The sequence below is a fragment of the Rattus rattus genome, chromosome 7 (assembly GCF_011064425.1).
Source record: "Rattus rattus isolate New Zealand chromosome 7, Rrattus_CSIRO_v1, whole genome shotgun sequence".
In the NCBI taxonomy this organism is placed as follows: domain Eukaryota; kingdom Metazoa; phylum Chordata; class Mammalia; order Rodentia; family Muridae; genus Rattus; species Rattus rattus.
Genome location: NC_046160.1, coordinates 225296 through 340036, shown reverse-complemented (window position 1 = coordinate 340036; position 114741 = coordinate 225296). Strand labels below are relative to the sequence as shown.

The 114741-nt window shown below is 38.6% G+C and overlaps 1 protein-coding gene and 1 pseudogene across 2 annotated transcripts; both read left to right on the top strand.

The window, feature by feature from the left end:
- Positions 1-12488: 12488 nt before the first annotated feature.
- Positions 12489-111112, top strand: Alkbh8 (alkB homolog 8, tRNA methyltransferase). Of its 2 annotated transcripts, XM_032908693.1 has the most exons (13): positions 12489-12597; positions 15186-15321; positions 17876-18113; positions 19256-19387; positions 26281-26376; positions 27597-27701; positions 36754-36824; positions 46691-46797; positions 62167-62318; positions 75530-75786; positions 84366-84515; positions 93717-93981; positions 111038-111112. In XM_032908693.1, exons 2-13 carry the CDS (start codon positions 15193-15195, stop codon positions 111049-111051), a joined length of 1716 nt encoding a protein of 571 aa, XP_032764584.1. In that variant the 5' UTR covers positions 12489-12597; positions 15186-15192; the 3' UTR covers positions 111052-111112. The 2 variants fall into 2 exon arrangements, with proteins under 2 accessions (XP_032764584.1, XP_032764583.1); XM_032908692.1 differs by lacking the exon at positions 111038-111112 and having other exon boundaries at positions 93717-94626.
- Positions 67905-70152, top strand: LOC116905724 (annotated as a pseudogene).
- Positions 111113-114741: the final 3629 nt, after the last annotated feature.

Below are 114741 nucleotides of genomic sequence, written 5' to 3'. Positions count from 1 at the left end.
TTAAGATTCTGAGGTTTATTTTCCAAAAACTCTTGATCTTTTTCAGAAATATTTTCTGTGTCTTTTATATTTTGAGTATTGTTGCTGTAAAGATACTAAAAAATAAAATGTTGTCTTTTATCCTCTGCTACGTCCGTCGCAGAGCCCCAAGATACCTGCTAGATATCTTGCCAGAAGCAAACATCCTAATTCGCAATGACAGCCCAGTGTTTCTGCTGCCACACACTCTCCCAAACTAAATTCTCCACAAGACAGAACACACAGCCCAATAACCTCTGATCCAATTGATAAGATACAAAGCCTGGTACACATCCATCCTTTAAGAACAGTCATAACAACCTGTAAAGATACAGCGTGGAATCTTCCATGTTGTCCCGTGACTACTCTCTTTCTCCTCCCCTCTTCCATTCCTGTCTTCTCCCCTTCCTTTAAACTTTTCTCCCACCCATCCTTCCTTCTCATCCAATGACAGGCCTCATTCTATTTTTTACCTGCCTCACCTGTGACATCATCCCACATTTCACCCTATTTGTTAATTAAAAACAAAAGAAAACTTTTCTCTCACGTATAAGCTGAGTACAACTATTGTCATTTTGTTATTAAAAGCATAAAATATATCTAACACCCAGTCCAACACTTTATCAGTTAAACAGAACATTTTGTTATCCATTCTAGCTTAAGAAAAGCTTAAAATCTATGTTATATCCTGGCTAGCTTGTATACTACCTGATAACTAATAAAATATGTATTTTCAGAGTTAATCAGCCTGATGGGCTATGAGACTACAATCAGTCTTCAACCCCATCAGAAATCTGAGAATGACCAAATATCTATAGACATAGGAAGCCTAACACGGCTTCCAGAACTAAGAGATTGTAGAGACAAATCTCCACTAGCATAGTCCTCTGTTAGCAACATGTGAGTGCAAGTCTTCAGCCTTCTGACCCAAAATCAACTGACAGATTCTTGAAATGCAGATTTTTGAAGGGCTGATCACCCTTGGCAGGTCTTATCAGTCAACTATTCTGCATAATTTGTCCTTTTCTGGACAGTATTAGTCTGCAGATGAAACAGACAGTTTTGTCCAATGGCTGCCTAGCCACAAATTATTGCCTCACGTGGAGGTAGAGATGTTCAACTTCTTCAGTAAATCCACCAAAGAGGAACTATTAGGAACAGATATGTCTCAACAAAAGATAAATAACCTTAAATCTCATATTCTGTAGTTTTTGAAAACCATCTACCTATATAAAGTAAGCTGGACTTATTATCTTGAAAGTATTCTAACAAACTCAGAGCCATGAATTTGCTATTTGGCCCTTAACTCACATGTGTAATAAACTCAGAAGTTTGTAATGATATCAATAGAAGGACTTGTACTTTTAAACTTTTTTGAAAAATAAATTCTATACCAAAAGCAAAGATATGAACCTAGTCTAGCTACCAAATGAGATTATGACTGTACAACTCAATCTAGCTAATTCCTCCCTGCTAAATTACAACCATTTCTAAATTCCTTATAAAAACAACTTTAGAATAACCACTTTCAGCCCCCCAAATGTCCAAGGAATTGGGGCAACAACTCTGAGAGGCTTTGCTGACTGAGAATTAAGATATCTAGCAGATATCTTGGGACACCGCAGTGCCAGACGAAGAGCAGATAAAAAGACTTTTATTTTTTATAATTTTACAACAACATAACCCTAACCCTAATGAGAAAGGGACATTATTTTAGTAAAATTCTTGTTATTTAAAAAAAAAAAACTTTTAATGCTCATATAAAACCTAAACATAACCGTAACTATAAGTGTAACCCTAACCCTAACCCTAATCCTAACCCTAATTAGAAACAATATGTATGCACTTTTAAGTGTTGTTTGCCAAACATTGATAGTTCAGTCATTTCCTGTCACAGAATAAATACTGACTTAACCTTAACCCTTACCGTAACCCTGATGAGGAACACTAAGTATGCACTTCTAAGTGTTGTTTGAGAATCGTTGACTTTATAGTCATTTACTGTCACAGAAAAGATACTGCTTTGATTTCTGAAAATGTTTGTGAAAACTCAGAGAGTAATGATTTTCTTTATTCTTCTACTTGAATAAAGGAGTGCCGAGAGAACTTACAGATTTCATTGAGAAAGTGACATTATTTTAGTAAAATTCTTGTTATTTAAAAAAAAAACACACTTTTAATGTTCATATAAAACCTAACCCAAGCCCTAACCCTAACCCTAACCCTAACTCTAACCCTTAACCTGACCCTAACCATAATCCTAACCCTAATGAGAAACAATAAGTATGCACTTTTAATTTTTGTTTGCAAATCATTGATTTTATAGTCATTAACTGTCATGGAAAAGATACTGCCTTGGTTGGGAAAAATATTTGTGGATACTCAAAAGAGTAATGATTTCCTTTGTTGTTCTACTAGAATCAAGCAAGGCCAAGACAGAACTTACAAATTTCACTGAGAAAGTGACATTATTTTTGAAAAATTCATGTTATTTTCTCTAAAAATCACATTTAATGCTCATGTAAAACCTAACCCTAACCCTAACCTTAACCCTAATGAGAAACATCAAGTATGCACTACTAAGTGTTCTTTGTGATTCTTTGATTTTACAGTCTTTCACTGTCTCAGAATAGATACTGGCATGCTTTGGGAAAGTATGGGTGAAAACTCAAAACAGTAATGATTTCCTGTGCTGTTCTACTTGAATTAAGGAATGTCAAGAACTTAGAGAATTCATTGAGAAAGTGTCATTATTTTTATAAAATTCTTGTTATTTTTTAAAAATCCACTTTTAATGCTTATATAAAACCTAACCCTAACCCAAACCCTAATGAGAAACACTAAGTATGCACTTGTAAGTGTTGTTTTATTATCATGGATTTTACAGTCATTTACTGTGATGGAAAAGATACTGCCTAATAAACAAGTTCAGCAAAAAGGCTGGGTATAAAATTAACTCAAACAATTCAGTAGGCTTCCTCTACTCAAAGGATAAACAGGCTGAGAAAGAAATAAGGGAAATGACACCCTTCACAATAGTCCTAGATAACATAAAACACCTCAGTGTGACACCAACCAAGCAAGTGAAAGATCTGTATGACAAGAACTTCAATTCTCTGAAGAAAGAAATTGAAGAACAGGGAAGATGGAAAGACCTCCCATGCTCATAGATTGGCAGGATTAATATAGTTAAAATGGCCATTTTGCCCAATGTAATCTACAGATTCAATGCAATGCCCATCAAAATTCCAACTCAATTCTTCAAGGAGTTAAAAAGAGCAATTTGCAATTCATTTGGAATAACAAAAACCCCAGGGTATTTACAGTAAACTATCCTCAACAATAAAAGAACTTCTGGGGGAATCACCATCCCTGCCCTCAAGCAGTATTATAGAGCAATAGTAATAAAACCTGTATGGTCTTGGTACAGAGACAGGCAGATAGATCAATGAATTGAAGTAATGAACATACACACCTATGGTCACTTGACAAAGGAGCTAAAATTGTCCAATGGAAAAAAGATAGCATTTTCAACAAATGGTGCTGGGACAACTGGAGGTCATCATGTAGAAGAGTGCAAAGTGATCCATTCTTATCACCCTGTACAAAGTTTAAATCCAAGTGGATCAAGGACCTCCACACAAAACCAAATATACTCAAATTAAAAAGGTGGGAAAGAGCCTCAAACATGGGCACTGGGGAAATTTTCCTGAACAGAACACCAGTAGCTTATGCTTTAAGATCAAGAATTGACAAGTGGGACCTCATAAAACTGCAAAGCTTCTGTCAGGGAAAGGAGACTGTCATTAAGACAGAATGCCACCCACCAGATTGGGAAAATATCTTTACCAATCCTACATGCAATAGAGGGCTAATATCCAATATATACAAGATCTCAAAAAGTTAGACTCCAGAGAACCAAATAACCCTATTAAGATATGGGGTACAGAGTTAAACAAGGAATTCTCATCTGAGGAATATCGAATGACTGACAAGTACCTAAAGAAATGTTCAACATCCTTAGTCATCAGGGAAATGCAAATCAAAAAAAAAACCCCAGAGATTCTCAGAATGGTTAAGATCAAAAACTCAGGTGACAGCAGATGCTGGCAAGAATGGGGAGGAAGAGGAGCACTCCTTCATTGTTGGTGCTATTGTAAGCTGGTACAACCACTCTGGAAATCAGTGTGGAGGTTTCTCAGAAAATTGGACAGAGTACTTCCTAAGGACCGAGCTATACCACTCCTGGGTATATACCCAATGATACTGCAACATATAACAAAGACACCTGCTCCACTATGTTCATAGCAGCCTTATCTATAATAGCCAGAAGCTGGAACGAACCCAGATGCCCTTCAACAGAGAAATGAATACAGAAAATGTTGTACATCTACATAATGGAATATTACTCAACTATCAAAAACAATGACTTTATGAAATTCATAGGCAAATGGATGGAACTAGAAAATATCATCCTGAGTGAGGTATCCCAATCACAAAAGGACACATGGCACACACAGATAAGTATACATTAGCCCCAAAGTTCAGAATACTCCAGCTACAATCCACATCCCACATGAAGCTCAAGAAGAAGAAAAACCAAAGTGGGGATGGTCCAGTCCTTCTTAAAAGGGGGAACAAAAATATTCATAGGAGGAGATTTGGAGACAAAGTTTGGAGCAGAGACTGAAGGAATGGCCATTCAGAGCCTGTCCCACCTGGGTATCCAAATATATATATATATACAGCCACCAAACCTAGACAATATTGATGAAGCCAAGAAGTGCATACTGATAGGAACCTGATATAGCTGTCTCCTGAGAGGCTCAGCCAGAGCATGACAAATACAGAGGGGAATGCTAACAGCAAACCATTGAACTGAAAATGGGGTCCCCAAAGGAGGAATTCAAGAAAGGATTGAAGGAGCTGAAGGGGCATGCATCACCATAAGAACAACAATACCAACCAACCAGAGCTCCCAGGGACTAAACCACTACCCAAAGAGTACACATGGACAGACCCATGGCTCCAGCTGCATATGTAGCAGAGGATGGCCTTGTTGGGCACCAATGTAAGGAGAAGCCCTTGGTCCTGCCAAGGCTGGAGACCCCAATTTAGGAGAATGTCAAGGCTGGGAGGTGGGACATAGGGGTAGTTTGGGAAGGAGAGCACCCTTATAGATGTAGGGGGTTTGGTATATTGTGCTTATGGACAGGGAACTGGAAAAGGGAATACTATTTGAAATGTAAATAAAAATATTTATGGTAGCTATTCCTGGTTGTCAACTTGACTATATCTGGAATGAAATACAATCCAGAATTGGAAGGCTCGCCTTTGACCTGATCTTGAGGCTGCAAGATACAAGTTTCTGACCTGGATCTTGGTATGGAGATCTTGAGGCAAAGTGGCTATGAATCCCAGGAGCTTAAGGCAAAGAAATCTCTGAGTTCAACGTCATCTGGAACAAAGCAAGCCCCAGACCCAGGCACGGTGGTACATACCTTTAGTATGGGACACACCTTCTGCTGGAGATTTACATAAGAACATTGGAAGAAGGAAGAGTCTCTTTTTCGCCTGCCTGCCTTATGGAACACAGTCACTGTTAGATGCTTGGATTTCCATTCGTAGCTGCTACTGATCATTGTTGGAGAGTTGAACTACAGACTGTAAGTCATCAACCAATTCTCTTACTATATAGAGACTACCCATAAGTTCTGTGACTCTAGAGAACCCCCACTGAGACAAGTTGGTACCAGAAGTGGTTTTAGAGAAGCAGAAGTATAAGAATGAATCTTTTAGGAATCTAGAGTTGGTTTAATAATTCACCAGCACCTTCAACTACTTGAAACCTCTCCCAGTGCTCTCTTTCCTGGGAGCTCAGAGAATATTGAAGATCCATGGTTGAAACTATTCTTCAAACCTAAAGAAGCTAGTGGCTTTGATTATCTTCATGAATTAGATGACATGATGTACAAAACTTTCCATAAGTTGGGGTGGGGGGGAATCGGAAAATGATCTTGGTATCTCTGGAAAAATTGATGAAGGAAAAGAATGAGCTATCAGATAAAATTGAATGGCTTCAGAAGCAAGTAAACAAACTAAAGATTTCTAAGTGTGCCCTTGAAGAGAATCTTCTTTCCAGCAGCTCGAGCTGCTAAAACTCAAACTAAAGCCCTCACTATGAGGTGGCTGAATTGCAGCAAAAATTCAAGTCTCAGCCTCAGAAGGTGTCAGCAGTTAAAGTAAGGGCATTAATTGGCAAAGAATTGGATCCTATAATTTGGGATGGGGATATGTGGGAGGACCCTGTTGAAGTTGAGAATTTTTAATCTTCAGTTTCTCAATGGTTTGCCCCACCTGAGGAAGTAGTACCCTCAGCCCCACCCCTTGAAATAATTCCTCTTTCACTTTAGAAAATTAATCCCTCAGAGTCTGATAAACGAACAGTGACTTTTGATGAAGAAAATACCAGACAAGACAATGTTGATGTTTCTCAAGGCCCACCAATAGTTTCTTCTAGACCCATAACCAGACTCAAGGCAAAACAGGCCCCAAGAGGGGAGGTAGAAAGTGTAGTCTGTGAGGAAATGTGCTACACTACTAAGGAGCTTAATGAGTTTGCTAATTCATTCAAGCAGTAGTCTGAGAAACATGTGTGGGAATGGATTTTAAGGGTGTGGGATAATGGTAGAAGGAACATAAAACTAGATCAGGCTGACTTTATTGACATGGACCCTCTAAGTGGAGAGATTCTAGGTTTAATATGGAAACTCGCACAGTTAAAAAGGTCTCAGAAGTTTGTTTGAATGGTTGGCTGACGCATTTATCAAATGATGCTCTACTGAAAAGGAGTTCGATATGCCTAATATCCCTCAGCTTAGTGTTGAGGAGGGATTTTAAGGCTCAGGGAAATTGCAATGCTAGAGTGGATACGTTGTGTAAATAATCCTCCACATGAAAGATAAAAGTTTTAAAGTTGTCCCCCTAGACACAAAGTTTAGAGCAGAAAAAAAAAAAAAAAAAAAACAGGTTAGGCCCCAGAATTGTATGTTCCAAAAAGCCTCTCCTAGGGCTATAGAATAGATAATTACATTGGCCAGCTCAACAGCTTTCTCCCAGAAACTAGCTGACCATAAATCTTAGAAAACAATCTTGAGAAGCAGGAAACAACTTCTCCTAAGAACTAGCAGACCATGAAGTTAAACAATCTGAGAAGTAGGAGACAGCTTCTCCTAGGAAACAATCTTGGGGGACAGAGTTCTTCCTTGTGATTTTTCATGACGCCATCCCTGCCCCCTCGGGTTGTGGTTTCTCCCTTTAAATACCTCTTCTCCCAGCCTCTTGGGGTCGAACTCCACTGCCCCTGCGTGGGATATGAGTCTCGACCCCAGTGCACTGGTTGCTATCGATAAACCTCATGTGATTACAACAAGGACGGTCTTGTGTGAGTTCTTGGGGGGTTGCGTCATCCCGAGACTTGAGTGAGGGTCTCCCCACTCCGGGGGTCTTTCACACAATGGGAAGGCCCAGAAGATATGCCCTTCATGAATCCTATTAGATGCAAACTGGTGAGAGGGGCACCAGCACATTTGAAGGGTTTTGTTGTTACCATTTTTCTTGTGCCAGACCTTAGAGTTGGAGATGCTGCTGCTCCATTAGATGAATTAAATGCAATGGGTTTAATTGGGCCCCCAGATAACAAGGGACAGGTGGCAGGATTGAATTGCCAGAGAAAAGGTGATCATAGTTATTATAATGGACAGTGTAGACAAAATGTTTATAATGACATAGCCTGTAGTGGCCAGCACAGAAGAGGTGAAATTTATAATGACCGGTTTGGACCTTTGATACTGGCTAATCAGTCCTGGTGTTTCCAGACATGAAACAGAAAGGAAGCCAACTGCTTCTCTGTTTAATCTGTATAAGCAGAAAAATTCTCAAACAAATGAAAGAAAGACTACATTGGATCATGGCAAAAGGCAATCTTATTGAATCAGTTTCCAAACTTGAGCCAGTTTGCAGACCCAGAACCCCTTGACTGAAGAGGTGGCCAGGTTCCCCCGAGAAAGGATCTTAATAAGACACCTAAAAGTTTTGCTGTTAGCCTTTCTCCAGTTCTTTCCCAGAGGGACCTATGCCCTTTTACAAGGGTAACTGTACACTGGGGGAAAGGAAATAATCAGACTTTCCAGGGTTTATTGGATACTGGTTCTGAATTGATGCTAATCCCAGGAGACTCCAAGAAACACTGTGGCCTTCCAGTTAAAGTAGGCATTTATGGAGGACAGGTGATTAATGGAGTTTTGACTGATGTCCGACTCACAGGAGGTTCAGGAGGTCCCCAAATACATCCTGTGGACATTTCCTCGGTTCCAGAATGTATATCTATCTTGGGATAGATATGAAAGACCTCCAGGGTGGGGAAGACCCCCACTCAAATCTCGAGACGACGCAACCCCCAAGAACTCACGAGTCTTGATGTAATGAGCAAGAGGTGCATTTGAGGAACCAGAGCTCTGGGGACGACACGTATCTCACGCAGGAGGGAGAGAGGAGTCGACTCCAAGCCCAATTAGGGGAAGGTATTTATAGGGAAAATTACATAGGTAATTGGCAACAGTTACACAAAGCAAAGCAAATTCACTAGTTTGTTTACATTGGCACACATGATCTAACTTGGGCTCAGTTCAACTCCAGGCCACCCTGCATCTGGGGTGAGCTGACCCCAAATCTTGTTTTTTTCAGGACTGTTGAGTCAGGCCTTATCGAGGATGAATGTTTTATGCTGAGCCAGGCCTTATCGAGGCCAGGTGATCTATGGCTGGACTACTTCCCCATAACATGTGATATTATTCTTTTGTGAGGTGCACTGGCCCTCACAGCAGGGTCAGTAGGGGGTAATTTAAAAAATCTTTATTCTTTCACATATACTTAGAAGATGACAGAATTGTCACATTGGTTCCCTGACCTGTGGAGTGAACGCTTTTATGGCTGGAAAGGCTAAATGGAAGCCTTTAGAGCTGCCTTTGCCAAAGAATCAAAACCAGTATCGTATTCCTGGAGGAACTGCAGAAATTACTGTCACTATCAAGGACTTGAAAGATGCAAGTGTGGTGGTTCCCACCACATCTCCATTTAACTCTCCTATCTGGCCAGTGCAGAAGACAGATGGATCACAGAGAATGGCAGTTGACTATTGAAAACTAAATCAGGTAGTAACTCCAAATGCAGCTGCTGTACCAGATGTAGTTTCACTACTTGAGCAAATTAACAAATCTCTTGGTACCTAGTATGCAGCTATTGAGCTAGCAAATGTTTTCTTCTCAGTTCCCTTCCCTAAGGACCACCAGAAACAATTTGCGTTCAGTTGGCAAGGTCAGCAGTATACTTTTACAGTTTTGCCTCAAGGATATATTAACTCTCCTGCACTGGTCATAACTAAGTTAGAAGGGATCTTGATCGTTTGTCTCTTCCACAAAATATCACATTTTTGTACTATATTGATGACATGATGCTGATTGGACCAAGTAAGCAGGATGTAGTAACTAACCACTTTGGACTCATTGGTAACACATATGTGTATCGGAGGATGGGAAATAAATCCAACCAAAATTCAAGGATCATCTATATCAGTGAAATTCTTATCAGTCCAGTGGGGTGGGGCATGCAGAGATATTCCTTCTAAGGTGGTCCCTCCCACCACCAAGAAAGAAGCACAACCTTTAGTGGATCTATTTGGATTCTGGCAATAGCACATTCCTCACTTGGGTGTGCTACTCAGGCCCATTTACCAAGTGACTGGGAAAGCTGCTAGCTTTGTGTGGGTCCTGGAACAGGAGAATGCTCTTCATCAGGTCCAGGCTGCTGTGCTGGCTGCTCTACCACTTGGACCATATGATCCAGCCAACCCCATGATACTTGAGGTGTCAGTGGCAGATAGAGATACTGTTTGGAGCCTCTGGCAGGCCCCTGTAGGTGAATCGCAGAAGAGAACTTTAGGATTTTGGAGCAAAGCTCTACCATCCTCTGCAGACAACTATTCTCCCTTTGAAAAGCAGCTTTTGGTCTGCTATTGGGCCTTAGTAGAAACTGAATGTTTGACAAAAGGACACCAAGTTACCATGCAACGTGAACTGCCCATCATGAGCTGGGTGTTATCAGACTCTCCAAGTCATAAAGTAGGACATGCATAGCAGCAGTCTATTATCAAATGGAAGTGGTATATATGTGATCGGGCCCAGGCAGGTCCTGAGGGCACAAGCAAGTTACATGAAGATGCTGCTCAAATACCTATGGTCTCCACTCCTGTTATGGTGCCATCTGCTGCCAAGCATGCACCTACAGCCTCATGGGGTGTTCCTTATGATTGGCAGACTGAAGAAGAGAAGACTAGGACCTGGTTTACTGCTGGCTCTGCATGTTATGCAGGCACCATCCAGAAGTGGACAACTGCAGCATTACAACCCCTTTCCAGGACAACCCTGAAAGATACAGGTGAAGGAAAATCTTCACAGTGGGCAGAACTTTGGGCAGTACACATGGTATTACAGTTTGTTTGGATGAAGAAATGGCCAGATGCATGATTGTTCACTGACTCATGGGCTGCAGCCAATGTATTGGCTGGATGGTCAGGGACTTGGAAAGATAATGATTGGAAAATTGGTAAGAAAGACATCTGGAGAAGAAGTATGTGGATAGAGCTCTCCAAATGGGCATAGGATGTGAAGATATTTGTGTCCCTCTTTCTTTGAGACCTAACAATATGGAATTGAGTAAAACCTATGGAAGACTCCCAGAGTGGGGAGACCCTCACTCAAGTCTCGGGATGACACGACCCCCCAAGAACTCACACAAGACCGTCCTTGCTGTAATCACATGAGGTTTATCGATAGGAGCCAGTGCACTGGAGTCGAGACTCATATCCCACGCAGGGGCACAGGAGTTCGACGACCAGTAGCTGGGAGAAGGGGTATTTAAAGGAAGAAGCCACAACCCAAGAGGGCAGGGATGGTGTCATGTGAAAAATCACAAGGAGAAGCTTCCTGTCTCTCAAGATTGCTTTTAAGATTGTAGTCTAACTGTATAGTCAGCTAGTTCCTGGGAGAAGCTTCCTCTTATCTTTGGATCACCTATCTAAGGGCCTTATCTTAAGTCCTTTTATCTGGATCCTGGGAGAGCAGGCTCAAGAAATGTGACCTTTTACTTACGGGCAGAGAGCTAGAATTTGAGGTACTTAGGGCTCATTAGGGGTAAGATAGCATTTCTAAACTTCTGACTTTTTTTTTTTTAAAGATTTATTTATTTAATTTATAAGAGTACACTGTCGCTGTCTTCAGACACACCAGAAGGCATTGGATCCCATTACAGATGGTCTTGAGCCACCATGTGGTTGCTGGGATTTGAACTCAGGACCTCTGGAAGAGCAGTCAGTGCTCTTAACCACTGAGCCATCTCTCCAGCCCCAACTTCTGATTTTTTGGCTGTATTTTTTATTCTTTCAACTACAAATTTAAAACAATACTGTTACTGTTTTTTTTTTTGTTCTGAGTCAACCTCATAATGTACAATTATTGTCTCTAACTAATTTTTCTGCCATTTAAACTTTACTTTGAAATATCTTTGCTGAAGTAGATCTAGTTTCTTCTGTTTTAGAATTTCTACTCTTTCTGGTTTTTTAGATTATATAATTTACTTATTGCATTTCCTTCCTCTAAACCCTCTCCTATACCTATCTTCGTTGCTCTTTCAAATTCATCACCTCTTTTATTATTAATTGTACATATATACATAAATACAAACTGCACAGATTGTATTATAATGTTACTTGTATTTAAGTGTTTTCAGTCTAACCATTCGTTGTTGGATAAACAATTGGCTTGCTCTTCCCTGGAGAGGAGTATTTCTCTTGCTCTCAGAATTCCTTATTTGCATATTGTTCTTCTAGTAGGTTTAGGCCTTCTCTATTTTTTGCCTGACCACACACGCATAGCTGTTTTCATTGTCTTTGTTCAAATTAGTTTAGGCAGTCATGCTTCTGATGTTCCCAGGAGACACAATCCATTGTCAGCTTCAATTGCTCTGCCTCCATTTTCTCTGCAATGTTCTGAGCTTTATGTGTAGGAGTTGTGCTGTAAATGTCAGTTGAGATTGGGCTCTACACCTCTGTATTTCGATTGGTACTGGTTTACAAAGATAAGTTTCCTTAATAAAGGGTGAATGCTACAGTTATCTTTGAGTAAAAGATCAAATGTTTACCATGTAGTTAAGGAGTGTGCTGCTTAGTAACGTGACAATTGTAGGTCCTACTCCGATGATCACTATTCACCCACAAAAAGCAGCCGAATTTTCTGTTTCACGCAACAGTTTACAGACACTTGGTGGAGAAAGGGTTAACAAAGAATCTGAGAGTCGGAGGGGTTTGTGGTAGCGCCGTGGGCTCATGGGAAATGTAGTACGATTGTCCGCAATATGGCGGCGATCAGGTGTGGGTGAGGGGTTGTGAGAGTACTTGCATCACTCGCTAGGCTGCATCCGGGAAGGCTGGCGATTTACAAAGCAACTAGAAGGTGGAAATTTCTGGTGAGAAGAAAGAAAAGTGTACGCCACCGATTGGGGGATGGGAGTATGGAGGATCGCAAACCATGGCTTACTTCTTTCAGCTCCCTGTCTGCTCTTCCTTGACCAGCATGGGCCGACTCAGACCGCGAATGGTGCAGTTTTTGGGCCGGGGATTTGAGGGTGTTGGGAGCCCTGGTAGGATCTAGTGTCCTTATGTTTGGCATATGATGGGTACCCAGCCGTGTCTGTGTTAGCAGGCATAGTAGTCGGGGACTGGCCCTTGCCTTTAGTCGTTTATCAGCCAGCAACAATTCTGTGAAGCACGGATTTGCAAGGGACTCTTGACCCACATCTGTGTCTCCTTATATTCTTTCTTGATCGGTCCTTCTGCTTCTGGAGTGGAATAGTCACCCTGTGGTTTTGATCGATTTCCTTTTAACGTTTGTCTCCAGCTATATGTCAGGTACCCAAGACTGTAGATGGGAGTCTTTCTAACTCCAACACATGCAGGTAATTGGGGTTAACACTCGGTGAGTTATCGCTGAAGATGGCTGCCAAAATTAGAGAAATTTAGTAGCTAAAATGGCAAATTCTACTTTGGTTTATTTAAATATATACATTCAATGAGTCACTACTTTATATCACATCCTGTTTAAGTGCTGTGTGCTACTTGGTGAATAATACAGACAAAATCACTGCTTCATATGCTTAACTTCTATTCACTTCTAGAAGAAGATAAACAATGAGTGTAAGAAAAAAAATAGATGTGCAATTCAGAAATGGGTAATTTTTTCCTAAGTTTTAATGTTTAAACTTTTCTCTCTTTTTAATAGATAATGTAATTTGGATAACTTATAAATTCAAAAGATGTGTGTGGCCTGCATGTGTATCTGTATACCACTTGTATGCCTGGTGTTCAAGGAGATCAGTAGAAGTAATGAGATCTCCTGGAACTGGAGTTGTGAATTGTTTGAGCTATGATTTGGGTGCTAGGACTTGAACCCAGGTCCTCTGGAAGAGCAACTAGTACTTATAACTACTGAGTCATCTCTCTAGCCACAGCTCTACTTTCTAACTCAGACATGGACATAGTACAACTGATACTTGTTGGTACTATCCGACAAGATGTATTGAGAGTTTACTAGTAATAGAGCCATTCTGTCTCTGTTCTCTTCTTATGAACAGAAAATTTGCTCAGACTGGAGGTAATTGAACAACTGCATGGCTAGTATTCTATTTAATAGTGACCTTACTCCTGTGAGATATCTGGTGCATCCAAACAGCTGTACACTATCTGGATCCCTCTCTTCTTCACATCTGAGTAATCACTAAGGCTTATTGATCCTGTGGGAACTTTGCTTTCATCCTTGTCCCTTCCTTTCCTTTCCTTTTAGGCCTGCAGTGGAAACTAGGTCAACATTTCTGCCTGCTACAGGTGGATTATTGCAGGTTTTCTCATTACACACTGTCCTACCATGATTTACAACAAACCTACATTACTGACTGTACCTCCTAACATGTGCTATGTATGTTAAGAAACTACACTTATGCCATTTTCTACTGTCCTTAAAGTACAACTACTAGAGTTTCGACTGTGCCCTAGTTGTTTTGAAATGTGGTTTTATTGTTTGTTTTATTTGTTAGCTTTGAAATATGCAGCTTTATTCCAGATGGTCCGTAAACATTTGCTACTCAAAAAATTTTATGCCAACTGGACATGATGGTGCACATTTATATTCCCAGCATACAAAGGCTGAGGCAGGATTAACATTATGAATCTGAGATCAGCTATCGCTACATAGTGAGAAACTGAGCATATACTGGACATGTGGACACTTCAGAGGTAGAGGGCAGGACTATCAGAAATGCAAGGTCATCCTCTGCCTTGTCACAATTTGGAGGCCAGCCTGGGATATACATGGGACTGTCTTTCAAAACAGAACAATAAAAAGATGGGGGGGGAGACCCCTTAAATTATGTCTGTATTTCACTATTGTTGGATATTATAATTTTTCCTTTTTTGTTATTGTCTTACTGAGTACCTACTTTAAAAAATGACTTTGTTGTTCTGGTCCTTTTAATTTGAAGTCTTAAAGACTTTTTCAGTAACATTGTTTTTGTGTTTTGGTCTCTAGTTATGCCACAAAAAACAGCAATACTAGTGGCAGTTGATTATATGGAGAAATGTCATAATTTTTCATTGTTTGGTATGTGATTGTTTTGCTCATCTCACTTACAAGTTCCCACAAAGCCATGTGCCATGTTATACTTGTATGATTAGAGCCCTGAGGTTATCATAGGCATATATGCTCACCTAATTAACATTCACTGATTCTTTCCATATGTTTCCTGGCCACATACTATATGCTGGCATTGCTACTTTCCCATAGTTTACATCATGATGGAGAACTTAATCTAACAGATGACTTGTTATGAATTGTGTTAAGTTCTGAAGTATTTTTACATTTTTATTGTTTTCCATTTTCTAGATTTTTGAAAGGAAACTAAGGCTTTTTACATAACAGAGAAAAGTGTATGAACTATAGGATTGTATGAATAATAACTGTTCAAGACTTTTAAGACGTACTTTTTATACATTTTCTTTATAGTATTACTATGAATATCAATCATGAAGGTGTTTTGAAACTCACTAAAATGGAGAAGAAGTTCTTAAGGAAACAGAGTAAAGCCAGACATGTGTTGCTGAAACATGAAGGCATCCAGGCAGTCTCTTATCCCACTCAGGTGACCTTATATTGTTGTTATCATTTGAATGTCGCTGTGTCAATATATTAATGCATATGGGTTTTTTGTCTCTTTTTCCATTAACTAATTTATTTACTTTATACTATAGTCACAGCTCTCCCCTTTTTGCACAGTACCATCATCGCATCCCCCTTCCTCTCTTGGAAAAGGAGAGGCCCCACCATGTGTACCAACCCACTCAGGCACATCAAGTTGCAGTAGGACTAGGTACCTCTGTCTAGTTCTCTGCCACCAAGGGCAGACAAGGCAGGATAGCTAGGGGAAAGGGATCTAAGTACAGGCAACAGAGTCAGAGACAGCTCTGGCTCCAATTTTTAAGAGATCCACATGAAGATCAAGGTTCACATCAGCTACCTATGTGTAGGGGGCCTACATCTATCCCGTACATGGTGTTCAGTCTCTGGGAGTCCCCATGTGCCTAGGTTAGTTGACTCTGTAGATCTTCTTGTGGTGTTTTTGCCTCTTAATCCTTTCCTTCACTCTTCCATAAGATTCCCCGAGTTCAACCTAATGTTAGGCAACGGATCCCTGAATCTGTTTCCATTAGCTGCTGGATGAAGCCTATGTGCAGATAATTATAGTAGGCTTTTGTTTGCAAGCATAGCAGAGTATCATTTATAGGGTCAACAGTTAGCTTTCTACCATTGGTATTATGTTAATATTAAGTATAGCTCAAAGCTATAAATTGTTCAGTGATGTGTTGCGCCCATATTAAATATACATTGTGGCAAGATATTTCAGTTTTCCATTTATGTAGTAGCCCAGTCTTATGTGGTAGTTTGAATTCCTTTTGCTAATGGAAGTTGAACTACAGCAGTGGTTTTCAATCTGTGGCTTATAACCATTGGAAAACAAACATTTCTGATGGTCTTAGGAACCCCTAACCATAAATTTATTTTCCTTGCTACTTAATTCATATAATTTTGGTATGGAACAGTGTCTCATTTCCTGATACCATCAGAAGTGTGTGTATTTTAGTGGTTGTGACCCACAGGTTGAGAACTACTGAGAACTACTGCAAACTGTGTGTTGCAGGTACATATTAGTAATAATATTGTATAGTTCTTTATAGTTGATAGAACAAATTCAACATTCATTATTATTTTTAGGTTTTTTTTAAAGTTTATGTGAGCTAGATGGGAAAACTATCTTGAGAGGTTAATTTCCTTTATTATAAATCAGTGTTGAATAGAAACTTGAAGGCAGATCTTTTATAGCCTAATATAATCTTTCTTCTTTTCTTCTCTTTCCTATGTTACAAAGTATTTAGATTATGTAATAGAAAATATTTTCATTAGTCCTTATTTATAAAACCTTTCACTGTCTGCTGGCAGTAATTAAGTGAGATGATATGAACTACTGTAAGGTTTTTTTGGACTTTAAATTACAGCTCAATTTAACTCCTCACTTTTCTCCTTATTTGGATATGAGGATTAATTTTGACCTGGGCTTTATTTCTAGCTGGGCATAGTATAGCATTTCTAAATCTTTTGGACGCTCAGGAGTAAATCTACTTGTTTTTTATTTATTAATGAAATGACTAATGGGTTCTAAGTAGCTTCTGATCACTGGAGACACGAATGTATGATTGCATAAGTCAACTTAGCTATGCTTTTTTTCTGGGAAAGTAAGTTGAGTTGAGTACTATATTCATTACTCTTAATATAATGTACTTAATATAATATACTGAATATACTCTTAAGATAGGAGGATTCCCTCTTTCACTCCAAATCCCTTGACTAGAGCTTAGTAGTCTTCAAGGTGACAGAAAGTAGTCTTGCAACTTACAAAGGAGAAAAAATTACTTGAAATTTGATTGAATTATTTTTGACTGAATTAATTTCCTTGAGCAGAAATCTTTTCATGTTTTATGAACCTGGAATTAATCTTTTGATTCAATTTCTTTGCTTTATCTTTTTGGTAAACATGGCATAGTGGTTATATTCATAGCACGAGTCCCAGAAGACTAACAGCAATAGTATTTAAACCTAGCTCCTTAGTCACTCACTGAACTGTTGGTGAGTAGTTTCCTGTTCTATACTGTGGGGCTCATATTATACAAATAAGTTTACTCTGTTTTAAAGATTATGTTAAATGTGATTAAATGGGTAAAGGAATGTAAGACATTGATTCTCTGGCAAAAAGTATCAAGATGACTGCTGGCTGCATGCTTCTCTCTATATTCTTTCCTTTCTTTTATTTTGCTAAAATTTGGATTTCTGAACAATAGGAATTTATCTTTTAACTTATTTCTAGTTGTGAAGAAGTGAATATATCAACAATACAAGTATTTAGAAATAAATGTTTATAGCATAGGAATACTTTCCCCCCAAATGTTTAGTAAGTTTACTTGTGTACTAAATTTACTTGTGTACTTTGTATGAAGCTAACAGACCAAATAACACTTTTTATATACAAAAAAATAAACTATTTTTAATACTCTATTCTAAAATAATGTAATTTTATCTTAGTTTCAAATAAATAGGTTATATCTATTATATATCCTTTGCTTATTACTTTTTTTTTTTTTAAGAGCCTGGTTATTGCCAATGGTGGTCTGGGTAATGGTGTGAGTAGGAAACAACTGCTTTTGACTTTAGAGAAATGTGGACCTGTGGAAGCCCTCCTCATGCCACCTAATAAGCCATATGCATTTGTAATATTCCAAACTATTGAAGAATCCAAGAAAGCCTATTCTACTCTCAATGGAAAAGAAATCATTGATGATTTGGGGCAGAAGATCTTTCTGTACTTGAATTTTGTTGAAAAAGGTACCTTGAAGTTAGCTTCTTTCAACTTACTTTTTTTGTGTGAATTTTCTTCTTGCAGAGTTTCTCTCAGTTATTCTTTGTGTTTGGGAGGTGTGTGCTGATGTGCATGATCATGGTGTGCCTCTGGAGGTCAAAGGTTAATGTGGGAAAAGAAGAGTTCTTATTCACTGCTAGTGAGAATATGGACAACAACTTAAAGTGGAATTTCCATATGATCCACTTTTTCTGCTCCTGGGTATATACCCAAAAGTTTTAATGTTTACTTTTCTGTTAGCTAAGAATGTTGAACATTCAGAGATTTTTAGTTGTTTCTATTTCTTATTTTGAGGTTTGTCTGCTTTATTCATTTGCCTATGAACAACGACAACAACAACAACAAAAAACTACCAACAAAAACTTCCCTTTGAATTTCTTTCTTTTGCATACAGAAAAGCTGATTTTTGGACATTGATCTTGTACTCTGTTATTTGTTGAAAGTGTTTATTGGGTCTAAGTATTTTGTGGTGGAGTGTTTGTAAACACAAATATAGATAACTTGACGTCTTTCTTGGGGTATACCTCTTTTATTTCTTCTTTCTGTTCAAGCTAAGACTTTAAGCACTGTATTGAATCAGAGTAGAGAGAAGATACCATTGTATTATTACTGTCTGATATTTAGAGGAAATAATTCTCTGTATATAGGTTTGCTGGATATATAGCCTTTATTATGCTGGGGTATAGTACTTTCTAGTTTCAGCAAACCTTTTATCATGAAGAGGTATCATAAAGCCTTCTACATTGTATGAAATGATCATCTGGTTTCTGTTCTCCTTTTGTACTGTCTTATACCTGACTTTTTTTTATAACAATGTATACAATAAGTATTATGAAAACTTTATTCTTCACTGGTGTTTAGGAAGGGATTCAATTATGTATAAAGAAAAGACTTGGGTAGCATTCGTTGCTGAAGAGAGCGTAACATGCAGTGTGACTGATTTGATCTTTTTTTTTTTTTTTTTTTTTTTGCATTTTGTGGGGACCATTTAACAATCTTACTTCTGAAATGACAATTAAGAGCCTTTCAGACTATGCTTCTGGGGCAGAATTCTTGGTATAGGGGAGTACAGGTTTTGCATGAAACTATTATTTTGTTTTTTCTGTAGCACAATGGAAAAAATTGGGACTTCAAGCCTTACCTCCAGGCCTTTTGGTGGTAGAAGAAATTATTTCTTCTGAGGAGGAGAAAATGCTTTTGGAAAGTGTTAATTGGACAGAAGATACAGGCAATCAGCATTGTAAGTAAAAATCTATGGTCCATAAATTAGATTTCTGTAAAGTATCCTGTTTCTGCTCTTGCTTTTGTTATACACTATAGGTTTACTGACATTCTACTATTTCCTCAAGATCACTGGAAACAGCTTGGACTTAGTAATAGGCAAGCTTACTGAGAATGATTAAGTAGAGTGTTATGTATAACATTTGTAAAAGCAACCAGTTCTAAATTCCAGTCTTTTATAAAGCCTAGAGGAATAGCTTTTATCAGCTCTTCCACTGTTCTTTTTTTTCTTTTATTTAATTGCATTTTTAATTTACATTTTAAGTGTTATCTGATTTCCTGGTTTCCCCACCAGAAACCCGCAACCTCCACCCCTGCTTCTATGCCAGTGGTCCCTCACCCACCCACCCACTCTATCACACCTCCTCACTCTAACATTCCCTTACACTGGGGCATGAGCCTTGTCAGGACCAGGGGCCTCTCCTCCCATTGATGCCCTGCAAGGCATCCATATTCATATAGAAAATATACCATATATATGTATATGTATATATATGTATATATATATGCATATATATGTATATGTATCCATATAGGGCTGGAGAGATGGCTCAGTGGTTAAGAGCTGACTGCTGCTTCCAGAGGTCCTGAGTTCAATCCCAGCAACCACATGGTGGCTCACGGCCATCTGTAATGGGATCTGATGTGGTACATTTTCTATATCCTTTCTTCTGTTGAAGGGCATCTGGGTTCTTTCTGGCAATAATAATTAAGGCTGCTGTGAACATAGTGGAGCAGGTGTCCTTGTTATATGTTAGAGCATCTTTTGGGTATATGCCCAGGAGTGGTATAGCTGGGTCCTCAGGTAGTGCAGTGTTCAATTTAATGAGGAACCTCCAGACTGATTTCCAGAATGGTTGTACCAACTTGCAATCCCACCAACAATGGAGGAGTGTTCCTCTTTCTCCACATCCTCGCCAGCATCTGTCACCTGAGATTTTGATCTTAGCCATTCTGAGAAGTGTAAGGTGGAATTTCAGGGTTGTTTTGACTTGCATTTCCCTGATGAGTAAGGATGTTAATATGTCTTTAGGTGCTTCTCTGCCATTCAATATTCCTCAGCTGACAATTCTTTGTTTAGCTCTGTATCCCATTTCTTTTTTTTTTTTTTTTTTTTTTTTTTTTTTTTTTTTTTTTTTTTTTTAAGACTTTATTACAGATGGTTGTGAGCCACCATGTGGTTGCTGGGATTTGAACTCAGGACCTCTGGAAGAGCAGTCAGTGCTCTTAACCACTGAACCATCTCTCCCAGCACCTCTGTATCCCATTTCTTAAAATGGTTATTTGATTCTCTGGAGTCTAACTTCTTGAGTTCTTTGTATATATTGGGTATTATCCCTCTATAAGATGTAGGATCATTAAAGATCTTTTCCAAATCTGTTGGTTGCTGTTTTGTCCTAATGACAGAGTCCTTTGCCTTATAGAAAATTTGCAATTTCATGAGATCTGATTTGTTGATTCTTGATCTTAGAGCATACGCCATTGGTGTTTTGTTCAGGAAATTTTTTCCAGTGCCCATGTGTTCCAGATGCTACCCTAGTTTTTCTTCTATTAGTTTGAGTGTGTCTGGTTTGATGTGGAGGTCCTTGATCCACTTGGACTTAAGCTTTGTACAGGGTGATAAGCATGGATCGATCTGCATTCTTCTACATGGTGACCTCTAGTTGAACCAGCACCATTTGTTGAAAATGCTATTTTTTTTTCCATTGTATGCTTTTAGCTCCTTTGTCAAAGATCAAGTGACCATATGTGTGTAGGTTCATTCTTGGGTCTTCAATTCTATTTCATTTATCTACTTGCCTGTCTAGCAGTACCGTACAGTTTTTATCACAGCTTGAGGTCAGAGATGGTGATTCCCCCAAAAGTTCTTTTATTGTTGAAGACAGTTTTCACTATCCTGGGTTTTTGTTATTCCAAATGAATTTGCAAATTGCTCTTTCTAACTCTGTGAAGAATTGGCTTGGGATTTTGATGGGGTAATCTGTAGATTGCTTTGGGCAAGATGGCCATTTTTACAAAATTAATCCTGCCAATCCATGAGCATGGGAGATCTTTCCATCTTCGGAGTTCTTCTTTGATTTCTTTCTTCAGAGACTTGAAGTTCTTATCATACAGATCTTTCACTGGCTTGGTTAGAGTCACCTCAAGATATTTTATATTATTTGTAATTTTTGTGTAGGGTATCATTTCCCTAATTTCATTGTCAACCTGTATCCTTTGAGTAGAGAAAGGCTACTGATTTGTTTGAGTTAATTTTATGTCCAGCCACTTTGCTAAAGTTGTTTATCAGGTTTAGGAGTTCTCTGGTGGAGTTTTGGAGGTCACTTAAATACACTATCCTATCATTTGCAAATAGTGATAGCTTGACTTCTTTTCCAATTCGTATACCGTTGACCTCTTTTTGTTGTTTAATTGCTCTGGCTAAGACTTCAAGTACTAAATTGAATAGGTAGGCAAAGAGTGGGCAGACTTGTCTAGTCCCTGATTTTAGTGGGATTGCTTCAAGTTTCTCTCCATTTAGTTTGATGTTGGCTATTGGTTTGCTGTATTTTGCTTTTACTATGTTTAGGTATGAGCTTGATTTCCTGATCTTTCCAAGACATTTATCATGAAGAGATGTTGAATTTTGTCAAATGCTTTTTCAGTATCTAATGAAATGATTATGTGTCTTTTCCCTTTGAGGTTGTTTATATAGTGCATTATATTGATGGATTTCCGTATATTGAATCATCCCTGCATCCCTGGGATGAACCCTACTTGATCATGATGGTTGATTGTTTAGATATGTTCTTGGATTGGGTTTGTAAGAATCTTCTTGAGTACTTTGGCATTGATATTCATAAGGCAAATTAGTCTGAAGTTCTCTTTCTTTTTTGGGTCTTTGTGTGGTTTAGGTATAAGTGTAATTGTGGCTTCATAGAAGGAATTGGGTAGTGTTCCTTCTGTTTCTATTTGTGAAATAGTTTGGAGAGTATTGGTATTAGGTCTCTATGAAGGTCTGATAGAATTCAGCAGTAAACACATCTGGTCCTGGGCTTTTTTGATTGGGAATCTTTTAATGACTGCTTCTATTTCTTTAGGAATTATGGGACTGTTTAGATGGTTTATCTGATCCTGATTTAACTTTGGTACCTGATTTCTGTCTAGAAAATTGTTCATTTCATCCAGATTTTCCAGTCTTGTTGAGTAGAGGCTTTTGTAGTAGTATCTGATGATGTTTTGACTTTCCTCAATCTCTGTTTTTATGTCTCCTTTTTCACTTCTGATTTGTTAATTTGGATGCTGTCTCTATGCCCTCTGGTTAGTCTGTCAAAGGGTTTATCTATCTTGTTGATTTTCTCAAAGAACAAGTTCCTGGTTTTGTTGATTCCTTGTATAGTTCTTTTTGTTTCTACTTGGTTGATTTCAGCCCTGAATTTGATTATTTCTTGCCATCTACTCCCTTGGATGTATTTGCTTCTTTTTGTTCTAAAGGTGTGCTGTTAAGCTGCTAGTGTATGCTCTCTCCAGTTTCATTTTGGAGGTACCCAGAGCTAAGGGTTTTCTTCTTAGCACTGCTTTCATTGTGTCCCGTAAGTTTGGGTATGTTGTGCCTTCATTTTCATTATATTCTAAAAAGTCTTTAATTTCTGTCTTTACTTCTTCCTTGACCAAGTCATCATTGAGTAGATCTTTGTTCAGCTTCCATGTGTATATGGGCTTTCTGTCGTTTTTTGTTGTAATTGAAGACCAGTCTTAGTCCATGGTGATCAGATAGGATACATGGGATTTTATCTATCATCTTGTATCTGTTGAGGCCTGTTTTGATCGATTATATGTTCAGTTTTGGAGAAGGTACTATGAGGTACTGAGAAGAAGGTATATTCTTTTGTTTTAGGATCAAATGTTCTATAAATATCTGTTAAATCCACTTGGTTAGTTCACTGTGTCTCTGTTTAGTTTCTGTTTCCATGATCTGTCCATTCATGTGAATGTGGTGTTGAAGTCACACACTATTATTATGTGAGGTACAATGTGTGCTTTGAGTTTGAGTAAAGTTTATTTTTTGAATCCAGGTGCCCTTGCAATTGGAGTATACTTATTCAGAATTGAGAGTTCATCTTGGTGAATTTTTACCTTTGATAGGTATGAAGTGTCCTGCCTTATCTTTTTTGATAACTTTTGGTTTTAAATCAATTTTATTTGATTAGAATGGCTATTCCAGCTTGTTTCTTCTGCCATTTGCTTGGAAGTTTTTTTTTACATTCCTTTTACTCTTGAATAAGTGTCTGTCTTTGTCACTAAAGAGTGTTTTCTATCTGTAGTTAAATTCTGGGTCCTCTTTATGTGTTCAGTCTGTTAGTCTTTGTCTTGTTATAGGGGAGTTGAGTCCACTTATGTTGAGAGATATTAGGAACCATTGATTGTTGTTTCCTATTATTTTTGCTGTTAGTGGTGGAATTATGCTTGTGTGTCTCTCCTTTTGGTTTTGTTGCAAGGAGATTACTTTCTAGCTTTTTCTAGGGTGTTGTTTCCCTACTTGTGTTGGAGTTTTCCATCTATTATCCTTTGTAGGGCTCGATTTGTGGAAAGATATTATGTAAATTTGGTTTTGTCGTGGAATATCTTGGTTTCTCCATCTATATTGAGAGTTTTGCTGAATATAGTGGCCTGTGCTGTCATTTGTGTTCTCTTAGGGTCTCTATGACATCTGCCCAGGATCTTCTAGCTTCCATATTTTGAGAATATGAGAATATGAGAACATTCTCCATGTTGAGAAGTCTTGTGTAATTCTGATACGTCTCCCTTCATATGTTACTTGACCTTTTTCCCTTACTGCTTTTAATATTCTTTCTTTGTTTTGTATATTTGGTGTTTTGACTATTATGTGAAAGGAGGAATTTCTTTTCTGATCCAATGTGTTTGGAGTTCTGTAGGCTTCTTTCTTGTAAGTTGATTGCTATCTCTTTCTTTAGATTAAGTAAGTTTTCTTCCAAAATTTTGTTGAAGATATTTACTGGCCCTATAAGTTGGGAATCTTCATTTTCTTCTATACCTATTACTTTTAGGTTTTGTCTTCTCATTGTGTCCTTGAATTCCTGGATGTTTTGGGTTAGGAACTTTTTGCTTTTTGCAATTCCTTTGACGGTTGTATCAATGTTTTCTATGGTATCTTCTGCCCCTGAGATTCTTTCTTCTATCTCTTGTATTCTGTTGGTGATGCTTGCATCTGTGACTCCTAATCTCTTTCCTAGGTTTTTTATCTCCAGGGTTTTCTCCCTTTGTAATTTCTTTATTGTTTCTATTTCCATTTTTAGAACCTGATGGTTTTATTCAATTCCTTCACCTGTTTTGTTGTGTTTTCCTGTAAATCTTTAAGGGATTTTAGTGTGTCCTTTTCTACATGTTTTCCTGTATTTCTTTAAGGGAGATATTTATGTTATTCTTAAAGTCCTCTAACATCATCTTGAGTTTTGATTTTAAATCAGAATTTTGCTTTTCCAATCTGTTTTGGTATCCTGGACTTGATGTGGTGGGAGAACTGGGTTCTGAAGATGCCAAGTGGCCTTGGTGTCTATTGCTTATGGTCTTTTACTTGCTTCTCATCATATGGTTATCTCTGGTGTTAGCTGGTCTTGCTGTCTTTGACAGTGGCTTGATCCTCCTGTAAATCTGTTTCTCAACACTCCTGGGAGTCCAGCTCTGTCATGACTGGATCAGAGCACTGTGGGATCATGGCAGAAAACTGTGGCACAGGGTCAAATCTGGGTGTATACAGAAACCTGAAGGATCCTGTCCCAGACTACTCCTCAGCCCTTTGGTCAGAGGGCTCCAGGTGGGTCCCTTGAAGCAGAAGTGGTGGTCTCACCCATGCTCCTAGCAGTCATTGGAGATCAGTTCTCTCCCAGCATTATCCAGGCCCAGAGGGCTGTGGTACAGGGTCTATGCCAGCCTCAGACCCCTTCTACTGTTTGAAATCTTCTATAGTCATTGTCTTAGAGCAGCAGGTTGTTCTTAGTGACAAGTTCTTGAGGATATTGGCCAGGGTATCAGAAATAATAGGCCATAACATTCAGGTCAGCAGTTTTTACAGAAGTATGTTTTATGATAAACAAGTTTATTAAAAAGTACAGCATCTTATATATACAGTTTATAGGGGGAAATGGAACAAAGCCAGGAGAAAGTTAATCAACAAATGTTGCACAAAAGGACACAGGGTATTTAATATGTGCCACAGTCCAAGTAAGTATTCAGTGTCCCTGGGGCTGATAACTACTATCAGTTATCAAAGGTTCCTAGAAACGGAAACCTTGACTTTTTTTTTTTTTTTTTTTTTTCGGAGCTGGGGACCCAACCCAGGGCCTTGCGCGCCAGGCAGGCAAGCGCTCTACCACTGAGCTAAATCCCCAACCCCGAAACCTTGACTCTTTAAAGGCCCTGGCCCAGTCCTCAGACTGGACCATGCCAGGTCTGCCATAGAGCAAGGATACAGAGTAAGTGTTCCTTTTCTCCTTTTATCATGGCCTTGGAGAAAGCCATAGACTGGCCTGGCTCCCAACAGCTCCTTTCTGCCCTGAGGAATCCTCTATGTTCTCAGTAGTACAGGATATCCTATAAGTATAAAGCTGCTATGAGAGCTGCTCTGCCTCTTTCCAGATCATTAGAAATCCTATGAGTGGCAGTATATATACACACTTCTGTCCCATTAATAGGTAAAACTCTTGTTTTTAACACAACAAAACAAAATGGCTCATGCTATTCAAATAATTTAGTAACTAACAGAAATTGCTATTACCTATGACTCCTTATAATGTTAAGTGAAATATGAAAAGTTGCTGTTATTTTTTATCAAAGAGTTTATTTTTTCTACAGTTCAAAGGTCCTTAAAACACAGAAGAGTAAAACATTTTGGTTATGAATTTCACTATGAGAACAACACTGTGGATAAAGATAAGCCCTTACCTGGGGGTAAGTACATATTAATACACAGTTATTGCTGGTTTGGAAAGAAAGATGTGATATATTAGAAGTTTATTTTAGTTGAGGTTCATGTCATCTACTGGTGAACTTTTGAGATAACTGGTTAAATTTAGGACATTTTAATTTTTTAAGTGGCTGGTTTTTAGATATTCTTAAAAATTGTCTATATAAATTGATTATCTAAATTATACTGGCAGTAATCATGTATTAGACCCCATTTTATTTATTTGTTTATTTATTTATCTATTTGTGTGTGTGTGTGTGTGTGTGTGTGTGTGTGTGTGTGTGTGTGTGTGTGTTTGTACAAGTATCTTTGAGAAGGGACAGTCTTCAGTACTGTTCTTCTGAAGCTGTTGAAACTATTTTGAGACAGGTATCACTGGCCTTGAACTCACTAAGCAGACCAGTGTGGTTGGCCAGTGAACCTTAGTGATCTGCCTGTTTCTGCCTAGATTTTACAGGGTTATGTTACCATGCCCAGCTTTTTCTCTGTGTTATCTAATAGTTCCTTTGTGGGTTGAATCATCTCTCCAATCCTACATATATTTTTTATGATCTTCATCATATTTAAGTCTTTCAAACATGGTAAAATCACATTTATGGCCTCATAAAAGTTTCACTTGGAAACATGATTTTTTTAAATAGTAAAAATTTAAAATCTTTGAGGTAAATGGAATATTTTAAAAACTTTACGAAGTATTCAATTTAATTTCTAACATAACAGGTTAAGCCTCCCTAATCTGAAAATCCAAAATTCAAATTTCTCCAAAATATAAAGGTGTTTGAGAGCTGACATGATGCTACCAGTAGAAAGTGTCCATAATTAAACTCATGTGATGAATCAGTCAAGACACATGAAAAATAAGACATAAAATTACTGCCAGTCTGAGGTGTAAGTTATATATAAAATATTATTAAATGTGGATAAGGGCAATGCAATGTAATGAAGTTTTATTATTTTAAAGTATCATCATTATTATTAGTAAAATTACTATTGTGCTTTTCACTTGATGGAATCTATGGTGTAATAATTTTAATGGAGTCTTACAGTCTGTTTAACTCATTTTGCCTGTGAATTTATCATTTTTATTTGTTTTGACTCCAACACTAAAAACTTTGGTCACTATCATTGTATTACTGTCTTTTTATTCTTGGTTAAACATGTAGATATTTAAGTGTGTTTTGCTTCTTTTGGTTACTGACTTTAGGTCTTCCTGAGATTTGCAGTAGCATTTTGGAGAAGTTGTTGAAAGAAGGTTATATTAAACATAAGCCAGACCAGTTGACCATAAATCAGTATGAGCCTGGGCATGGTAGGTGTTTCTTTTTAAAAACTTTTTTTTCCTTTTTAGATCATTTATTTTCTTTTATGTGGGTGAGTTTTTTTTTAACCTGTATTCACATCTGTGAGTCCCATGTGTCCTTAGTGCCCTTAGAGATCAGAAGAGAGCATCAAGTACTGTGGAACTGGAGTTATAGATAGTGTGAGCTGCTGTGTAGATCATCTGATACAACAGCTAGTGCTCCTTTTTTTTTTTTTTTTCAGTAATTTTTTCTTTTTTTACTTTATATCCCTATTGCAGTGTCCTCTCTGCTCTCCTTCCAGTCCTACCCTTAGACATTGCCCTTATCCCCTTCTCTTGTCCTCAGAGAAAGAGAAGGCCCTGCTTAGGTATAACCCAATGCTGGGACCCATAGCCCCAGCAGGACTAAGCACATCCTGCTGAGGCCCAACCAGGCAGTCCAGGTAAGGGAAGGGGTATTGTTGCCCTGTCTCTAGTCTCAGTTGCTTCTTCTTTAAAATGCTAATTGTGTATTTTAGAATGAAAAAGTTTATAAAATTTTTTAAGATCAAAAATTAAAATTCAGTAATTTTTGTTTTACTTCAAACTCACTTCTAGGCTGCTCCGCTCATATTTGTTGTCTGTATTGCTGCTAATTGCTGTTGCAGTCTGTACCTCCATCCCTTGAGGAGCCTCCATTATAAAACATAATTGAATAAGCATATACTAATGATTTTGGTTTTTGCTTGTTTTTGTTTTTCTGTCAACATGTTAAAGATAGAGTTGGTAGCTTGGGGAAAAAAATGTCAAGTGGAAACTTGTAATCCACAGAAAAGAAGGCAGCTAACTGGGTGCATGATCTCTCTCATTTTCTGTTTTAAAATCGGGAAGACAGCTCTAGGAGTATAGTGCCAGTGAAAGGTATAGATAGGTTTCCTGCATTTTTATCTGATATTTTTAGTAGTTAAATAATATTTTTGGGAGGGGGGTTTTATTATTTTTATTTTTCTTATTGTGGTGCTGAGCATTAAACTTTGATCTAATATCAGCTAGTCATAGGCCTTGTGACTGAGCTCCATTGCCACCCCTTAAGGCTGCGTCTTATTGTTTAGCTAGATTGATTCAGACTTGAGCTGCTTCTGTTCCATCTCCCCCAGTGTCAGCATTGCAGGTGTGTGCTGCCATGCACATACTGTAAGTATTTCAACTGCATATATTCCTGTCTATAATCCTTTAAGAGGACGTATATATTTTCTTTGTACTATTTCTTTGTGTTGCAGTTCCCTTAACAAGGGCTGCTCATTAACCAGAAGTTGTGCCTTAATTATTGATACACTTAGTCCTTACATATATCCTCTGCTCTCCAAGTCCTTGACAATCCCAGTGCTTAAAGGAAGAGAGAGAAAAAGATAGAGGGATAGAGATAGAGAGACAGAGAGAGACAGAGATAAAGAGAGACAGAGAGAGGGAGAGAGAGAGAAATAGAGACAGAGAGAGACAGAGGAAGAGACACAGAGAAAGAGACAGATAGAGTCAGAGAGAGAGAGAGAGACAGAGACAGAGAGATAGAGAGAGGCAGGGAGAGAGAGACAGAGAGACACTAATATTTGTCTACCACACTGTCCTTTTATGCTGTGAATGGTCCTATTTAAAAAGTGATTCTTGAACGTGGATTTTATAGTCAAGAATCAGTGTCATTAATGTTGAGATATTTTGTTTCAGATTTAGTTTAAATTTGTTGAGTCATATTTACTATGTTTCCTTTTAACAAAATTATAGTAACTTTTTTTTCTCCATCTTTTTTAAATTGGGTATTTCTTATTTACATTTCAATTGTTATTACCTTTCCTGGTTTCCAGGCCAACATCCCCCTAACCCCAACCCCTCCCCTTCTATATGGGTGTTTCCCTTCCCATCCTCCCCCCATTATTGCCATCCCCCAATAATCCTGTTCACTGGGGGTTCAGTCTTGGCAGGACCAAGGGCTTCCCCTTCCACTGGTGCCCTTACTAGGCTATTCATTGCTACCTATGCAGTTGGAGCCCAGCGTCAGTCCATGTATAGTCTTTGGGTAGTGGCCTAGTCCCTGGAAGCTCTGATTGGTTGGCATTGTTGTTCATAATTGGTCTCAAGCCCCTTCAAGCACTTTCAGTCCTTTCTCTGAATCCTTCAACGGGAGTCCCGTTCTCAGTTCATTGTTTTGCTGCTGGCATTCGCCTATATATTTGCTGTATTCTGGCTCTGTCTCTCTGGAGAGATCTACATCCGGTTCCTGTCAGCCTGCACTTCTTTGCTTCATCCATCTTATCTACTTTGGTAGCTGTATATGTATGGGTCACATGTGGGTCAGGCCCTGAATGGGTGTTCTTTCAGTCTCTGTTCTAAACCTTGCCTCCCTATCCCATCCCATCCCAAGGGTATTCTTGTTACCCTTTTAAAGAAGGAGTGAAGCATCCGCATTTTGGTCAGCCTTCTTGAGTTTCATGTGTTCTGTGCATTTAGGGTAATTCGAGCATTTGGGCTAATATCCAGGTATCAATGAGTATGTACCATGTGTGTTTTTCTGTGATTGGGTTACCTCACTCAGGATGATATTTTCCAGTTCCATCCATTTGCCTATGAATTTCTTTCTTTTTTTTTTTTTAATTAACTTGAGTATTTCTTATTTACATTTCGAGTGTTATTCCCTTTCCCGGTTTCCGGGCAAACATCCCCCCAATCCCTCCCCCTCCCCTTCTTGATGGGTGTTCCCCTCCCCATCCTCCCCCCTTTGCCGCCCCCCCCAACAATCTAGTTCACTGGGGGTTCAGTCTTAGCAGGACCCAGGGCTTCCCTTCCACTGGTGCTCTTACTAGGATATTCATTGCTACCTATGAGGTCAGAGTCCAGGGTCAGTCCATGTATAGTCTTTAGGTAGTGGCTTAGTCCTGGAAGCTCTGGTTGCTTGGCATTGTTGTACATATGGGGTCTCGAGCCCCTTCAAGCTCTTCCAGTTCTTTCTCTGATTCCTTCAACGGGGTCCTATTCTCAATTCAGTGGTTTTCTGCTGGCATACGCCTCTGTGTTTGCTGTATTCTGGCTGTGTCTCTCGGGAGAGATCTACATCCGGCTCTTCTCGGCCTGCACTTCTTTGCTTCATCCATCTTGTCTAATTGGATGGCTGTATATGCATGGGCCACATGTGGGGCAGGCTCTGAATGGGTGTTCCCTCTGTGTCTGTTTTAATCTTTGCCTCCCTATTCCCAGCCAAGGGTATTCTTGTTCCCCTTTTAAAGAAGGAGTGAAGCATTCACATTTTGATCATCCGTCTTGAGTTTCATTTGTTCTAGGCATCTAGGGTAATTCAAGCATTTGGGCTAATAGCCACTTATCAATGAGTGCATACCATGTGTGTTTTTCTGTGATTGGGTTACCTCACTCAGGATGATATTTTCCAGTTCCAACCATTTGCCTACGAATTTCATAAAGTCATTAGTTTTGATAGCTGAGTAATATTCCATTGTGTAGATGTACCATATTTTCTGTATCCATTCCTCTGTTGAAGGGCATCTGGGTTCTTTCCAGCTTCTGGCTATTATAAATAAGGCTGTGATGAACATAGTGGAGCATGTGTCTTTTTTACATGTTGGGGCATCTTTTGGGTATATGCCCAAGAGAGTTATAGCTGGGTCCTCAGGAAGTTCAATGTCCAATTTTCTGAGGAACCTCCAGACTGATTTCCAGAATGGTTGTACCAGTCTGAAATCCCACCAACAATGGAGGAGTGTTCCTCTTTCTCCACATCCTCGCCAGCATCTGCTGTCACCTGAGTTTTCGATCTTAGCCATTCTCACTGGTGTGAGGTGAAATCTCAGGGTTGTTTTGATTTGCATTTCCCTTATGACTAAAGATGTTGAACATTTCTTTAGGTGTTTCTCAGCCATTCGACATTCCTCAACTGTGAATTCTTTGTTTAGCTCTGAACCCCATTTTTTAAATAGGGTTATTTGTCTCCCTGCACTCTAACTTCTTGAATTCTTTGTATATTTTGGATATAAGGCCTCTATCTGTTGTAGGATTGGTAAAGATCTTTTCCCAATCTGTTGGTTGCCATTTTGCCCTAACAACAGTGTCCTTTGCCTTACAGAAGCTTTGTAGTTTTATGAGATCCCATTTGTCGATTCTTGATCTTAGAGCATAAGCCATTGTTGTTTTGTTCAGGAAGTTTTCTCCAGTGGGCATGGGTTCTAGATTCTTCCCCACTTTTTCTTCTATTAGTTTGAGTGTATCTGGTTTGATGTGGAGGTCCTTGATCCACTTGGACTTAAGCTTTGTACAGGGTGATAAGCATGGATTGATCTGCATTCTTTTACATGCTGACCGCCAGTTGAACCAGCACCATTTGCTGAAAATGCTATCTTTTTTTCCATTGGATGGTTTTGGCTCCTTTGTCAAAAATCAAGTGCCCATAGGTATGTGGGTTCATTTCTGGGTCTTCAATTCTATTCCACTGGTCTATCTGCCTTTCTCTGTATCAATACCATGCAGTTTTTATCACCATTGCTCTGTAATACTGCTTGAGTTCAGGGATAGTGATTCACCCGGAAGTCCTTTTATTGTTGAGGATAGTTTTACCTATCCTGGATTTTTTGTTATTCCAGATGAATTTGCAAATTGTTCTGTCTAACTCTATGAAGAATTAGATTGGAATTTTGATGGGGATTGCCTTGACTCTGTAGATCGCTTTTGGTAGAATGGCCATTTTTACTATATTAATCCTGTCAATCCATGAGCATGGGAGATCTTTCCATCTTCTGAGGACTTCTTCAATTTCTTTCTTCAGAGTCTTGAAGTTCTTATTGTACAAATCTTTTACTTGCTTGTTTAAAGTCACACCGAGGTACTTTATATTATTTGGGTCTATTATGAAGGGTGTCATTTCCCTAATTTCTTTCTCGGCTTGTTTCTCTTTTGTGTAGAGGAAGGCTACTGATTTATTTGAGTTAATTTTATACCCAGCCATTTTGCTGAAGGTGTTTATCAGGTTTAATAGTTCTCTGGTGGAACTTTTGGGATCACTTAAGTATGCAATCATATCGTCTGCAAATAGTGATATTTTGACTTCATCCTTTCCAATCTGTATCCCTTTGATCTCCTTTGGTTGTCTGATTGCTCTGGCTAGAACTTCAAGAACTATATTGAATAGGTAGGGAGAGAGTGGGCAGCCTTGTCTAGTCCCTGATTTTAGTGGGATTGCTTTATGTTTCTCTCCATTTAGTTTAATATTAGCTACTGGTTTGCTGTATATGGTTTTTACTATGTTTAGGTATGGGCCTTGAATTCCTATTCTTTCCAGGACTTTTATCATGAAGGGGTGTTGAATTTTGTCAAATGCTTTCTCAGTATCTAATGAAATGATCATGTGGTTTTTATCTTTCAGTTTGTTTATATAGTGGAGTATCTTGATGGTTTTCCGTATATTAAACATCCCTGCATCCCTTGAATGAAACCTACTTGATCATGATGAATGATTGTTTTGATGTTCTCTTGGATTTGGTTTGGGAGCATTTTATTTAGCATCTTCGCATCGATATTCATAAGGGAAATTGGTCTGAAGTTCTCTTTGTTGGGTCTTTGTGTGGTTTAGATATAAGAGTAATTGTGGCTTCATAGAAGGAATTCGGTAGTGTTCCATCTTTTCCAGTTTTGTGGACTAGTTTGGATAGTATTGGTATGTGGTCTTCTATGAAGGTGTGATAGAATTCTGCACTGAACCCATCTGGACCTGGGCTCATTTTGGTTGAGAGACTTTTAATGACTGCTTCTATTTCTTTAGGAGTAATGGGGTTGTTTAAATGATTTACCTGTTCCTGATTTAACGTACGTACCTGTCTAGGAAATTGTCCATTTCCTCCAGATTTTCAAGTTTCGTTGAATATAGGCTTTTATAGTAGGATCTGATGATTTTTTGAATTATCCCTGATTCTGTTGTTATGTCTCCCTTTTCATGTATGATTTTGTTAATTTGGATACATTCTCTGTGTCCTCTGGTTAGTCTGGCTAAGGGTTTATCTATCTTGTTTGTTTCTCAAAGAACCAGCTTTTGGTTCTGTTCATTCTTTGTATAGTCCGTTTTGTTTCTACTTGGTTGATTTCAGCTCTGAATTTGATTATTTCCTGCCTTCTACTCCTCCTGGGTGTGTTTGCTTCCTTTTGTTCTAGAGCTTTTAGGTGTGCTGTCAAGCTGCTGATATATGCTCTCTCCAGTTTCTTTCTACAGGCACTCAGAGCTATGAGTTTTCCTCTTAGCACAGCTTTCATTGTGTCCCGTAAGTTTGGGTATGTTGTACCTTCATTTTCATTAAATTCTAAAAAGTCTTTAATTTCTTTATTTCTTCCTTGACCAGGTTATCATTGAGTAGAGCATTGTTCAACTTCCATGTATATGTGGGCATTCTTCCCTTATTGTTATTGAAGACCAGCTTTAGGCCATGGTGGTCTGATAGCACACATGGGATTATTTCTATCTTTCTGTACCTGTTGAGGCCCGTTTTTTGACCAATTATATGGTCAATTTTGGAGAAAATACCATGAGGTGGTGAGAGGAAGGTATATCCTTTGGTTTTAGGATAGAATGTTCTATAAATATCTGTTAAGTCCATTTGGCTCATGACTTCTCTTTGTCTATGTCTCTGTTTAATTTCTGTTTCCATGATCTGTTCATTGATGAGAGTGGGGTGTTGAAATCTCCTACTATTATTGTGTGAGGTGCAATGTATGCTTTGAGCTTTAGTAAGGTTTCTTTTATGTATGTAGATGTCCTTGTATTTGGAGCATAGATATTTATGATTGAGAGTTCATCTTGGTTGACTTTTCCTTTAATGAATATGAAGTGTCCTTCCTTATCTTTTTTGATGACTTTTGGTTGAAAATTGATTTTGTTCGATATTAGAATGGCTTCTCCAGCTTGCTTTTTCAGACAATTTGCTTGGAAAATTGTTTTCCAGGTTTTACTCTGAGGTAGTGTCTGTCTTTGTCTCTGAGGTGTGTTTCCTGTTGAAAACAAAATGTTGGGTCCTCATTTGCATATCCAGTTTGTTAATCTGTGTCTTTTTGTTGAGGGATTTGAGTCCATTGATATTGAGAGATGTTATGGAGTAGTGATTGTTGCTTCTTTGTTATGTTGCAAAACGATTAGTTTCTTGCTTTTTCTAGGGTGTAGCTTGCGTCCTCATGTTGGGTTTTGCCATTTATTATCCTTTGTAGCGCTGGGTTTGTACAAAGATATTGTGTAAATTTGCTTTGTCATGGAATATCTTGGTTTCTCCATCTATGTTAATTGAGAGTTTTGCTGGCTACAGTAACCTGGGCTGGCATTTGTGTTCTCTTAGGGTCTGTATGACATCTGTCCAGGATCTTCTGGCTTTCATAGTCTCTGGTGAGAAATCTGGTGTAATTCTGACAGGTCTGCCTTTACATGTTACTTGACCTTTTTCCCTTACTGCTTTTAATATTTTTTCTTTTTTTTTTTCTGTTTTTTGTTTTGACTATTATGTGACAGGAGGAGTTACTTTTCTTGTCCAATCTATTTGGAGTTCTTTAGGCTTCTTGTATGTTTATGATCATTTTTTTCTTCAGACTAGTTCTATGATTTTCTCGAAGATATTTACTGGTTCTTTGATTTGGGATTCTTCACTCTTTTCTATACCTATTATCTGTAGGTTTGATCTTCTCATTCTGTCCTACATTTCCTGTGTGTTTTGGGCTAGTAGCTTTTTCCGTTTTACATTATCTTTGACAGTTGTGTTGATGATTTCTATGGAATCTTCTGCTGCTGAAATTCTCTCTACTATCTCTTGTATTCTATCTCTTCTATCTCTTGAAATTCTGTTGGTGATGCTTGTATGTACAGCTCCTTGTCTCTTCCTTTGGTTTTCTATATCTAGGGTTGTCTCCTTTTGAGCCTTCTTCATTGCTTCTATTTCCATTTTTAATTCTTTCACCTGTTTGATTGTGTTTTCCTGTAATTTTTTCAGGGATTTTTGTGTTTCCTCTCTATACGCTTCCGCTTGTTTATTTGTGTTTTCCTGCCTTTATGTAAGGGAGTTCTTTATGTCTTTCTTGAAGTCTTCCATCATCATGATCAAATGTGATTTTAAATCTAGATCTTTCTTTTCTGGTTGTTTGGATATTCAGTGTTTGCTTTGGTGGGAAAATTGGGCTCTGATGATGCCATGTAGTCTTGGTTTCTGTTGCTTGGGTTCCTGTGCTTGCTTCTAGCCATCAGGTTTTCTCTGGTGTTTCCTTGTTCTACTATTTCTGACAGTGGTTCGACTGTCCTATAGGCCTGTGTGTTAGGAGTGCTGTAGACCTGTTTTCCTCTTTTTTTTTTCAGCCAGTTATGGAAACAGAGTGTTCTGCTTTCAGGCATGTAGTCATTCCTGTCTACTGGTCTTCAGCTGTTCCTGTGGGCCTGTGTCCTGAGTCCACCAGGCAGGTCACTTGGAGCAGAAAACTTGGTCTTACGTCTGGTCTCGGCCCTCATGTCGCTCCTCGGAGCTGGGTTTCAGCTCTCCATGAGGGCAGCACCCAGAAGTGCGTGCCCTGCCTTTTCTCGGATCCCTGTGCACAAGGAGCCCAGGGGGTCCAGATGGCATTAGGTGTTTTCCTCTAGAATCAGAAATGTGGGTAGAGAGTAGTCTCCTCTGGCTTCCCAGGTGTGTCTGCTCCTCTGAAGGTCTCCCACACGATTTGGGAGCAGAGAGCTGTTTGACCGGGTCCCTTCAGATCAGGGTGCAGTCTGGACCTCAGCGTTCCTGCAGCTTGAGTGGCCCTATCTTCCTGTTCCCAGAGGCCCTATACAGTTTCCTCTTGGGCCAGGGATGTGGGCAAGGGTGGGCAGTACTGGCAGTCTCTGTGCACTGCTATCTCAGGAGTGCCCATCTGTCTCGGTGATGTGCTCTCTCTTCCACGGGGTTTGGGAGCAGGGATATAGTGACTTTTTAAGAATCAAACAACTTTTTCACTGTACTTACCTGTGTCTAGATGTGCCCAGTCTAAATCTGCATCAGACAATAAAGTGATATCATGTTTTCTATCTCAGGAATTCCTGCCCATATTGACTCGCATTCTGCTTTTGAACATGAGATCGTTTCCCTCAGTTTGGGGTCAGCGGTAAGTGCATTGTGAAGGTTTTTTTTTTTTTTTTTTTTTTTATCAGCATTTAGTATATTTTTACCTTGCATATTTTCTCGCCTTCACCCTTGTGGGAGTATAATATAATTGTGGAAAATAAATTAATTTTTTAAAAAAATAGAACAGGCATTATTAGCACTTGAACTAGTTCTAGAGTAGGAAGTTTTTACATCCTCTCTTTTTAAATGTTTTAAGATTTATCTTATAGCTCATTAGATACTATTAAAAATCTATACATTTATGTATACATTTCACATTAACAGGTGAAATCCAGAATTTCTCTAGTGCAGTTTGGCCACCTTTTGACCTATCTTTGCATCCTTGCCACCTGGTGGCAAAAAATAATAGCTGCAGGAAGTTGGATAATGATAGAACTAAAGTTCACATACCTGGGAATTCTATTATTTATTCCTGCTTTTTAGGCTTGGTCTCTTTGTCTTTGAGCTCCTGCTGTTGACCAGAGTGGCCTTGAACTTACAAAGACCTATCTGCCTTTGCTTCCTGATGAACACTGGAATAAAGGCATGTCATGTGCCACCACATCTACTCACATGGTGGATCTTTTTACTTAAGTACCTTGAGTCAGACCTTTTAGAGACTTAAGCAGACGATCATTTCTGCCCTTCTAGGTAAAAGAGAGGCCCATATTATTCAGCGCTTAGTTTCTGTAGTTGGACTTTGCTTGAGCTGCTAACCATGTAGAACCATGATTTAAACTGGTGAATGTAAGCCACTCAAGGTACAGTATGAATGACTGCTCTGACAGCCTGGTTCAGCTCCTTGGGACATGTAACTTGTCAGTCAGCCCCCAACCCCATAGTACTACAATGGCCTTAGTGCCCATTTGCAGCTCCTGGAGATACAGGCAGCCAATCTATGCCTTACACAAAAAGAGCACAAGATCTGGCCACAAAATCTGATCAATCCCTGGGTTTTTCCCATTATCAGGACACAGAATACCACCTCCCTTCCACCACCCCCAGTCCCTGAACTTGCCCTAAGGTCAGGCCACAGAATATCAGCAGTACCTAAGCATGCCCTAAAATCAGTTTACAGAATCCCAGCAATCCCAGGCCTCCCTGTAAAGATCTCCCAAAATTTACAAACCCTATATAAAATCTGCCTCCAGCTCAGTTCTTTGCTGCTTCCTTCCTGAGCAGAGGTAATCACTATTCTGTGTCTTTCTCAATATCTTGTGTGAAGTTTGTTGTGGGTTATGAGTTTGTGGTATTCTTAACCTCTCAATTGCTAGGATACCCTTCCCCTTAGGACTATAACACAGTATTAACAACAAGTTATACACGAGATTTCAGACAGAAATAAAAGAAAAGAAATCCAGAATAATTCTTGAAATAATAAGATCATCTTATCTAACTAGAGGTTGCTTGAGAATCTGATGTCTCCTGGAGGCAAATACTTTTTTTTTTTTTAATTAACTTGAGTATTTCTTATTTACATTTCGAGTGTTATTCCCTTTCCTGGTTTCCGGGCAAACATCCCCCTAATCCCTCCCCCTCCCCTTCTTGATGGGTGTTCCCCTCCCCATCCTCCTCCCATTGCCCCCCTCCCCCCAACAATCTAGTTCACTGGGGGTTCAGTCTTAGCAGGACCCAGGGCTTCCCCTTCCACTGGTGCTCTTACTAGGATATTCATTGCTTCCTATGAGGTCAGAGTCCAGGGTCAGTCCATGTATAGTCTTTGGGTAGTGGCTTAGTCCCTGGAAGCTCTGGTTGCTTGGCATTGTTGTTCATAAGGGGTCTTGAGCCCCTTCGAGCTCTTCCAGTTCTTTCTCTGATTCCTTCAACGGGGGTCCTATTCTCAGTTCAGTGGTTTGCTGCTGGCATTTGCCTCTGTGTTTGCTGTATTCTGGCTGTGTCTCTCAGGAGAGATCTACATCCGGTTCCTGTCGGCCTGCACTTCTTTGCTTCATCCATCTTGTCTAATTGGATGGCTGTATATGTATGGGCCACATGTGGGACAGGCTCTGAATGGGTGTTCTTTCTGTGTCTGTTTTAATCTTAGGCAAATACTTTTTATCTGTCCTCCTTTGTTCTGTTTTTCTTCTTTTGTCTCTTCCCCTATATAAATACAGTTCCTATATAAATAAGTTATAGCTTAAGCACTTTGGCTTCTTAACCTTTGCTGTATTCTTGTGATTTTCTTGATGCTCTGGTTAAAGAACCAATAAGGTTCTTTATTACAATAAGGTTCTTATTTACATATATTGATTCATTTTATCTTTTTATTGGATTTTTTTAAATTTACATTTCAAATGTTATCTCCTTTCCTGCTTTCCCATCTATAAATTCCCTTACATGAAGGTGTTCCCCCACATAGCCACCCACCCTTTCCTTCCTCCCCACCCTGACATTCTCTACACTGGGGGGATCCAGCCTTGTCAGGACCAAGGGCTTCTTCTTCCATTGGTGCCCAACAAGGTCATTCTCTGCTACATATGCAACTAGAGCCATGGATCTGACCATGTGTACTCTTTCAGTAGTGGTTGAGTCCCTCGGAGCTCTGATATTGTTGTTCTTATGGGTTTCCAAGCCCCATAGCTCCTTCAGTCCTTTCTCTAACTCCTCCAGTGGGGACCCCGTTCGCAGTTCAGTGGTTTGGTGCTAGCATTCGCCTCTGTATTTGTCATGTTCTAGCAGAGCCCCTCAGGAGGCAGCTATGTCAAACTCCTCTCAGCATGCACTTCTTGGCATCAGCAATATTGTCTGTGTTTGGTGGTTGTATGTATATGGGCTAGATCTCCAGGAGGGGCAGGCTCTGAATGGCCATTCCTTCAGTCTCTGCTCCAAACTTTGTCTCCATGTCTCCTCCTGTGAATATCCCTCCCCCCCCCCTTTAAGAAGGACTGAAGCATCTTGACTATGGTCGTGCTTCTTCTTGAGCTTCATGTGGTCTGAAGATTATATCTTGGGTAATCCAAGCTTTTGGGCTAATATCCACTTACAAATAAGTGCATACCATGTGTGTTTTCTTGTGATTAGGTTGCCTCACACAGAAAGATATTTTCTAGTTCCATCCATTTGCCAATGAATTAGATCTTTGCCTGAAAGAAGCTTTGCAGTTTTATGAGGTGCCATTTATTGATTCTTGATTTTAGAGCACAAGCCATTGGTGTTTTGTTCAGGAAATTTCCCCAGCACCCATGTGATCAAGACTCTTCCCCACTCTTTCATCTATTAGTTTGCGTGTATCTGGTTATATGTGAAGGTCCTTGATCCACTTGGACTAAAGCTTTTTACAGGGTGATAAGAATGGATCGTTACACATTCTTCTACATGCTGACCTCTAGTTGAACCAGCATCAATTCTTGGAAATGCTGGTTTTTTTCTTCCCCATTGGATGGTTTTAGCTCCTTTGTCAAAGATCAAGTGACCATATGTGTGTGGGTTCACTTCTGGGTCTTCAATTCTATTCCACTGATCTACCTGCCTGTCTCCGTACCAATACCATACAGTTTTTATCACTATTTCTCTGTAATACTGCTTGAGGTCAGGGATGGTGATTCCCCCAGAAGTTCTTTTATCGTGGCAGATAGATTTCACTATCCTGGGTTTTTTTTTTTTATTTCAAATGAATTTACAAATTGCTCTTTCTAACTCTATAAAGATTTTGGTTGGAATTTTGATGGGGATTGCATTGAATCTATAGATTGCTGTAAATTGCAATACGGCAATTTTTACTATATTAATCCTGCCAATCCTTGAACATGGGAGGTCTTTCCATCTTCTATTTCCTTCTGCAGAAACTTGAAGTTCTTGTCATATACATCTTTCACTTGATTGGTTAGAGTTACTCTGAGGTATTTTATATTATTTCTTCTTTTTCTATTTCCTTCTGCAGAAACTTGAAGTTCTTGTCATATACATCTTTCACTTGATTGGTTCGAGTTACTCTGAGGTATTTTATATTATTTGGGACTATTGTGAAGAGTGTCATTTCCCTAATTTCTTTCTCAGCCCGTTTATCCTTTGAGTAGAGGAAGGCTACTGATTTGTTTGAGTTAGTTTTATATCCAGCCAGTTTGCTGAAGTTGTTTATCAGTCATAGTAGTTCTCTGGTGGAACTTTTGGGGTCACTTAAATATACTATCTGCAAATAGCGATATTTTGACTTCTTCCTTTCCAATTTGTATCCCTTTGACCTACTTTTGTTGTCTGATTGCTCTGCTTCTGACTTCGAGTACTATATTGAATAAGTAGGGAGAGAGTGGCAGCCTTGTCTAGTCCCCAATTTTAGTGGGATTGCTTCAAGTTTCTCTCCATTTAGTTTGATGTTGGCTACTGGTTTGCTATATATTGCTTTTACTATGTTTAGTTATGGGTCTTGAATTCCTGATCTTTCCAGGACTTTTATCATGAAGGGGTATTGAATTTTGTCAAATGCTTTCTCAGCATCTAGTTGAGAAGATCATGTGTGATTCCCCACCACCCACCGTTTGAGTTTGTTTACATAGTGGATTACATTAATGGATTTTTGTATATTGAACCATCCCTGAATTCCTAGGATGAAGCCTACTTGATCCTGATGAATGATCGGGTGTTGAGCATTTGTCAAATGCTTTCTCAGCATCTAATGAGAAGATCATGTGTTTTTTTCCTTTGAGTTTGTTTACATATTGGATTACATTGATGGGTTTTTGTGTGTTGAATCATCCCTGCATTCCTAGGATGAGGCCTACTTGATCCTGATGGATGATCAGGTGTCGAGCATTTGTCAAATGCTTTCTCAGCATCTAATGAAATTATCATGTAGTTTTTTTCTTTGATTACTTGATCATGATGGATGGTCGTTTTGATGTGTTTGTTCTTGGGTTCAGTTTGAGAGAATTTTATTGAGTATTTTTGCGTCAATGTTCATAAGGGAAATTGGTCTGAAGTTCTCTTTGTTGGATCTTTGTGTGGCTTAGGTATAAGCGTAATTGTGGGTTCATAGAAGGAACTGGGTAGTGCTCTGTCTATTTCTATCATTTGGAATAGTTTGGACAGTATTGGTATGAGGTCTTCTATGATAGTCAGATAGAATTCTGCACTAAACCCATCTGGTCCTGGGCTCATTTTGGTTGGGAGACTTTAAATAACTGCTTCTATTTCTTTAGGAATTATGGGGTTGTTTAGATGGTTTCTCTGTACCTAATTTAACTTTGGTACCTGATATTTGTTTAGAAAATTGTCCATTTCCTCCAGATTTTCAAGTTTTGTTGAATATAGGCTTTTGTAGTAGGATCTGATGATTTTTTGGATTTCTTCAGATTCTGTTGTTATGTTTCCCTCTTCATTTCTGATTTTGTGAATTTGGATACACTCTCTGTGCCCTCTGGTTAGTCTGCCTAAGGGTTTATCTGTCTTGTTGATTTTCTCAAAGAACCAACTCCTGGTTTTGTTGATTCTTTGTATAGTCCTTTTTGTTTCTTTTTCGTTGATTTCAGCCCTACGTTTGGTTATTTCCTGCTTTCTACTCCTCTTGGGTATATTTGCTTCTTTGTGTTGTAGAGCTTTTAGGTGTGCTATCAAGCTGCTAATGTATACATTCTCTCCAGTTTCTTTTTGGAGGCACTGAGAGCTATGCATTTTCCTCATAGCACTACTTTCATTGTGTCCCATAAGTTTGGGTATGTTGTCCCATCATTTTCATGAAATACTAAATAGTCTTTGATTTCTTTGTTTATTTCTTCCTTGAGCAAGTTATCATTGAGTAGAGCATTGTTTAACTCCATGTATATGTGGGCATTCTGTCTTTTTTGTTGTTATTGAAGAACAGCGTTAGTCTGTGGTGATCTAATAGGATGCATGCGATTATTTCTATCTTCTTTTATCTGTTGAGGCCTGTTTTGTGGCTGATTATATGGTCAATTTTGGAGAAGGCACCATGAGGTGCTGAGAAGAAGGTATGTCCTTTTGTTTTTGGATGAAATGTTTTATAAATTATCTGTTAAGTCCATTTGGTTCATAACTACTTTTAGTTTCTCTATGTCTCTGTTTAATTTCTGTTTCCATGATCTGTCCATTGATAAGAGTGGGGAGTTGAAATCTCCCATGATCATTGTGTGAGGTGCAATGTGTAATTTGAGTTTTAGGATCGTTTCTTTTATGAGTGTAGGTGTCCTCACAAGTGAAGCATAGATGTTTAGGATTGAGAGTTCATCCTGGTAGACTTTTCCTTTGAATATGAAGTTTCCTTCCTTATTATTTTTTGATAACTTTTGGTTGAAAGTTGATGTTATTCAGTATTAGAATGGCTATTCCAGCTTGTTTCTTTGGACCATTTGCTTGGAATGTTGTTTTCCAGGCTTTTACTCTGAGATAGTGTCTCTTTTTCTCTCTCAGTTGTGTTTCCTGTATGCAGTAAAATGCTGGGTCCTCTTTATGTATCCAGTCCATTAGTCTATGTCTTTTTATTGGGTAATTGAGACCAGTGATATTATCCTTTGTAGGGCTGGATTTGTAGAACCATACTGTGTAAATTTGATTTTGTCATGGAGTATCTTGGTTTCTCCATCTACATTAATTGAGAATTTTGCTAGATATAGTAGCCTGGGCTACTATATCTTATGGTCTGGATGATATTTTCTCTGGTTCTTCTCATTTTCATAGTCTCTGGTGAAAAGTCTGGTGTAGTTCTGATAGGTCTGCTTTTATAGGTTACTTGACCTTTTTCCTTACTGCTTTTAATATTCTTTATTTGCTTTGTGCATTTGGTGTTTTGACCATTATGTGAAAGAAGGAATTTCTTTTCTGGTCCAATCTTTTCAGATTTTTGTAAGCTTCTTGTATGTCTATGGACATCTCATTCTTTAGGTTAGGGAGGTTTTGTTGAAGATATTTACTGGCCCTTAACGTTGGGACTCTTCACTCTCTTCTATACCTATTATCCTTAGGTTTAATCTTCTCATTGTCCTGGAGTTCCTGGTAGTTTTGTGGTAGGAGCTTTTTGCATTTTACGTTATGTTTGATGGTTGTGTCAATGTTTTCTATGGTATCTTCTGCCCCTGAGATTCTTTTCTCTTCTATCTTGTATTGTGTTGGTGATGCTTTAATCTGTGACTCTTGATTTCTTCCCTAGGTTTTCTATCTCTAGGGTTGTCTCCTTTTGTGCTTTCTTTACTGTTTCTATTTCCATTTTTAAATCCTGAATGGTTTGGTTCAGTTCCTTCACCTATTTGTTTGTTTTTTTCCTACAGATCTTTAAGGGATTTTTGTGTTTCCTCTTTAAGGGCTTCTACTTGTTTACTTCTGTTGTCCTGTATTTCTTTAAGGGAGTTATTTACATTCTTCCTAAAGTCTCCATCATCATCATCATTAAATGTGATTTTTCATCTAATCTTGCTTTTCCTGTCTGTTTGGGTATTCAGCATTTGCTTTGGTGGGAGAACTGGGCTCTGATGATGCCAAGTAGTCATGGTTTCTGTAGCTTAGGATCCTTAGCTTGCCTCTCACCATCAGGTTGTCTCTGGTGTTAGCTTGTCTTGCTGTCTCTGAGAATGACTTGACCCTCCTTTAGGCCTGTGTGTCAGCACTCCTGTAGACCCATTTTCTGTCAGCTTGATCTTGGAACAGAGAGCTCTGCTCTCAGGTGTGTAGGAGACCCTGATGACTGGCTTTTGATTCTTGCCACAGGCAGAAACCTGAAGGGTCCTGCCCCGGACTGCTCCTAAGTCCCTGTGACCAGTGGACACTGATGTCACTTGGCGATTGCCTCTTGGGTCAGGAAGGTGAGCAGAAAGTAATTGTCTCCTCTAAGTTCTCAGGAGTGTTTGCACTTCTGAGGGTCCATCTTTCTTCCCCATGAGATTATGTTGCAGGGAGCTGTTCAATTCAGTTCAGGAGCAAACAGAAACCAGCAGGTTCCTGCTGTTGACTACTCCTATATTCCTGTATCCAGAGGTACTATGCAGTTTTTTGCGGGGCCAGGAATGTAAGCAAAAGTGGGCAGAAGTGGCAGTCTTCTCCTGAGGTCTCAGGATTGTCCGTACTTCTGGGAGTTCAGCTTTCTCCCCCACGGGATTTGGGTGCAGTGTTGTGGGATCAGTTCAATTCAGTTCCCCCCACAGCCAGAAACAGGAAGTGTCCTGTTCCAGAGGATTTCTGCCTTTGTGTGACCTGGGTCCACTAGGCAGGTCACTTGGAGCAGAAAAGTTGGTCTTTTCTCTGCTCTCGGGTTTCTAGACACTCCTGGTGACTGGTTTTCAGCTCTTGGTGCTGGCAAAAACCTGAAGGGTCCTGCCCCTGACTGCTCCTTGGTCCCTGTGCCCAGAGGGCATAGATGGCAGTAATCGATTTCTTCTTGGTTTAGGAATATGGGCAGAAAGTAGTTGTCTTCTCTGAGTTCTCAGGAGTGTCTGCACTTTTCATCTTATTATATGTGTCTGTAGTGTACATTGCAATATTATGTGAAATGTAAGAGCTGCATATGGATGATGGAACCAACCACTCAAGTGTCATGCTAGTGAAAACAAACTTTGACCAGTGGGGGTTAAAAGAAATTTTTTATAAACACTTTTCATACAAAAGAGGAATTGTAAATATCCCCAAACCTGTTCCATAGATCCTGTAGTTAACATTTATTATATTTACTTTACTCAAATATCACTACCTCTCCATCAGTTTGTTAGTCCTTTTTTATATTTATACATCTCAAGCCAATCACAAATAAGCATGCTTCATCTATACAAACCAGATTTATGTATTGTTTATAAACAGTGATTTTAGAATATGACTAAATGAAATTATTTGTAGACATTTGGGAAAAATACGTTCGTAAAAATTTACTCAGTCTTACTTTACTATATTTATATTGAAACAAAGTGGAAACAATTGTGTACATTATTATTTAGAGATAGTTTATATATATTATTTAGTATTGTATGCAGTATTATTATTCAGATATTCAATGTCATTTATTGAATATTTTCTTTTTCCAGCTATTGTGTTATAGTCCCCATTTAAGGAGGATACATGCCAAATTCTCTCTATCCTACATATATTTTCTGATCACATTTTATTTTTGAAATAGGTGATTTGTACACATAAAATTTTTGTTTTCATTTCTATGCTATGCTGTTCAAATTCCAGTTCTTTGGCTGCTGCTGTCTGTAGTCTGAAATCCCTGGTATTTGATGGGTTCCAAAGACAGAAAACACCTTCTTGGCCATTGTATTTTTGCAGGGCCATTTAGGAAATTTGAGTGTAACTCAGAAAAATTTGTTTTGTTCTCTTTGCTCAATTGTTAGTATCTAATCCCAGTATGTTGTAAAGGTATCGGAATACCACATAGACTCTGAATGTAATAATTATTTTTCCCTTAAATTATTGCTTATTAACATTGTATGGATAAGAAAAATATGCTCTTTTTTAAAATTTGCTATGCACCAACCACCCTGGGTTATAATCTTTATTTATTATTTAATCCATGCAACAGTCATGTAAGGATTAAGAAAAAAACGGATGCAGAGAGACTCACTGACTATTAAAAATGGCTCCTAAACTGACGAGCCAGACTAGGAGTGTTTCAGCAGTGTGATACTGCCTTAGTGTCTCTGGTACTCTGATCCTAACACTACTTGCCTTATAATTTACTGGGGGTGATTCTTAGAAATGTGGGTTTCTAAGCTTCATATTTGCCTAGCCTTGATCTCAATACAAAAGTATGTTACCCCAATGGATCATCTATCCTTATTGTATTCTGTTAGAGTAAGCTATAGCTTTATTATCTGTTAATGTAAAACTTAAGTCAGCATAAATGAATTATCCTTAATCCCTGTAGTGTATAAAAGTAGACTCAGTATTAACTTTTCTTGCTGATAACCTTTCCATTTTTGTCTTTGCTCCAAGATTGTTATGGATTTCAAGCACCCAGAGGGTGTCACAGTACAAGTTATGTTACCTCGTCGGAGTTTGCTGGTAATGACAGGAGAGTCTAGATACCTTTGGACTCATGGGTATGTATTAAGGTGAATTTGGTGACTGATGGGATACTTTCTGCTTAGTGAGACTTCTCATTCTTCTTTGTTGTACTGTCTGAGCTGCTGAAACCATGTCCTGTGCTATACATCAAATCATTTGGGTACAAGCCTCCTAGGATATATACAAGGTTTTCTTTTTTTTTCTTTTTTTAAAAACACTTTTTAATTTTGAAAAGACTTCAATTTTAAAGAAAACTTGTAAACATAATAGGGCTAACTCCCTCCATTTTTCACCTATAGTTCTCAGTTGCAAACACTTTCTATGTCTTTTACTTTTTTTCACATAATATCATCATTGCTTTTACTTGATCATTTGAGAGTAACCTATCATGATTTTTCATTTTGGTGAAAATGCATGTTTAATTTTTTAGGAAGGAACATTATGTTGCTAGAATTTATGTGTCTGAGAAAAAGTATGTTTTTATATGTGTGTATTAAAATAATTAAAATATTGCTGAATTTTATATGTATCCTTTTTTGCTTATAAATTTTAGCTGATGTATTTAAAAATTCAAGAAAATGATCATATTATTGTATTGGTAACCTCTCTTACATTTTATTTATTTATTTATTTTAAGTAGATTCTTTTTTTTTTTTTTTTATTAACTTGAGTATTTCTTATTTACATTTTGAGTGTTATTCCCTTTCCCGGTTTCCGGGTCAACATCCCCCTAATTCCTCCCCCTCCCCTTCTTGATGGGTGTTCCCCTCCCCATCCTTCCCCCATTGCCGCCCTCCCCCCAACAATCACGTTCACTGGGGGTTCAGTCTTAGCAGGACCAAGGGCTTCCCCTTCCACTGGTGATCTTACTAGAATATTCATTGCTACCTATGAGGTCAGAGTCCAGGGTCAGTCCATGTATAGTCTTTAGGTAGTGGCTTAGTCCCTGGAAGCTCTGGTTGCTTGGCATTGTTGTTCATAAGGGGTCCTTTGAGCCCCTTGAGCTCTTCCAGTTCTTTCTCTGATTCCTTCAACGGGGGTCCTATTCTCAGTTCAGTGGTTTGCTGCTGGCATTCGCCTCTGTATTTGCTGTATTCTGGCTGTGTCTCTCAGGAGAGATCTACATCCGGCTCCTGTCGGCCTGCACTTCTTTGCTTCATCCATCTTGTCTAATTGGGTGGCTGTATATATATGGGCCACATGTGGGGCAGGCTCTGAATGGGTGTTCCTTCTGTGTCTGTTTTAATCTTTGCCTCTCTATTCCCTGCCAAGGGTATTCTTGGTCCCCTTTTAAAGAAGGAGTGAAGCATTCACATTTTGATCATCCGTCTTGAGTTTCATGTGTTCTAGGCATCTAGGGTAATTCAAGCATTTGGGCTAATAGCCACTTATCAATGAGTGCATATCATGTGTGTTTGTCTGTGATTGGGTTACCTCACTCAGGATATTTTCCAGTTCCAACCATTTGTCTATGAATTTCATAAAGGCATTGTTTTTGATAGCTGAGTAATATTCCATTGTGTAGATGTACCACATTTTCGGTATCCATTCCTCTGTTGAAGGCATCTGGGTTCTTTCCAGCTTCTGGCTATTATAAATAAGGCTGCTATGAACATAGTGGAGCACGTGTCTTTTTTATATGTTGGGGCATCTTTTGAGTATATGCTCAAGAGAGTTATAGCTGGATCCTCAGGCAGTTCAATTTCCAATTTTCTGAGGAACCTCCAGACTGATGTCCAGAATGGTTGTACCAGTCTGCAATCCCACCAACAATGGAGGAGTGTTCCTCTTTCTCCACATCCTCGCCAGCATTTGTTGTCACCTGAGTTTTTGATCTTAGCCATTCTCACTGGTATGAGGTGAAATCTCAGGGTTGTTTTGATTTGCATTTCCCTTATGACTAAAGATGTTGAACATTTCTTTAGGTGTTTCTCAGCCATTCGGCATTCTTCAGCTGTGAATTCTTTGTTTAGTTCTGAATCCCATTTTTAATAGGGTTATTTGTCTCCCTGAAGTCTAACTTCTTGAGTTCTTCATATATTTTGGATATAAGCCCTCTATCGGTTGTAGGATTGGTAAAGACATTTTCCAAATCTGCTGGTTGACATTTTGTCCTAATAACAATGTCCTATGCCTTACAGAAGCTTTGCAGTTTTATGAGATCCCATTTGTCGATTCTTGATCTTAGAGCATAAGCCATTGGTGTTTTGTTGAGGAAATTTTTTCCAGTGCCCATGTGTTCAAGATGCTGCCCTAGTTTTTCTTCTATTAGTTTGAGTGTATCTGGTTTGATGTGGAGTTCCTTGATCCACTTGGACTTAAGCTTTGTACAGGGTCATAAGCATGGATCGATCTGCATTCTTCTACATGTTGACCTCCAGTTGAACCAGCACCATTTGCTGAAAATGCTATCTTTTTTCCATTGGATGGTTTTGGCTCCTTTGTCAAAAATCAAGTGCCCATAGGTGTGTGGGTTCATTTCTGGGTGTTCAATTCTATTCCATTGGTCTATCTGTCTGTCTCTGTACTAATACCATGCAGTTTTTATCACTATTGCTCTGTAATACTGCTTGAGTTCAGAGATAGTGATTCCCCCTGAAGTCCTTTTATTGTTGAGAATAGTTTTAGCTATCCTGGGTTTTTTGTTATTCCAGATGAATTTGAAAATTGTTCTGTCTAACTCTTTGAAGAATTGGATTGGTATTTTGATGGGGATTGCATTGAATCTGTAGATCGCTTTTGGTAGAATGGCCATTTTTACTAAATAAAAATAAAGTAAAAGTAAAAATGTATAAACGAACACCGGGCGTGGAATGTTTTCCCTCAGGGTGTTTTTTCCTGCTAGGGTTCCACACTGCTTCCCCAGATATCTTCTGGATATCTTGGCAGAAACACAACCCAGCCACACACTTTCTTATACTGAGACTCTTACACAAAAGAGCATACAACTGGTGTTTTTTACCCTGCTAGGGTTCCACAATTCAGTGCCCCAGATATCTGCTGGATATCTTGGCATAAACTCAGCCCAGCCACACTTACTTAAATTGAGACTCTTTCTTAAAAAAAAAAAAACACACTCATTTAGCATTAAAGCAATCCAGCGCCTAGATTTGGTAGATCCACATTACACTGTCCTAATCCCAGTTCCCAAATTACTCATCCCTTGCACCTTTATTTACCAAGTTCCAGCTTTCTCCCCTGGTACTCTAACTCCTCTCAGTTCCCCATCGCTCTCCAACTCCTCTTCTTCCTCCTGGCTTCCTTCTCTAACCCTCCTCCCTCAACTGTCAATCCTCACCCCCTCCTCAGGTTCCACTTCACCAACTGTCTCCAACTGTCAACTGTCAACCTAACCTCTGAATCTAATCCCCTCTCACTCCCAACTCCTACCTCTGCCCAAATCTCACGCTCTTGCCTTTATTTAACAAATTCAGAGAAAACCCCAAGGCAAACCACAACATTTCCCCCTTTTTGTCCAGTTAAAAAACTTTTTCCTATACATAGGTGAACTAAGCATCATTATTACCATTCTGCAATTTATAAAACCAACAATATGCTGATCACCCAGTCCATCAATTTTGTTCATTAACCATGTCATCTATACTAAAAACTATACTTGACTATATCCTGGTTCTAGATCCTATGCCACCCTAAAACTACTCTAACAGATTTATCATCTTTCTCAATACTAAACCATTCGGGTTGTCTATGAGACTACTAGTCTCCAACCACATCAGAAATCCAAGAATGATTAATATTACCTGAAAACATAGGAAGCACAAAACATGGCTTCCAAGCTTAGCTAATTTTATAAAGACTGCTGATCACCTGACAGTCCCCTTATTCCTAATATGCTGGAGCATCAGTCTTCAGCCTTCTGGCCCAGGATCATCTGACAGACCTTATCAATGCAGATTTTGAAGGGGTTGATCACCCTGCCTCGCAGAGATTATCAGTCGACTATTCTGCATAATTTGTCCCTTTCTGGACAGTGACATCTTGTCTGTAGATGAATTGAAGCAATTTGCTCAGTGGTTGCTCTACCCACCATTTGAGCAACTCCATTGATGCTCAAGTTCTTCTTCGAGTCTAAGGGGCCCTGTCGAGCAGACAAGTCTCTAGTAAATGATCTAGATGAAGAAATGTCCATAAACAGGTTATTCTTTGGACTTCTGATGCCCTTGAAGATTTCCTATCTACATAGGCGTTGAACTGTTAAGCATAGAGTACCGTTGGCCCTCTCTAATCAAGTATTTACAAAACCCATCTAAACTGACTTAGAACCATAACCTTGCCATCTGACCCTTAGCTGGTACTGGTTAATCAACTAAAAAATAATGTATAACAGCAGTTATAGGACCGGTCTAAGACTTGTATTCTTAGATGCATAGTGGAGGCACAATGCCCATGTTAAAGTAGCAATATTAATCTCAATTATAAATCAACAAGAAAGTATACCATTGAAAACCTCGATTTGTGTAAAATGCATTCTATACCAATGAAAAGATTACAGCTTCAACTTTGTATCAATTACAAACATTTCTATCAATGTAAAATATTGCTGTAAAATTTTGTTTAAGAGTAAGTTTGCCAATCTATCTGTTTGTCTATTTCTCTAATTTCTATGTATTACTATATCTAAGAAGGATACAAAAAAGGAAAGGAAAAGTAGCAATCCCTGAGTTTACATTCTCTAGTTTCCCCTGCCCAAAGCTACATTTGTATTGTATCCCTTAAAAGAAAACTTATCCACAGTTCTTAAAATAAACAGAACCATCCACCCCCACATCAGGAAAAGGGTCGACGATCTTCCTTGTCTGCTTCTAGCTGGATTGGGGGCGAAGAATTCCCTTCTGGGGCCCAAGGGGGTATTAGGAAAGTTGGCTTTGTCAAGTAGAGCTAGCCGGGATTTGCCTGCCAGTCATTCTGTGCTGAGAAAGTTCATCGCTTAGCTGACATCTTGACTATGACAGTCTGAAGGGCTGGATAAGTAAGATGTCCATTCTGGGAAAGTTCTGAAAGCAGGCCTTTAAATCAAGCATCTTCAGTGTAATTAAGGGAGAATCAAACACGAAGTTGGACTGGAAAGTCTCGGAATCTCAGCATCCCAGAGTGTGTATCATTTCAGAGCTATCTTTCTTTTCCTTCATCTTTCAGCATACAAAACTTTACAAGCATTATATAGTTCTATAAGCATTTTCAAATGGGATAAGCAGGGTGCACAGTTTAGTAAATAAAGATCAAAAAAAAAAAATGACTACCTTTTTTCAGGTTAGGTTAATCATATAATCAAACCGTAACATAATTTTGTAATACATACGTATTACAAGTTATGAGGAATTTGCACTCAAAATATCACTGGCTGTTTATAGACATTTCAGTCTCAGCCAGTTCATACACGGAGACCTAAACAACCTCATATATACATCACCTATTTGTTGATCGGCTTAGTCTCCTTTTTCTTCTGTGTTGCCAAGGACTTCAGGAGGTCTCCCCTGTCATTTCTGATTTTTATCAGCTTGGAAGGAACCCACAGCTTTTTCTTCTCCTGTAGAAACATAGGCATAACCCCTTCCCCAGCGTAACACATTTCCCATTTTCCATTCTGACGTCAGAATATCCTTACTATAAACAGGCTGGTTTAGTTCAGTAGTCTTTTCCACAATCCAATGTCTTTCAGCAGCTGTGCTGTTTTGTTCATCAGCATTTAAAAAATTTAAGGTTAATAAAGCACTATGTATCCTATCTCTGGGAGTTTTTGTTGACCCCTTTTGCCTGTTAAGCATCTCCTTTAGACTTCGATTAGATCTCTCCACAATCGCTTGTCCTGTAGGATTGTGTGGTATACCTAAACATGTTTTATATTATAATAGTCAAAGAAAGCGCTTAATCTTGTTAGAGATATATGCTGGACCATTGTCCGTTTTAATTTGTATGGGTATTCCCATTATAGCCATAACTTCTAACAAATGTGTAATTACAGAATCGGCTTTTTCTGACGTTAAGGCAGTTGCCCATTGAAATCCTGAATATGTATCTATAGTATGATGTATGTATTTCAGCTTACCAAACTCTGTAAAATGGAGAACATCCATTTGCCAAATTTCATTTCTTTGGGTACCCTTAGGGTTAGTTCCTGTAGGCAATGGAGTTTGATTATATAACGAGCAAGTAGGACATTGCCTCACAATCTTTTTGGCTTGTTGCCAAGTGATAGAAAATTCTTTCTTTAAGCCTTTGCTGTTAACATGGTGTTTTTTATGAAATTCTGAAGCATCTAGTACACTTCCTATCAGTAGCTGGTCAATTTCATTATTACCTTGTGTCAGAGGGCCTGGCAGACCTGTATGGGATCTTATGTGTGTTATATATAGTGGGTAACTCCTATTTCTGATTTTTTGTTGTAGCTGAATAAATAGTGATGTCAATTCGGAATCATCCTGAATAAGTTCAGCAGTCTCTATGTGCAAAACAACCCTTTCTGCATCTTGAGAGTCAGTTACTATATTAAGAGGCTCTCCTCAAAATCTGACAACACCATGAGTATTGCATACAGTTCAGATTTTTGAACTGACTTATAGGGACTCTCAGTCACCTTGTTTACATTTTCCGATTTATATCCTGCCTTCCCCTGACTTACTGGCATCAGTGTAAAATGTAGGGGCTCCAGATATTGGAGTTCCCTTTACTATAATGAGGGAGGATCCAGTTAGTTCGTTTTATGAACTGAAGTCTTTTTTGCTTTTAGGGTATTTGTTGTTAATGTCTCCTAAGAAGTTACTGCATGCTCTTTTGCCAATGTTCATTTTGTACCCACAAAGAGTTAATTTCTGCATTAGTAAAAGGTACCACAATTTCAGCCGGATCCATTCCAACTAATTGTCAAGTCTCAATTTTCCTTTAAGTATCAATTCAGAGACCTTCTCAATGTAGGTTTTCAGTTTCTTACTCTGTTTATGTGCTAAAATATCCATTCTAAGATATAATCTTCCCTTTGCATGAGAATTCCTGTAGGGGAATGAGTAGAGGGCAAGATGATTAATATGTAGGCCATCTTTGGATCAATACGATCCAGATGTGCGCCCTGCAGTTCTTTCTACCAAAGCTAGCTCTTTCTCAGCCTCAGCTGATAGTTTCCTTGGGCTATTTAATTTTTATCGCCTTGTAGTGTTTGAAATAAATTGCTCAACTCTTGAGTGGTCAAGCCAATCACAGGCCTCAACCAGTTAATGTCTCCAAGTAGTTTCTGAAAATCATTAAGTGTCCTTAATTTGCTTCTTTTGATTTGCACCTTTTGTGGCCTAATTCTTTGTACACTTATTTTATACCCTAGATAATTAATAGAATCCCCTCTTTGTATTTTCTCAGGGGCGATTTGTAATCCCCAGCATGGTAATGTTTTTTTTACTTCATCAAACATTCTTTCCAGGATATTTATATCTGAATCAGACAATAAAATGTCATCCATGTAATGATAAATAATAGATTGGGGAAATTTTTTGCGAATTATATCTAATGGCTGCTGTACAAAATATTGACACAAGGTTGGGCTATTTAACATTCCTTGTGGAAGGACTTTCCATTGATATCTTTTTATGGGGCGTCCTCTATTAAGGGTAGGCACCGAAAAGGCAAACCTTTCCTTATCGCCTTCATGTAGAGGAATAGTGAAAAGCAATCTTTTAAGTCAATCACTATAATAGGCCACCCCCTAGGCAACAAAGAAGGCAGTGGGATCCCAGGCTGCATGGAACCCATCGGCTGAATAATCTTATTAATTGCTCTGAGATCTGTCAATACCCTCCATTTGCCAGACTGTTTTTAATGACAAATACTGAGAATTCCAAGGCTGGTGGACTCCTCTATATGCTGAGCCTCCAGCTGCTCCTGGACTAGCTGCTCTAATGCCTGTAGTTTTTCTTTTGTCATGACCACTGATCAATCCAGATGGTTGGTCAGTCAGCCACCTTTAGTGGCAAGGGTTGTTGTTGTTTTAACAGCAGTGGCTCCTTGGGGTAGCACTAAATTGTCAGCCTCTGCTGTATCTTGCTTATGGACAGCTTGGACAGTCTCTAACTGTCCTTGATAACATTCCCTGACTAATTTAAAGTTTTTATTAGGAGTCTGATGAATTTTAGGCCAGAACCTGAAACTGAGGGGATATTAATTTGAGTTTTCCACTGCTGTAGTAGATCTCTTCCCATAAATTAATGGCTATATCAGCCAATGTATGGCCTTAATTTTCCTACCTGACCTTCTGGTCCCATACATTTAAGCCACCTGATGCTTTGTTTTATTTGGGATAAAGTGCCAACACCTTGAAACTGCATATCCACTTTGAAGTGGCCAACTAATGGGCCAAGATTTTGAGAGATGATGGTAACATCTGCTCCAGTGTCAACCATTCCTTCAATTTCGATATTATCTACCAGTATTTTAGTTTTGGCCTTTGGTCCTCTATAGACGTTAGCCAAAATATTCGCTTTGAAGTCTTGTTGTTTAATCGTTCTGAGGAGGAGAACTCTCCCTGCCTGGTATTGGGGCCTCGAGAGGCCCCTTGGGAGTTTTTTGTCAGGATGCGGTCCCATCTGTCTGTTGTTGCTGTACACTTCCTAGTCAAATGTCCATATCTGCCACATCTTTGACACATTCTAGGAGGCACAGTCCCCTTTTGTATCACTTTGGTTTTTATTACAGTAATATCTGAGATGGCCCTGCTCACCACAATTAAAAACATTTGAAATCTTGGGTCATCTCTAGCTGTCCAGTGGCAGCTTCTCCTATCAAAGTAGTATCAGGAGAACAAGATCCAACATCAGCTGTATATCTAATCCACTCATCTATTGAAAGCGGACCTTGCCTTTTAGTGGTCTAATTACTTCCTGCATTTGGTATTTGCATTTTCAAAGGCTAAAGACTCAATTATCGCCTTTCTTGCCGCTGAATCTGATACACTCCTTTCCACAGCTGAGGTAAGCCTTTGTAAAAAGTCAGGGAAGGTTTTTTTAGGACCTTGTATGACTTGAGTGAATGTTTCAAGTCTTTTTCCCTGATTCTGCGACTTTGTCCCAGGCCTTTAAGGCTGACAATCGACACCATGACAGAGTTTCTTCTTCACATATAGCCTGCACCCTCTACTTCAGCAAAGTTTTCCTTCACCAAGCAGTTGATCTGTGGAAATCTTCTGCCCCTAGCTCTATTTTGTCTTATCTCCCTCTTTCTCTCCACCATGAAATCCATTGCAAATTTTCAGCAGGCTCTAGAATTGTTTTTACCATATCTTTCCAGTCTTGGGGGGATTACTCTATTTTTAATAGCCCAAGAAATTAAGATTTGTTTTACAAATGGCGAATGCATTCCAAAATTAGTTACACTTTCCTTAAATTTCCTTAATTTTAATACATCCATGGGTTGCCATTCAAATTCTTCATAACCCTGTGGATGATCATCGTTTGGAGGCCTTTGTTGCACACTAACTGATAGACTAAAGTTTGTTTCCTAAAACCTTAGGTTGGCTTTCCTTAATTTTTATCTTCTGTCTCTACCTGAGTTTTTCTTTTAGTTGTAATTTTAAATTCCTCTTAAAGTCTGTATCCGTGTTTCATATTTCTTCTGTCTTTCCCCTGTTCTTTGAGTTCCTGAATTTCTGTTCAAGGTTTTGCTTCTCACACTTTGAATTTTTCTTTTATATTGTACTTCTAATAATTTGTTATCCATTATCTTTTTGATTGATTAATTTTAAAAAGTTATTCTCTAAGTCTTGCTTCCAAACCTCATTACTTTCTCTCTGCTGTTCAGTATGATCTGTGAGCTGTTGTATGTTCTGTTCTAACATCCTTTCTAGTTTCTGTCTATCACTTTCATTTTCATCTTTCTGTCTCTTATTCTGATCTATAATTTTCTGTGTCTTCAATTCTAGTGTTCCTTCTAGGCTACATTGCTAAGATTTAATTTTCTCTTTCTGTTGTTCATGTTGTTCCATAATTACCTGTATCTTCTGTTCTAAGGCTAGAAATTTGCTATTTAGGGCTGTGTGCTGTTGTATGTTCTGTTCTAACATCCTTTCTAGTTCCTGTCTATCACTTTCATTTTCATCTTTCTGTCTCTTATTCTGATCTATAATTTTCTGTGTCTTCAATTCTAGTGTTCCTTCTAAGCTATATTGCCAAGATTTAATTTTCTTTTCTGTTGTTCATGTTGTTCCATAATTACCTGTATCTTCTGTTCTAAAGCTAGAAATTTGTTATTTAGGGCCCTGTCTTTGAGAAGATATAGTAAATCAGAAGAATGAATATTGCAATACTGGTAAATGATAAAGTGTCTTTTTCCTCAAAATTCTCAACTGTCAGACCATTCAAAAATATCATTCCATAAGGCCCAAAAGATATTCATTATGTTTCTCATCTTTAAGTATTATAAAGTTATATATCTCTTTACATCAAAGTAGTATCTGATCTGAAGCCCCTTGTACCTTTTTTTCCCTCTGCTTCAGAATACGTTAAAGTCCTCTCGATTCTTCGTAGACCCTCCAGACCCAGTCAATTCCCAATCCACTAGTACTCCTGCCTATTCTGGGGTTGAGAGGGAAGTAAACTTTTATCTCAGGTTAGTTGAGTTCTAATGGTTTAGTTGGGCCATATGTTGTCGAATAAATAAAAATAAAGTAAAAGTAAAATGTATAAACGAAAACCGGGGTGGAATGTTTTCCTCAGGGTGTTTTTCCCTGCTAGGGTTCCACACCTCGCCCCCCCAGATATCTTCTGATATCTTGGCAGAAACACAACCCAGCCACACACTTTCTTATACTGAGACTCTTACACAAAGAGCATACAACTGGTGTTTTTACCTGCTAGGGTTCCACACACCTCAGTGCCCCAGATATCTGCTGGATATCTTGGCATAAACTCAGCCCAGCCACACTTACTTAAATTGAGACTCTTTCTTAAAAAAAACACACTCATTTAGCATTAAAGCAATCCAGCCGCCCAGATTTGGCAGATCCACATTACACTGTCCTAATCCCAGTTCCCAAATTACTCATCCCTGCACCTTTTATTTACCAAGTCTCCAGCTTCTTTTCTCCCCCTGGTACCTCTAACTCCTCTCAGTTCCCCCATCGCCTCTCCAACTCCTCTTCTTCCTCCTGGCTTCCTTCTCTAACCCTCCTCCTCAACTGTCAATCCTCACCCCCTCCCTCAGGTTCCACTCGGCCAACTGTCTCCAACTGTCAACTGTCAACCTAACCTCTGAATCTAATCCCCCTCTCACTCCCAACTCCTACCTCTGCCCAAATCTCACGCTCTTGCCTTTATTTAACAAATTCAGAGAAAACCCCAAGGCAAACCACAACAGGGATTGCATTGAATCTGTAGATCGCTTTTGGTAGAATGGCCATTTTTACTATATTAATCCTGCCAATCCATGAGCATGGGAGATCTTTCCATCTTCTGAGGTCTTCTTCAATTTCTTTCTTCAGAGTCTTGAAGTTCTTATTGTACAGATCTTTTACTTGCTTGGTTAAAGTCACACCGTGGTACTTTATATTGTTTGGTTTGGTCTATTATGAAGGGTGTCATTTCCCTAATTTCTTTCTCGACTTGTTTCTCTTTTGTGTAGAGGAAGGCTACTGATTGATTTGAGTTAATTTTATACCCAGCCACTTTGCTGAAGTTGTTTATCAGCTTTAGTAGTTCTCTGGTGGAACTTTTGGGATCTAAGTAGATTCTTATACAATAATCCTATCCTCACTTTTCACTCCATCTACTCCTCTCAGCTCTCTTCCATCTCCACTTTTCCCCAGATTCACTTTCCTTCTGTTTCCTCTTTAGAATAGAGCAGACCTCCAAGACAATAGGACAAAACAATATACAATAAGATAAGGCAAAAAAAAAAAACCAAAAAAAAAACAAAAAACCCCAAAAAACTTCTATTGGTGTTGTACAGAAGAGTCTCAAGATCAGGCAAAAGAGTCAGAGATAGACTCACTCCCACTATTAGGAGTCCTATAAATACACTAAACTAAAATTCATAATATATGCAGAGAACCTTGTTCGATATCATGCAGGCTCTCCATTCTTGCCATTTCAGTGTCTCTAAGCCCATACAAGCCTGTCAATGTCTAGTGCATTGCGATTCCAAGGGTAGAGCCACATTAAGAAGGCACAGGGGGTACACAGCCATAGTCAGCCAAATGCATACTTTATTCAAAGTTTCAGTGTCTTATACAGAAAGCAGCATAAAGATTTCCCACAGTTTCTCATTCCTACCAGGTGCTGTTTACCTAGCAAAGCTTATCACGGTCCAAGTGACCTAAACCTCTTTGCAGACTGTGAAATCTGTCAGTAGTCCAACTCTTTGGTATGATATCTAATTAAACTATAAACAAAGTTACTTTCTCATGAGAAAATGAACATGAAGGCCCTTTCCTCAGGTTTGCAGCTTATTTGACAGGACACCAGGATTCTCTGCTTGAGAAAGTATGCTTCCTCAGTCTCAGTCTGCTGAGATTGACAAAGCCCCTAAGTTGGCTCAAAGCTAGCAAACTGGGATCAGTCTCCTGATGCTGTTTCTCTACACAAGCCCTATGTAGTTGATTCAGTGGGCCATATTGGACCATATTCTGATGTCCTCCATCTACTCTGACTCCTAAAATCTTTCCTCCCCCTCTCCACTTCCTTGGGATTCTGGAAACTGAAAAGGGAGGGACCTGATGGAGACCTTCAGTTTAGACTCTGATGTCTGACTGTGGATCTCTGCTCCTTCTTCTCTTTGCTACCAGAGGAGCCTCTCTGATGGCAAATGGATAAGGAAACTATCTAAAGAATAGATATAGAGTATCATTAAAGATTATGAAGGTTTTCTTGTTGCTTTTGTTTGGTTGGTTTTGCCTATTCAGGTATATCTAGATCTCTAGTCTATCCTGTATCTGGTTCCTGGCCATGTAGGAAATGTAGAGCATGGGCTAATTCTTGGTTGGGCCTCAAATTAAACCAAACATTGGTTGGCTATCCCACAAGTTCTGTGCCATCTTATAAGCAGGACCAATTGTAGGTCAAGGGTTTTGTGGCTGGGTTGGTGTACAAGTTGTTCTTCCCATAGTCTGCATATTACCTCCTAACACCAAAGAGACTAGAATGTAGGAGTGAGGCCTCCATGCAGACAACCATTTCATGCTCTCTACATCGATGAGCTGTTTGAATTTTGTCCTCAGTAATGGAGCCCTACTGTCAGTTTTCCAGGAGCGACCTTCTCTCCTAGATCAGCCTTGTTTAGGAATTTCCATGGGACCAGCTCAGCCAGCAACACAAGCAGATTCAACCCAGTCACACCAGTGGAAGCCTTGGCTAGCTACAAAATATAGCCAGTTTAGATTCTATATCCTCCATCCACTGCATTAGGTTTCCACTCCACTTCACAAATACCTCTGAATTTGAGTTGTTTCTCCCTACATTCCCTCCCTCTTTCCTTCCCATTCACCCCAATTGATCATTTCCACTTTCCCTGTTGTTGGTGTGTATTGTTCCCTACCACCACCACCCAACTCCCTCTCCAAAGAATTTTATTATAGTTAATTTTCCCAATGAGATTCATACTTTCCCTGTAGACTCTTCCTCTTTACTTGAACTCTTTGGGTCTGTGGATTGTAGTTGTTCGTTTACTTAATAATTAATTTCCACTTATGATAGAAAGATACTATATTTGTCTGAGTCCAGGTTGTCTCACTCAGGATGACTTTTCCTAGTTCCATCCTTTTCCCTGAAAATTTTATTACATCATTTTTTTTAACTGCTAAGTAATACTACATTATATAAATGTACCACATGTAGTTTATCCATTCTTTGGTAGAGAGTCATCCATGTTGTTAGCAATTTCTGGATATTATGAATAAAGCTGCAATCAACATAGTTGAGTAGTGGTCCTGGTGGTAGGATGAAGTATCTTTTGGGTATATAGCCAAGGGTGATATAGCTGAGTCTTGAGGTAGATTTTTTTCCCAGTTCTCTGAGGAACTGCAATATTGATTTCCATAGTGGCTCTAAAATTTTGCATGCTCAAGAGAAATGGAAAAGTGCTCCTCTTATACAACATCCTCACCAGCATTAGCTGTCACTTGTGTTATTGATCTTAGCCATACTGACAGGTATAAGAATGTTAAAGTCATTCTCATTTCTGTTTTACTAATGGCTAAGGATGTTGAATGTTTAAGTGTTTTTTCAGCTATTTGAGACTCCTCTGTTGAGAATTCTTTGTTTAGATCTGTACCCCCTGTTTTTAAATTGTATTATTTGGGGAGTTTTCTGTTTCTTGTTTCTTTGTATTGGGTTTGTTTTTTAAATATCCAGTCTCTTGATTTCTCTATATGTTTTGGATATTAGGAATAAACATTTTTTTTCTTTTTCCTATTTATTTATTTATTTATTTATTTATTTATTTATTTATTTATTGGTCTAGGCTTTTTTTGTTGCCACTCATCCTTAAACATTTAAGAATAATGGCACTTAAAGTAAGTGCAAAATAAGGAGTTATTTTGCATATATTTATAAAAACATTTCAATCTATTCTTGGAAATAGTATAGCATCTCCTGAGAATGATTTTTGGTTACGTTTTCCAGCAGAGTACCTTGGCAGGTCAGGACAAAAGTATGCAACAATATCACACTAGAGATTTATTGGTTGGGGAAGTTAGGGGTGCGGAAGTCCATCTCAGTGTTGGGACATATGAGAAATAGACAGAATGACAAACAGAGAAGAGAATGGGCCAGGAGGACAGGGACCTTTTAAAGGGTACGCAAGTCACACAAGCAGCTGATGATGACATAGCTGCTGGTCCTAAGTCACTGAAAGTGAGCTGGGATTAACATTTTGATCATTTTTTAATTGAAAATTTATCATGCCATTAAATGCTAACAGTAGTTATTTCTGAATATGTATTGTAAGTCACTCCTGCTTAATGCTGCTATAGGATTGTATGTCCTTTATATAATATTTTTAGAAGAAAGAAAAATAAATCTCAAAATTATTTTTGAAGGTTGCTCTTGACATTACTGAGTGTGTGTGTGTGTGTGTGTGTGTGTGTGTGTGTGTGTGTGTGTGTGTGTGCATGTGCTTCAGATAGTCAGAGATAGGCAAGAGAGTGATAGAGAGGAAAACAAACAAGATACCAACTATTGAGATGTTAATTAAGATCTTTTGTGAAAGGGAGAAAAAAATGAAATAAGCATGAAAGCATAGGAAATAAACTTGGTAAAAACCTTTTAATGTTTATTTTGGAGAAAACAGAAACAGGATTCCAATTTGCTATGGAGTGTCAGAGATGTTAAAAGATATATTAATGGCAACATTTGTTATGTTTCTTAAGATATTGGTCTTACTATAATGTCACATAAGTTATTTATTGTCTACAGAATTACACCTCGAAAATTTGATACCATCCAAGCATCTGAGCAATTCAAAGGTGGAATAATCAACAGTGACATTGGAGACTTGACTTTAAGCAAGAGGGGGATGCGCACATCGTTTACGTTTAGGAAAGTGAGGCGAATACCGTGCAATTGTAGTAAGTCTCTAATTTCATGTGCTGCAACAGAATAAATCTAGTAAGAAAATGCTTTAAGATTACCAGTGCTTAGAGCTTTTTCATAACTTTTCCAGTGATGTCTTCTATATTCTGCTCTGGGTTAAGCTTTCCCATCACTTCTCTGAGCTTCCTTCATTGATGTTTATATTCCTTAAAGGCAGAGGCTATATTTTATCATTAAGTATATGAAATTTCTTTAACATTATTGAGTGCCCAGAAATGCTTGATTTTTTTAAAGTGACAGATAAGAGAGTGTTGGGGTTGTGAGGCAATAAATCATTACTTGTGAAGAAATAGGAATTGAACAAAATAAGGTGCTATTCTGACTTGTTTACATAAGTGTGTTGCTCCCTAGATGTATTTCTTGGACTCAAATTTTTTACTTTATAAATGATAATTTGCAGTGACAAAGATCAGAGAATGCTTTTTATATTACAAATATTTTGATTTGGGGTAGCCTGCAGCAGTAGCTATTATATTTAGCTGCAATCCTAGAAACATTTTAAATTAAAAATCTTTTATCTCAGGGATGGAGAGATGGTTCAGTTGTAGCTTCTTTCGACTACCCACACTATCAGACTGACAAGTTCCAAAAGATCTGATGTATTCTGGCCTCCACAGGCACCCATACTCCCACATGACATGTAGGAACAGAGACATATACACATAAATAAAAATACAGGGGGAGAGAGCTGAACTCCCAGAAGTGCAGACAATCCTGAGACTTCAAGGGAGACTGCTATTTCTGTCAACTTCTGCTCATATTCCTGGCCCAAGAGGAACCTGCCTCTGGCTACAGAAAACAGTCAGCGGCAGGAACCTGCTGGTTTCTGCCTGTGCCCAGAACTGACCTGAACGGGTCCCACAGCTCCCTGCACTGAAATCCCACGAGGGAGAGAGCTAGACCCTCAGAACTATAGACAATCCTGAGAACTCAGAGGAGACAATTACTTTCTGCCCACATTCCTGACCCAAGGAAATCACCTAGTGCCATCTGTGCCATCTGGGCACAGGGACCTAGGAGCACTCAGGGGCTAGACCCTTTGGGTTTCTGCCTCACCAGGAGTTGAAAGCCAGTCACCAGGAGTGCCTACACACTTGAGAGCAGAGGGAAGAACAACTCTTCTGCGACAAGCAACCTGCCTGGAGGCTTCAGGTCACACAAACACAGGAACAGCTTTCTGTTCCCAGTTCCGACTGAAAGAAAACAGGCCTACAGGAGTGCTGACACACAGGCATACAGGAGGGTCAAGCCACAGCTAGACAGTCTAACACCAGAGACAAGCTGATGGTGAGAGGCAAGCTAAGGATCCTAAGCAACAGAAACCAAGACTACTTGGCATCATCAGAGCCTAGTTCTCCCACCAAAGCAAATACTGGATATCCAAACACACCAGAAAAACAAGATGTAAATTTAAAATCACATTTTATGATGATGATGGACTTTAAGAAGGATATAAATAACTCCCTTAAAGAAATACAGGACAACACAAGTAAACAAGTAGAAGCCCTTAAAGAGGAAACACAAAAATCCCTTAAAGATTTACAGGAAAACACAACCACACAGGTGAAGGAATTGAACCAAACCATCTAGGATTTAAAAATGGAAATAGAAACAATAAAGAAAGCACAAAAGGAGATAACCCTGGAGATAGAAAACCTAGGGAAGAGATCAGTAGCCATAGATGCAAGCATCACCAACAGAATGCAAGAGGTAGAAGAGAGACTCTCAGGGGCAGAAGATACCATAGAAAACATCTACACAACTATCAAAGATAATATAAAACGCCAGAAGCTCCTACCATAAAACTACCAGGAACTCCAGGACACAATGAGAAGACCAAACCTAAGGATAATAGGTATAGAAGAGAGTGAGGACTCCCAACGTAAAGGGCCAGTAAATATCTTCAACAAAATTATAGAAGAAAACTTCCCTAATATAGAAAGAGATGTCCATAGACATACAAGAAACTTACAGAAATCTGGAAAGATTGGACTAGAGAAGAAATTCCTTCTTTCACATAATGATCAAACACCAAATGCACAAAACAAAGAATATTAAAAGCAGTAAGGGAAAAAGGTCAAATAAGATATAAAGGCAGACCTATCAGAATTACACCAGACTTCTCACCAGAGTTTATAAAAGTCAGATGATCCTTGGCAGATGTCAAAGAGACCCTTAGAGAACATAAATGCCAGCGCAGGATACTATATCCAGGAAAACTTTCAATTAATGTAGATGGGGAAACCAAGATATTCCATGACAAAACGAAATTTATCTTTCTACAAATCCAACCCTACAAAGGACAATAGACGGAAAACTCCAAAACAAGGAAGGAAACTATACCCTAGAAAAAGGAAGAAAGTAATCTCCTTGCAACAAAGCAAAAGAAGAGGGACACACTAACATAATTCCATCTCTAACAACAAAAATAACAGGAAGCAACAATCACTATTCCTTAATATCTCTTAACATCAGTGGACTCAATTCCACAATAAAAAGACATAGACTAACAGACTGGATACACAGAGAGGACACAGCATTTTGCTGCGTATAGGAAACACACCTCAGAGACAAAAAGGTACACTATCTCAGAGTAAAAGCCTGGAAAACAACATTCCAAGCAAATGGTCCAAAGAAACAAGCTGGAGTATCCATTATAATATTGAATAAAATCGACTTTCTATCTAAAGTTTGCAAAAGGAAACTTAAATATCATCAAAGGAAAAATCCACCAAGATGAACTCTCAATCCTAAACATCTATGGTCCAAATGCAAGGACACCTACATTCATAAAAGAAACCTTCCTAAAGCTCAAATCACACATTGCACCTCACATAATAATAGTAGGAGATTTCAACACCCCACTCTCATCGATGGGGCCACAAAAACAGAAATTAAACAGAAACATAAAGAAACTAAAAAGTTATGAACCAAGTGGACTTAACAGATATTTACAGAACATTTCATCCTAAATCAAAAGGATATACCTCTTCTCAGCACCTCATGGTACCTTCTCCAAAATTGACTATATAATCGGCCACAAAATAGGCCTCAACAGATACAAGAAGATAAAAGTAATCGCATGCATCCTATCAGATCACCACAGACTAAGGCTGGTCTTTAATAACAACAAAAAAGACAAAAAGTCCACATAATCATGGAAGTTGAACAATGCTTTACTCAATGATAACTTGGTCAAGGAAGAAATAAAGAAATTAAAGACTTTTAGAATTTAATGAAAATGAAGGTACAACATACCGAATGAGACACATACTTATGAGACACAATGAAAGCAATGCTAAGAAGAAAACTCATATCTCTGAGTGCCTCCAAATGAAACAGCTTAACAGCTTGACAACACACCTAAATGCTCTAAAACAAAAAGAAGCAATGAATAAAAATAGCACTTTCAACAAATGATGCTGGTTCAAATTGAGGTCAGCATGAGGAAGAATGCAAATCAATCCTGTAAAAATCTCAAGTCCCAGTGGATCAAGGACCTTCACATCAAACCAGATACACTCAAACTAATAGAAGAAAAAGTTGGGAAGAGTCTCGATCACATGGACACTGGGTACAATTCCTGAACAAAACTTTGATCGCTTATCCTCTAAGATCAAGAATTGGCAAATGGGACCTCAAAAAACTGCAAAGCTTCTTCCAGGCACTGTCATTAGGACAAAACGGCAACCAACAGATTGGGAAAAAATCTTTTCCAATCCTACATCTGTCAGAGGCTAATATCCAAAATATACAAACAACTCACGCAGTTATACTTCAGAGAGCCAAATAACCCTATTAAAAAATGGAGTACCGAACTAAGCAAAGAATTCTCAGCTGAGGAATATTAAATGGCTGAGAAGTACATAAAGAAATACTTAACATCCTTAATCATCAGGGACATGTAATTCCAAACAACCCTGAGAGTTCACCTCACACCAGACAGAATGGCTAAGATCAAAACCTCAGGTGACAACAGATGCTGGCGAGGATGTGGAGAAAGAGGAACACTCCTCCATAGTTGGTCAGATTGCAAACTAGTACAGCGACTGTGGAAATCAGTCTGGAGGTTCCTCAGAAAAGTGGACATTGCACTTCCTGAGGACCCAGCTGTACCTCTTGTAGGCATACACCCAAAAGATGCTCCAACATACAACAAAGACACATGCTTCACTATGATCATAGCAACCTTATTTATTATAGCCAGAAAGAACCCAGATGCCCTTCAACAGAAGAATGGATACAGAAAATGTGGTACATTTATACTCAGCTATCAAAAACAGTGACTTCATGAAATTCATGGATTGAACTAGAAAATATCATCCTGAGTGGGATAACCCAGTCACAGAAAAACACATGATATGCACTCACTGATAAGTGGATATTAGCCCAAAAGTTTGAATTATCCAAGATACAATCTACAGACCACATGAAGCTCCATAAGAAGGACGATCGAAGTGTGGATGTTTCACTCCTTCTTAAAAGGGAGAACAGAAATATTCATAGGAAGGGATACAGAGGCAAAGTTTGGAGCAGAGACTGAAGGAATGGCCATTTGGAACCTGCCCTCACTTGGGTACACAGCCCATATATATACAGCCACCAAAACTAGATAAGATTGTTGAAGCTAAGAATTGTATACTGACAGGAACAGGATATAGATGTCTCCTGAGAGGCTCAGCCAGAGCATGTCAAATAGAGGCAGACACTAGCAGCAAACTATTGAACTGGGAATGGGACCCCTGTTGTAAGAGTTAGAGAAAGTTTTGAAAGAGTTGAAGGGACTTGCATCCCCATAAGAACAGCAGTGCCAACCAACCAGAGCTCCCAGGGACTAAACCACTACCCAAAGACTGTAAATGGACTGATCCATGTCTCCAGCTGCATATGCAGCAGAGGATGGCCTTGTTGGGCACCTTGGTCCTGCCAAGGCTGGAGCCCCCCAGTGTAGGAGATTGTCGGCTGGAGGTCTGGTAATGAGATGTGCGTGGGGAGGGAAACATCCTTATAGAAGGGGAGGGGGATGGGATAGGGGGCTTATGTCCGGGAAACCAGGAAACGGAATAACATTTGAAATGTAAATAAAAAAAATGTCCAATAAAAGAAAAAAATACAAATAAATCTTAACAAAGCCTCTTACAGCTGAAGATGGTAATCCTATTTAACAAAACCTTAAAATTGCTGGATTTGTGAGGCTAAAAATGCTAAGGTTGTCAATAAATTTATATAGTGGGGCTATTTCTCAGTGCAATGTTGGCTCAGAGTACTAGGGCCTTTTGTTTGGAGTGGTGTTGGGGAGGGGCAGATGGAGCAGCAAGGGCTGCAAGTCTGGGTCAGTTCCTTGCAGGGGGTGGGGGGGCACCCCATAGGCTTTCAGTGGCCTCATGAGCTGCAGCTGTGCCCTAGGCCTGCCCCACCTGACCTGAGGGGCAACCAGTGGGGCCTCACCTTACATTCCTGCCAGCTTGGGAGTATTTACCTCTCTTCACTTACCTGCACTGGAGGCTACTACCTTAGGCAGATGCCATGAAGATCAAAGATGATAAAAAAAAAAAAAAAAAAAACTCTTTCCCATGGTTTGGCATGGACATTAGATGAACACTAATAATGCTCTCATACTTTGGACATATTGATATCACAGCAGAGGAAGAACAAGAGGACATTGAGAGATTAAGAACTATTCAGAAATATTTGACTTCTAATGTAGCATATGAATCTACTGGCATTTGGGATGTACATCTTGTACTGAAGGACTTAACACTTTTTAGACAAAGAAGAAACTTGCTCTTTATCATATTTCCAACTAAGGACCAAATCAGGAGAGAGAAAATTTTCTCAGCCTTACAAATGGTGCTGAGTGCTACAGGTGGTGGTGATTACAAGTTTGAGAAAGATTTTCGAACAATTGGAAACCTCCACCTGTACACACTGGATTAATTTGACTGCCTTGTAAAGGGCTTGGTGTATATAGATTGTCAGTTCCAATGGACAAGCAGAATGCTGTTATTGTGCTAATGCCTTAAAACCTGACAGAAGATGACTTTTAACTTGGATGATCCTTATCCATTGCTGGTGGTGAATATTGGCTCAGGGTCAGTATTTTAGCAGTCCATTCCAAAGAGTGACTGGGACAAGCCTTGGAGGGGGGCACCTTTCTAGGTTTATGTAGTTTATTGACTGGCTATGAAAGTTTTGAAGAGCCTCTGGAAAAGCATTCAAAGGAAATGGCACTCAAGCTGATAGTCTGGTCTGAGATATTTATGCAGGAGATTTTGAAAGATTTGGTCTGCTGGGTTGGGCTGTGGCCTCTAGTTTTGGTAATATGATTTATAAAGAGAAATGAGAAACTGCTAGTAAAGAGGATCTGGCAAGAGCCACGTTAGTTACTATCACCAATAACACTGGTTCCCTGGCATGAATGTTTGCTGTTAATGAGTAAATAAATTGAGGTGTCTTCGTTGGAAACTTTTTACATGTCAATACTGTCTCTATGAAACATCTGGCACGTGCTTTGGTCAAAATTGAAAGCACTGTTTCTAGAACATGAGGGATACTTTGGAGCTGTCGGTGCACTTCTTGGACTGCCAAATTTCAGCCAAAACATCAGAGATCTTTATTAAGAAATGTCATCAGGAGGAACTGATCCAGAAACTGCATTCATTATTTGTCACTGGCAACCAAAGGATAAAACAGTAATGCTATTTGTGTTCATTATAAATGTCAGAATGGTAAGCTCGTGTGCTTTGCCTCATGGAAAGACCTGTAATGGGACGTGTCCCTCATGGATGTACCCTTGTATGTATAGATAGCCAGCGTTACGTCTCAAATGCAATGCAGCCTCTTGGTTGTTGACCTTTTGTCATGATTTTCTATTTATTTGATGCTGTAGTGGTCCAGCGACTATTAAGGTCCAGCAGTGCTCACCCAAAAGGAGGGCTGGAAAGGAAAACAGCAGGGGCACAAGAAACATGGAGCCAAGACAGTGTTCTGATCAAGGCTCAAAGTTTAATAATCAGCAGTGTATATAAAGGGTAAACCACAAAACCCATCCCAGTACAGTAACTCAGAGTAGCAACAGCACAGCTGCCAATCGATAAGTTTCCATTTCTTTGCAGCTCATTAATTCCAGCACATCAAAGCTCACAACTGCAGCCAAGGTAGGTGTTTCTGTTCAGGCCAATAAAGCTTATTGCTCAAGGTTTGCTCCTCCTGCCTTTCTTGTCACATGTTCAAGGTCTACATAGCCTGTACAGGCTGAGGAGGCCAGAGATGCAGCCAGCATTGTAGTACTATGTGCTCAGATAGAAGTCTTAAAATCTCAGAAATGTTTGTTTATGCAAAATAATTGATTCTAAATATTTGTTTGGGTCAGTTTTATGTATATTTGGTTACTATTGAGCAGGAAGTAACACTCTCATAATTTATTGTACTGGCACTCAAAGATCATTTTCTGTGACTTAGAAATGTTAAGGCAATATTAACTATGTTAGTTTTATAACATATCTTCAGAAAAGCATGTCTATAAGACGTCTGCCCATAAGTACAATTTTCCTTCAGATGATACTGTGCTTAAATGTGAACCTGAATTTTTCTATTGAATACCTGAGGTTTTTTGCACATACTTGGTGGCGCTATACTTTTTTTTTTATCTCATACATTAATCAGTACATATGTTAAAATGTTTACTATTTTTAAAATTGAGGGCACAATCACATACTTTGGAGTCTATCAAATTAATTAAATTCTTATACTGTTCAAGTGGAGTATGGTTAGAGTGAGTGGCATTCTGTGCTCTTTCTCTACCATATAGATATGCATGGTATATGCATGTAGATATGCATATAGAAACGTGCATTTCTTTCTTCACATTAGATCTGAACTGTGGAAGCTGATTTTTATCCTGCCATAAATGGTAGCAATGGACAGAATCAGATGCTATCTAAAAGAACTTACATGACTCTGGGGCAGTGTTGCTGAATTACAAATGAATCGATGTTTATGGTTTTTGGTTATAAAAGCAGATCCAGAATTTGCCTTTCTGCTTGGAATTTATTCTTGGGTTTGAATTCCTGTTTTTCATAATGTTAAAATCGCTCAGATTTTACATAGGTAGTAATATTTTGGATGCCATTAGTTCCATAAAGTTGAGTTTGTAAGGGAAATGGACCTGTATTGATTTCTCATATTTCTGAAAATAACCTTAAAGAGGTTGGGGATTGTTTATATTTCAAAGAATATTTCAGTGTAGATTCTGAGACCCCAGTGTTCAGTGTCCAGCAGACTGTCAAGAGGTGCTTGGTAAAGACAGGTCTCTGTGTAGTTTATGTGCAAGTGTTTAAAATTCAGTTTTCTTTGCCTACAAATACAAACATGCAATAGTATCTGGGGAGGGAAACATGACAAAAGTGTTTGCCCCGTAAACTGCTAGGAACCTTGCAGTAGGTCCTTTAAGTAAACATTTTAAGTCTACAGGGATGTCAGCCGGTGTTTGCTTGTGGATCTGTGACCACTTGTTTCAGTTAGAATGCTACTGCTTCCTTTGTTTTAAAGGTTTTTGACTTGTGTGTGCAGATAAGAAAATAATTGAATGATAGAAACTGTGGATTACTGTGGAAATTCTATACATCAGCAACTATAGGTTTAGGGCTATCTTTAAAGATTGAATAGTGCTCACATTAATTAAATCACTTTGCTTTGGTTTATATAGAACTAACATTTTGCCATTTGGAACTGAAATTAACTACTAACATCCATGTAAAGTAAGCTAACTAGTTCACACATTTACCTTTTCCAACTGTAATCTGTAATTACTGAATTTAATGAGAGCACAGAATCACAATTGATAAAGGCTGTCAAGGTTCTAATCTGGTCTATATTGCTCCTGAGAAGTTCCCTGTATCCATGCTGTCATAAATAGAGGTTTGCTGCTAGTATCAATCAACCTAATATCTGTATTCTTAAACAGTGCCACTTAATAGATAAAATGTAATCTAGGTATAATTTTGTATTTTCAAGTCAACACATTAAAGCTAACAAGAGATAGGTAGTTGGGGATTTAGCTCAGTGGTAGAGCGTTTGCCTAGGAAGCGCAAGGCCCTGGGTTCAATCCCCAGCTCCGAAAAAAAAAAAAAAAAAAAAAAAACCCAAAAAAACAAGAGATAGGTAAAGGTAATTTTAGTACTTTTTTTTTAACCTTACTAGTATGTCTAATGTGTTATTTCAATGTGAAATTGGCACAAAATTGGGAGATGTATTTTGCCCTTTTTTGTTTATTTTGTTTTTGTTTTTTAGTCTTCACTTGATATATATTTTATACTTTGGACTGACCAACTTTCATATTTCATTGTCTCTGCCCCTGCCCCTGCCTCTGCCTTTGCCTCATTGTTATTTTTTATATATACAAAGAGTCTTTATAAAAATTCTGATAACATTCAAATGCTAAGAGCACTGCCAGCCATGGTTTTGGTAGTAAAACACGCACACAAATCTAAAACACCACCTTTTCCCCAGAAGGTAGCCTTTTAACTAGATCTCTCCAGGCATCTATATATACACAGGCCATAGAATGGCATTTCCTTCCTCAGCTACCCTGAGTAGGTGGGGGAGTAATGGATTTTTCCTTCGGTTAAAATCATTGTGAAGTCTAGGCCAGTATGATAATTGAAAGCCAGCCCCCTCAAAGGATTCTCATTATTTTCAAATACTGGACTCTTCAAAAACTCTAAATGGATGGTGCCCTTGAATGCATGTGATTGCTGTATGTTAGGTACTCATTCCTAAAGATAAAGCTGTTTTGTGGGTTATATTCTTGAGGGAGAAGAGTTCATCTGGCTATAATTTCTAAATATCCCTTGTAAAATTACTTTGTTAGAAAGAAACTTCTTTCATATTTAGTTTACCATACAGTGCTTTTTTGAGCACTTTATCTTTGTTAGTGTTTTGAATTTTTGAATATAATTCAGAAATTCTAGGTTATGTAAAGAATTGATAAAGCATAATGAAAATAGTGTATATTACTTTGCATTCAACTTCAGTTTTGTGGTGGATATAAACAAAATAATTGAAATACTTAAAAAAAATACTATCATATTTAAGGTGATAGCCTCTAAATGTCTATATTGTCTTTTCCCACCTAAGCTCCTATGTTACTGAGTGCACTTCTTTCTGACAGCAATGCAGGCCTGCCAGCTTCATCTATGCCACCAGATAATCTCTTGTTTGGTTTTTCGTTTTTGAGACACGGTCTTTCTATGTAGTCCTGGCTGTCCCAGAACTTTGTTATGTAGACCAGTTGGCCTCAAACTCAAGAGATCCTACTATCTCTGCTTCTGAAGTGCTGGTAATAAAAGCATGTGCCACCACATCCAGCCTACATCACAGAATTTTTGTCTTACAATCTAACAGGAATTGTCTCACAGTGTCAGTAATATAATGATGTAATCTTTTTTTTTTTTAAGTATTAGATTGGCAGTTCAATACAGCAACATAAAAAAAAGGGCCCCAAGTTTTTGCTGACTTTTATCCTACTTGCAAAATTAAAATACTCTTTATTGGACACATGTGCTGTCTTACATATTCAGTACATGGAATTGTACTTTGTTGTAATGGTTTATAGTGTTCTGGTCATCAACCTAGCTTCTTTAAGTGTTCTCTTTATTTGTTAACCAGGAATTCGGTGTCCACCATGGGAAATGACACCATTGCCAGGGACCTGAGCACTTGCTCCATTCCTGGCAATGCTTAAGATGACTTACACATTTCAGATGTTATCATTTTCTAGAGCTAATTTTTAGTGCTTTGTAGTATTTAATAATTCCTCTTCCTTTTAGTATGTATTAAATACTTACAAAACTAGAAAAAAAGTTATTTTCTCATTAGTGCCTGTGATATTGAAAAGTATGTGTGTACGTTCATTTGTAGCGTCTTGAATTTTAACTATTAACTTCAAAATTATATAGGGATTGTTACCACTCTTCATTTGTACAAGACAAAAATACCCCTCTAAATTGAGAGATGTTGAAGTATTAGCTATATTTGGGATTTTAGAAGCCCCTCTCTTTGACCTGTTTATTTCTAATCATTGTGTGTGGTCAGAGGTGGGGGTGAACACAAAGCTCTTCTGAAATTATTGTATTTGTCGTCACACAGTTCCAGCAACATTTACAAAATGAAAATGTAATCACCTGCTGGTAGGTTGGAATAGATTATAGTCCTACCTAATAAGGCAGGTAGAAGATCTTAAGATCTCTTTTCTGAGCTGAATGGGGTAGACCTGTGTCTGACAGCAATGTCCTTCTAAAAGTCAGTGTGGGCTGATGCTGGAATCCTGCTGCTTGGGGATCTGACCATAATTCATAAACTAGTTTGTCTTCTAAACAAAGTTTTAATTTTAGATTCTTTTTACTGCAGCTGCTGTTAATTTAATGCTTAAAAGACTTGAAAAAGAATGTAACTTCCTCAGAAAGCATTTTCATTTTTACATAACCTTAAAGTACCTTAAGTGATATAAAATAGGTTGAGATTGCAATTGTTTTTGGTTCTAAGCTTCAAAACTGAGTGTCATTGTGACTGGGTGTCATCAGGATGTCACAGTAGCTCACTTAGTACTTTATTAACCCTGTTACTAAGCCATTTGGAAAGTGGCCAGTTTTTTCTGAGTGAACCCTTAGGGCTTACAACATTTAGAAGGAAAAAAATAACTTTGTAAAATCTAATGTTCATGCTGTAGTGTCCCATTCTTACCTGTAATCCCTGACCCTGCAGTGAGAGGTTCGAATACTTGGTCACTGTTACCCACTGTATTCGAGTTATGTGAACTCCTGGCATTTTAACTGATGTAATTTTGTCCATTTCTGATGAAGTCATTTCTAGGTGTTTTCTGTCTCAACTTAGGGTATCTTTTACTTACAAATGTCACTTCAGTGCAAGTTGCCTGACTCTCTCTTGTGTTCTTGACAGATCCAAGCTTTGCTTATGTTTAGAATTTTCTAATATTAAATTTTATGTAAAAATGTATGAGTTACTACAAACTTTATACATATAAGACTGACTTATTGACTATTTTAACCTATAAAACACTTCTTGAAATTATCTAATTTATTTTTCTGTTTATGTACAGTTTCTTAATGTCAATTTAAAAAGTATTTGTTGTGCCCTGCTCTGTAAACATTCCCTTAATGCTTATTTGCAAGAAAGAATTTGGGGTTCTACTTGTTTGTACTATGTAGCTGTAAGTTGGGTTTGGGTGTCTACCTTTTCTGTGTTCTAACTTTTTAAATTTGTTAATATTCTAAATAAGTGTTAGACTCATGCTTTTTATACCCTCCTTTCTAAATGAATTCTCTTCTTTACTAAAAATAAATAAATAAATAAATAAATAAATAAATAAATAAGTGATACTTTATAGATTTTTAGTACTGGGTGAATTTCACGGTCTGGCAGCTTAAAAACGTATAGAAAAGTAAAGCAAAGCTTTAAGCTACTTAAATTTTGTTGAAGAGACAAGCTAGGTTTCTTATGCAAATGTTTCTTTTTTGGGGATGGTTATTAATTGTAAGGCAAATGCTAAATCCATTGGGCTTTCTATTCAGTTTACAGATTTTTTCCCCCCTGTTTGTCTCCCCTCATCTTTCTTTTTTGATAATTTCATACATGTGTAGTTAATTTTGGTCCTATTAGTCCTCTCCAAGTGACTGCCTTCTTTCCAAAAAACTTCCCATTCATTACTTATTTTGTTTTATTTTTCGTTTTATGACTCATTGAGTTTATTTAGATTTACTTGTTTGAGTGTGGGTGTAGAATTATTTTCTGGAGCATGGACTATTTATCATTGGCAACATTACCAAAGAAAATGACATCCTTTACCCCCTCAACCATCAATTTCCCTTAGACCTTGTACTATACATGGATTTTCATTTGATACCCTAGTATTTTGCATAAAAGGTAAAAATTTGTATTGCCTTATTTATTTAATGAATGAATTTGTCTATGATTGATTGATTAATTGGGTTCATTCATTGATTAATTGAGATGGGCTTTCACTCTTTAAGCCTAGGCCACATGGAAATCAATATATAATACAGAGTGTCCTCAAATTCTTGTTGGTCTTGCTGCTCAAATTCTCAAATGGTAGGGTGGTGGGTCTGAGTTGCCATACCTGGATGCAGAGCTTTTTCTTTTTATGTAGGTTACTCCTCCGTCTGTGACAGACAAAGGAAGGCCACACCTCCATCCTTTTTGGAGAGCAGTAAAGAAGCATTGGAGCTAGAGCAAAAGCATGTCCATCGTGTGTACGATGAGATTGCAAGTCACTTCAGCAGCACGAGGCATAGCCCATGGCCACGCATAGTAGAGTTCCTGAAAGCTTTGCCAAGTGGTTCCATAGTGGCAGATATTGGATGTGGAAATGGAAAGTACCTTGGCATCAACAAGGAGTTATATATGGCAAGTATTTGTGCTACTCTTATTTTTTTTTAACTTAAAAATAAATGGGGAGGGGAGGGTTCATACCTGAGTATTGTACTTAACATCATTTCATTCCTCTACCGTTTCCAATTCCTTCCATGTTTCTTTCATTGTCTTTCAAGTCCATGGCCTTTTTTTCAACTGTTATTGTTACATATATATGTATATGTATGTAACAATAACAGTTGTTACACACACACACATATGAATATATATGTGTGTATGTATATGTGCACAAACATATGAAGCCTGTTGAGTCCATTTAGTGGTATTTATGTATGTCTCATAGCAGATGTCTTATTCCTCTAACCCTTAACAATCTTTCTGCTCCTCTTCCAGTTTTTCTGCTTTATGTATCTGCTTTATCTTTCTTCTGTTAGGATGTCCCAATAAGGAAAAGTTCTCTATAAAATCTCTTCTAATCTATAGGTTATAAACATAAAATAGTTTATTCATGATCATGTTACAAATACACATAAGCATAAGAACCTGAGTTCAATCCCCAAATACGCACATCAAAAGCTGGGTGTATAGTGGTACAAGATTTTCTTCCCAGTACTGGGGAGGTAGTGACAGTTAGATCCCTAGGGCTCAATGACTAACCAGCATACCTGAGTACTGACTGCAGGCATCATTGAGAGATTTTTATCTCAAAAAACAAGATGGACAACTCCTGAGGAATGACACTTGAAGCTGGTCTATGGCCTTCATAATTATATGCACAAATGTATAATTACCAACATGTGCTTGTGTGCGCACACAGACACACATATAAAAAAGATAAAAAAGAATGGGCATATTTGATAATTTTTAGTCTGTTGTAATAACTTTTTTGCAGGGTCCTTAATAACAGTAATATACTGAGACAAGGAACCACTCCAAGGAGAACACAAAGATAGAAGCACTGTAAGCCCTGTGTCTTAGTTTGGGTTTTATTACTGTGAAGAGGCAACATGACCAAAGCAACTTTTATCATGACCTAAGACAACATTTACTTAGGGCTGCCTTAAAATTTCAGAGGTTCAATCCATTATCATCATGGCAGGAAACATGGTAGCATACATGGTGCTGGAAAAGGAACTGAGAGTTCTACATCTTGATCTGAAGGCAGCCAGGAGGAAGCTTCCATCCACACTGGGGAGAGCTTGAGCATCGGACCTCAAAGCCCACCACACATTCTTCCAACAAGGCCACACCTATTGCAACAAGGCCATACCCCTTAATAGTTCCACTTCTCATGGGCCAAACATATTCACACCACCATTCCTTGGTTCCAAACGATCCTGTATAAGTGTAACTCTTGAACATCACCAAAGAAGCATTTTTTTTCTGAGTGGATAAGGACTATTAGAGAAAGCCACAACTAGTCAAAATACAAAGGACAATTGATTATTCATTGCTGAATACTAGCTTCAGCATAGCCACTATACCTGAATAACAGAGACTTGATCCCCACTGCTCATTCATTCATAGTCAGAAAAGGAAAGTATTGCCTCAGATTTAAAATTTTACGAACTTTACCAGGCTAGATCCAGAGCTAAGGCCATTTCCAATTCTGCAATTATCTGCTTTCATTTGTTATCATTTGAGCCACCTCTTTTTTTTTCTATGTGAAGAAAGTTCTTTGTGTAGTAGGCTTATCCATATTATCACTGTTCTGTTTTGACTAGAACTTTTATTTCTCAAGATTAGGGATGAAGAGTGGAGGGAAGGAAAAGAGAGCAATAAAGTCTATGAATGAATGTGTGAATGAATGAGTCAGTCTATATCCAAGTTACTGAATTATCTCAGATTAGTTGTAATCTTGGCTTTCTTCTCCACCCTTGATACTGTGTCCTAACACAAAGGAAATACTACCACTGAAAATAAGGGAATTTAGACGTGTTACTCAGTAGCAGATGAAAAGAACAGTTTCCCATCTAAAATGATACTCATGTCTTGTCATATATATAGTTCAGTTTCAGTTTGTGAAGAATATACTAAATTTGCTCACAGTGAAGACATTATTTTTTTTTAATTTGTCATATAATTCCATCCTACAGTTCAAAATAAGATAATAAATTCAGGTTTATAATAAAACATGTATATAATTTCAGTTCATGAGGGGTATTTGGCCTACCGCAAAAACAAACAAGCAAAACAAAACCATGTGTTAAATCAAGTCTCACTATATAACCTTAGATTCTCTGAAACTCTCTGTGTAGATTAGGATGGCCTAGAATCTAGAGAACTTTCTACCTCTGCTTCCCAAGTACTAGAATTAAAGGTATACAACACAATTCTTACACTGTATTAACTTCTTAAAAACTTCTTTAAAAAATATTTCATACTAGATTGTGCTTTTGGAAAAAAGGAAAGATGGCGAAGACAAAAATTTATAAAATTCGATATTAAAATGGCATCATTCACCACATATTCCAATGAAATACAGAATATTATTAGAAATTACTATGAAAACTGATCTTCTAGTAGAAGAAATAGAACTTATAAATGCATACCATCTACCAAGTTAGAGCAAGAAGGTATTGCAGACCCATTATAATCAATGAGATCAAAGCTGTAAATGGCCTTCTCTTGAACTGAAAGAGATTGCCACCCCATAGGAAGAATAATAGTATCAATTAACTGGACCCCTCAGAGATCCCAGGAACTAACACCAACCAAAGAACATGACTGGTCTGTAACCCATGCTACATATGTAGTAGAAGACTGCCTTGTCTGGTTTCATTGGGAGTGGGAGTGTATGCTTGGTCCTGTGGAGGATGGATGCCCCAGAGAAGGGGGATACTAGAGGGGTGAGGAGTGAGGTGTGAATGTGTGGGTGGGGGAGCTTTCTCTTAGAGGTAAAAGCAGGGATGCTACGGGGAGATACTTCTGGACAGGGGACTAGGAAGGGGGACAGCATTTGAAATGTAAATAAATAAAATAATTTTTTTAAAAAGACTTTCTCTTGGAGAAATAACTAAGACCAGATAGATTCATTGTTGAATTCTATCAATTTTTTAAGGAAAATTTCATACTATTTCTTTGTAACTTCTACAAAATAGAACATGAAAGAACACTACCAAATCCACTCAGTAAGGCAATATCATACTGATCTAAAACCTTATAAAGATACAAAAAAAGTGAAAACTACAGTACAATTTTTCTTTAATAAACATAGCTGAACAAATCACAATATCCAACCACAGATTATACTATACTGGAACTAGGTTTCAAATCTAGACTTTAGTATGCCCGTTCTTTAACTCTTTAATATGTTTCTCTGCACTTTCTACATTACCAGTGTAATTTCTCTACAATTGAATATTTTCATTTTTAAAACAGCTATTACTTTAAATTGTTAACTTGTGTATGTATGTGTGTGTGTGTGTGTGTGTGTGTATCTGAATGTGGTTTTGTATATATGAGTGCAGTGCTCATGGAGGACTGAAAAGGCCATTGGATTACCAGGAGCTGTTGTGAGCCATCGATCTGATACGGATGCTGGGAACTGAACTCACCTTCTCTCATTATGTGCTGTTAACCACTAAATCATCTCTCTAGCCATAATGTTTTTTTTTTTTCATAGTTTTAAAAATCTTGTGTATGTGTTAATGCTTTTTAAAAAGTATCTACTTATTCCATGTGTAGGAATCTGGCTGTGTATGTACATTCATCATGCACAAGCCTGTTGTTATCAGATGCCTGCAAGGGGCATTGACTCTTCAGGAATTGGAGTTATATAATAGATAATTAAACATCAGTTATGGGTACTAGGGATTCAAACTGATGCCCTCTGCAAGAGTAGCAAGTTTTCTTAATTGCCGAGCCATCTCTCCAGCCCAAATTTTGTATATTTTTTAAGAAAAACAAAGCCCCTATTCAAAATATTATTAAAGGACATTCACCTACTGTTTTCCTATTATCCTATTAACTTGTTTGTAATGAGTTTATTCACTTATTATTTTTTCTGTAAATATTTTATAGTATAGTTTATATAATTTGATAGTGCATATCTCTTAACCTCATTTTTACATCAATTATCTCTTAAAGTTTCTGGATTTTAAATTATATATGATGACATTTTTGTATATATGGTTGTTTTTCACTTAGTGCTGTTATAAATAACTCTGCAGGGCTAATGACTTAGCTCAGTGACCTAGTGCTGTAGTGTGTGCGAGTTATGTATTCTGGGTTTAACCTCCAGCAGCATGTATAAGCAGCTTTTGCACACATACAAGTAGCTTTTTGTGAACTTAGAATTTTTTTTAGGAGAATAGATTTTGTTTTGAGTATGTATGCAATAATAAAAACACATAAAAAGATCTCATTGTATATATACATGTATATTAAAAGACATTGTGACAAGAATGAAAAATATGGATTTGTGGCATGAGGAAGACCAGGTTTTTAAATCCATGGTCTATTCTGCACAAATTACTAACTTTCTTTGCCATTAAATTTCATCATCTCTACTATAGAGATGTTACTAACTCAAAATATTTTAAGAAGAATCTGCCTAGGAAAATTCAAAACAGGGTCTTAACAAGACTAGTTTTTTCCACACCTTGTGTTTTAATAATTTATTTTTATTTTATGTACATTGGTGTTTTGACTGCATATGCATGCATGACGGTGTTGAACAGTAGTTATAGACCGTTGTAAGCTGTCATACTGGGGGCTGGAAATTGAACTTGGGTCTTCTGTAACAACAGCCAGTACTCTTAACCTCTGACCCTTTCTCCAGCACCCTTGTTTTACTTTGTAAAACACATTTTAGAAGAGTGATTATTAAGCAAAGTTGGTTAATATTTTTATCATAATAAATATAGTGAAATGGTTGTGCCAATTTACACTGCCAGCAACATGGAAGAAGAGACTTATCAAACTTCTATCACTGGGAGATATTTTGATTTTTAAAACAGTTTCGGAATCCTTCTCTGCAGTCTACTCTGCATGCTGAAAGGTGTGCTTACTTTCTTTTTATTTTTTTCCCCCTTTCTCACTTGTCAATTATTTTCTTGCTTTAAAAGTTGTGTATTTGATAATTTAACAGTAGAAAATGAAACTTTATTTTAATGATTTTTTTTATGTTTTACTTATATTTTCAGAGTCATGTATTTAGGGTTTTGGTTTGCTTAATTTTCTTTGAAATTTTTAAAAATTATGAAGATACAGTTGGGGAGATAGTCCAGTGTGTCATACAAGTGCTTGTCTACAAGGAAAAGGATCTGAGTTGAAAAGGATCCTCAGAACCCACATAAAACCCAGATAGCAGGTAGCAGATGTCTGTAGTAATCCACTCTCTTCTCCATTGAGATGAGCGGTAGAGACAGGAGAATTCTTAGAAGGTGGTGGGCCAACTAGCCGGGTGTAAATAGCAGTAAGCAAGAGATTCTGAATTAAGCAAGTTGGAATGCAAAGACTAACACCTGGGGTTGTCCTCTGATTTCCACACATGTGCTGTTGCACACACATCTGCATGCCAACATACCCAAGCACAAACATAAAACATGTGTACACACATAGCACATACACAAGTAGGGAAGATTAAAGAAAGTATTTTTAAATCTAATATGAATATTTAAGTTCTTAAAATCCAGACAACACAATGAGTATGTAGCTTTGCAAGTGTTCTTGAGTCATGGTTTTCTTATAAATAGGTCATCTTTGTGCTCAGTTGTAGACATTATGCAGAATTATGAAGAACTTCAAAAATGTGATACTATTTTTGGTGTTTATAAAAGAAAGAAAAAAAAACATGATTTAACTCTGATGTGTGGAAGACTCCCAGACTTTGACCACTTCTCTATCAGTGGGATTTGTGTGACACAATGCCTATTCTTTCTTGTTGATGAAAAGCAATGCTATGTCCAAACTGTCAAAAGCATCTTGTCAGAGGAGAGGTATATTTCCTCTGATTTCGCATGGATGCTGTTCTGATTATCTTTGTGATTCTTACCAACTTTCAATCCAATTGGATTTTTTTCTGTTAGCTTTTAGTAAGATGTAGCTGTCAGTCATACCTGGGCATATTTATGGCTTTTTTTTTTTAACTGAATTCAAATGTAGGGAAATGTAGCCAATATCAAACTTAGTGTATATTATTAGACTGGAGTTTTGACTCTGAGTTTGGATTAACTGGCTGAGTTGTATAAGAAATGAATTCCAACCAGGCATGGATCTTGAACAAAGAGGAATGATTCTGGCCCTGTTATTAATAGCCCACTGGGATATCCCATATTGAATTATACTAAGGAAAGATTGCTAGTTGGGAACTTTTATACAACTTCATAAATTAAAGCAGCTTTGAGGGTCAAATATAGACATCATTTAATGCTAGTTTTAAACTCAGTACATATATTAAATATAACAAGGATGTCATTGTGATTTAGCTCAACCAAGAATTGTTTTGATAAGAAAATCTGTATTCTTTTAGAGGAAAATCTACAATTCATTTGCATTGTTGCTTTGCACAGGGTTCATTTACTTTAGTTATTACTAGTTGTCATATTTTCTTTAGCAATTTTGTTGTTAGTACTAGTTTCTAGACAAGATACCATTTATCATTTTTTAATTTTTTTAATTTATTTTATTTTTTAAAAATTGGATTTTTTAAATTTACATTTCAAATATTATTCCCTTTCCTGGTTTCCCATCCATAAGCCCCTTATTCTATACCCTCTCCCCTTTCTTCTGTGAGGGTTTTCTCCCTCCTCAATCACCCCTTCTTCCCCCCCTGACACTAGCCGACACTGGGGGTGTCCAGCCTTGGCAGGACCAAGGGCTTCTCCTTCCATTGGTCCCCAACATGGTCATCCTCTGCTACATATGCAGCTGGAGCCATGTGTCTGTCCATGTGTTTGTACTGTTTGGGCAGTGGTTTAGTCCCTGGGAGCTCTGGTTGGTTGGTTTTGTTGTTCTTATGGGGATGCAAGTCCCTTCACATCCTTCAAACCATTCTCTAACTCCTCCATTGGGGACCCTGTTCTCAGTTCAATGGTTTACTGCTAGCCTTCACTTCAGTATTTGCCATGCTCTGGCTGAGCCTCTCAGGAGACAGCTATATCGGGCTTCTGTCAGCGTGCACTTTTGGCATCGGCCATATTGTCTGGGTTTGGTGGCTGTATGTATATGGACTGGATCCCCAGGTAGGGCAGGCTCTGAATGGCCATTCCTTCAGTCTCTGTTCCAAACTTTGTCTCCATATCTCCTCCTATGAATATTTTTATTCCCCCTTTTACCGAGGACTGAAGCATCTGCACTTTGATTATTATTCTTGAATTTCATGTGGTCTGTGGATTGTATCTTGGGTATGCAGTTAGTGCATACCATGTGTGTTATTTTGTGATTAAGTTACCTCACTGAGCATGACATTTTCTAGTTCCATCCATTTGCTTATGAATTTCATGAAGTCATTGTTTTTGATAGCTGAGTAGTACTCCATTGTGTAGATGTACCACATTTTCTGTATCTATTCCTCTGTTGAAGGACATCTGGGTTCTTTCCATCTTCTGGCTATTACTAAACAGGAAAGCTTATACAGAAACAACAAAGCTCTACTGAAAATGGAGCCCTTGTAAATTTTACACAGAATTGAGATGATTATGGTGCTGGCTTATTAGGTTTTACCTTCTTGGAGGAAGTGGAAATGTGTACTCTGCTGCCGCCTTTAATGGGACCATTCCCTTACAACGGATTTCTTATACAGGGTTTAAACAAGCACAATTTTTACAAACTGTTAGTTCAGCATGTTGTTCTTTGTAAGGCTAGGTTGTTGGATCCGTGATCAAGGAGGGGATGAGGGAAGTGGAGTCACCTGTGAAACAAGACTCCAGAAACCAATATCAAGGTGCAGATCTACTAGATAGCACAGCAGCCAGCCTTTTTATACAGCCTTTGGACTAATGGGAAATCCACATTAGCTCTGGAGTAGGCAACCACCCCTATGGCACTATGGGGAAATTCCAGGCTGCCAGTACCCGAGGAGTCCTCTGCAAAGACAGGGGAAGCAGCAATGGCCCTGTTCTGGTACCATTCTGAGGTTCCACTAGGGTTGCTGGGATCCTCTGTTTTGTGTCATGTGGTATGCCAGCCAGCAGACAGAGGCACTCATACTGTTAAAGTGGTATAGAACCCTCCTTCATCCACCGCGCCCTACTCACAGCACCCACATCAGGCGTTTAACAGAAAAAAAAGGCTCAATAGTTTTAAAAATTGAAATAATCTTTACCAAAAGTAAAGAAACAACAAAACCAAACCAAACTAACAAACAAAAAAAGCACCCACAAGAAAAATAAACAGCTTTTCACTATATAATAATGGCTGGCCTTGCTTCCCACTACCTCCCACATGCTAGTATGAATAATTGTGCCACTATGACCTCCACTTTTGGCGGTGGGGTGAGAAGGGAATTGATTTTTCTGACTATAGTCATGACTTTGTACTGTTATTACGAGGAAACTTGTAATGTTTCCTTATGATTATGAACCTTGTGTGATTAGTCTAAGGTATGAAATAAACTTCTTTCGATATGTAAACCAAGTGTTATGTTTTTGTTTTTTTTTTAATCACAGATTGGGTGTGATCGTAGCCGGAATCTTGTGGACATTTGTAGAGAGAGGCAGTTCCAAGCCTTAGTGTGCGATGCACTGGCTGTTCCTGTCAGAAGTGGGTCTTGTGATGCTTGTATCTCTATTGCTGTCATTCACCACTTTGCAACTGCAGTAAGTGTTGCTTTTCCCTCTGTAAAAGTAAGTAAAGTGCCAGGAAAAGTGTGTGTGTGTGTGTGTGTGTGTGTGTGTGTGTGTGTGTGTGTAAATAAGCCTTTCCTTTCTTAAATTTCTTTTATTTTTATAGTTTTGTCATGGTTTCAACATGGAGTATCCTCCAAAAATAAAAAAATAAAAAAGGCTCATGCACTGAAGGCTTGGCCCCAAGCTTGTGGCTCTGTTAGAAGGGTCATGAGAGTACTAATTCCTTCAGTGGGTCAATTCATCGACTATTTTATATTGTATGCACTATTAAGAGGTAGGGCCTGATTTGAAGAAAAGAGCTCACCAATAGAGTGGCTTTGAATGGCATATCAAAGCCCTTTCTTTCCCTCTGCTACTTGTTGCCATCAGATAAGCAACTCTGCCAGGATCATCTATGATGTTCAGCCCAATATAGCCCTAAAAACAAGAAGCTAAAAGGATACGGACTGAAATCTGAAAGTCCGTGAACCAAAATAAATCTACACTTAGAATGTTTTTCTTGGACATTTTACCACAGTGACAGAAATCGGTAATTCTTTTTGATTGCTTGCTGAATAGCTTTAATGTTTTCCCTCCTCCCTTACCTTTCTGGATAGATAGTTTTTGGTTATTTTTAATATTTTCCATAGGTGACCAATATCTACCCATGAGATTAGTCTTCTTTGTGCTGTTACGCTTGGCTCTTATAGCAAGATAAGACATCAGAACAACATTTAGGTCCTCTGTCTTCCACGGTAGCATTATTATGTATTATTTTTATTGTTTTAGCTTTGGTATTTATTTATACTGTTGAATATTTACTCTTATCTAGTACTCCTTTGAAGCACTTTTAAATGCTTCTGAAAGACTCTTTTTTTGCTTAAAGAATTCTCTTTGCTATTTTTAAGTGTAGTTATATTGACAGCATATCCTCTTACCTTTTGCGTCATTGAACTCTCATTTAAAAATATTATTTTGAATATATTTTGAATTCTAAATTGATAATTATTTTTTATATTTGCAACTTTTTTGACGTCTTCATTCTAGGTCATTTATTCTGGCTTGACTTCTAGCTCAAAAATTCTCTGTGGAGTCATGTAATATAATGTTAAATTCATGTGTTGTTTTAGATGATTCTATAACTTTTTTTTTTTTTTTTTTTTTTTGATGTAATAAGGAAAGGCGAGGTTTATTACGGAGATCTATTATGGGGATCTCCGGGCCGACACGTATCCCACACAGGAGACAGAGGTGTCAACCCCGAAACTCAAAAATCAGGGGTTTATATAGGGAAAGCTAGGGGGTTTGGCGTGGTTACACACAATTGGCTAATTTCTGGCGTGGCTATAAGTGATTGGCTCATTCAAACATAGCAGTGAGATTACAGCACAGCAGAAGAGTATGTGCTGACTGGGGCATGTCAGGATTTTAGAAGCTAGGGGCTTATCAGGGTTTGAAGGACATCTGGTTAAAGTGTGACTCTGAGTAAGCTGGGGGAGGTGCCCTCCTGCCAAATGGTTTATGAGTCAGTCCCGATAACTTGGGCTGGTTCCTGCATTCCTTTTCTTTATCTTTATGGCCTGTCAGTCCTGGCTGCAGGGCGGGCCCCGCCCTGCCTGGACAGTGTTTAGCCCTGAGTCTGTGGATTTTGAAACTTATTCTTTTAATTTTATATTTTTAAACCTTAAATCTGTATAATTTTCCTTTCATTCCCCTCTTCTTCTACTAAGTAATTCTAATCTTAGAATTCTGATATCAAGTCTCGTATTTGGTCTCACCAGTTGTCCAAACTGACTGGTACTGTTGTCTCAGAACCATCAACCGCACAGCACCCACTCAATTTTTAACAAAAGCAATTAACCTGTTTGTCACGCAGGGTCCAAAAACTAAAACCAAGAAAATTATTAGTAATGGCCCAGCCATATAGCAGAGAGTAGGGTAGTCATCCAGGGAGACCGAGTGAACCAAGACTCAAACCAACCTTGTTAAGTGTCTCTATCTTTTTGTGTCTTACTAAGTCTTTAGCATCAGGATTCTAATCTAGACACTATCTGAACCTACATACAAAGGTCATGACTATCTTTTAGAACTTTTAAACTTATATAGGTTAGGCACAGTCCCAAGAAGTGTTAGGAGTATTAACATATGCGATGTTACATCATTTGTAATAGAAATCAAGCCTATCCCCACACCTATCTCGATGGAACCCAGGGCAAACATGAAATTCTTGTTTCTAAAGCACACTCTTCAAATGAGCATTATAGCAACCTCCCAGGCACGTCTCTGATGTATCCACTTATCTGATGTGCAAGTCTCAGGAGCTTTTTGAAGATTGGAGTGTCCCTCTAGGTCCCAGCTCTCAGCCCCATCAGCTAGTACACGGCTGGTGAGGGCTGAGAATTGACGGCTGTCAGGGTGGTCAGCAGCACCAGGTACGGTCCTTTCCAGTGATGCTTGAGTGTCTGGGCTCAGTGTCGTCGTATGTAGCCTTAGTCTCCGACCTGGAACTGATGAGATATCTCGAGGGTCCCTGGGGCATAGGCTGTTGTCAGCTGTGACCAGATTTCTTTCCGTATCACCTGTCTTTTAGCCTGGCATACAAATCATTATTACTATGACATGTTGGTTCAGTAACATCATCTCATACAGTCAGAGGAGCTGAGGCCCCATATAAGATCTCAAAGGGGGTAAGGCTGAATCTGGAAAGGGTATTTCTTGCTCTGAAGAGAGCAAGAGGGAAGGAGTGCCACCCAGTCTGCGCCAGTCTCCATGGTGAATTTGATCAGGGTCTCTTTTAGAGTTTTATTTATTTACTCTACTTGTCCTGAACTTTGAGGTCTGTAAATATAATGTAATTTCCAATCGACCTCTAAATACTTGGCCACACCCTGGCTTACCTTAGCAACAAAAGTAGGGCCATTGTCTGACCAGATTACCTTGGGCACTCCAGACCTGGGGAAGATTTCTTCTAGTATCTTCTTGATGACTACGGAGGCCGTTTCTTGCTTGGTGAGGAAAGCTTCTATCTATTCCTGGAAAGGTATCTACAAGCACTAGAAGATACTTGTGATCATATTTTTCTGGTTTTATCTCAGTGAAGTTCACTTCAACTTTTCACTGAACTCTCTAGGTCTCTTTGCCCTGTTTGCTTACTAAGCAGTCACTTACTGACATATCTTATATCTTTTACTGCCTCTCTGGCTAGAATCTCAAAGCCTATTACATACACCTTAACCACTTGGACAAGCTTCTTATCTAAGTGAGTCCATTTCTGTATTTGGCAAAGTGAGTCTTTTGTTTGTTCTCTGAGGAATATAGTTTTCCCTCAAGTGTGCCATTGTCTTTTTTTTGTTTAAGCAATTTGGGCCTCTTTTTCTATTGTATATTCTAAGTGGGGCCATCCCTTTAGTCCGATCCCAGTTCCCAGTGGCTGTCTCTTGTAGGCCTGTAACCAGGATAGGCTCCTGTATAGCCATTTCCCGAGCCATTTTATCTGCTTTGTTACTGCCCCATGCCACTGAATCTCTTCCTTCCTGATGTCCTGGGCAATGAATAATACTCACAGTTGCTGGCTTCATCAGGGCATCCAAGAGATGGCAAAGTCATCTGCGGCACTGATGTGCTGGGGGGTTGGGGTTCAGCCATTCCAGATGACATTGTGTTGTCCACCACAGCAGCACCCACTTATCTCTGATCTTCATGAAGAGAACTGTTCCCGTCTGTAGACAAGGTAGCCTCGGCTTTCAGCAGGGGTCAATCAGCCAGTCGAAGAGGTCTTTCCTCCTCCCATGGGCTTCTGCCAGTACTTGACACTCGTGCTATGGTGACTCCAGGTCAGGATTGGGCAGCAAGGTGACCAGATTGCCCCCAGCCGGTGGAGAATCTAGTCCATGGCAGCTGACCAGTGGTCCCATCTTTTGGGACGTTCTCAAAACATCAGCCATTCTATCACAGTTTAAGTCCTGGATTGGGTGATAATTGGTAGTGCCCGGCTGGCAGGAATGGTGTGTTCCAGGCAGAACAGCACTAAGCCACACATCTCCCAGCATCAGGTACTGGTGCACTGAGACAGGTCTTAAGCTCCACATACACAGTCTGTAGATATGCATATACATGGCCGCACCCAGCCATTTCAGCCCACGCAAGCCATTTCAGAGAGCAAATTTCTCATAAGCAAGGGATAGGGGCAGTCAGGGATGACCATGAACTAGTGGGTTACCCAGCCCACACCAAGGTCCACTGTTCTTCGGGTAGTCCATAAGTATTGTTTGTTGCCAGTAGCCCCCTGTACCCAAGGTCTTTGGATACTGGCCCACTGGGGCATAGGAACACAGAGTGTTGGGTTCCTGTATCCACAAAACAACTGGGCGGGCTTCCCTTTTAACTCTGCGTATAGCCAGCACTCTAGGACCAAGAGTCTTGCCTTCTGGGCTGCTGGAGAGGCCCCTCTTGTTCTTCCTGGGGCAGTCCCTGACCCAGTGTCCTTTTTCTTTGTATTAGGCACACCGATCTTTAGCCAGGAATTCTCTTCTGTTGCCAGGTACTATCTTCCTAGGTTCCCTAACTACTGTGGCCAGTATATGTTCCTCTCTTGTCTTTTATCTCTGTTTAGCTCTCTAACTTCCTCTTCTTTTTGTCTCTTCCCTAGCTTTCTGCTCTTTTTATCCTCTTTCTTTCTTTCTTTTTTTCAGTCTCTCTGTTCAACCTTTCTTTCTCTGCAACTTATACTAACTTTTAGCAACTTAGCTTAACCCTTCAAGTTTCTGTAACTTTCTCTTCATATCTTTCCCTTATCTTAGCCAGATTGGTGGGGCATTTTCCAGCCCCTCGGAGACCCACCCTTGGAGCCTGGCAGCAGACCCGGGGCACTCCCTACCTTCAGGGGTATTCCAAGTCAACAGTCAGGAGTGAGGGTCTTCCATCCATGTCTGGAACATTCTTTCTGGGCTCTAGTAGGATTCTGTCTTTCTTCAGTGGTAAAGAAGACCTGTAACAGTTACTAACAAGCATCTCAAATGGGATGGTGAGAAAACAAGAAGAGAATCTAGAGAATAGAGGTCCACTGAAGAGGACAAATAGCATTTAGTCACACAGCTAAACCAGGAGGCCTTTTTTGGACAAAAAGGCCATTGTAAAAATAAGCACAAGCTTTGTCTATGAAACAGAAAGGCGAGCAGAAGGGCAGCTGATCTGTTACCGACTGTCTCTCTGGGCTTAGATTTTCCCTTAAGGAGTACCTCTCTTCAGTGTCAGCTTGGTGGCTTTGCCTCTCAAGAGAACCAGCCTCCAAATGACACTAGGCTTCTAGTAACAACTAATAACAAAAGGATGGAGAGATGGTTAGAACCTGGGTGCTAGATACTAAGCAGCTGACAAAAGAATTGTAACCAGTTCACCTGGGGCTATCAGGACTTTAGTAGCAGCCCTTTACCAAACTGTCTCAGTGGGCTAAAGGCCCATGGAAAAGAAAACATTAATCCTGACCTTGGCCACAGCCAAAGCCTGAATTCTAAATTTTGACTGGCAAAACAAAGTTTTTCACAGTTTGTTGTAGATTCTTTTTGAAACTATTTTAGGGGCTTCTCTGCCCCCCAACCTGGGGCATCTCTCCTTGGGAAGGAGGCTCAAGAGAGAAAGATAAAACTCCTGGCAGAAAACAATTTTTCTCAAGCAAATTATTTTTAACTTTTAACTTAAGCACCAAGAGGACCAAGTAAAACTCTTTGACTAACAAAGCAAACAGTTCCATGATTTCAAACACAGTCGTCAGTCCAAGATTTCAAACACAGTCATCAGTCCAAATTCAAAAATGAATCAAAAGCCAAAAAGACACTCGACAGTACCACAGAAAACAAACCAGACAAACAAGACCAAGACAAAGCATCCTATAACCAATTTCCACAAATATCTGGTACCTTCAGTACCTGGCCCAAACTGCAGCTTAACCTTAGCTGCTTCTGGGATGAGACGGACCATCTGATTCCACCTCCCAACAGGATTCCAGAGTGTCCTCTTGCCCTAACGTCTGTCCAATGGTCCACCATCAAAGACGAAGGGGTTGTCACAGTCTGCCCCATGGCAAAGAAAAAGAACACCAAACACAGAAACAGAATACAGACAACAGACACTAACACGTCCAAGCACACTTGTCCGCGCCTATACTTAAATAGGCAGCCGAACACGACCTCTGACGGAGTGGGATTCCCTCGTCCACTCCCGCCTAGGTAAAAGGAGCACTCCGTCTCCTTTGTTCCAGAAAACCACAGTCAGGTACTCCTGACTGCCCACAGTCGGGCTCTCCCGACTGCTCTCCGCCCGTGGAACGTCTTCCAGGGCTGCAGCTTGCGGGACTGAGGCGTCCCCCTTCCACAGCCAGAGGATCCTCGTGGACCACAAAGGCAGCTGAACCGAGTGGGGATACACATCCACTCTCCTAGCACAGGGCAGGAATACACATCTACCCTCTTAGCACAGGGCAGGAATACACATCTACCCTCTTAACACTGACCGGTACTAAGACACACACATATACACACACAGCGGAACCAAAACAGAGACAGACACAGACTGACCAATGCGGCGCCGCTCACACAGAAACACTCAGACAAACATCTAACTCACCTTCAAGGGGTCTTCGGAGTCTGGGGTGGTCGCAAAGATCCTGGACGAGCCCCCAAATGAAAGATCCCCGAAGAGAGACCCTTACTCAAGTCTTGGGAAATCGCGGACCCCAGACACAGAGAGACCATTTTGGATGTAATAAGCAAAGGCGAGGTTTATTACGGAGATCTATTACGGGGATCGCCGGGCCGACACGTATCCCACGCAGGAGACAGGTGTCGACCCTCTAACTTATTTTTATTTATTCAATTTTTTTCTAGTTTTGTGGACATATTAGTTCTAATTATTAAAGTTAAAGTTAAAGTCTTTGAGGTTTTTTTTTAATGGAAAATAAGTCTTTTGTTTGATTCATAACTAGATACATGTTAATAGTTGCTTTAATATATTCCTTTATAAGTCATAAAATAATTGAAATGATGAGATATAACATTTTTAACTTGGCATTTATTTATGTAGTGTGTGTGTGTGTGTGTGTGTGTGTGTGTGTGTGTGTGTGTGTGTACTGATGTGACTTCATTTGCCACAGATTATTGTGTGTATGTCAGAGAACAACTGTAAGATTGAGTACTCTCTTTCTATCTTATGGGTTCTGGGAATTGATTCAGGTCATCAGGCATTAGCAAGAGGGTTTACCCACTAAGCCATCTCCCTAGCCCAAAATATACAGTGTTTAATTCTTAATCACATTGAATATTCCGGTGGTTTTTCTATGACATAACAGAGTTGGTATATTTAATTTTGATTAGCTAAACTTTGTCTCATATACAGAAAATAGTGGGGAATTACTCCAAAGCATTACAATGGAAATAATTGTATAAATCCAGGTTCACTATAAAGTGGTACATTACTTGTATTTTTATTTGAATTAATAGAAACTGTAGCAAGTAGTAAATCAACTGAAGAAATATGAGAAACTTAAAAAACAATTTAATTGGTTTTAGTCCATATGAAAACTAAAACATCTGAGTGATAGAATGATCATGAAGCCTACTCAGAATTTGAATTCAATCTCAAATATTGAAACAGTTACAGGGTTGAAAACGGTAGACATTTGGTAAGTTGTGATATGTAATTTTACGAATTTTATAAAAACCATGTCATAAGAGTGATAATAGTGAGCAGAGCATTTCTGAACAGACAGAAGCCATACTCAGCGGTTAATTGGTGGTGTGAAAGAATCTAATGAAAATAAGAGATATCTCCTTTTTTGCCAGTAAAAACTGAGAGTAAAGTTTCTGAGAATGCATAGGCAATTGAAAACAGATTTGACAAGAAACCTTTCAATTTTTTTTGCTTCCTTTCTTATATTTCTGAAAGTGATAGTTATAAAGAATCCAATAACTTTGAAAATTGTACTCCAAAATTAAATGAGTCTTCATTTTTCTACTGAAAAGGAGAAACGATCTCATTAAACCCCCTCTGTTTCTCTCTGTCTCTGTCTCTCTCTGTCTCTGTCTCTCTCTTTCTCTGCAGTATACACCTTTTCTTTTATATATACTAAAATATTCTTGGAACTAGAGAGGTGGAGCACGTTCTCTGCAAGCATAAGGATCAGAGTTCAGGTCATAGCATGTACACAAAAGCTGGGCGTGACCTTCAGCGACACCTGTAACCCCAATGCTTAGCCTGACCAAGATAGAACTGCTGGAGTTATTACATGATCATCTCTCCGGAAATAGTTCTAGCAAAGGGAGCATGATGTAAAATGATAGAGATGGACACTGGCACTTTCTTTTGGCTGAGCATTTAGTTTTATAGTCTGTCTTTTTGTCTGCTTTTGGAGCTTTGGTCATCAATACTTTTATTCTTGATGTTGTTGTTGTTGTCGTCATTATTGTTATTGAATTCTATACCTTTTACTAAATGGTGTGAATTCTGTTCTCTTCCAAAGGGGAGTAAATTAAGACCAACAAGTACATATAAGTTTATCATTTTTAGCTCTTTAAGGCTTGGCTTTAAGGCTTTATTTTATTGGGGTTAGTTTATAGTTGCTTATTTCAGTCCCTCTGAAATGTCTCAAGATAAGCTTTGTTTCTGTCTTGTAGACCTTAAGGTCATATTCTGTCTCTTCAACATTGCTTGGTTGCTGAAACCACTGCTTTGTTTTCTAACTTCCCGGCTGCTCTTCTGCTGAGTTTCCTGGAATTCCACCCAGTGCTCATGCAGTGTTCCCACTGGAAGATGGCTTTAAAGGACTTTGCATGTAGCTGTTGGAGGCATTTCCTTATAGTTCCTTCTTTATCTGTGATTTTGACCCCTGAATTTCAACTGCTTTGACTTCTCTGTACTAAGAGCCTGGTGTCCTTAGGCCAGTGAATCTTCTGTTTTCTGCTTGTATTATTCTCTCTCACTGTAAATTAAAATTTACTCGGGTCCAGGCTGCAGACGTGATTACCAGTGCCTTAGCCAGGTGTTTTATGTACAGTTTTTAGCACAAGCAAACAGTTCTACATTTAATTAGGTCTCTCTGTCTTCTCTGGGTTGATAAATTACAGTCATTTCATTTTATCTGTTTTTTTGTTTGTTTGTTTGTTTGTTTGTTTGCCTATTTGTTCTTTTGTTTGTTTTTAGGAGCGCAGAGTGGAAGCTATCCAAGAACTTGCCCGTCTCCTGAGATCTGGTGGGCAGGCCCTCATTTATGTCTGGGCAATGGAACAAGAATATAGAGATCAGAAGTCCAAGTATCTTAAAGGAAACAGAATTAGCCAAGGAGATAAAGGTGAACTAAACAATGCCACATCCATGGAACAATTGCTAGTAAATCAAATGCCCGAGGGAGTCAGTGATGACCCAGGACTGTCTGTCCACTCCAGTAATAACACCAAGGATGAAGAGTGTACGTCAAGGAAAGTTCTTAATTCTGAACTTCCTATTCATACAAATAGGACCTGTTTTCATTCCCAAGATGTGCTGGTTCCTTGGCACCTCAAAGGAAAGCCTGGTAAAGACAAAGCTGTGGAACAGTCTGGCCTAGCCAGATGTCCTGACCCACGTCCTGTGTTTCATCGTTATTACCATGTTTTCTGTAATGGAGAGTTGGAAGCTTCCTGCCAGGCTGTGGGTGATGTAAGCATTCTGCAGAGCTACTATGACCAAGGGAACTGGTGTGTTGTTCTTCAAAAGGTCTGATCATTTATCTCAACATTATGTGTAAAGAAAAAAATGCTGATCTGTTTTTGAAAGGAAACTAAATTATCTATTCAAATAATGAGGAAATTTGTGGAATGTTAACAAAGGAGAACTGAGAACAGAGATACTTAGGAAATATTTTGTCTATGTTCATTGTCTGACTTCATAAACATAGGTTCCCTTTACATGCCTTTTAAGTGTGGTGTTTTACATTAACTTGTGAAAAGTCAGTGATGTTTGTGTAAACATATGTATAGCATTTTGTTTTAAAATCTTTTTAACCTACATAGGGCCATAATGAAGCACATATGTGAGCTTTTAATGAAGTGAATACAATAAGAAAGTATCTGGAGTTTTATATGAAATTATTTGTTCCAAAAAATCACACTTTCTCACTGCATCTTTCTATCACATTCTAGATGCCTGCCCAGTAACACTTTAGCCAGATTATTCTCAGAAATTAATTGAAATTTAATTAAATACTTAATTAAATAAGTAGTATTGCATACTAGGAATGGACCTGTAAACAAGTAAAAAAAGTTGGGGTGTAGATGAAGTGAAGAACCTATGTTTATCATTAGTTTATCGTTGAGACCCTGGATTTAATACTGGATACCACAAACATATACACAACAGCAGAAACCAAGAACGAAACACCTATTTCTAGAGAGCTTACCTTCTAGAAGTGATGGAAAATAAAAGCAAATAAATAAGTAAATATCGTGTTCAAGGTGATCATAAATGCCATGTAAAGAGTATAGAAGGGATATTAGCCTATGAGCAAAAGATTACTTTTTAATGGCTAAAATAACACTAATCCTGACTAATTTATTACCAGAAATTACTATTCCTGATCCGTTGGTCTAAGCTCTAAAGGCAACTCTAATAGCTCCCTTTAACGGTTAAATTGCAAAATTTAAAATATTTTCAGTGAAACCAAACTTTATTCTCACAGTCACAATTAGCTGTTTCTTACTCATACTTTGTCCCAATTCAGAACATGGGTTGCATTTTTATATAGTCAGTAACACCAAAAGCATGTTCTTGGAAACTAAAAATGATGAATAACTAGCCAGAATGAGTTGACCAGGAAGAAATTTTTGTGATTTTTTTGTAATTGCCTCAATTTAAAAAAAAATAATTAAAAGTAACATTTAAATGTTTGAAAATCCATCATGTTCTTTAGAAAATGTTTATAATTAACATTTTAAAAATTGCAGTAGGATTCTTTAAAATTCTATTTGCATATACAATTTTTTCTTTTTTTTCTTTCTTTCTTTTTTTTTTTTTTTTTTTTTTTTTTTTGAGAGAATATCTCACAGTCCAGGTTGACCTCAATCTTGTTATGTAGCCAAAGACCACCTTGAATACCTGATTCTCCTACTTCCATCTCTCTAGTCCTGGGACTACATGTACTACCACAGCAGGCCAAAATGAAGTATGTATACAAAAAAAATAATATGCTGGTTATATATTAAAGCAGCAGTTCTCAACCTGTGTGTCATGATCCCTTTGTGGGTCAAACGTCCCACAATGGTCTTAAGACCATTGGAAACAATTATTTACATTATGATTCATAATTGTAGTAAAATTATAGTTATGAAGTAGCAACAAAAATAAATTTATGATTGGGGTCACTACAACACTAAAGGGTCACAGCATTAGGAAGGTTGAAAACTACTGTATTAAGTGAACATGTAGACCAGTGAGATGGTTTAATTGGTACAGGAATTTGCCACCAACCCTGATACCCTGAGTTCAGTCCCTATACACCCATATATGCCTGTGCATGTGTGCATAAGCATTGAAACACACACACACACACTCATGTACAAATACTCATACAACTAAATAAATACCATTTTTAAGAGAAAGAGTTTCACTTTGTAGTTTTGACTGTCCTGGAACTAGCTAAATTAAACAGGCTGTTCTTGAACCCACAGAAATCTGCCTGCCTCTGCCAAGTGCTGAAATTGAAGGCATATGCCACCATGTCCAGCTAAATACATTAAAAAAAAAAAAAAAGATGTAAGATTTTTAGCTGTCCTAAATCAAAGTTTGAATACTATGCTTGTGAATTTAAGTTTCCAAGTAAACAGGTTAGCAATGTTGACTGATCATAAGAAGAAAGTCTCTTAAAATATATATTGACTCATTAGGCTAATTTTAATATTTCCTTATTCTTGAATATTTTAGAAACTTTAAGGCAGGCATGAGTCTCTTCTGCTCAGGAGTCTGAGCCCCAGATTTGAAAAATAGCTAGGGTTACATAATGAAACCCTGTCTTTAAAAAAGAGAAAGAAGAAAACCAAGTAAATCAGACAAATTTGTTCCTTGAGTCATTTCCATTATTTTTCTTCTTCTTTTTAGCTTTTTTATTGTATATTTTATGTATTTACATTTCAAATGTTATCCCCCTTCCCATTTCCCCCTCTTCTATCTCCCCTGCTCCTCCTATGAGGATGCTTCCCCACCCACCTACTCCACCCACCCACTCCCACCTTATCGTCCTGGCATTCCCCTACCTGGGGAATCAGGTCTTCACAGCATCAAGAGCTTTTCCTCCTATTGATGCCCAACAAAGCTATCCTCTGATACATATGTGCTTGGAGCCATGGGTCCCGCCATGTGTATTCTATGGTTGGTGGTTTAGTCCCTGGGAGTTCTTTTTTTCTGCTTTGAAATGGCATTCTTGGGTGTCAGTCAAAAGTATAGTAAGAAATAAGTCCATTGACTCTGCAGGGCCTCAATACAACTTACTGTATGTTTTCTACCCATAGAGTTAATAAGTGTATGTGGGGTTTTGTCAGACTGCCTAGCTATACCTCTATGATTAGAGTTTTCTTGAGACTAAATAGGAACTGCCAATGTGAAACCTTCTTAGGCTTCTCCTAAAGTCTTTAGTAGATAGATAGCTTTTTAATTTCTTCATACAAAATTGTTATAAAGCAAGAAAAATATAAACTATAACTGCAATTACATTTTTTTAGTTATGACTATAATTCTGAAGAATTCTATAGTTAATGAAGGAAAGGATCTCAAGTTTTAATAGAGAGTATCAAGGTATTGTATTATATTGTGTCTCTTAATTCTCTTTTTTACTGTATATCAGTTTTTTTAATGAAAGTACATCATAGATGAGAGGAACAGTAGTTAGAAATATTAGCTGTCTTCATACCATATTAAAACTATGATTTTTGGATGTCCTATTCAAAGCAGAACCCTGTGAAATAAAAGGTTAAAAGGTTAAGAAAAAATAATGGGACTATGGCAATGTGATTCATGTTTTACATACTTGAAGAATTTTAACTGACATTTTTAAAATATAGGTTGTCATAATCTGGTGGCAGCTGTGAGCCTCCTTTGACTTTTTAGAACTTGACTTCCCGCACTACTTCATAGCTATGTCTGACCTAAAGTAAATTTGTCTCTAACAATATTGTGGTATGAATGAGAAATGTCCCACCACAGGTTTGTTTATTTAACTCCTTGGTCCCAGGTTAGTGGTGCGATTTGGGGAGGTTATGGAATGGTTACACTGTAGAGCCTGGCTAGAGGAATTATTGTGGGGAACTTTAAGGATTTCTGACTTTTTCCTACTTCCTGCTTCCTATATGTGAATGAGATGTAATCCCTCAGCTTCCGACTATAGAAATCTAGTGCCATGATGGACTCTTCATTCCTGTGGAACAGTAGGACAAAATAAACTCCTTTTGTAAATTGCTTTTTGTCATAGTATTTTCTCACTGCAATAAAAAGTAACTAGTACACATGTTTTTAAGACAGTATTTTCAAGTCAGATGTTTTTAAAACTTAACTCCACCACATAGTAGAAGTTAGAACTTGGCAAATGCATATCTGAAAGAGAAAAATGATAATACTCAATTGCAGTTTCATTGGATAGATTACATGAGAGAGCACAACTATTTCAAACACTGTGCTTTTTACACAGAGGACAGTAAAAGCCTTCTTGCTCCATCCTCATCTCCTGCCCAAACTATACACCTGGAAGCAATGTAGTTTTACCTTTTCTCATGTATATGTGTATGTAGTCAATTTGATATTGACATTCATTAATACATCTCTATGATTCATTCATTGTTAATTTACTGATTTGCCTTTTGCATGTCAGGCATAATTCTTCTTGGAGAACATGTTGTATTATGCTCAGTGGTGGGTTGTAGAAAGGGCAGTAAGAATAAGCACGATTGAAAAACATACATTATTATCTGAAATGACATATATTTCCCATAGAGAAAAAAGATGTTGATCAGGTCCGGAAGCTAAGACAGTGAGAAGGCTGATTGGTTTCAGCTTCTAAAAAAGTGCTGACAGTTCTTTGTAAGAAGAGTTTTAAGTGAAGATTTGACGGAGGTTGGAGAGTTAAGTATATGCTTACATGTGGAATCAGAATTTCTGATTGAGAGAAAATTTAGTGTAAAATGCCAAAAAGAAGGCCAAAGTGAAGAACTTGCAAGGAGAAGGTGTGTATGTAACAGAAAGTGTATTCTCAGCCATGTGTTCATGGTTTCAACCAACTGTAGACCAAAATAATAGGATAATCATTCTCTTACTATGTCTCCTGCAGCCAAGATCATCGGGCTTGATTGCTGCCTTGTAGTGATTTAGAATCACTGACACAGACTTCTGGACATGTTTGTGAGTACCTGCCAGGGTTGGGGGAATGGCACTCATTCTTAAAAGGACCAGCACCTTCCTTTAGACAGCCCAGATGTACAAAGGTTTGAGGAAAAACAGTTTCACCTCTATGCCTTCCCCTTTCTTTGTGTCTCTTACTGCTGTTACCATTCTCTTCTAACAGCTTCTTTTGCTTTACAATGTGATCTGAATTTGTCATTTTCAGGGGCTGCTGTATCAGCTTGAGAGACTGAGCAACTGATGGATTCTCTCCCTTTCCAATAGGCAGATGACCATTGTTAAACTACAAAGCCTCTGTCATGTATACCAATCTCACAAATACCATTTTATAATAAATATATTCTGTTTGTTATGTTACTCTAGAAAACCCATCTACTACATGAATGCAACGGTGTAACTACTACATAACTAGCATTTTTATATTGTGTTTATAAGTAAGCTAAAGTTCATTAAAATATACAGGAGGATGTGTGACAGTTTTATTAAAATTTTATTTTATATATAAAAAACGAGTATCTTTAGATTTAACCTCTTCTAGAGGTTCTTTTTTTTTTTTTTTTATTAACTTGAATATTTCTTATATACATTTCGGTGTTATTCCTTTCCCGGTTTCGGGCAACATCCCCTCCCCTCCCCCTTCCTTATGGGTGTTCCCCTCCAGACCCTCCCCCATTGCCGCCCTCCCCCAACAATCTAGTTCACTGGGGTTCAGTCTTAGCAGGACCCAGGGCTTCCCCTTCCACTGGTGCTCTTACTAGGATATTCATTGCTACCTATGAGGTCAGAGTCCAGGGTCAGTCCATGTATAGTCTTTAGGTAGTGGCTTAGTCCCTGGAAGCTCTGGTGGCTTGGCATTGTTGTACATATGGGGTCTCAAGCCCCTTCAAGCTCTTCCAGTTCTTTCTCTGATTCCTTCAACGGGGGTCCTATTCTCAGTTCAGAGGTTTGCTGCTGGCATTCGCCTCTGTATTTGCTGTATTCTGGCTGTGTCTCTCAGGAGCGATCTACACTTCTGCACTTCTTTTGCTTCATCCATCTTGTCTAATTGGGTGGCTGTATATATATGGGCCACATGTGGGGCAGGCTCTGAATGGATGTTCCTTCAGTCTCTGTTTTAATCTTTGCCTCTCTCGTCCCTGCCAAGGGTATTCTTGTTCCCCTTTTAAAGAAGGAGTGAAGCATTCACATTTTGATCATCCGTCTTGAGTTTCATTTGTTCTAGGCATCTAGGGTAATTCAGGCATTTGGGCTAATAGCCACTTATCAATGAGTGCATACCATGTATGTCTTTCTGTGATTGGGTTAGCTCACTCAGGATGATATTTTCCAGTTCCAACCATTTGCCTACAAATTTCATAAACTTCGTTGTTTTTGATAGCTGAGTAATATTCCATTGTGTAGATATACCACATTTTCTGTATCCATTCCTCTGTTGAAGGGCATCTGGGTTCTTTCCAGCTTCTGGCTATTATAAATAAGGCTGCGATGAACATAGTGGAGCACGTGTCTTTTTTATATGTTGGGGCATCTTTTGGGTATATGCCCAAGAGGGATAGCTGATCCTCAGGCAGTTTAATGTCAATTTTCTGAGGAACCTCCAGACTGATTTCCAGAATGGTTGTACCAGTCTGCAATCCCACCAACAATGGAGGAGTGTTCCTCTTTCTCCACATCCTCGCCAGCATTTGCTGTCACCTGAGTTTTTGATCTTAGCCATTCTCACTGGTGTGAGGTGAAATCTCAGGGTTGTTTTGATTTGCATTTCCCTGATGACTAAAGATGTTGAACATTTCTTTAGGTGTTTCTCAGCCATTCGCATTCCTCAGCTGTGAATTCTTTGTTTAGCTCTGAACCCCATTTTTTAATAGGGTTATTTGTCTCCCTACGGTCTAACTTTTTTTTGAGTTCTTTGTATATTTTGGATATAAGGCCTCTATCTGTTGTAGGATTGGTAAAGATCTTTTCCCAATCTGTTGGTTGCCGTTTGTCCCAACCACAGTGTCCTTTTGCCTTACAGAAGCTTTGCAGTTTTATGAGATCCCATTTGTCATTCTTGATCTTAGAGCATAAGCCATTGGTGTTTTGTTCAGGAAATTTTTTTCCAGTGCCCATGTGTTCAGATGCTTCCCTAGTTTTTTCTTCTATTAGTTTGAGTGTGTCTGGTTTGATGTGGAGGTCCTTGATCCACTTGGACTTAAGCTTTGTACAGGGTGATAAGCATGGATCGATCTGCATTCTTCTACATGTTGACCTCCAGTTGAACCAGCACCATTTGCTGAAAATGCTATCTTTTTCCATTGGATGGATTTGGCTCCTTTGTCAAAAATCAAGTGACCATAGGTGTGTGGATTCATTTCTGGGTCTTCAATTCTGTTCCATTGGTCTATCTGTCTGTCTCTGTACCAATACCATGCAGTTTTTATCACTATTGCTCTGTAATACTGCTTGAGTTCAGGGATAGTGATTCCCCTGAAGTCCTTTTTATTGTTGAGGATAGTTTTAGCTATCCTGGGTTTTTGTTATTCAGATGAATTTGCAAATTGTTCTGTCTAACTCTTTGAAGAATTGGATTGGTATTTTGATGGGGATTGCATTGAATCTGTAGATCGCTTTTGGTAAAATGGCCATTTTTACTATATTAATCCTGCCAATCCATGAGCATGGAGATCTTTCCACCTTCTGAGGTCTTCTTCAATTTCTTTCTTCAGTGTCTTGAAGTTCTTATTGTACAGATCTTTTACTTGCTTGGTTAAAGTCACACCGAGGTATTTTATATTATTTGGGTCTATTATGAAGGGTGTCGTTTCCTAATTTCTTTCTCGCTTGTTTCTCTTTTGTGTAGAGGAAGGCTACTGATTTATTTGAGTTAATTTTATACCCAGCCACTTTTGCTGAAGTTGTTTATCAGCTTTAGTAGTTCTCTGGTGAACTTTTGGCATCATTAAATATACTATCATATCATCTGCAAATAGTGATATTTTGACTTCTTCTTTTCCGATCTGTATCCCCTTGATCTCCTTTTGTTGTCTGATTGCTCTGGCTAGAACTTCAAGAACTATATTGAATAAGTAGGGAGAGAGTGGGCAGCCTTGTCTAGTCCCTGATTTTAGTGGGATTGCTTCAAGTTTCTCTCCATTTAGTTTAATGTTAGCCACTGGTTTGCTGTATATGGCTTTTACTATGTTTAGGTATGGGCCTTGGATTCCTATTCTTTCCAGGACTTTTATCATGAAGGGGTGTTGAATTTTGTCAAATGCTTTCTCAGCATCTAATGAAATGATCATGTGGTTTTGTTCTTTCAGTTTGTTTATATAATGGATCACGTTGATGGTTTTCCGTATATTAAACCATCCCTGCATGCCTGGAATGAAGCCTACTTGATCATGGTGGATGATTGTTTTGATGTGCTCTTGGATTCGGTTTGCCAGAATTTTGTTGAGTATTTTTACGTCAATGTTCATAAGGGAAATTGGTCTGAAGTTCTCTTTCTTTGTTGGGTCTTTGTGTGGTTTAGGTATAAGAGTAATTGTGGCTTCATAGAAGGAATTCGGTAGTGCTCCATCTGTTAGACAGACTAAGAGAAGTCATGAGCCAAATGGACTTAACGGATATTTATAGAACGTTCTACCCTAAAGCAAAAGGATATACCTTCTTCTCAGCTCCTCATGGTACTTTCTCCAAAATTGACCATATAATTGGTCAAAAAACAGGCCTCAACAGATACAGAAAGATAGAAATAATCCCATGCGTGCTATCGGACCACCACGGCCTAAAGCTGGTCTTCAATAACAATAAGGGAAGAATGCCCACATATACGTGGAAACTGAACAATGCTCTACTCAATGATAACCTGGTCAAGGAAGAAATAAAGAAAGAAATTAAAAACTTTTTAGAATTTAATGAAAATGAAGGTACAACATACCCAAACTTATGGGACACAATGAAAGCTGTGCTAAGAGGAAAACTCATAGCGCTGAGTGCCTGCAGAAAGAAACAGGAAAGAGCATATGTCAGCAGCTTGACAGCACACCTAAAAGCTCTAGAACAAAAAGAAGCAAATACACCCAGGAGGAGTAGAAGGCAGGAAATAATCAAACTCAGAGCTGAAATCAACCAAGTAGAAACAAAAAGGACCATAGAAAGAATCAACAAAACCAAAAGTTGGTTCTTTGAGAAAATCAACAAGATAGATAAACCCCTAGCCAGGCTAACGAGAGGACACAGAGAGTGTGTCCAAATTAACAAAATCAGAAATGAAAAGGGAGACATAACTACAGATTCAGAGGAAATTCAAAAAATCATCAGATCTTACTATAAAAAGCCTATATTCAACAAAACTTGAAAATCTACAGGAAATGGACAATTTCCTAGACAGATACCAGGTACCAAGTTAAATCAGGAACAGATAAACCAGTTAAACAACCCCATAACTCCTAAGGAAATAGAAGCAGTCATTAAAGGTCTCCCAACCAAAAAGAGCCCAGGTCCAGACGGGTTTAGTGCAGAATTCTATCAGACCTTCATAGAAGACCTCATACCAATATTATCCAAACTATTCTTCTAGAGGTTCTTGAAGCACTTTCATCATCCCCACCTGCACCCCAGATACTGAAAAATGATTCGAGTTGGAGACAAGGTCAGAGACAATATAAGATATGCCAAAATTTTGTTGGTTATCATTTTGAGATTGCAAGCTCTTCGGAACAAGTGACATCTTATTTCCACTTTGAGGAAAACATCTGGCTTCTGTGTGAAGATTAGACAGTAAACAGATTAAAGGAATCAGTCAGGAAGTGTTTAATATAATCCATACAAATGAGAAGTGAGTATTGGTTTGTGTTAGTGAATATGTTGGCATTGGACATAGAGGAATAGTATGCTTCAGGAGAAATTGGTGTGGTGTGACCGAACACAAGGGTCCCACAATGTCTCTGTGCTTTTTGCAGTCTATTTTCCTAGGGCTGTCATTCTTCGGTCCAAATGCAATTTTGATTTATCCATTGTTTTCCTCTGTGATACAGGCATAGGTCTCTCGTTGTACTGCCCCAAGCAAATCTTGCAGGTAATGCATCTGCAGACCACCACAGCAATTGCTGTGAGCTCAGAAGTTCTACTCATTGCTGAGCAGTCAGTATGTGAAAATGGAAGTAAACAGAACACAGTGCAACAATTGTGATCACAAATTCATTTAGCAACCATTACACTGAGACAGACACACACATTCAGAGATTCTAAATACTGTAGGCAACAGGATAACAAGCAAGTGGTGCTGCTTTATTTTCAGTACAAAGCAAAAAGAACTTGGTTACCTAAGAAGAGCCTGACATGCTGAGCATGACATTCAAATGCCCTCTCACCTGATGCCGCCTCACCTGATGCAGCTCTATTTATTGGTTTCAGAAACCATTACAAGAAAAGGAAAAAAATGTGGAGGAAAAAAAGGAAAAACAAATTATTTTAGACCACAAATCTCATCTTCATGTTGCATAAAAGCAAGTGAAGATTTTATTGATTATGACCCAAAAGGACATGCATGGTATGTACTTACTGACAAGTGGATTAGCCAAACAGTAGAGAAAACCTGCGATCCACCCCACAGGCCAAAGAAGTTAAACAAGGGGGAAGGCCAAAGTGAGGATGTTTGAATCTCCTTTAGAAGAGGAATCAAAATAATGATGGGAGGCAGAGGGAAAGAGGGAGGGACCTGGGTCAGAGAGGGGAAAGGGAACAGGATCATGTATCGGGGATAGACAGAAGAGAAACCCAGGAGAATGAATGAAAATGTGCAGCAGCTGGTGGTGAGTGGTGGTGAAGAATCTCTAATAAGTCCCAGAGTCCTGCGATGTGAGAGACTTCCAGTACGCAATGTGGGTGACCTTAGCCAAAATGCCCAATAATGGGGAGATGGAACCTGAACAGTACACCTGCAGTATTTAGACAGGCTCCCCTGTGGACAGAAGGGGTCACCAACCTACCCTCAAAATTTTTAACCCAGATGGTTCCTGTCTAAAAGAAATACAGAGACAGAAATGGAGCAGAGATGGAAGGAATGGCTGACCAGCCCAGCTTGGGATCTATCCCATAGACAGGCAACAAACCCTGACACTGTTACTGATGCTATGTCGTGCTTGCAGGAGCCTATAATGGCTGTCTTCTGAGAGGCTACACCAGCAGCTGACTGAGATGTATAGAAATACTTAGAGCCAACAATTGGACTGAGGCCAGGAACCCCTATGGGAGAATTAGGAGAAGGATTGAAGTAACTGAAGGGGTGACAGCTCTGTAGGAAGACCAACAGTGTCAACCAATGTGAACTCCTGAAAGCTCCTGGAGATTAAGCCACCAACCAAAGAGCATACGTGGGCAATTCCGTGGCCTCCAACACATAGGTAGCAGAGGACTGACAGCCTTGTCTGGCCCCAGTGGGAGAGGATGTGCCTAACCCTGTACAGACTTGCCTCACAGAAGGGGAATATCCATCCAGGATGTGTACACTCTCAGAGGTAAAGGAGAGGGGGCATGAAGCAAAGAATTCTTGAGAAGGAGAACCAGGAGAGGAGGGCAACATTTGAGATGTAAATAAATAAAAATAATTGGTTAAAAAAGGAACCAAGGAAAAAAAATGAGTGTTTATTCTTGCTTTCAGTCTCCAGAGAGGAAATTTGAGCCTTTTAGCAAATGAAACTGGACTCTGCAGCACACATACTGAACAATCCAGTGAAGACTAGTATAGCCCTTGTGCAAGGATGATGCTCAAACTTATGAAGCATTCCATAAAACAAAAAAAGCACGTAAAACACTCTAAAATGAAAATGGGAAGGGAGAGAATTGTGTTTGATCAGGAAAGTCCTCTTCACCTGCAGTCCATAAATAAGTCATAGAGGGCTTGTGCACATGTAATACTTTTGATGCAGGCTCATGTGTGAAATGACCATGTATCAGCTTCCACAAAGTTAACAGATGTGACCTTCCTATGCTTCTGTTCACAAGATTACATGTAGCAACAGTTAGCAAAAGAAGCACCAGTATCCTTGGATACTAGTTTATATTTTCTAGATGATGGTGCCCCTAGAATATAATTAGATGAGAATATTCTAAATTTATACTTGATTTCTATGAAGCAGGATTCTAATCAAGACAATCACCAAAACAGATGACATAGGTCCTAAAGTTGAATCAGACCCAAGACTGAATGCATGGCCTAAAACCTAACCTCTTAATCTTCGTCTCATAATTCTGGAAAAAGACTATGACTTTCAAGCAGGATAACTGGATTAGAGAAAGAGATGTAATCAGACATTTGGGCATAACTAGACACTGACTCTTAACTGTGAGTCATTTTAAGAAACTCAAAATGCCACTATCTGTAATTAGGAGCTTGAAAAGGGTAGATCATCAATGGAATTTAGCTCAGGTTCAGCTCACAGTAGGTGGAGTGAATTCCTCAATCCATATTGTAGTACATTCACTAACTGGAATGGAAATATTCAGCAGCTGGCACAGACTCTATGGAGTGTCCAGGGTTACTATTTAAGTAAGGACATCTGGAAGCCACTAATGGAAGTAGTAAGGCTAAGCACTTATTATTTATCAACAATTATACTTTTAAACCATAATTGGTTACCTGCTAGGATATAAGTTATCAGGAGAAAAATAAGAAAAAGGAAAGATTTATAATTGCATCTTCTTGAAGATTTATAAAACAAATTTTTGCAACATTCTTACATCATCATAGATCTTCTTAATAAACTAGGTACACTGATTATGCCCCCCCATATTTGTTTTGAGACTATAACAATAGGACAGTTTATTGACTGACTTGATTTCCTATAGAATGTTCTTGTATTCTTCAGGCAATAAATTACATCTTTTATAAAATTAATTTATTGCAGACAATAGGCAGCAGTTATAAAATAAGTATTATTACTTGGAGATAAGTAATAGTTTAATCACAACAATAACCCAAGTAACACTAAGAACAAAGACTTTACCGAACATTAGTGACTGGGTTTGGTGGCTGCATTTGGGTTGGATCCCCAGGTGGGGCAGTCTCTGGATGACCTTTCCTTCCATCTCTTCTCCATTCTTTGTCACTGTATTTCCTTCTGTGAGTATTTTGTTCTCTATTCTAAGAAGGAATGGACCATTCACATTTTGATCTTTCTTCATATGGTCTGTGAATTATATCTTGAGTATTCTGAGCTTTTGGGCTAGTGTCCATATCAGTGAGTGCATACCATGTGTGTTCTTTTGTGACTGGATTTCCTCACTCAGGATGGTATTTTCTAGTTCCATCCAGTTGCCCAAGAATTTCAGGTAATCATTGTTCTTAACAGCTGAGTAGTACTGCATTGTGTAAATGTACCACATTTTCTGAATCCATTTCTCTGTTGAAGGACATCTGGGTTCTTTCCAGCTTCTGACTATTAAGACTGCTATGAACATAGTGAAGCATGAGTCTTTGTTATATGTTGGAGCATCTTTTGGGTATATGCTCAGGAGTGGTACAGTTGGATCCTCAGGTAGGACTCTGTCCAATTTTCTGAGGAAATGCCAGACTGATTTCCAGAGTGGCTTGTACCAGCTTGCAATCCCACCATTAATGGAGGAGTGTTTCTCTTTTCTCTACATCCTTGACAGCATCTTGCCTGTGTCTTTGAGACTCTTTCCTACTTCCGTTAGTTTCAGTGTATCTGGTTTTATGTGGAGTTCCTTGATTGAGTTTGATTTGAGCTTTGTACAGGGCAATAAGAATCAATTTTCATTCTTCTGCATGAATGCGAATTCTACTGACCACCAAATGATCCAGCACCATTTGTTGAAAATGCTGCTTTTTTTTTTTTTTTTTTTTAAACACTGGATGGTTTTAGCTCCGTTGTCAAAGATCAAGTGACAATAGATGTGTGGGTTCATTTCTGTGTCTTCAATTCTATTCCATTGATTTACCTGCTGGTCTTTGTACCAATACTATAGCAGTTTTTATCACTATTGCTCTGTAATACAGCTGGAGGTTAGGGATGGTGATTCCCCCAGAAGTTCTTTTATTGTTGAGAATAGTTTTCTAATTGCCTTTGCTTCAGCTTGGCTCTGGGATCAGCTGCTGCCAGCCCCAACCCTGCCTCTTTCTCTCCTTACCTTTGCTCCAGGAGGGGTTGTGTTACCAGCTCATTCTTGAGACCCTAGAATGTGTGGCTATAAGACATACAGGCAGCTGTATTATTTTAGTACTTTCTGGCTAGGCACAATTGCTGGGTGCAGAATCTCCTACCTAGAAAGGCATGCCCTCATCAATTATTATCTCTGTTTCTCCACCTGCTCTAAACTTAATGGGTGTTTTAATTAGTTCCCACCAACCTCCTTGGCCCCTGCCTGTAGTGGAGGCTGCAGGCCCTAGCTGCCCCAAAACCTTAAGTCAATTGTGCTTTCTTCTAGTTCTAAGGTATGGCCAAAAAAGCTCTTCTCTCTTCCCCTGTGTCACTTTTCCTCTTGGGACCTCGAAGCCCAGCAATTGTTTCTCGACTTCTTTATTGACAAATGAAGAACCAGTTAGCATATAAGACCATAGAGTGAGCACCTCCCCTTACATTCCTCCACTCAGCACCATTCAGGAGCTGGCATGAACCAGCAAGGGTGAGCATCTGCCATTAAGACAACTTGGTCTACAAAATTTAAAGTATTTTGTGGAAAAAAATGTTTTAGCTCCTGAACTAATATGTCAATCTGTAAGGTTTTTCTAATTTGAACCCAGAAAAATATTTTTTTTATTAACTTGAGTATTTCTTATATACATTTCGAGTGTTATTCCCTTTCCCGGTTTCCGGGCAAACATCCCCCTCCCCCCTCCCCTTCTTGATGGGTGTTCCCCTCCCCATCCTCCCCCCCTTGCCGCCCTCCCCCCAACAATCTAGTTCACTGGGGGTTCAGTCTTAGCAGGACCCAGGGCTTCCCCTTCCACTGGTGCTCTTACTAGGAAATTCATTGCTACTTATGAGGTCAGAGTCCAGGGTCAGTCCATGTATAGTCTTTAGGTAGTGGCTTAGTCCCTGGAAGCTCTGGTTGCTTGGCATTGTTGTACATATGGGGTCTCGAGCCCCTTCAAGCTCTTCCAGCTCTTTCTCTGATTCCTTCAACGGGGGTCCTATTCTCAATTCAGTGGTTTGCTGCTGGCATACGCCTCTGTGTTTGCTGTATTCTGGCTGTGTCTCTCAGGAGAGATCTACATCCGGCTCCTGTCGGCCTGCACTTCTTTGCTTCGAAATAGATTGATATAGTTTCTTGACTCCATAAAGTTTAGACATCAAAGTCAAGACTGGTTCACCTACTTTGTCTATGGACTAAAATGCATGCCAATTGGCAGAATCTACTATAGGGACACAAAAGTCTTCAGATCTTTGTCCTTCCAAATTGTAAAATTGAATCTTCTCTTTAGAACCTAAGATTTTCCATGTGGAAGCAAGCGATTCTTTTTTTCTAATGTAGAATTCTGTCTTTCAGGTAGTCTTAGAATATTGCACTTGTAAACACAATGTCAGTCTAGCCTCAGGAAAAAGAGTGAGATATCTCAAATGAGTTCCTTTAAAGCCCATCTGAAGTGAGAAATGCTTCAAGTGATGCTGGTGCTCACTGCATGAGAAATATAAAGATAGTACACTAATTTCATCTGAGAAGGCAGAGCTTTGAATTGACACAGCAGACATCTGGTCAACCAATTGCTGTTTAAAAGAAAAAACATTTAATTTTGAAGAATTAACTGTCACCATTAAAGAGAAAATGCTCTTGTCCACAAGAGCTATGATCTCTGCTGGCCAAAAAAATGTTCCTCTCTATTTATTTTTAATTATTTATGATGTTTAAACTATCGTTTTATTTGAATAAAATGGCTCTTGGAAGTTTTTCCAACAATCTTCATATACTGTATCATCACCTAGAATGATGTGTCTCACAATGTGGCTGCTCATATCTGTTACCTGTCACTTTCCAGTTGAAGACCAATTTTTAGGTCTGTCCAGGTATAGGAGCTCCACTCTTTCTCGTGGTAATGCTGGTGTTTGCATTTCACAGGCATCTGAGGTGATTTGTATGTACTTTAATGGTGTAGCAATTTGATTCTGTTCTCTTTTAAAGTCCACACCGAGCACCATTATAGGAGTAGTCAGGAAGTCCAGGCTTAGGAAACAAAGAAACAAACAAAAAACAACAACAAAAAGTTACTAACAGTGTGATGTTAATGTGTCATACATTGTCTGAGCCATATTTTTCAACTTGGGAATGACAAAGTCTTTATTGTACAGTGAATAAAAAAGGTAAGAGATGAGATTTATAGAATATATAACTTCAAAGACAAGTAAATACATGATAATTGTGATGATTAGAAGTTATGTATGTGAAACAAAGTGGTATAGAATTTATAGACTTTGGATTACATATTGGATGAATTTGAACTCAGTGATGGTCAGTGTTTACAGGAGTCAGAAGGGAAGAGAATATTTCCCATGATTTTACTCATAAATGGTAAAATGAAAATGTTTACCATAGTGACATCTCTACATTTATACATTTACATTTAAAATTCATTTGTACACTTTACTTATCGGACAGGGACCACAAATAGTGGTGGTGATTTGTAGAGAAGATAGCACCTGAATACAAAATACTTTGGTGCTCCACCAGAGAGAATCCATTTCCAATGCTGAAGAACCCACTGATAAATATTTTCCTTGACATGATTTTTACATGATTTTTAACAAAAACGCAAGGATTATAGAAGGCTCTTATGCCATAAAAACTGGAGAGAAAACAGGTAGTTTAGCATGGTGTTCTAGTTTCTTTCTAGTGCTGTGACAAAGACCATGACAAATGCAGCTAAGAGGAGGAAAGGATTCATCTGCTTTATGCTTCCAGGTTATAGTCCATCATTGAAGAAAGTTAGGGCAGGAACTTAAAGCAGAAAACATGGAGGAATGTTGTTTGTTTGCTTCACAGCTCACTTGCTATACTTATATAGTTAGAGACTAGCTGGACGAAGAATTGTGACACCAAAAATGAACTGGTTTTTCCTAAATCAAATAACAGCCAATGTAGCTTTTCCCAACCTATGCCCACAGGTCAAACTGATTGAGACAATCTATCAATCAAGGCTTTCCCCAAAGATGATTCTAGGACACGTCGATTTGACAAAGGTGACTAGGACATACAATCGGGTCATTGCCTTGGGGGTAATGTCTGATAATTGTTGCCATTGATTTACACTTAGCATATAGTTTGGAAGCCCTACATGCTTTGGCTTATTCTATTCTCACAGAATTTGAAACATACAGTGTTGTTAACCACATTGCAGTTAGGAAACCAAATGAAACAGATAATTTAAAGTGGCATGAATAAGTAAATGGCAAAGTTATTTAGTCTGGCAAATCTTGCTTTTGAACCTGTGCAATTAATGCCTCACTAATATTTCTGAAATTATCACAGACTCAGTTGTTGGGAACAGATTTTCAAATCTCTGTTACTGGCTACAGCATATTGTCAGAAAAGACTCTCAGTCGTTCTTGACTCTTGTCCTACACTTAAAGGCAGCCAACTATATATTGCAGAGGATTTGAAATAAGATTAATATTAGAGTGATTATATGATTATAATGATCTAAACTGTGACCCTTTCAAAATCTAAATAAGGGACTGTTGATAATCACCAGGGAAAATGATATAAATTAGATTGTCTTTTTATATTCATAGTCATTTTTGTAAGAACTAAAAAGTTTTCATATAAATTAGATGTGTCCTAGTATACATAGAATGACATAGGTCATCCTCATAGGGTATGGTTCAGTCTCAAAGAAAGACACTGTGTGTCTATGTATCTGTGTCTGTCTGTCTGTCTGGTGAAATTACATGTCCTGTATACATTACATGTTAATTTATGTGTGTTAACATGTATGATTGTTTTCACTCATCCAAATACCTTTATTTTATGGGCAGTTTTGTGGATAATCTTGAATGATCTCAACAGTTTCCTTATACATGATGATAAAATTTAACCTAACTTCTTCACAATGTCATTTCATATGAATAATACTTTCAAAGAGGTTTCTAATTTGGTAAGGATTATGAATCTATTAAAAAACTTTTTTTTTTTTTTTCTTTTTTTTTTTTATTTTATTAACTTGAGTATTTCTTATGTACATTTGGCAAACATCCCTTCCTCCCCCTTCCTTATGGGTGTTCCCCTCCCACCTCCCCCCCATTGCCGCCCTCCCCCGACAGTCTAGTTCACTGGGGGTTCAGTCTTAGCAGGACCCAGGGCTTCTCCTTCCACTGGTGCTCTTACTAGGATATTCATTGCTACCTATGAGGTTGGAGTCCAGGGTCAGTCCATGTATAGTCTTTAGGTAGTGGCTTAGTCCCTGGAAGCTCTGGTTGCTTGGCATTGTTGTACATATGGAGTCTCAAGCCCCTTCAAGCTCTTCCAGTTCATTCTCTGATTCCTTCAACGGGGGTCCCGTTCTCAGTTCAGTGGTTTGCTGCTGGCATTCGCCTCTGTATTTGCTGTATTCTGGCTGTGTCTCTCAGGTTCGATCTACATCCGGCTCCTGTCGGTCTGCACTTCTTTGCTTCATCCATCTTGTCTAATTGGGTGGCTCTATATGTATGGGCCACATGTGGGGCAGGCTCTGAATGGGTGTTCCTTCAGTCTCTGTTTTAATCTTTGCCTCTCTCTTCCCTGCCAAGGGTATTCTTGTTCCCCTTTAAAAAACTTTTTGATTAACTGATTTTTCATTCATGTGTATGAATGTTTTAACTCTATGTAAGTACACCATAGGCAAACAGTACCCACAGAGACGCATCTGATCCACTGGAACAGGAATTCCCTATGACTGTAGTATGTCATGTAGGTGCCAGAAACTCAAACTGGGACCGCCACATGAGCATTACTTTTAGTGAGCCATCTCTTCATTTCCAGACAAATTTTCAAAGTATAGATTCTATATGAAATTTTTTTAGTTCTTCCAAGAATGACTATAAATATGAAAAGGACTGTTTTAAAAATATAAACACATTAATTTATTTTTCCTATATATTCAATGATTCACCCACGTTCTTGAACCCACATATGTTAGGTATCCAGGAAATTATCCAGAAAACAAGCAAGCAAATGGGCAGTCAAGAAAACTTCAGCTAGAAATGTAGAGCTATGCTAGCATTAAATCGTGACGTGACATTATCTGGAGAGTAGTGGGAAGATGGATACATTAGATTTTAAGGAAAGGGATGTTTGTTTGACCTGGGATCTGAATAACAAACAAAGACCTTAGATGGGAATGAAAGCTGGAAGGAGGATATTATTACTGAAGCCCAGTAATGAAAGGAAGGGAGCCGGAGGGAAAAATCGTAGTAGGATGAAAGAGAGAATGAAGGTAGGAGATAATCAGGCAGAAGAGGCAGTGAAAGCACAGTGAAAGGGGGACTTATATGCATGACACATCTCTAGACTCAATAGAAGTCCAGATTTCAGCATGTCTGAGCCTAGATTGTCCTCATAGAGGACATTTCAATGTTTAGCAGGGCTTAGGCTTTATCTGTGTTTTTCTGTACACTGATGAAGCAGGGCAGAGCTTGTTAGATGACTGGGGATAGAGGCAGCTCCTCACTATTATCCAGTGTGTGACTATCCAGTCTAACTTAGCTCTAGCAATATCAGCCTGGCCCCTCATCACCATTGTATCTTGGGATAAGAAGATAAGAAAGTATCACAATCTGGTTTTTAGTTTCTTGGCACTTTCATTTACTGTGATTCTTTTCAAGAGTTGCAAGGGCTCATGAGTATTGCTTCTCAACAGTAAAATGAATTTTCAAAGCTCTTCCTATTGAGAAGCAAGGTTTTTGAAAACCAGCAGAATGGCTAACAATATTTCATGGCAAGCCCTTTTGAGTGCCTTTGGTTATTGAGTGGGCAGATACAGCAGCCCTTCCTATCAATTCTGAATTGGCTTGTTACTCTTGCTTCAGATGCCCAAATTGGAGTGCTGCCTCCCAAACATAATGAATCAAATAAAGGAGTAGCATTTTTGGGGGGGACGGGAAGGGTCTGTAACCATTGAAGTTTGTCATTTTTAATTTTGCTGAGTTGACAAGGGCAAAAGAAGAGAGAAATGGATTATTTAAATTTTTCTATTACTATCCTAGTGGACCAAACAAATGAAGCACAGATTAGGACTAATATTTTGATACAGAGACTTAATTATGTAAGATTCAATTAATACAACAGAGGTCATTCTCACAACAGATATTCTCACAACCAAGGCATCTTTCCTTTGAGTGATGACGACTCTTCCTTCACCAGGCTTGTGCTACACCAAGTCTCAACCTCCAAATAATATATGTGTAACACACACACAGACACACACACACACAGACAAATTATATAATATATATTATATTTACACTGATGGAGCATATATATTGTAATATAATACTATATATATATATATATATATATATATATATATTATTTCTCCCTGTACATAAATGCATCATGTAGTTGCAGTGCCCGTGAAGGCCAGAAGGAGAGATGGATTTCCTGGAAATGGAGCTAGAGATCCTTTTGATGATCCCAGTGAGTTCCGGCCTTAGGTCCTTTGGAAGGACAGTTAGCACCCTAAGTCACTGAACAATCTCTCAAGTCACCCATCAATGAAAACTACTGAATCTTAGGAGCAATTTTTTTTTCTTTTCCCCGTGTTCTAACTTTCTGATCAGGCTCACTTCAGCCTGGCTCTCCAAAACAGTAAAGTCAGACAAGAACGGGGAGGTTT

Excerpts from the sequence above, each read along its gene's own strand:
- Alkbh8 (XM_032908692.1), top strand. The coding sequence starts at position 15,193 with ATGAATATCAATCATGAAGGTGTTTTGAAACTCACTAAAATGGAGAAG. Across the intron at positions 27,702-36,753 it reads TCAGTATGAGCCTGGGCATG|GAATTCCTGCCCATATTGAC; the intron begins GTAGGTGTTTCT and ends TTTCTATCTCAG. Across the intron at positions 62,319-75,529 it reads GCGAATACCGTGCAATTGTA|GTTACTCCTCCGTCTGTGAC; the intron begins GTAAGTCTCTAA and ends CTTTTTATGTAG.